At 42.0% G+C, this 121,180-nt stretch overlaps 2 protein-coding genes across 2 annotated transcripts; both read right to left on the bottom strand.

Moving 5' to 3' along the window:
* Positions 1–8,503: 8,503 nt before the first annotated feature.
* On the bottom strand, positions 8,504–11,637 carry LOC124010995 (glutathione S-transferase P-like). Its single transcript, XM_046323876.1, has 7 exons — positions 11,511–11,637; positions 11,217–11,249; positions 10,461–10,567; positions 9,794–9,881; positions 9,599–9,702; positions 9,085–9,186; positions 8,504–8,938 (listed from the first exon to the last, which is right to left on the bottom strand). Coding segments are annotated over exons 1-7 (624 nt in total). The 5' UTR covers positions 11,512–11,637; the 3' UTR covers positions 8,504–8,749.
* An 8,317-nt stretch (positions 11,638–19,954) lies between these two features.
* LOC124011211 (short transient receptor potential channel 3-like) lies at positions 19,955–92,898 on the bottom strand. Its single transcript, XM_046324343.1, has 11 exons — positions 92,140–92,898; positions 73,439–73,624; positions 61,749–61,913; positions 58,965–59,181; positions 52,385–52,618; positions 43,806–44,070; positions 42,450–42,645; positions 31,206–31,415; positions 27,778–27,852; positions 22,965–23,040; positions 19,955–22,596 (listed from the first exon to the last, which is right to left on the bottom strand). The coding sequence occupies exons 1-11, from the start codon at positions 92,872–92,874 to the stop codon at positions 22,445–22,447; spliced, it is 2,511 nt and encodes an 836-aa protein (XP_046180299.1). The 5' UTR covers positions 92,875–92,898; the 3' UTR covers positions 19,955–22,444.
* Positions 92,899–121,180: the final 28,282 nt, after the last annotated feature.

Below are 121,180 nucleotides of genomic sequence, written 5' to 3'. Positions count from 1 at the left end.
AAACATGCTGACGACACTACCATTGTACACCTTATCACCAGTGATCATGAGCACATGGAGGAGCTGTGGGACCTGACATAATGGTGATAGGACAACAGCCTCACCGTAAGCAAAACAAAGTAGATGGTGAGACTTAATTACCATTCTCCCACCAGTGCTTCTCCACTACCCTCATCAACTTGCTGCACCACAACCTATGTGAAAATTACAGTGTCTGTTTTTATTGCCATAACACATGTAAATGAAATGTTGTCCATATTTACTGTAAGATTTATTTATGGTACTATTGCACATATTGTAACATAGTCCTTTTTCATACATGACTTAACTGCTTTGCATAATGCTCAGTTTACCGACTAAGAAATCATACATTAATTAAAATAATAAAGCTGCATTATGTATTACTGTATCCAACTGATTCTGATTGGTTGTAATTTTTTCGAAACTTTCACCACACAACTTCTTTTGCTGATGGTCAATCCTGTCGGAAACTTTATCAATCCTTTTGGGACACATAACCCATTAACATTGGCTGCAGTATTCTGAACTTTACTAGAAAGTCATGCAATAAACATTTAGATAATTCCCCTTAAATGAATTCAATCTTTATTTGTCACATGCGCAAAATACAACAGATGTAGACCTTACAGTGAAATGCTTATGTACACGCCCTTAACCAACAATTCAGTTAAGAAAAATACCTTAAATAAATAAAAGTATAATTAAATAACAAGTCATTAAAGAGCAGCAGTAAAATAACAATAGTGAGGCTATATACAGGGCATACATACCTGTACAAAGTCAATGTGCGGTGGCACCGGTTAGTCGAGGTAATATGTGCATGTAGGTAGAGATATTAAAGTGACTAGGCATAGAGAGTAGCAGCAGCATGAAAAAGGAGGGGGGTTGCAATGCAAATAGTCTGGGTAGCCATTTGATTAAATGTTTAGTAGTTTTATGGCTTGGGGGTAGAACTTGTTTGTGTAAGAACTGTATCTGTGGCTCCGCTGGGAATCCCAGCCCAGGAATAGCTGAAGCCCCCGAAGTGAAAATGGTAACCTTCTCCAGCGTTAAAGGGTATGCGTTCCCCTCTGAAAAAAGAAGGGGAGGGGTCCATAAGTAACACTTATTGGAGATCACGATACTCTAAGTCAAAGTAGTTTGGTATTTAATTGATCTATTACGTGAAAGAATAAGGTTATAACATGGTGTCCCACAGTTGTGAGAGTGATTAGGTGATATATTTTACTGATGTGGGCCGTGTTACTTCAATGATCATGGTTTTGCACCTAACCTTCCACCTCCAGCAGCCAGTCCCTCCAGAAACATACGACTCTGCTCTCTATTGCTCTTTGATTGGTACCAGGTGGGGCAAGCTCTGCTTTGAAGAGAGAAGTCGTTGGCCAAAAAAGGCTTCTCAGCGTAGATGAAAACCTCTCCGAAGAGGCTTGAGGGTCTATTCATGTAAGGCAGGAGACCTAGACACTCCAGACACTTTTAAATCATAAAGCAAAAAAAGTCACATAATGAATTTGCCCTGAAGAATTTAACTCAACTTATGAGATTCCTCATCCCGTAGCCTGCTTTCTATGTAGAACTTTGTGGCTGACTCCACCAGGGCATCCCTCTCCGCCAATGTACGAATGTATCGCACTGAACCCAACATGACCAGTTGTTTGGTGGCCTCTATGACCGCTTCCTGTGCCTCGTCAACAGTTTGTGCTAACTGGATCTTAGATAGTTCAATAAGTGTTTTGGGACAAATTAGCAGAACAATAAACTGATTATCACTACCCTTAAAAAAGATTGACTGCCAACCAAAGGAAACCAAATCCATGTGGAAAAGTATTCATGAACAACTACAACCCTAATATTTTTTCAAACTTAGTGCAAATTAACAGTCACAGAATATCCATGACAGTCTAAAGTTACTTACCTTCTCCAACCTCTGAGTCATATTCCGCAATTCTTTCAGTTTTGGCACAGGAGGTTGTAGGCGACACACTTGCCTGTATAGCCTCTCTGAAAAAATGTACCAGACAGACCGCAATCATGCGGCCTCCTGCTTGTATACACCATCATAGAGTGCTGTCACACGGAAGACAAACAGTAAATGAAGGACACATTACATAACATTTTTGCCAATCAGGTCCCTCAAATATTGCAGAGGAATGGATGGCACTCATTAGCAGCCCAAGACATTCTCTTGAGGGATCACCCTCATCAGCTGCCCCTTCTCCGTCAGCATCCCTAAAAACCATGTCAATTTTTTCCGGATTAAAGCAGGATCTCTTAAGCCACAATCATCAACCTTCTCCCTCATCACGTTAATTTGGTTGGCATCAGGGGCAAAAGTGAGTCAACCTTGCTGCTCATTAACTTCAGCAGTACCTTCCTTTTAATGGGGTTATGGCTCCCTCTAATGTTGCATTTACATACACACAGTCTGTTACCTGCCATTGCACTTTGACCAACCGATTTCCAGATTGAATCCTACTGTAAAGATGGGGTGGTACCTTTTCCCATGCGTTGAACTCTCCTCAATCTCCCCGAGCATAAACAAACGATATGAACCCTGAACTATACTAAACCCGAAAAGAAAACATGTAAAGATCCAAAAGGGGGTTTTCCTACTAGCTAATGCCGGTGCTGTACTGCACCGCTGTAACTCTGCGTTGTGTGCGGTAGTTTTAATCAAGAGGAACTCACTCTCTGCATCATGCATCTGCATCCAAAATAAAATAAAACATTTGTAGAGCCACATATGTTCTGAGAAACATAGACTCTTTCTCTCATAGTGCATCAAAATGATTTTCGAATAATTTTTTTTTTACAGCCTCTCCTTATTATGCATCAACACATAACATATATTTTACATAGATAAAAATCACATGCTAGCATCCAAAAGAAAATAAAAATTTTGTAGAGCTCATATGTTCTGAGAATCGTCGCCTCTTTCTATAACAGATGCACAATACAAGGGACTGGGATCATTCGAGGAACTAGCCATCGTTCACACATACAATAGCCTGATATAACCACATGTTGAATTCAGAATGTTGATATCATCCTAAAAAGTACAATTACAAGTGCATCTTAACAATACCATCCACTTATGAGTAACCTCTAAATGTACAACATTATTCATGAACAAAACACTGTGTGTATGACTTTGTGCTTAAAATAATCAAACTTTTCTGAAGACGACAGAAAAAGCCTTGAGCACGAGCACGCAGGGCAAAACGTAAGTACACACTCCCCTACTCCCAGGATGCAGATATGCATAATAACAAATCAACATGCGGTATTAGTATATAAACCTGGTGAAACTCACACAGTACTTTAACAACTTTTACACTAACATGCAGGGAATTTGAACTCTCCAATGTAGACTCTTAAGTCCGCATAGCCACTCTATAGCCTCACCCTTTATATATATGGAAATGAAAATCAATAAAAGAAGATTGAGGCTCTTCCACCTAAAACCAAGCCTGGGCACCAATATAGATTCACACATATCTCAGTCGGAGCTATAGTGGCAGTTGCTTTAGCAAGAAAATAATAAAGATACGAGTATTACTGAACAGGAGCATTTGAGAACTCACATCACTGCTTCATGATCAGATTCAAATGTAAAAGTTATTCAATGCTGTGGAGGTGCAGCTTAAAGTTATTTACCCGAGAGAGTCAATAAATGCAGCAGCCTCTTCAGGTGTGTAGAGTTTTTTAATCTTAGTCATAGTCAATGTGCTCCGCCATTTTGCACACCTGTTTCTCAAGTGCCTTTATCTTAGTGTTCATTGATGTAGTTGAAGTTTGATGTAGTTTGAAGTTTCCACAGTAGCAATTATTCCTTCTGCCTCATCCACAAGCTTGACAACCATCTGTAGTTCTTCTGAATGGCCTGCTATTGCTTCCAAGACCATTCCTATCAAACCTGTTAGGGCTCATGCAAATTTTCGCTGCTTTTTGTTAAAAATCGCGCAACATTTCAGCGCCCTGCTACTCATGCCAGGAATATAGTATATGCATCTGATTAGTATGTGTGGATAGAAAACACTCAGACGTTTATAAAACTGGTTAAATCACGTCTGTGACTATAACAGAACGTGCGTTTCATCGAAAAGTGCAGGAAAATCTGATCACTGAAATGGGAAAATATATCCATGCGCCACTTCAACCAATTGTTAAACGTGAACCACATTAAATGGGGCCGAGGTTGCAATACCTACAGCTTCCACACGATGTCAACAGTCTTGTCATTTGTCTCGGATTTGTTTCTTGGTTAAACCGACACAAGGCAGGGCTTTTCCTCCGGTCTCCGACCGGATGTTTTGGTTGAGGAATATTTGGACACCATATCAGGACGTGGAGCTATTGAATATACATCGCCCCGTGATCATTTTGATAGATTATTAACGTTTACTAATACCTAAAGTTGCATTACAAAAGTATTTCGAAGTGTTTTGTGAAACTATATCGTCGACTTTTTTAATTTAAAAAAATTACGTTGCGTTATCAACCTAGTTTTTTCCTTGATTACACAGTCTTCATAGATCGATATCTAGGCTATATATGGACCGATTTCATCGAAAAAAGACCCAAAAGTGATGTTTATGGGACATCTAGGAGTGCCAAGAAAGAAGCTCGTCAAAGGTAATGAATGTTTTATATTTTATTTCTGCGTTTTGGGTAGCGCCGGCTACCGCAAAATCTGTCGTGTTAGGTGACGTTGCAGTATTTTGGGGGTACATGCTATCAGATAATAGCTTCTCATGCTTTCGCCGAAAAGCCTTTTACAAATCTGACTTGGTGGATAGATTCACAACGAGTGTAGCTTTAATTCACTACCTTGAATGTGTATTTTAATGAAAGTGTAATGAAAGTTTGAGTTTTATCAAAAACTATAGGTGGCGCTCTGAAATTCCGCTGAGTGATGTTCCTGCATGGGAACTGTATTCTGCGTCATCCTTAAGAAGTTTTAACATCGATCACTTTAGTAATGTTATCCGTCATTCTTTGAATTACCATGTCCATTGTGCCTGGATCCGCAATGGTGTTAGCTTCTCTAATGTTGGTTGAGTTCTTAGTAGTGCTGCTGGGCATGCTGTCAGAAATTTTGGAGAAATAGCCATCAATACTCATTGTAGGATAGCCTATTTAGCCAATTCTACCACTTTTTAAAGCTAGAAAATCTATATAAAAAGAGAAATTAACAAATGCCATGGGAGTTCGCTGGAACACAGTGTTCTCTCTACGGCGCTATTTTGTCCCTCCCGAATCAACCTTGTTAACGTGGACTGAAGGGCATCAAGTCCAGGATTATTGGAGAGCAGAAGCCAAGTGCAGCTATTTAGGGTTTGTTTGCAATGGATAGGGAAGTTCTTTCTCATAATATGGTGTTGATGCTTTAAACTGACTGTACACCGATTAATGACATCTGTTTGAAAGGAGGAGCTAGGGAAATTGGTTAGTAAAATTAGCATGTTAAAGAACACGTTAAGTTATCGTGTGTAGGTGTACATTTAGCAGCTGTAGGCGTTAATTTGACTGTGCAGGACCGCTTGCAGCAGTTTATTTAGAACATTGGACCACCTGCAAGCACATTTGCACCTGCATATTTGACGGTGTAGGCATTAACTTGGCGCGTGAAGACGTTAACGAGTGAACGCGTTAACTTTGCGCCTGCACCTGCGTGGTATTAAAAGATTGCGTTTTGACCCCTTGGTTTATGACCCAAACGGCGTTCCATAGCTTTCTGCAAAGTCATACTGATTTACCATCACTGAAGTTACGCAGTTGCCTTGAATGAGTTGCAAAGCTTCTTTGTTTCCAACAATATGCCGTAGTCTTGCGATATCAGTCATGCAAATCCCAAGCAAAGTCTAAGGCATGACCTTCAATTCTATAGTCACATTCTCATCATCTGCAAGTCAATTACTTATTTACAGTGGTGGAAAAAGTACCTAATTGTTACTCTCGAAAATCACTAAATTAAAACTGAATTCACCCACTAAAATACTACTTGAGTAAAAGTCTGAAAGTATTTTGTTTTACATGTACCTAAATATCAAAAGTAAATGTAAATGTTAAAATATACTTAAGTATCAAAAGTAAAATTATAGATAATTTAAAATTACTTATATTAAGATTTTTATTTATTTTTATATACGGATAGCCAGGGGAACATGCCAGATCAGAGGCTAGTGATGACCAGGGTTGAGGATTATTTCTGTCTGTCATAAACCCCTTTTGTGGGGAAAAACTCATTCTGATTGGCTGGGCCTAGCTTCCAAGTGGGTGGGCCTGTGCCCTCCAAGGCCCCCTCGTGGCTGTGCATTTGCCCAGTCATGTGAAATCCATAGGTTAGGGCCTAATTAATTTATTTCAATTGACTGATTTCCTTATATGAACTGTAACTCTTTGAAATTATTGCATGTTCCGTTAATATTTTTGTTCAGTGTACTTAACTGCAATATTAACCTAGGTCTATTCTTTGGAAAAATATAGGCTTAATGACTTGAGGCAAGATGTGTGCTTTTTATGTATGTCTCTGGAAGGTTCTTGGTGTAAATATGGGGTAACGCAAATGTGAGTACTATACATCTACAGACAACTATTATGGAAATTTCTATGACTTGGCAAAATCTCATGATCTGCATAAAGACTTCTGTGGCCAGCCAGTGCATACCAGAAATCATTCTGTGGCCAGCCAGTTTATCATTCTGAGTCACCCTGTCTACACTCTTAGAAAAAAGGGTTCCAAAAGGATTCTTCCGCTGTCGCCATAGGATAATCCTTTTTGTTTCCAGGTAAAACCCGATTTTGGTTCCAGGTAGAACCATTTCAGGTTCCATGTAGAACCCTCTGTGGAAAGGGTTCTACCTGAAACCAAAAAGTTATACCTGGAACAAACAAGGATTTTATAAAAGGTTCTCCTATGGGGACAGCCTAAGAACCCATTAAACCATTTTTCTAAGAGTGTACTGTAGATGTATCTTCAAGCATATCTCCTCATGTGAGCATTTAAAAATGCCTTCTCTAAGGTGTGGTCCACTACAGTTTAACTGTCCATGAATTTCATGCATGCCTGAAATTAGGCCAAACCACAGTAAATTGGGAAATTGAGAGCAAACAAATGTAGAGCTGCAAAAAGTTGAAATTTCCTAAGCCCAATGAGTCTCTTTCAATTATACTTGCACAAAAACATAAATGCAACAACCAAACAATTTCAATTATTTTTCTGAGTTACAGTAAATTTAAGGAAAACAGTAAATTGAAATAAATTCATTAGGCCCTAATCTATGGATTTGACATGACTAAGCAGGGGCAAAGCAATGGGTGGGCCTGGGAAGGCAATAGCCCACCCACTTGGGAGCCAGGCCCACCCACTGGGGAGCCAGGCCCACCCACTGGGGAGCCAGGCCCACCCACTGGGGAGCCAGGCCCAGTGAATCAGAATGAGTTTTTCCACCACAAAAGGGCTTTATTACAGACAGAAATACTCCTCAGTTTCATCAGCTGTCCGGGTGGCTGGTCTCAGACAATCCTGCAGGTGAAAAAGCTGGATGTGGAGGCCCTGGGCTGGCGTGGTTACACATTGTATGCGGTTGTGAGGCCAGTTGGATGTACTGCCAAGTCCTATAAAATGACATTGAAGGTGGTTTATGGTAGAGAAATTAACATTGCATTCTCTGTTAATAGCTCTGATGGATATTCCTGCAGTCAGCATGCCAATGCCACGCTCCCTCAAAACGTAAGAAATCTGTGGCATTGTGTTGTGTGACAAAACAGCACATTTTATATTGGCCTCTTATTGTCCCCAGCACAAGGTGCACGTGTGTAATGACCATGCTGTTTAATCAGCTTCTTGATATGCCACACCTGTCAGGTGGATGGATTATCTTGGCAAAGGAGAAATGCTCACTAACAGGGATGTAAACAAATGTTTGCACAACATTTGATGGATATATGTTTTTTTTGTGTATGGAACATATCTGTTGATCTTTTATTTCAGCTCATGAAACATGGGACCAACACTTTACATGTTGCGTTTGTATTTTTGTTCAGTATAAATGCTCACTATATATGACTGCAAATACCAAACCTGATCCTCCTTCCCTATATATTGTCTCCTCACACTCTTTCTTAACTTGACACCTGACAACAACCATGACTTGCACATTTGGCTCTTCACTGTAGGTAAGTTGAGCTGTTGTTTGTAATAGAATACTTGAGACAATGTTTTAGTCAATTGTTTCTACAAGTGTCAATAGGATCCATTACAACTTATTCTAAAAGGAAAATATTACATTAAAAATATTTAAGCAATGAAGCCCAGGAGGGCATGGTATATTGTATATATTGTCACGGCTGGGAGAAGGTGGCTGGAAAACGACCTAGTCATTACAATATATCTGATAGACCACAGCCTCAAGGGTATTATTGCTTTTATATAAAACGTATCTGCCAATATTTTCGACACACAAAACAATAGCGAAAATTCTATGTATATGCAAATGTCCTTTATTAAACAATAACATAATTTTTAACACTCCTCGCCACAAGTGGGTAGAACTGGTAACAGGCACAAACAGACAGAAACCTACCCCACCAAGACACACAGTACTCAATATACAGCCAATTTACAATTCAAGGTTATCCATTCTGGTTGAATGTAAACATATTGTGGCATATTAGATATGATATAATATTGAGGTACGATAAGAGGACTAAGGCTACATGGACTTTAGGTTCTCTTCCCAGGAATGATGGGTCTGTTCTTGAAGTCGTCGCTATGAAAGTAAGCATGCAGGTTGGGTCGGGCACACAGCCTCTTCAGGTAGCTCTGGAGGGAGGGGAAGGCATGCAGGCAGGGGGGGCTGAGGACTTGGTGGTGGATCAGCAGGATCACCAGGGCGTAGTCAGCTAAGGAGATCTGCCAGAGAGATGAAGAGAACATGAGTACATGAGAAGTCCAGGTCCAAAACCACCCCTAACCCCTAACCCCTTACCCCTACCCCTATGTACAGTATATGCCAGTTGACGTCTTTGATGATAATTAGAAAACATAAGTGAATGTACCTTGTCACCAACCAGAAAGCTTCCTTTATTGCCGGACAGGGTTTTCTCGAAGGGCTTGAGATCTGTTGGCAGTGCTTTAAGGTACCCCTCTTTACCGGAGTCCTGGGGAACCAAATATCATTCTTAATCATTTTGGGGCTCAATCTAATCAAACTTGCATTGCAGTTACAGTAGGTAAGTGGCAATTCTTCCTACAGTCAATACTATACTATGATATACATATACTATATTCATTTGATCACTGTTGTCGCAGAGAATTTTCCTGCTCTGCAGGAAATTATAAGTGCCCTAGTAGTACCATAAACAGTTATCTTTCTCTCACTAGATCTCTCACGTAAACAAAACACATTTCTGTAAAAGCATTTTTGAGAATAATCAAATCCTCCTGCTGCAGGATTATTTTACTACTGTGACAAAACTGGTCAAATTAAGATCCAGCAACATATCTGTATTATGAGGGAGACGATGGGTTTAGATCAAATTGGTTACATTAACCATACATTTGAACACTTACATCTTTCTCGAACATCAGTTTTAAGTATTTGTTTAGGAGATCCTGAATGGCTTCATCCATCATGTCAATGAGAGCAGCCTCCCTCTGGTCTTTGCCATAGAGTCCTGGAGCAGAGGATTGATCAAGACATATTGGGTGAGTCAATATGAATTTCAATATGTTGCAAGCAGGATTGTCTGTTTGTTCTCCATTTACCAAGTTTCCGTGCGAGATGTCTCCTTATGGCATTGGTCTGGTACAAAGTGAGGTCACCGTCTTCAAATATAGGGAGCTGACCAAACAACTGTGTACAAAAAGCAAAGGAAAAATGATCAACAATTCACTTCTAATCCTCTGTCAAAAATCATAATTGTGATTTGTCATGTCCTGAATCACTTAGCATCTCAACATCATGATTCAAATTCATGATTCTGAGATGAATACCTCCTATGAATACCCTCTCTTCATAATGCATTATAAGTGCATGAACAACACCTTTGTGGTAGGTAAGTTTTCTATTGATATGTTTATCAAGTTCTGTTTTGCTGATCTTGCATCCAACCTCCCCCTGTAAGGCTTGTTAGGGGCTCTCTCCTTCTCTGTAAGGCCCACATGGGTAATGTTGCTTAGAAGCCTGGGTTGCCAGTGTCATGTTTGCTCAGTTGCTATCTAAACAGACCTTTTTAGGAGAACATTGTCGACGGTGTATCAGTAAACATTCAGCCAAGGATACACATTTATTCACTTTTTGAAAGTACTTTTTTCCCCCCGAAGGTTACTCCCTCCCCACCAACCCCTGAATTAATGAAGAGATTTTTGTCTGCATGTAAAAGTGATGTGAAATGCAGTAACATAACTTGACTATGGTACACTGGTTACTCACACAGCTGGCTTTGAGAGTGCTCTCGTTCCACATCTCCATGGTGATGACCTTCTCATCAAACTCTGCCCCTTGGTCTTTGAGCATCACTCGGATGACCTCAGCACGACCTGTTAAAGCACAGACCATGGAGATCCTATTCAAATACATTGTATTCTAATTCTTAATTATACGTTGCAGGGGAAAAAATAGGCCTTTTCATACTGCATTGTTGTTAGCCCCGGACTAAGGAGGCTCTTAGCCCTGAGCTAAGGTGCAGTGAGAACGCGCCTAATCTCTACCAAATGAACCCCTAGTACGGCCTGACAAAATGTCTGGTTCTTACAACAAGGTTATAAAGAGAGTTAAAGGGCAAAATGCAATGTACTGTTTAATAAGCAAACTCTATATCCATAATTGTTTCTGTGTTTAGAAGAAGAGGTTAAAAGGTCCAATGTAGCCATTTTTTTATCTCAATATCAAATAATTTCTGGGTAACAATTAAGTACCTTACCGTGATTGTTTTAAATTAAAATGATACAATTATCTATATCGAAAAACACAGGTAAATCACGTTTTTAACTGCATTGGGTCTTTAAAAAGTCTACTTCAATAGCCAAGTTTTGCATGAAAATTCCATAAAGTGTTGGCAAGAGAGCAGACACAGACTGACAACCAGGGTAAATGTTGGCTACAGTATTTTGCACTTCAATAGCTGTCCATTCTTAAAACTGAAAAGTTCAACATTGATGGAACATTGATCAGGTCAACATACAGTACCTCGGACTGGAAAATATGTGAGTGTGAGAGACACTAAAGAGAAAACAAAAAAAACAGTAATTATTAGTAAGAAAGACAGAAAATGAAAGGCTCTGCACACTAGTTACCTCTCTGAAGTGTGCAGTACAAAGTCAATGTTCTTTATTGTCAGTTTCCTACTTCAGAATATCCAGCAGCACTTGCATAAATATATTGAATGTGCATGTTTCCTACCCTTTTTATACAAATCAACCATAACCTACAACTAAACATGCAAGAAGAGTAGATTAAAAGTTTTGCTATGCATTCACTTACTCTCTGCTATCAGCGGTGGTTTGTAGAGCCAAGTAGTGTGTTAACGCAAAATGCAATACCTGCTCCTCCTCTTTGTATTGGCCTTATATACACCTTTGTTGGTTTTGCAATATGACTTGCACATTCACGTTTGGGAGGAGAGTTATGTATTATAAATAAAGGTGTTCCCCCAGCCAATGAACCAGTTAGACTTGCCAGAAAGCAGAAGGTCAACTATTTTGGCTGAGTCATGATGATATATACTGAACAGTGTTGGTCCCATGTTTCATGAACTGAAAGAAAAGATCCCAGAAATGTTCCATGTGGACAAAAAGTTTATTTTGCTAAAATGCTAAACTGCCCCAGTTCTTCCATGGCCTACATACTCACCAGACATGTCACCCATTGAGCATGTTTGGGAGGCTCTGGATTGACGTGTACGACAGCATGTTCCAGTTCCCACCAATATCCAGCAACTTCACACAGCAATAATTTTGTTACTAGTCTGGGATCAATTATTGAAGAAGAGTGGGACAACATTCCACAGGCTACAATCAACAGCCTGATCAACTCGATGCTAAGGATATATGTTGTGCTGCATGAGGCAAATGATGGTCACACCAGATACTGACTGGATTTCTGATCCACACCCAAAGGTATTTGTGACCAACAGATGCATATCTGTATTCCCAGTCATGTGAAATCAATAGATTATGGCTACATTTATTTATTTAAATTGACTGATTTCCTTATATGAACTGTAACTCATTCAAATCTTTGACATTTTTGCATGTTGTGTTTATATTTTTTTTCAGTGTATGTACAGGTATCTGATGATAAAAGAAAACCACATTGTGGGTTCATTCAGAATATTTATGCTGTATAGGACATGTTAAAGTACCTGCCCAGTGTTTACAGATTTCTAATAAATGTGACCTATAATTACAATAGCTTTTCTGTGTTGGAATGGTGTGGGTGTATCCCAACAACAGAATGGTTTGGGCATATACTGGTCATTAACAATATGAACGCATGTAGACCACTGATTGGTCAGCTCATCCTCCTCTAGACCGCTGATTGGCCAGCTCATCCTCCTCATGAATATGACATGTTCTATGAGGAAATAGCAAGCATATTTTAGTTTGAGGTGGGTTTTTTTCTCCTATCTATGCTTTGGCCACAAAAATGAGGATAGGGTTAGTCAACATCATTTGGATATGAGTTAAAAGAATATGAACTTTTAAAAATGTGATTTTCACTGGGTAGCTACTTTAACCACATTAAAACACCTGAAACAATTCCACTATTGATGAGAAACAACAACTATCCTGAAAGCATATACAGTCTGAGTGAACCCTCAGTGTAGTTTGATTGATTTGGGACCTAAATCCCAATCTCCTATAGCGCACCTGTCAGGACCCGGTTACGAACCCGGGTCTTCAGAGTGAGAAACAGTCACATCTAGTGACCAAAAACCGGAACTGGCCAAATCCTGACCGAATCCACCCCCCTAGGAACGGCTCCTGACGTTCCTACCAGCTCTCTCCGGGTGGAGGGCCCAGAACTGACAAATGAGGTCAGGGTCCAGTATGTCTTTGGCAGGAACCCAGGAGCGCTCCTCGGGACCGTAGCCTTCCCAGTCCACCAGATACTGCCAGGACCGCTGCACCCAGATACTGCCAGATGCCAGATACCCAGATACTGCCAGGACCGCTCATACCTTCCTGGGGTCCATTTGGACTCGACCGGGTTCCACTACAAATCCCAGGAATTGTACTCGGGATGAATGGAATTCACATTTTTCCGGCTTAACGTACAGATGGCTGTCTAGGAGGTGTTTGAGTACTTGTCTGACATGCTTAGTGTGTTCTTGATGAGAGCTCGAAAAGATGAGGATGTCATCCAAGTAAACAAACACAAATATGTTAAGCATATCCCTAAGCACATCGTTTATGAGCGCTTGGAACACCGCTGGGGCGTTGGTCAGGCCGAAGGGCATCACCAAGTATTCATAGTGACCAGTAGGCGTGTTGAAAGCAGTCTTCCACTCGTCACCAGGTCTGATCCGCACAAGATGGTATGTGTTCCGCAGGTCAAGCTTAGTGAAAACAACTGCTTCCTGGAGCAGCTCGAAGGCTGTGGCCATAAGGGGTAGCGGGTAACGGTTACGGACGGTTATGGCATTGAGTCCCCGGTAGTCGATGCAAGGACGTAATCCACCGTCTTTCTTGGCCACAAAGAAAAACCCTGCTCCCGCCAGGGAGGTGGATGGACGCACGAGGCCTGCTTCCAGAGCGTCCTTGATGTAGGTATCCATAGCAGCGCGCGTTCGGGTGGAGATAGGTTAAAGATCCGACCCCTGGGGGGGGGCAAGTGCCCGCAAACAGTTCGATGGGGCAATCATAAGGTCTATGGGATGGTAGCATGGTTGCCCTCTGTTTGCTAAATACCAGTTTGAGGTCATGGTAACACTCGGGAACTCGGGTCAGGTCGATGGATTCTAAAGACTCGGGAGTAGAACTCGGGGAATTCGGGAAAATACAAGTAGCTTGGCACGTAGGACCCCACTGCTTGATAGTGCCCACAGACCAGTCGATGTGAGGGTTATGGCTGTGAAGCCAGGGGTATCCAAGGACGAGAGGGAACTCGGAACAGGAGATCAAATGAAAGTTCATCAATTCCTGGTGTTGTGAAACTGAAAGTCGCAAGGAGGTAGTGACATGAGTAACAAGTCCAGATCCCAAAGGGCTTCCATCCAATGTAGTAACCCTCATGGGGTCACTTGGAGGTTCAGAGGGAACGCCATTCTCCTTCGCCCAGACACCATCCATGAAGTTACCTGCGGCTCCAGAGTCTACCAAGGCTTGAAGGTGAAGCTTGTGGTTGTCCCAGGAAAGGGTGACTGGAATGAGCAGACGGGAGTTGGACGGATGGGAGGAGGTTATGTTTCCCGTTACAGTTCCCCCCGGTCTGTACGGGACAGAGCGTTTCCCTGGAGCCCGGGACACGTGGAACGGAAATGGCCCGGTTTGCCGCAATATAGACAGCGTCTCTCTCAGCCTGGGAGATGCGTCCAATCTGCATGGGTTCCGGTGGAGTCAGCGAGGATAAAGGTGGGGACTCGGAGCTGGGACTGATAGGGGCTAGAGGTCTACGGTTGAGTTCTCTCTCTCTCAGACGCTGGTCAATGCGTGAGGCCAACTTGATCAGGGACTCGAGATTGTCCGGTGGTTCCCGAGTGGCCAGTTCATCTTGGATAGTGTCGGAAAGGCCTTTCAGAAAGCACACCGTGAGCGCCTCGTTGTTCCAGCCACTCGCTGCTGCCACCGTGCGGAACTGGATGGCATAGTCCGTCACGCTGCGCCGACCTTGGTGGAGAGTCAGGAGCTGTTTGGCTGAGTCAGGACCACTGCTTGGGCCTTGAAACACTCGTTTGAATTCCTCAGCAAAGGCAGAGTAGCTGGCACAGCAGGAACTATGGGCATCCCACACAGCAGTAGCCCAGGCCAGGGCTTTTTCCGACAGCAGGGTGATGATATATGCGATCTTAGACCGGTCGGTGGGGAACGACAAGGGTTGCAGCTCGAAGGAGAGAGAATATTGGGTGAGAAACCCTTTACAAGCACTTGGATCACCTGAGAACCGTTGGGGAGGTGGAAGACGAGGTTCAGCCAGAGGGTTAACTGCCATGGGTATGTGAATCTGAGGTACTGGGACGGGAACTGTTGCCGGGGTAAGTCGATCAGATATCTGCTTTATGGAAGTCAGCATCTCTGACAGAAGATGAGAATGTCTAGCCATTAAGGCCTCTTGCTGAACCAAGGCGGCTTCGTGGCGTTAGACAGTCTCCTGGTGGTGGGACAGCATGGCAACAAGGTCCTGGGAACTGGCTGCCTCTGGGTTCATTTTTGGCTGTGTTTCTGTCAGGACCCGGTTACGAACCCGGGTTTTCGGAGTGAGAAACAGTCACTTAACCAACTGAGCCACGAATAGTCGGCAGAACCCAGAAGATGAGGCAGACACAGCAGTACTTGAGACGGTGTATTTAATGAAGTAAAAAGTGAAGTTCTTCAGGAAAACATGTAACTCCACAACCTCAAAAGGAATTCCATAAGAACAAAGGTAATCCTCCAAGACAAAAAAGGTAAATCCACAAGGTGGAAGGTAAAGCACAAAAAGCCTCAAAAGATACTCAAAAACAAACAAACAAGAACAAAAAACAGAATTCCACAAGAGAGTCCACCGGGATCAACAAGAGTTCACAGAGTACTAGGGCTGGGTGCTAACATACAAACACAGAGCAAAGAACTGAGGAAAACAAAGGGTTTAAATACAACCAGGGAAAACGAGGCACAGGTGCAAATAATAATGGGGATCAAGGGAAAACAAAAGGTCAAAAGGCACAATGGGGGCATCTAGTGACCAAAAACCGGAACTGGCCAAATCCTGACAGCACCACTGCCCTCTAGCTTGGAAAGACTATTTGCAAGGATCCCACTGTGTGCTATTGAACGTCTTGAACGTTTCCCTCATGCTGACGCTCTACTACCAGGTTTATACTTGATATAAGGGCTTTGCTACCTAATATCTTAGTATTACATTTACCCATGACTAAACAGGATTGTAATAAAACATGAAATATGTTGGATTTGTATTAAACAATGTTTGTTTTCTCATCTCCTTTTGTTTGTGCTAAAAGAGGAGTGTATTTTAACTCCAAAGTTTGCCATTTTACATAGTGTTTATGTTTACATAATGCTTTGCCTGGTCCCAACCTTTGTATTACATTTACTTATGACAAAATAAACAACAAAATCATTCCAACTCTGCTTTTTTCCAAAGGAATTTTATATAGAAAACAGGTTAAAAATATGCATCACCATATCATTTCTAGATCATCTTATTGTACAATTATGTAATTATAACCATCAAAATAAAGTCATACATATGGATATATGAAAATGCACAAGTTAAATGTTTTAAAAAACTCCCTACTGCAACCAAAAAAATAATGATGCCAGCTTTTTCCACAAAATAGTTGGTGCATCTATCCAAAACTAGTGGAGAGGCCTACAAGAAATCACTCTTTGATAATATTGCACATTTAAATATTACATACTGTATATATGAGATATATTGTATGAGGTTTTCCTTTGCTTATCTAAAGCCTTCTTTATAACACAGCAGCTATGGATTTTCATATACAGTTAAAGTCAAAAGTTTACATACACTTAGGTTGGAGTCATTAAAACGTGTTTTTCAACCACTCCACAAATTTCTTGTTAACAAATTTTAGTTTTGGCAAGTCGGTTAGGACATCTACTTTGTGCATGACAAGTATTTTTTCCAACAATTGTTAACAGACAAATTATTTCACTTATAATTCACTGTATCATTATTTCAGTGGGTCAGAATTTTACATACACTAAGTTGACTGTGCCTTTAAACAGTTTGGAAAATTCCAGAAAATTATGTTATGGCTTAGAAGCTTCTGATAGGCTAATTGACATCATTTGAATCAATTGAAGGTGTACCTGTGGATGTGTCTCAAGGCCTACCTTCAAACTCAGTGCATCTTTGCTGGAAAATCAAAAGAAATCAGCCATGACCTCAGAAAAAAAATTGTAGACCTCCACAAGTCTGGTTCATCCTTGGGAGCAATTTCCAAACCCCTGAAGGTACCACGTTCTTCTGTACAAACAATAGTACTGAAGTATACACACCATGGGACAACGCAGCCGTCATTCCGCTCAGGAAGGAGACGCGTTCTGTCTCCTAGAGATGAACGTACTTTGGTGTGCGAAAAGTGCAAATCCATCTCAGAATAACAGCAAAGGACCTTATGAAGATCCTGGAGGAAACAGGTACAAACGTATCTATATCCACAGTAAAATGAGTCCTATATCGACATAACCTGAAAGGCCGCTCAGCAAGGAAGAAGCCACTGCTCCAAAACCGCCATAAAAAAGCAAGAATACGGTGTGCAACTGCACATGGGGTCAAAGATCTGACTTTTTGGAGAAATGTCCTCTGGTCTGATGAAACAAAAATAGAACTGTTTGGCCATAATGACCATCAATATGTTAGGAGGAAAAATGGGGATGCTAGCATGCCGAAGAACACCATCCCAACCGTGAAGCACGGGGGGTGCTTTGCTGCAGGAGGGAATGGTGCACTTCACAAAATAGATGACATCATGAGGAGGACAATTATGTGGATATATTGAAGCAACATCTCAAGACATCAGTTAAAGCTTGGTCGCAAATGGGTCTTCCAAATGGACAATGACCCCAAGCATACTTCCAAAGTTGTGGCAAAATGCCTTAAGGACCACAAAGTCAAGGTATTGGAGTGGCCATCACAAAGCCCTGACCTCAATTCCTTCGAAAATGTGTGTGCAGAACTGAAAAAGCATGTGCGAGCAAGGAGGCCTACAAACCTGACTCAGTTACAGCTGCTCTGCCAGGAGGAATGGGCCAAAATTCACCCAACTTATTGTGGGAAGCTTGTGGAAGGCTAACTGAAACATTTGACCCAAGTTAAACAATTTAAAGGCAATGCTACCAAATACTAATTGAGTGTATGTAAACTTCTCGCTCTGGATAAGAGCGTCTGCTAAATGACTTAAATGTAATGTAATGTAATGACTCACTGGGAATGTGATGAAAGAAATAAAAGCTGAAATAAATCACTCTACTATTATTCTGACATTTTCCATTCTTAAAATAAAGTGGTAACCCTAAATGAAATGGTCAGGAATTGTGAAAAACTGAGTTTAAATTTATTTGGCTAAGGTGTGTGTAAACTTCCGACTTCAACTCTATGCATACAAATATTTGTTTTCAACTATTTCTGTTGTCCTCAAAACTAGATTGAAAAGAGAACACTATACAGTGGGGCAAAAAAGTATTTAGTCAGCCACCAATTGTGCAACTTAAAAAGATGAGAGAGGCCTGTAATTTTCATCATATGTACACTTCAACTATGAGGGACAAAATGAGAAAAGAAAATCCAGAAAATCACATTGTAGGATTTTTAATGAATTTATTTGCAAATTATGGTGAAAAATAAGTATTTGGTCAATAACAAAAGTTTATCTCAATACTTTGTTATATACCTTTTGTTGGCAATGACAGAGGTCAAATGTTTTCTGTAAGTCTTCACAAGGTTTTCACACACTGTTGCTGGTATTTTGGCCCATTCCTCCATGCAGATCTCCTCTAGAGCAGTGATGTTTTGGGGCTGTTGCTGGGCAACACAGACTTTTAACTCCCTCGAAAGATTTTATATGGGGTTTAGATCTGGAGACTGGCTAGGCCACTCCAGGACCTTGAAATGCTTCTTACGAAGCCACTCCTTCGTTGCCCGGGCGGTGTGTTTGGGATCATTGTCATGCTGAAAGACCCAGCCACGTTTAATCTTCAATGCCCTTGCTGATGGAAGGAGGTTTTCACTCAATCTCACGATACATGGCCCCATTCATTCTTTCCTTTACACGGATCTGGTGTCCTGGTCCCTTTGCAGAAAAACCGTCCCAAAGCATGATGTTTCCACCCCAAGGCTTCACAGTAGGTATGGTGTCCTTTGGATGCAACTCAGCATTCTTTGTCCTCCAATCACGACGAGTTGAGTTTTTACCAAAAAGTAATATTTTGGTTTCATATGACCACATGACATTCTCCCAACCTTCTTCTGGATCATCCAAATGCTCTCTAGCAAACTTCAGACGGGCCTGGACATGTACTGGTTTTAAGCAGGGGGACACGTCAGGCACTGCAGGATTTGAGTCCCTGGCGGCGTAGTGTGTTACTGATGGTAGGCTTTGTTACTTTGGTCCCAGCTCTCTGCTGGTCATTCACTACGTCCCCCCGTGTGGTTCTGGGACTTTTGCTCACCGTTCTTGTGATCATTTTGACCCCACGGGGTGAGATCTTGCCTGGAGCCCCAGATTGAGGGAGATTATCAGTGGTCTTGTATGTCTTCCATTTCCTAATAATTGCTCCCACAGTTGATTTCTTCAAACCAAGCTGCTTACCTATTGCAGATTCAGTCTTCCCAGCCTGGTGCAGGTCTCCAATTTTGTTTCTGGTGTCCTTTGACAACTCTTTGGTCTTGGCCATAGTGGAGTTTGGAGTGTGACTGTTTGAGGTTGTGGACAGGTGTCTTTTATACCGATAACAAATTCAAACAGGCGCCATTAATACAGGTAACGAGTGGAGGACAGAGGAGCCTCTTAAAGAAGAAGTTACAGGTCTGTGAGAGCCAAAAATCTTGCTTGTTTGTAGATGACCAAATACTTATTTTCCACCATAATTTGCAAATAAATTCATAAAAAATCCTACAATGTGATTTTCAGGATTTTCTTTTCTCATTTTGTCTATCATAGTTGAAGTGTACCTATGATGAAAATTACAGGCCTCTCTCATCTTTTTAAGTGGGAGAACTTGCACAATTGCTGGCTGACTAAATAGTTTTTTGCCCCACTGTAACTGAAATGCTACAGTTATTGAGTTAGAAAAAACATTCTTTACAGTGTCTAGGAACATCCTAAGGAAAGGATTTCTATCAAATACAATATGGATTCCAATGCATGTTTCTGTTCCCTAGTATAATTACACAATGGTTATCGGACAAAGGAAATGAAATATCCTGCATAGGTTATTAAGGAAATCTAAAGATATTTACCCTACGAATAAATGCTTGACCAACCCTGGCCCCGGAGAGGCAATATCCACTTTCTATCCACAATTTTACACCAGGGCTACTCTACACAGAGAAAATAGGTTGACCCACACAAGGACCTCGATCAATAAGGTGGCAATGTATTCGACAAAGCCTTGTATGTTGTATTTGACATTTGCAGTACAAGGAATTTTAAACGGAATAAGGAGACCCACATATAAATATGTGTTATAGCATAGAATATACTGCAAGAGGCATGTTATATATAGAATTTGTAACATTTGACCTGAGAGAAAAACTCAAGCAAGTCCCATCTAAGATGGAATGTCAACTACTGTATATCGTAACAATAATGTCAGATGGCTGTTACATCCATAGAATTAGAATGAATAGAATGATCGTCCACCATGCAGTTCAATTAGGCCTTAAGTGCACTAATGAGTTTACCAGTCAAAAGGCTGTGGGTTTCAAGCCCATTATACCAGTTCTATTTATATGGTATTTATATGTTTATATTTACATGAGCACCCTGTGGCTGTTGAAATAGGAATTTGTGAATCTTAATGTCGATCTTATGAAGGTGTTACAGGTTATATGTTTTTCCCCTATACTGTTGGCTGTATTCACATTTTACACACTCCAGGACCAGGGCTGGACAAGTCTAAAACATACAATTTCTAGAATCCTGCAAAATAGCCAAAACACTAAGACCAACAAGACCAGTGTTTATGTAGAAAATAAAGGTGCCTTTCCAACTAGATGGATTGGGGGCGAAAAAACATCACAATAACATTAATCAATGACTGATAATTTTTTATTTCTGAGGGAAATTCTTGTCAGATAAACCTACTGTTTGGTTCAAAATCTCTAACGAGAGAAAGAAAGGGATGAAACCAGTATTACACAACCATTGTCTAAGGCACGTGTCAAACACATTCCACGGAGGGCCGAGGGGCTGCGGGTTTTCGCTACTCCATTGTACTGGATGAATTAACTAAGGTCACTGACTAGTAAGGAACTCCCCTCACCTCGTTGTTTCGGTCTTAATTGAAAAGCATAAGCAAAAACCAGCAGACCCTCGGCCATAAGTGTATATGTCTTAACAGAGACTATAGCACTATTTGTTGCATAAAATACTGTATCTGCTTCTTTGCATTGGACGCATCTCAATCCACCTCATCTGCCGATGTCGCACTCCCTCATCTGCCGATGTCGCACTTCCGCATCTGCGGTGAAAGGTGGCAGAGCTGGAGCGGTGAGACATCCTGAAAATTGGTGATCTCACGAAAACGTCTGTAGGTGGATTGCCTATCGCTCTATGGAAAGGGGAGACTCTCACGAACACAACGGTGGTGTCCGTTTTGCTCTACGACCCCAACAAGTGTCAGGGGACTCGTCTGAAGTTGGTACCGGTGACGTGCCAACTTCTGTTTGTAGCGCCCGAACCGTTTGGGCTACGAACTTATATGACCCCAGTGTGGAAAGAGGAGATTCTCACGAATATGATGTTTTCCGTTTTGCTCTATGTCCCCCACAAGTGTCACGGGATTTGTCTGAAGGTAACCAGTACCGGTTTTACAAAAAAATGGAAGCATGAAGGTAGTTTTGTGCCTACCCAAAAAAGTGGTTAAATATGTGTAAAAAATATATATTCCCTGAGCTTTCTTAGATCTCCTAGATATAGAACAAACACTTCAAAACCTTGTTTCTCATGATTTATTTGTTGACTGTTTGAATGTGTTATTCAATGTGTTTCTCTGGACTATAGTAGTAAAGGCCAAATTCAATATTTTATCTAATAATGTTTTGGGGATACCTAAAGGGGTCCAAAAATTCTAATTCAAATAGCTAAATGATCCATAGTATGACCATCTTAAAACAATTCCATATGTCAGCTTAGAACCCCCGCCAATATTTAATATTAATCTGAAAAATCTCCAACACTAACACAAACTTTGTCATAATGGAAAATTATAGCTTTCAGGTGAAGTTTCCTCTAGGCACAGATCTAGGATCAGCTTCCGCTCCCCCAATCTTAACATCTAAGGGCAGCCTCTCCCTACAACAGAAGAGTGAGGCAATCCTTTTTGCTATTTGCTTGTGCTGATTTTGTCTGTTTAAACTACCATCATGCAAAATAGCACATTATCATTTACAAAACAACCTGGTCAGTGGGTTACTGTGGAGTGTGTGGGGAAATGCTGGGATGTTGGCTGCTTTGATATACTCTTCCCTCTTGCATCTCTTGAACTGTGGGTTGGTGGGGGAGTGGGTCACTTGTAGGGCAAGCGTGTAGTAGGGCCTAGGTTCAGTTTGTCACTCAGTTTCTGGATAAGCAAGGACAGCTCCTCTGTAGCCTGAGACTTGTCTTCCAGGAGTTCGTAACGTAAACTGGAGATGTCCTGCTTGATTTCTTTCAGTTCACCTGCGAAGTAACATAATGTGAGGTCCTAACAGAAATAATGTGAGGTCCGTTCAAGTTGTTTGTATTGAAGAATTCTGTTAAAGGGTTCTCAAATGAAATATTTACTGAAATATTCCCCGCATGACAATGTTGAACTGATGCACTCTCCATAATTCAATATATTTTTTGATATACTGTACACAATGCAGTTAGCATGGTTTATTTGAGCTTCAAACACCAATGGGAACCCTGTGGAATTTGCAGTTTGTAGACCTCTTTCTACCCTTGAGAATTGTTCATTTTCTGCATTGTGTAACAACACCGCAAAAGATTCTCAAAGACTATTTCTGATGAAGTACTTCAAAGTAAAAGTGAAGATGCAACTTTACCTTCATTGACCTCGTCGTTTTCTTTGTCCACCTGTGCTTTCAAAACGTAGCGTTTGATGAGTCGCTTCATGATTTGCTGTAACAAGGAAGGAAAATGGTAAAAATGTAGGCCTATATGCTGTTATGTTAAAGTGGAGCTAAACTTCCTGATTTGGTCTTGTTCTTCAGCTTGGTCATTAACAAATGCAGCAGCCATGACTGAAGACAAACGAGAGTTGTCTTGGAGGTAGTGGTTTATTGTGGGTCTCCTGTGTGTATGTTTGCAAGTGGCTAGTGTTTGTACATGCACTCTGCCAAAACAGTACACCGTTACAGTCACTCATCTTTCTAGATAACTTGAAACAGTCTAACCAAGACCCGGTCTCCCAAAACCATCTTAAGGCTAAGTTCATCGTTAGAACCTTCGTATGAGCATCGTTAAAACTCTGAGCTGTTTCCCAAAACCATCATAATTAACAATGCACTTGAAAATGCAGGTAATCTAACGCATGCCTCAGACAACTTGTAGAACAGCTAAATGCATGGTTAGATTCCCCCCCTCCCCCCTCCCACATCACTGTATACACAGAAGATCTCCGCTAAACATCTGTGGCTGCCGATGACTTCAAAACAAAGTTGTCTATGTCTATGCAATTGATACAAACAAGCGGAGTATAACAATATTATTTAAATGAAAACTGAGATGACTGCATTAAAATAAAGGCTTAAGGCTTATATCAATCATATTGAAATACATTTCATGTTCAATAAATTGAGTTCTATTTTGCTACTTTTAGGCTACTGTTTGTCATTTTTCTCAATATAGTTAATGATGTACAGTATAGCCTAACATGCGTGCAATCATGTACCAAAACAGTGAGTTAGTGCATTTTAATTGGGTAAGCATTAAAATAAACAGAATCAATATTTGCAGCCGTAGGTGGTAATATCGCTCTTGTAGCTGATCATCAGTATTGTGTATTGTGAAATAATGTTAAGGAAAGATTTGAATAGAGAAAGCTGACCCGAGAGCAGCAATCCCTTTCTTTCGATCCTATCAGTATAGACATATGCTCAAACGACACACTTAGTGACCATTCTTTCTGCGTGGTGAAACGCATGTTACATCTTCGGCCGTTGTAGGAAAGATGCATCGCTAACACACTATTGGGAAATCAGGCCCAGGTCTTGTGTCTCGAAGTCGCCTAGGCAAGCTCGTGCTAGCCAACTTCTTTCGCAAATTAGCTTAAACTGGCTGGTGTGCGACCATGGCAAAATTGGTTTGACATTGGATAACCTCTCTCTGGGCTGGTTAGGAACCGTCAATAAATTACACAAAATAAATTGGACAATATTTTCATGTTGCACATCTTTTAGTTGTCTCATCAAATGCTTTCAATATTTGTATATGAATTTCTACAATTTATAATTGGCTTGAGGTTTTTAAGTCATTGAAATTTGGAGTTATTGACATTTCTTAAATATTCATCCCATATACATTGAGGTCATTTACTGATGGTCCCTAACTAGCCCCATTGGGATATTGAATGTCAAACAAAATTGACCATGGGCATTATGATCAGGTACTGTGCAGCTGTGCTCCAAATTGATGATATCCCGTGTGGCTCAGTCGGTAGAGCATGGCGCTTGAAATGCCAGGATTATGAGCTCGATTCCCACAGGGGACCAGTATGAAAATGTCAAATCAAATCAAATTTTATTTGTCACATACACATGGTCAGCAGATGTTAATGCGAGTGTAGCGAGTGTATGCTTGTGCTTCTAGTTCCGACAATGCAGTAATAACCAACGTGTAACCTAACTAACAATTCCAAAACTGCTACCTTATACACACAAGTGTAAAGGGATAAAGAATATGTACATAAAGATATATGAATGAGTGATGGTACAGAGCGGCATAGGCAAGATGCAGTAGATGGTATCGAGTACAGTATATACATAGACATATGAGATGAATAATGTAGGGTGTGTAAACATTATATTAAGTAGCATTGTTTAAAGTGGCTAGTGATATATTTTACATCAATTCCCATTATTAAAGTGGCTGGAGTTGAGTCAGTGTGTTGGCAGCAGCCACTCAATGTTAGTGGTGGCAGTTTAACAGTCTGATGGCCTTGAGATAGAAGCTGTTTTTCAGTCTCTCGGTCCCAGCTTTGATGCACGTGTACTGACCTCGCCTTCTGGATGATAGCGGGGTGAACAGGCAGTGGCTCGGGTGGTTGTTGTCCTTGATGATCTTTATGGCCTTCCTGTGACATCGGGTGGTGTAGGTGTCCTGGAGGGCAGGTAGTTTGCCCCCGGTGATGCGTTGTGCAGACCTCACTACCCTCTGGAGAGCCTTACGGTTGTGGGCGGAGCAGTTGCCGTACCAGGCGGTGATACAGCCCGACAGGATGCTCTCGATTGTGCATCTGTAGAAGTTTGTGAGAGCTTTTGGTGACAAGCCAAATTTCTTCAGCCTCCTGAGGTTGAAGAGGCGCTGCTGCGCCTTCTTCACGATGCTGTCTGTGTGGGTGGACCAATTCAGTTTGTCTGTGATGTGTATGCCGAGGACCTTAAAACTTACTACCCTCTCCACTACTGTTCCATCGATGTGGATAGGGGGGTGTTCCCTCTGCTGTTTCCTGAAGTCCACAATCATCTCCTTAGTTTTGTTGACATTGAGTGTGAGGTTATTTTCCTGACACCACACTCCGAGGGCCCTCACCTCCTCCCTGTAGGCCGTCTCGTCGTTGTTGGTAATCAAGCCTACCACTGTTGTGTCGTCCGCAAACTTGATGATTGAGTTGGAGGCGTGCGTGGCCACGCAGTCGTGGGTGAACAGGGAGTACAGGAGAGGGCTCAGAATGCACCCTTGTGAGGCCCCAGTGTTGAGGATCAGCGGGGTGGAGATGTTGTTACCTACCCTCACCACCTGGGGGCGGCCCGTCAGGAAGTCCAGTACCCAGTTGCACAGGGCGGGGTCGGGATTGATTGAATATGTCCGTAAACACACCAGCCAGCTGGTCTGCGCATGCTCTGAGGGCGCGGCTGGGGATGCCGTCTGGGCCTGCAGCCTTGCGAGGGTTAACACGTTTAAATGTTTTACTCACCTCGGCTGCAGTGAAGGAGAGTCCGCATGTTTTGGTTGCGGGCCATGTCAGTGGCACTGTATTGTCCTCAAAGCGGGCAAAAAAGTTATTTAGTCTGCCTGGGAGCAAGACATCCTGGTCCGTGACTGGGCTGGCTTTCTTTTTGTAATCCATGATTGACTGTAGACCCTGCCACATACCTCTTGTGTCTGAGCCGTTGAATTGCGATTCTACTTTGTCTCTATATTGACGCTTAGCTTGTTTGATTGCCTTGCGGAGGGAATAGCTACACTGTTTGTATTCGGTCATGTTTCTGGTCACCTTGCCCTGATTAAAAGCAGTGGTTCGTGCTTTCAGTTTCACACGAATGCTGCCATCAATTTGGGAATGTTTTAATCGTTGCTATGGGAACGCATCTTCAACGCACGTTCTAATGAACTCGCTCACCGAATCAGCGTATTCGTCAATGTTGTTGTTTGACGCAATACGAAACATATCCCAGTCCACGTGATGGAAGCAGTCTTGGAGTGTGGAATCAGATTGGTCGGACCAGCGTTGAACAGAACTCAGCGCGGGAGCTTCTTGTTTTAGTTTCTGTCTGTAGGCAGGGAGCAACAAAATGGAGTCGTGGTCAGCTTTTCCGAAAGGAGAGCGGGGGAGGGCCTTATATGCGTCGCGGAAGTTAGAATAGCAATGATCCAAGGTTTTGCCAGCCCTGGTTGCGCAATCAATATGCTGATACAATTTAGGGAGTCTTGTTTTCAGATTAGCCTTGTTAGAATCTCCAGCTACAATGAATGCAGCGTCAGGATATGTGGATTCCAGTTTGCAAAGAGTCAAATAAAGTTTGCTCAGAGCCATCGATGTGTCTGCTTGGGGGGGAATCTATACGGCTGTGATTATAATCGAAGAGAATTCCCTTGGTAGATAATGCGGTCGACATTTGATTGTGAGGAATTCTAAATCAGGTGAACAGAAGGACTTGAGTTCCTGTATGTTGTTGTGACCACACCACATCTTGTTAACCATAAAGCATACGCCCTCGCCCCTCTTCTTACCAGAAGGATGTTTGTTTCTGTCGGCGCAATACGTGGAGAAACCAGCTGGCTGCACCGACTCCGATAGCGTCTCTCCAGCGAGCCATGTTTCCGTGAAGCAAAGAACGTTACAGTCTCTGATGTCCCTCTGGAATGCTACCGTTGCTCGGATTTTATCAACCTTGTTGTCAAGAGACTGGACATTGCGAGATGTATGCTAGGGAGTTGTGCGCGATGTGCCCGTCTCCGGAGTTTGACCAGAAGACCGCTTCGTTTCCCTCTTTTACGAAGTCGTTTTTCTGGGTCGCTGGCTGGGATAAATTCCGTTGTCCTGGGTGAAAGGCAGAGCACAGGATCCGCTTCTCACTTCTGTAAGTCTCTCTGGATAAGAGCGTCTGCTAAATTGTAAATGATTACTTGGCTGCTGTGGGCAGGATTGAAATCAACCCAAGGAAAACTGTCATGGTACCCTTCATCGTGACATACCTATCATCTCCCAAATCTCAGATTATGACCAGACTGGCTTTATGACCAAAATGATCCTATTTATACTTTGTAGTCATTTTTGACACTAGAATACATGACTCATATTGATGCCACATAGGCCATTTTCAAAATGAGAAGTTGTTTTTTTATGGGCAGTCAGTCTTTAAATGTGACATTTTGCTAAACATTATATTTAGACTGATGGAGAGGTCCGCTTACCTGATAGCAGGTGGGTTGTTTCAGAATGCTGTGGGACTCTGCAATGCGTAGGTTGGACTGGGTGAAGAGATTGAGCTGCAAAAATTGACAGGCACAAACAAAAGTACATTTGGATATTTTATCTGGATACTCAATTAACCATTATAAAAATAAGGACAAATTATCAATGAGAGTCTTAACCAGAGGTTGGAACCGGATTAGAACCAAAAAATAACTCAATCTTTCAAGGAACAGAAATGGAACCTGGAACGAAAGTGCTCCATAATGTTCTGGAACAGAACGTTATTTAAAAATCATGGGAACCGGTTAATTTCATTCTTTTACATTCCAGGCATTTGTTTTCTAGTCCCACAACAAAACGCAACAAAGCCCTACTCTGTCACTCAGAAATGTATTCCAGTGTCTGCCTGCAAGCTGAAAATATTTTCCTGTGAGTGTGCATGTTTAAGTTACCTGCGATCCTCCCCCACCCTAAACATAGACTCCTTTACTGACATTCCAAGCTTGATTCAGAAGATAGGGAGAGACATTTGTAATTGGCTTGAGAAGAATGGATCAACATTTTCAATGCTAGTTAAGGATACTATAGGCGTAGTTATCACGTTTCACGTTGGATTTAGTAACTACAAAATTTAAGATGTGTTTTTAATTCTGGTGCCGCTCTGCAATCACGAGCCTGTTAGATAGCTAGCTCAAGCGTGTCATCTAGCTAGCTCAAAGGACATTCAAAGCTCCTCCATAAAAGCCGCTCCTCCTTGGTATAATTCTGTGGACCTAATTTAGATAATACATGTCATAACAAGATGCCCAGCGCTTCAAGCCTCCTCCTCAACTCTCTCGCTCTCTCCCCACCCACAAAATATCTCTCTTGCTCTCTCCCCACCTACACAAATTCAGTAGCATCTTGCGCCATAGGCTACACACATGTAAATAACTAGTTTGCCTGCTCTCTCCACACTGATTGGTGAAGTCATGTAATGAGCTAAATGTTAAAAACGGTTGATTTCACAGGTTAAAAAATAAACAGAAAGGAACCATATAAACTGGTTCAAACCAGTTCAGAACCTTGTTTTGCTGGTAGGAACCGTGGTATGAAACAAAATAAATAGTTGTTCTGTTCAGAACAAAATGATTTGAAAATCATTTTGGTTCCAACCCCTGGTTTTCACACTCGCAAGCACACACGCACGCATACATTTTGGGGGATCAAAAAATGAATACCACATTGTTTTGCATCATTCCTGAAACATTGTAAAAATACCAGGGTCTCAACTGTCACTGTCACTGCTCTGATGAAGGCCGTGCATTAGCTGTCATTGTCTTATGGCTAAGGAGCTTGGAGCGGCTTCACTTACCAAGTATAGTTCGATAGTGTGGTTAAAAAATAAATATATATGGCCTAAAGTGCACAGAGAGCCTTATTAGTCATCAGTCATGTCTTCTTCCCACTACACAGCCACTCTTTGATTCCCTACAGGCTAACAGGGGGTATACCCGACATTCTTAGCCCCCCACCCAACCGATCAATAGGTAGATAATGGAAGAAATACCTTGGGTTCAGGGTAACAGAAGCGGTTTCAACCCATTTTGTTTCTAGCCCCCCCCCCCAAAAAATATTATAAATAAATTGCGGGTGTCTGACCATAAAGCACTGGAATTCAATGTACCCCATATTTGCATGTTTTCAAAAACAACATAACACACTATAGACCCCTTTCTGTGTTTACAAACATTGCCCCATGAGCGAGATGCGCCGCAAGTTGGTGGCAGAACATGGGGGAGTTCTTATAGCACGCCAGCAAAAAGCCTCTATTTACATGTTGCTTGCAAGTGCATTTTACACTACTTTTGGATTATAATTGGATTTTAAGGCTCGTATGAATGTCCTGCTTAATATAATGTTTGTGTCATCATCGTAAGTCAACTGCATTATACTTTTTAAAAAACACTTCCAACTTCAACTAGTTGCTACAGCCAACTGTATGTCAATTAGCGTTCGCATTCTAGCTGACAACTGCTGCATCCAAAATAGCTATTTTGCAAAGTTCACAACTAAATATAATATTAGCGACTGTTCAAGCCAGAATCACTGTAAACGTATGAGATCCCCCCCAAAAAGTTATAAAAGCGTAAATCTAAGCTATGTTTAATGGTCGCAGATGGCGATTGGCTATGTTACTATGCAGGTTTCTGTTAAAGACAATATTTAGACCAACTGCAACGAGTCTTCCTTGTGGCTTGCCTATTGAGATAAGAATGCCGTAATATTTCCTTTCCACTTGTCAGATTGCCATGTGAAATACGCCTCAAAGAAGAAATCAATGTGGTCAAATGTTGTTAATGTAAAGGGAAAACGAGAGAGAAAGAGGGATACAGAGAGAGACAGTAAGGGTGTGTTCGTAAATTCAATCTGGAGTGCCAGAGTGCGCTCAGGGCTTTAGTCCGTTTGGTTTTCCCACTTGGAGCAGATCAGAGGAGTAGGTTTGATTTGAGTGCTCTGACCTCACAATGGCAGTCAAGCACCCAAGCTAACTGGCTAATGTTGGCTAGCTTGCTAGCTACTTCCAGACATAAATAAGAGAACACCTCAATCGGACAATTTTACTCCCCCTAGTAGAGCTGGTTAGGCTGTTTTCATGTTATATATATATATATAGAGGGTTGATGACTGTAACTGTGCTGATGGCAACAATTTAATTATGCTTTTATTCCAGTGTTTACTGACACTGGCCATAGTCAACCGGTGTTGAGTGTTGGTAAATTAATAAATTATTATTATTACACTTTGGATGGTGTAATACACCCAGTCACGACAAAGACACAGGCGTTCTTCCTATAACTCAGATGCCGGAGAGGAAGGAAACGGCTCAGGGATTTCACCCTGAGGCCAATGGTGACTTTAAAACAGTTAGTGTTTAATGTATCAACAGCACTGTACTTACTCCACAATACTAACCTAAATGACAGAGTGAAAAGAAGGAAGCCTGTACAAAATACAAATATTGAAAAACATGCATCCTGCTTGCACCAAGATACTAAAGTAATACTGCAATTAACTTTTTGTCCTGAATACAAAGTGTTATGTTTGTGGCAAATCCAATACAACACATTACTGTACTGTACCACTCTCCATATTATCAAGCATAGTGGTGGTCGCATCATGTTATGGGTATGCTTGTAATCATTAAGGATGAGTGGGTTTTTCAGGATAGAAAAATAAACGGAATGGAATGTCTATAAACATGTTTTCACTTTGTCATTATGGTTTCTTGCATGAAGATGGTTGAGCATATAAAAATATTGAATCCATTTAGAATTCAGCCTGTAACAACAAAATATGGAATAAGTCAAGGGGTATAAATACTTTTTGAAGGCACTGTACATACACACACACACACACATCCATCCATCCATCCATGCATCCATACCCTGGACTTTGAACTGTCCAACCCCAGCTCTAGATCCTTCTTCACACTCCTTTGTCGGCAATGCAGCATGCCGACTATCCACCTGATGTGGTGGTAGAAGGACTTGGGAGTGGGAACGATGCTGAAGGGAGGAGGCAGTGTCTTGCCGTTGTCAAAGTACGACAGCCATAGCTTGGAGCGTGCAAACTTCCACTCCACGTCCGCATCGTCCTGAGAGATAAGCAGAGTTATTTCTCTCTCTGAGCAAACACCCCCTTAAGAGATTTACATTACTAGCTAATGTTACAAACACACATTATCAAAAAACTATTTGAACTGATGATAACCTGTTCATTTCCTTTGCTGTAGGCATAATCTATGAGATAACAGTAGTTTGTGACTTTTAGATAACAGCATTTGCCTAATACTGCCATCTAAAGTCATACACTAAATGTTGTCTCTGATAGGAAATTACAGCAGAGGCCTCATGTCACCTGTTGTTGCTTGTTTAGTGGATTAGCAAAGGAAATTCCCACAACACAACATGGATAATCTAAAAATGATTTATTAAAGCAATAATACACAAGGGGGCGTGATTCATTGTTGCTTTAGTACAGCTGTGCTGTGGTCATATGAGGCAAGTATGAAACAGTGAAAGATATTCCCATTACACATAACAAGGATCATCTTGAAATGACTGATTTAAGAAATATTAATTACTGACCTGATGTTTCACAATCAGAGGCATAACTGCAAAGCATATGCTGTGCAACAGAATAATATATATATATACACACACAGTTGAAGTTGGAAGTTTACATACACCTTAGCCAGATACACTTAAACTAAGTTTTTCACAATACCTGACATTTAATCCCAGTAAAAATTCCCTGTCTTCGGTCAGTTAGGATCATCACTTTATTTTAAGAATGTGAAATGTCAGAATAATAGTAGAGAGAATGATTTATTTCAGCTTTTATTTCTTCCTCACATTCCCAGTGGGTCAGAAGTTTACATACACTCAATTAGTATTTGTAACATTGCCTTTAAATTGAAACGTTGGGTCAAACATTTCGGGTAGCCTTCCACAAGCTCGCCACAATAAGTTGGGTGCATTTTGACCCATTCCTCCTGACAAAGCTGGTGTAACTGAGTCAGGTTTCTAGGCCTCCTTGCTCGCAGTTCTTTTTCAGTTCTGCCCACAAAATTTCTATAGGGTTGAGGTCAGGGCTTTGTGATGGCCACTCCAATACCTTGACTTTGTTGTCCTTAAGGCATTTTGCCATACCTGGATGTATGCTTGGGGTCATTGTCCATTTGGAAGACCCATTTGCGAACAAAATTCAACTTTAACTTCCTGACTGATGTCTTGAGATGTTGCTTCAATATATCCACATAATTGTCCTTCATGATGCCATCTATTTTGTGAAGTGCACCAGTCCCTCCTGCAGCAAAGCACAGCCACAACATGATGCTGCCACCCCCGTGCTTTACGGTTGGGATGGTGTTCTGCGGCTTGCCTCCCTCTTTTTCCTCCAACCATAACGATGGTCATTAAAATTTTTGTTTCATTAGACCAGGATATTTCTCCAAAAAGTATGATCTTTGTCCCCTTGTGCAGTTGCAAACCATAGTCTGGCTTTTTTATGGAGGTTTTGGAGCAGTGGCCTCTTCCTTGCTGAGCAGCCTTTCAGGTTATGCCGATATAGGACTCGTTTTACTGTGGATATAGATACCTGTACCTGTTTCCTCCAGCATCTTCACAAGGTCCTTTGCTGTTGTTCTGGGATTGATTTGCACTTTTTGCAACAAAGTACAAAGTACATTCATTTCTTGGAGATGGAACACTTCTCATTCCTGAGCGGTATGATCGCTGCGTGGTCCCATGGTGTTTATACTTGCGCACTCCTGTTTGTACAGATTAACGAGGTACCTTCAGGCATTTGGAGATTGTGGAGGTCTACAATTTATTGGCTGATTTCTTTTAATTTTCCCATAATGTCAAGCAAAGAGGCACTGAGTTTGAAGGTAGGCCTTGATATACATCCACAGGTACACCACCAATTGACTCAAATTATGTTTGTATCAGAATATGTATCAGAATCTTCTAAAGCCATGACATCATTTTCTGAAATTTTCCAAGTTGTTTAAAGACACAGTCAACTTAATGTATGTAAACTTCTGACCCACTGGAATTGTGAATTAAGGGAAATAATCTGTCTGTAACAATTGTTGGAAAAATTACTTGTGTCATGCAAAGTGCATGACACTAACCAACTTGCCAAAACTATAGTTTGGTAACAATAAATTTGTAGAGTAGTTGAAAAATATATGTGAACTTCGACATCAACTGTATATACACTAGCGTTCAAAAGTTTGGGTTCACTTAGAAATGTCCTTGGTTTTGAAAGAAAAGCACATTTTTGTTCATTAAAATAACATCAAATTGTTCAGAAATACTGTGTAGACATTGCTAATGTAGTAAATGACTATTGTAGATGGAAACGTTTGATTTTTAATGGAATATCTACATAGGCATACAGAGGCCCATTATCAGCAACCATGTCTGTGTTCCAATGGCACGTTGTGTTAGCTAGTTTGTGCTGTTCTGTGAAGGGAGTAGTACACAGCGTTGTACGAGATCTTCAGTTTCTTGGAAATTTCTCGCATGGAATAGTCATCATTTCTCAGAACAAGAATAGACTGATGAGTTTCAGAAGAAAGTTATTTGTTTTTGGGCATTTTGAGCCTGTAATCGAACCCACAAATGTTGATGCTCCAGATACTCAACTAGTCTAAAGAAGGTCAATTTTATTGCTTCTTTATTCAGAGGAACAGTTTTCAGCTGTGCTAACATAATTGCAAAAGGGTTTTCTAATGATCAATTAGCCTTTTAAAATGATAAACTTGGATTAGCTAACACAACCCTGCCTTTGGAACACAGGAGTGATGGTTGCTGATAATGGGCCTCTGTACGCCAATGTAGATATTCCATAAAAAAATCTGTAGCTTCCATTCATTTACAGCATTAACAATGTCTACACCAGTGGTTCTTACCCTTGTTGGAGGTACTGAACCCCTCGAAAAGGATTGCTCGCAAAGACATGTTGTAACAAACGGTATAAAAATCTTCAGAGCTTTCTTAGCAATAACAGGGTACGTTACCATTTGTTGACAAATTAAGAGTTGCTGTTGAACCTGGCTCTGCTGAATTTCAATGATTTCATCGAGGTATTCATCATTGACATCTGTTGTCTCAACACTAAACGTGAACGGCTGTGTCACCCATGCTGGATATGACTCTCTTCTAGGGAAGTATCCGCCGAGAGACTTTGCTTGCTTCAGTTCCGCGGGTACAGAAATGTCTCCGATTCCAGATAAATCTTCGATCTTACTTACACAGTCGGCCAGCAGGGGAAAGTTTGCGAAGTTATCGTTCTCTGTTCGTCGTATCCATAACGGTAGCTTTTTTTGAAAAGCCTTTAGGTTTTCCTCTGCTTCGATGATGTTGACTCCACTGTCCTGCATCTTTTGATTGAGATGATTGAGAGCTGTGAAGATATCAGCCATGTACGCTAAAATGAGAATGAACTCAGAATTTTTTAAGCAATCTGCATGACAATGCTGGTGCTCTTGCAAAAACATGGCTAATTCCACACGCACGGCAAAAACACGATTCAGCACCTGTCCCCAGGATAACCACCGAATGTTAGAATGGTACAGAAGTACCTCGAATTCAGAGCCCATTTCTTTATACAGCTCACTGAAGATGCGGTGCCTCAGAGCACTAGTTCGCACATAGTTCACGCATTCCACTACAATTTTTAATACTTCTGCCAGTTTTGGAGGCAAGGTTTTTGTTGCCAACGCATGTTGTTGTAAGAGGCTTACAAAATAAAAAATCTCCCTTTATCACGTCGTCTTTCACATAGCGCACGAATACAGCAAGCTGGCTTAGATTGGAAACGTTTGTGGTCTCATCGAGATGAAGGCTGAATTTTGCAACTACTTGAAATCTGCAACTACTTGAGCCAAGATGTCTTTGCTGATGTCCTATATTCTGTTGCTGATGGTGTCTTTTGAAAGCGGAATTTGGGATAACTTAACTTCAGCCTCTTTTCCCAGCATGATATTCGTCATCTTCAACACAGCTGGTTTTTATGAGTGTTTCACCAATGGTGTGTGGTTTGCCCTGCTTTGCGATCAGATAAGCACCTTCGTACGATGCTGCGAGGATTGGTTTGTTGATGGGTACAAAGCCGAGAACAGGCAGAGTAGCCTTTTCATCGAATCTGGCTCTCTTCACCTTGAATTCAGCGAGCATTGTGTTCTTGTATTTTCCATCTCCATGCAGCTTAAGGAAGTGTTCTCTTAGTTTTGCCTGTGCTAGACTAGAATTGCTCAATTTGGCATTGCAAATCATGCAGTTAGGATGCTGACTCCCATCACGTTCCGTTATACATGTGAATCCATATTGTACATATTTGTCCGACCACTTTCTTTTTTTGCTCGACATAGTAAGTATGAAGGGATTCAAATATTAAGAAAGAAATCACAAGACGTACCATCACGACAGTCACAAGTCGACAGTCACAAGTCGACCACAAGTCGGCCAAGCGATGTAGCGTGATCACCTGCAGCCAATGATGGCCAAGCGGGGCGTGTCATCACGAATCATATGAGTTGGATGTGTGTTTTGACCTCTGCCGAAACCGAGACTGACGATCGAACCCAGGTTAAGAACCACAGGGTCTACACTATCTGTGATCAATTTGATGTTATTTTCATGGACAAAAAATAGCTTTTCCCTCAAAAACAAGGACATTACTAAGTGACGCCAAACTTTTGAACGGTTGTGTATATATATGTGAGAAGGAATACAACAAGCTGTTTGTTTGTGGCTATGAAAGTTAACCGTTTGTGTATGATCAGGGGTGTATTCATTCCGCCGATTCTGTAAAAAAAATACATCTTAAACAGAAGCAAACGGAACAAAACGGGGATAAACATACCTGAATTTGTTCAATAGAAACTCAATTATTTCATTGAACTGAGTGAATGGAATATGAATGACAGTCATACAATATGCTGTAATAGAAATAAGGCCATTAATTTTCCTCCCTCATCTTCAACGTCACAGACGGCCACTGATATACAGTACTAGTCAAAAGTTTGGACACACCTACTCATTCCAGGTTTTTCTTTATTTTTATATTTTCTACATTGTAAATAATAATGAAGACATAAAAAACGAAGAAATCATGTAGTAACCAAAAAAGTGTTTAACAAAATATATTTTATATTTGAGACTCTTCAAAGTTTCCTCCCTTTGCCTTGATGACAGCTTTGCGCACTCTTGGCATTCTCTCAACCAGCTTCATGAGGTATTCACCTGGAATGCGTTTCAATTAACAGGTGTGCCTTGTTAAAAGTTAATTTGTGGAATTTCTTCCTTCTTAATGCGTTTGAGCCAATCAGTTGTGTGACAAGGTAGGGGTGGTATACAGGACGATAGCCCTATTTGGTAAAAGACAAAGTCCATATTATGGCAAAAACAGCTCAAATAAGCAAAGAGAAACAACAGTCTAACATTACTTTAAGACATGAAGGTCAGTCGGTTTCTTTAAGTGCAGTCACAAAAACCATCAAGCGCTATGATGAAACTGTCTCTCATGAGGAACACCACAGGAAAGGAAGACCCAGAGTTTCTGCTGCTGCATAGGATAAAGTTCATTAGAGTTACCAGCCTCAGAAGTTGCAGCCCAAATAAATGCTTCACAGAGTTCAAGTAAAAGACACATGAAGTCCTGCGTGACTCATGGTCAAATTGCTGCAAAGAAACCCCTACTAAAGGACACCAATAAGAAGAATAGACTTGTTTGGGCCAAGAAACATGAGAAATGGACATTAGACCAGTGGAAATCTGTCCTTTGATCTGACGAGTCCAAATTTGAGATTTTTTGTTCCAACCTCTGTGTCTTTGTGAGACGCAGAGTAGGTGAATGGATGATCTCTGCATGTGTGCTTCCCACCGTGAAGCATGGAGGAAGAGTTGTGATGGTGTGGGGGTGCTTTGCTGGTGACACTGTCAGTGTTTTTTATTTTTTATTCAAGGCACACTTAACCAGCATGGGTGATCCACTTGACCAAGGCGAGTGATGGAGTGCTGCATCAGATGACCTGGCCTTCACAATCACCTGACCTCAACCCAATTGAGATGATTTGGGATGAGTTAGACAACAGTGAAGGAAAAGCAGCCAACAAGTGCTCAGTATATGTAGACTCCTTCAAGACTGTTGGAAAAGAATTCCAGGTGAAGTGGTTCAGGTGAAGGTGGTTGAGAGAATGCCAAGCGTGTGCAAAGCTGTCATCAAGGCAAAGGGTGGCTACTTTGAAGAATAACAAATATAAAATATATTTAGATTTTTTTAACACATTTTTGGTAACTACATGATTTCATATCTGTTAATTCATAGTTGTAAAAAAAAAGGAAAAATAAAGAAAACTCTTGAATGAGTAGGTGTGTGCAAACGTTTGACAAGGAACTGTGTGTGTGTGTGTGTGTGTGTGTGTGTGTGTGTGTGTGTGTGTGTGTGTGTGTGTGTGTGTGTGTGTGTGTGTGTGTGTGTGTGTGTGTGTGTGTGTGTGTGTGTGTGTGTGTGTGTGTGTGTGTGTGTGTGTGTGTGTGTGTGTGTGTGTGTGTGTGTGTGTGTGTGTGCGTGCGTGCGTGCGTGTGTGTGTGTGTGTGTGTGTGTGTGTGTGTGTGTGTGTATATATATACTGTATACACTGCTCAAAAAAATAAAGGGAACACTTAAACAACACAATGTAACTCAAGGCAATTAGCAAGACACCCCCAATAAAGGAGTGGTTCTGCAGGTGGTGACACAGACCACTTCTCAGTTCCTATGCTTCCTGGCTGATGTTTTGGTCACTTTTGAATGCTGGCGGTGCTTTCACTCTAGTGGTAGCATGAGACGGAGTCTACAACCCACACAAGTGGCTCAGGTAGTGCAGCTCATCCAGGATGACACATCAATGAGAGCTGTGGCAAGAAGGTTTTCTGTGTCTGTCAGCGTAGTGTCCAGAGCATGGAGGCGCTACTAGGAGACAGGCCAGTACAACAGGAGACGTGGAGGAGGCCGTAGGAGGGCAACAACCCAGCAGCAGGACCACTACCTCCGCCTTTGTGCAAGGAGGAGCAGGAGGAGCACTACCAGAGCCCTGCAAAATGACCTCCAGCAGACCACAAATGTGCATGTGTCTGCTCAAACGGTCAGAAAGAGACTCCATGAGGGTGGTATGAGGGCCCGACGTCCACAAGTGGGGGTTGTGCTTACAGCCCAACACCGTGCAGGACATTTGGCATTTGCCAGAGAACATCAAGATTGGCAAATTCGCCACTGGCGCCCTGTGCTCTTCACAGATGAAAGCAGGTTCACACTGAGCACTTGACAGACGTGACAGAGGCTGGAGACGCCGTGGAGAACGTTCTGCTGCCTGCAACATCCTCCAGCATGACCGGTTTGGCGGTGGGTCAGTCATGGTGTGGCCCACGCGTTGTAGGGAGGTCATACAGGCACGTGGAGGCCACACACACTACTGAGCCTCATGTTGACTTGTTTTAAGGACATTACATCAAAGTTGGATCAGCCTGTAGTGTGGTTTTCCACTTTAATTTTGAGTGTCACTCCAAATCCAGACCTCCATGGGTTGATACATTTGATTTCCATTGATATTTTTTGTGTGATTTTGTTGTCAGCACGTTCAACTATGTAAAGAAAAAAGTATTTAAAAGGAATATTTCATTCATTCAGATCTAGGATGTGTTATTTTAGTGTTCCCTTTATTTTTTTGAGCAGTGTATATATAAATAAATACTGGAGGATGCTATTTTTTTATGAGCATGGCTTTATTTCTATTAACTCAAATGTTTTGCTATACCCATCATGAGGTTGCTACAAACTAGCCTATAAATGAAAGTTTACAAAATAGGCGCACACAGGTTGAGATGACAGACAGTGACACGTGGGCAGACAGTGACACATTCAATTCCACCTTGCACACTCTTGCCTGCATCTAACTTATCTAGGGGGTAATCATTAGTCCAACAGTTTCAAACGAGAGTTTCTATTCAGGTATGTTTTTCCCCGTGTCATTCCATTCACTTCCGTTTAAGAAATGTTTTTCAACAGAATAAGTGGAATGAATACACCCCTGATCACACGCAAACAGTGCACTTTCATAGCCACATACAAACAGCTCCTCCTGTCCTCCTATCTTTTCCCTTTGCACATATATACACATATGCACACACAAAAGTATGTGAACACCCATTCAAATTCATGGATTTGTCTATTTCAGCCACACCTGACAGGTGTATAAAATAAATAACAGAGCCATGCATTCTCTGAAGACAAACATCGGCCTTACTGACGAGCTCAGTGACTTTCAACGTGGCACTGTCATAGGATGCCACCTTTCAAACAAGTCAGTTCGCCACATGTCTTCCCTGGTAGAGCTGCCCTGGTCAACTGTAAGTGCTGTTTTTGTGAAATGGAAAGGTCTAGGAGCAACAACAGCTCGGCCGCAAATTGGTAGACCACACAAGCTCATAGAATGGGAGCGTTGAGTGCTCAAGCGCGTAGTGCTTCTCTCATTGGTTGCAACACCCACCACTGAGTTCAAAACTGCCTCTGGAAGCAAAGTCAGCTGTTTGTCAGGAGCTTCATGAAATGGTTTTCCATGGCCGAGCAACCTCACAAGATCACCATGTGCAAATCCAAGTGTCAGTTGGAGTGGTGTAAAGCTCGCCGCCATTGGACTCTGGAGCAGTGGAAATGTGTTCTCTGGAGCGATGAATCACGCTTCACCATCTGGCAGTCCCACAGACGAATCTGGGTTTGGCGGGTACTCTACCTGCCCAAATGCATAGTGCCAACTGTAATGTTTTGTGGAGGAGGAATAATAATCTGGGGCTGTTTTCATGGTTCAAATTAGGCCCCTTACTTCCAGTGAAGGGGAATCTTAATGCTACAGCATACAATGACATTCTAGATGATTCTGCGCTCCCAACTTTGTGGCAACAGTTTGGGGGAAGGCCCTTTCCTGTTTCCGCATGACAATGCCCCTATGTGCACATAGTGAGGTCCATACAGAAATGGTTTGTCGAGATTGGTGTGGAAGAACATGACTGGCCTGCACAGAGCCCTAACCTCAATCCCATCGAACACCTTTGAGATTAATTGGAACGCCGACTGCAAGGCAGGCCTAATCGCCCAACGTCAGTGCTCGACCTCACTAATGCTTCCATTCTTTTGGTTGAATGGAAGCAAGTCCCCGAAGCAATGTTCCAACATCTAGTGGAAAGCCTTACCAGAAAAGTGGAGGCTGTTATAGCAGCAAAGGGGAACCAACTCCATATTAATGCCCATGATTTTGGAATGAGATGTTCGACGAGCAGGTGTACACATACTTATGGTCATGTGGTGTATATTCAGTCTATTCTGAAAAGTATGGATTAAATTCAAATGTTCCCTCATCAATCTACTCACAATACCCCATGATGACAAATTGAAAACAGGTTTTTATAAATGTTTGCAAATGTATTAAACATTTTAAAAACCATAAATACCTTATTTACATAAATATTCAGACCCTATGAGACTCAGAATTTAGCTTAGGTGCATCCTCTTTCCATTGATCATCCTTGAGATCCTTGTTTATACAACTTGATCGGAGTCCACCTGTGGTAAATTCCATTTATTGGACATGATATGGAAAGGAACACACCTGTCTATATAAGGTTCCACAGTTGATAGTGCATGTCAGAGCAAAAACCAAGCCATGAGGTCGAAGGATTTGTGCAGAGCTCCCGAGACAGGATTATGTCAAGGCACAAATCTGGGGAAGGGTACCAAAAACATTCAGCAACATTGAAGGTCTCCATCATTCTTAAATGGAGGAAGTTTGGAACCACCAAGATTCTACCTAGAGCTGGACACCTGACCAAACTGACCACTTGGGGGAGAAGGGCCTTGGTCAGGGAGGTGACCAAGAACCCAATGGTCACTATGACAGAGGTACAGAGTTCCCCTGTGAAGATTGGAGAACTTTCCAGAAGGACAACCACCTCTGCAGCTCTCCACCAATCAGTCCTTTATGGTAGAGTGGCCAGATGAAAGTCACTCCTCAAAAAAAGGCACATGACAGCCCGCTTGTGTTTTGGATAAGGCATCTAAAGGACTATCAGACCACGAGAAACAAGATTCTCTGGTCTCATGAACCGAAGATTGAACTCTTTGACCTGAATGCTAAGCGCCACGTCTGGAGGAAACCAGGCACCGCTCATCACCTGGCCATTACCGTCCCTACGGTGAAGCATGGTGGTGGCAGCATCATGCTGTGGGGATGTTTTTCAGTGGCAGGGACTGGGAGACTAGTCAGGATCGAGGGAAAGATGAACGGAGCAAAGTACAGAGATACTTGATGAAAACCTGCTCCAGAGCTCTCAGGACCTCAGACTGGGGCGAAGGTTCACCTTCGAACAGGACAACGACTATAAGCACACAGCCAAGACAATGCAAGAGTGGCTTCGGGACAAGTCTCTGAATGTCCTTGAATGGACCAGCCTGAGCCCTTTCTTGAACCCAATCGAACATTTCTAGAGAGACCTGAATATAGCTGTGCAGCAACCTGACAGATCTTGAGAGGATCTGCAGAGAAGAATGAAGAAACTCCCCAAATACAGGTGTGCCAAGCTTGTAGCGTCATATCCAAGAAAGTTAAGGCTGTAATCACTGCCAAAGGTGCTTCAACAAGGTACTGAATAAAGTGTCTGAATACTTACGTAAATGTGATATTTCCGTTTTTTTTTTTTTTTTACACATTTGCAAAAAGTTCTAAAAAACGTTTTTTGCTTTGTCATTATGGGGTATGGGGTATTGTGTGTAACTTCATGAGATTATTTTTTTCATTTTAGAATAAGGCTGTAACGTAACAACATTTTGAAAAAGTGAATACTTTCCGAATGCCCTGCATACAAAAATATTACACAAAAATACACTAGTATCCCTATACCTATAATCAGATGACATGGTGGGTCTACTGATGCCACTGACTTACCTCTGCGGTGAAGTTTCCCCCTACGTACAGATCTAGGATCTGCTTCCCTTCCCCAATCCTAACCTTAATGATTAGTGGGGAATTTCTCTTATTTACCCAATATCAGTATCTAGGGGCAACTTCACAACACCAGTCACTCACCTCGATTTCTTGATAGGAGCTGTTGATCATGGCGATCAGCATGTTGAGCAACACCACCACCATGGTCACGTTGTAGATTCCATAGAGCACATAGCCGATGTTCTCGATGAACTTGTGGTTGTACTTGAGCACCACAGAGGACACCTCGGACAGTCCAAATATAGACCAGAACAGAGTCTTGAAGCTCTCCTCCACCCTATGGTGACAAGGACGGAAGGAAGGGGATAAGAAAGCTATAGGACAGGCTGATCAGATTAGGGGTTTCTAGTTTGTTGTTGTGCCCTAGTGAAATCACAAACTACATTTGGCTGTTGCCCAAAGTGGCAGGTGATAAAGTGCTGCTTTAAATAAAGTGATGTCACCTCATGTGTGGCCTAAGTGTGTGGGGAATGAACCAAATATATTGGCATATGTCTTGCTTAATACTAAAATGTATCATCCTGTGTTATAGTATTCTGGTTGCCAAAGTCCCTTTGAGAAACATTTATAACGTGAGAATTTTTGCCATGAAATTATATATATTTTTTATTTCAGGTGATTTTGCTGTATTTTCTGAATTCCACAGATGTCCTTGGTAAGAGCATAAATGACCATTGTGACTCTTGGCAATGTTAGATGTGTGTATGTGTTGCATTTGTAAGTGTGTGTGTGTGTGTGTGTTCCATTTATGCCAAGGCAGCTTGACTAATGAAATGCAATATGGACACTAGAACAATAGAGGAAAATAATAACCATAACAATGGGAAGGATTTCATTTTCTCTCAGCCTCAGCTCGGAAACAGTAACCTTGGCGGTAATCCACTCCAGTGTGAAATTAGTTATTTTTGCTGAGCTGCCACAAGCTCGGCGGTGCCTTTTCCAATTCAGTTTTGAAGAACTCTTAGAAAGGGAGTCCAAGGTTGGCCATTTTCAACTTCATTCTGCACTACAATGACTGAGTCGATAGACTGAATGAGCTAGCACTGCATGAATGGGCTCAATAGAGGAAGAAAAGAGCTCCCAACATGAATGGAGAACTCATTTGTTGGAGTTTTTAATGTAGATAGAGCCCAAGCAGTATTACTTTGTAAATGTGTACCAATCGTATTCTCAAGTCTGATGTTTTAGGAGTGTATTCATTTTAGGGATAAAACAGTATGGTTGAATGTGTACAAAGCCTCCCTACTGACTGTCAGTCCATTACGGAGTAACTGTACCTGTCACTGACTCCAGACCTGCCTGAGTGACCATTAATTAATGTTCTCAAAATGTGGTGAGTCCCTATAAGTCTGTTCCCATAAGTGTCTCACCATATGTCTATTCCAATAAGTGTTCTCTATACACAAGTGTCCTCTATATGTCTGCTATAGCACTCACGTGGTGAAGGCCGGGTTGACCTTGGCACCCAAGTAGTAAGAATAGAGGATGAACATGCCGATCATGAACGCCAGGAAGACCATGATGAACAGGACCATGAACTTGAAGATGTCTTTGACCGTGCGGCCCAGGGAGATCTGGAGTGGTCCAAAGCTCTCATTAGCCGGCAGAATGTAAGCGATGCGTGTGAAGCTCAGCACCACAGCGATGGCGTACAGCCCTTCTGAGATCAGCTGGGGGTCTGACGGCAGCCACTTGTCCCTTGCTATGTGGAGGAATGGGCAACAGCAACATGAACAATGTGTTTAATGCATTGCGTTATATGACAGTTCTGCACAATGGTTGGGTTACACTTTGTTTTACCGTCCCACACTATGTCTTTGTGGGCTTTGAAATAATAGAGCAAATAGTAATTGTATAATAATTCCCCTAAAAGTAGTCTTTTGTTTCTTTAGGATTCATCAACACAAGCACCAATACATACAATTTCTCAGTAAACGTCAGCTAAAACTAAATGAAACAGGACTATAAAATAAGGTGCTACCATGATTTGCAAAGGCCACTTACGCTCTCAATGTCAAATTAAAAACAGGTGTTTATGTGATTTTATATGTTTGCCCTTTTGCATGTTCTAATGATATACCTAATGATCATTTGTCTCCCTTCTGCGTGCAGTGTACTAGGTGGATAATGTTGCCCTTAAAGTCATTCTGTATGTGTACGTCACTGTGTACGATTAGACAATTAGAGCTTAACCTGTGGTAAGAATCTAGTGATTCTTGAGATTAGTGTGCCTGCCCTTAAGCATAATCATTGCTAACACTGTTACACGTCTTGCAGGGCAAGTGATCAGGAAACATCTGTATTGACATTTGTGGTGGTATTTGTAGATGTGTGCAAGATGCCTACTTGTATCAACTGTACCTATCACAGGATTAAGAAGATGGTGCTGCAGTGGATAGCTGTTCCTGGCGAAGTCTGCATTAAAAATAATTTGATTGTTGCTGATCTTACATTTTTTTTGTCAATAATGTTTCTTGCCATCATTTCATATGACCGAAAACAGCTTGTGGACATCAGAACAGTGATCATTAACCTCGATTTGATGACCATTTTTGGACATTCTGCTTACCGCGGGCTAGGGACTGATCCCTGGGACTCGAAAGAGAAAGCAGCAGCGAAAGAGAGGCAAGCGAGGTGGTGTCTTGACTACGTTGGCAAGCAAGTAGACCATCATTGCCCTCTACTTTGTTGGCGAACGTGCAGTCACTGGAGAAGAAACTGGTTGAACTCCGTTTGAGACAATCCTATCAACGGGACCTGAAAAAAATGTAATATCCTATGTTTCTCGGAGTGGTGGCTGAACGAGGACATGGATATCCAACTCTGTTTTTTCTATGCATCGACAAGATCAGATGGCAGACTCGGGTAAGGCGAGAGGGCCAGCGGTGTGTCTCTTTGATAACAACAGCTGGTGCGCGATCTCTAATGTTTAGGAAGTCTAGAGTTTTTCTTTTGCCCGAGTTAGAATCACTCATGATAAGCTGCAGACCATACTATTTAACAAGAGTTCCCATCTATATTTTTTTGTAGCTGTCTATTTATCACCACAAACCAATGCTGGCACTAACACCACACTCAACAAAATCCGTTTTACCAGATTTTTACCAGCATGTCACCTATGCAAATAGAGGCGACACAACTCTAAATAACCTTTACTCCACACTCAGTAACGCATACAAGGCCCTCCCTCTCCCTTCCTTTGGGAAATCAGTTACATCAGTCACCAGCTTCATTAATAAGTGCATCGACGGCGTTGTCTTCATAGTGACCGTACAGTGGTTCCTCCTTTAAAAGTTGTGTCATACTGCAGCACACCTTGTTGGCTGCTGTGCTATTCTGTGGCACGTTATTTAATTGCCAGACATTTTTTCTGTTAATGCAATTTTTTTTTTTGATTGAGTGTGTGGACAGGTCTTTTATACAGGTAACGAGTTCAAACAGGTGCAGTTAATACAGGTAATGAGTGGAGAACAGGAAGGCTTCTTAATGAAAAACTAACAGGTCTGTGAGAGCAGGAATTCTTACTGGTTGGTAGGTGATCAAATACTTATGTCATGCAATAAAATGCAAATTAATTACTTAAAAATCATACAATGTGATTTTCTGGATTGTTGTTTTAGATTCTGTCTCTCACAGTTCAAGTGTACCTATGCTAAAAATTACAGACCTCTACATGCTTTGTAAGTAGGAAAACCTGCAAAATCGGCAGTGTATCAAATACTTGTTCTCCCCACTGTAGGTCTAGGCCCCGAAGAAATAAACTCCAATTAAGCCCTCTTGTTGTTTGTAAAGTCAAATTAAAATGAAGAATATTGTTGAAATGAATTGCTCGACGGGTGTACGTTTTCTCCATCTGTTGGTGTGCAACAGTTGCATCACAAGTTAGCTATATTTTCAGCACCTGCAACTGTTCATCTCCTATTGACTGCACTGCGGTTGCCGCCAGTTGTTTCTTTAAATTTAACCTTTATTTAACTAGGCAAGTCAGGTAAGAACAAATTTTTACTTACAATGACAGCCTACCCCGGCCAAACCCGGATGACGCTGGGCCAATTGTGTGCCGCACTATGGCACTCCCAATCGCAGTTGGATGTGATACAGCCTGTGTTCGAACCAGGGACTGTAGTAATGCCTCTTGCACCGAGATGCAGTGCCTTAGACCGCGGCGCCACTCAGGACCCAAGACCAATATATGTATATTGACTTCGGGCTAGAATGTTGAGGGCTCGAAACCTGCTCCCTGCTCAAGAGAATATTAGTGTAGTACTGCTGTCTTTCCCGCTCCTCAGTTCTTACCTCTTTCCCTTTCTGTCTTAGACACCTCTCTCGCCACCTCCTCTTTTTTAAAATAATGCACACCATATGTGCATTGAAGTACAGATATAACTTGTATTTATAATATAACAATGATCAGAATTATAATGCATGTATTATGTATTTATAAACACCTGGATAAAGAACTTTCAATAAAGTGTTTCACATTCTCCACTGGTTGAAATTAAGTATCTCATTGAAATACTACACCTATCCTGTGTCCTCAGATTAATGCAGATGAAGGGAGTTAGATATGCATAGGATGTGTAGTGTTTTTTTTTTCTTCTGTATATATGAATTTCAAATCAGCCTTTACTTAAATCATGTTTCTAGTCTATTGCATAGTTACAATGTGTAATCTTTGTTGTCCCAGGAGCGGTAAACACTGTTGAAGTGTATAATTGTAAAACATACATGTAGATACAGCATCATTCAAAGAATGGAGTTTTATACATCTGGTATTGGATATGACTGAAAAAGAATGTCTCACAGAGATTCATACCTTAACCGCACCTTTATTTGCCAAGGAAGAGTACATGATCAGTGGATATATTCCATGTAAAGGCTACAATATGGGGATCCCATGCGTGGTAATAACTACAGTACATGTATATAGGACTTGCATCCATGGCACAATAAAGTTATTATATTCTACTCTATCCATAGGCTTCATTAATGCCATTCAGACTTGAAGTCGATACAACAACTATGATACCCGAGGTTCATAGATTGGTATGAATATTAGTTCAGAACCTAAGGTTTTAGGGTCCATACACAGATCAGCTACATACTGGAGCTAGCTACACATCCATAGGGACACAGTTATTTTTATCTTCCACTACACAAGTAAATAGTTACCTCAGCTTTGTACAACACACATTACAATTTCATACTCATGTCATAACACTAGCTAGCTAGCTGGCTAGTGTTAGCTAGTCAGCTAACATGCTAAATAGCAATTTTCGTAAATGAACTTTATGACAAAAAATATGCACAATCGTTTTTCTCTACAAATATGTCTCTAACATATTCCTCAATTTGTTTTTGCTTGACTCGTTATGACATCATCATTTCTTACATTTGCTTCCACCGTAATGTTTTTGTCAGACATCTTTGCCGGAGAAAGTCACCAGCGACGGGTGGCATAACATTATTTTGTCATTGGAACCACTCGATATGATTGGTCATATAAAAACCTTTGGACCCAAATGCATAATGTGTGCTCTAACTCCCCCCTTGCGGTGGTCTGGAACAATGAAGCAGAGACGCTGGGTACCTCTAAGTCCTGCAGTGGAAGCTCACAACTTTTAAAGGAGGAACCACTGTACGTACATACCCCAACCAGAAGCCATGGATTACATGCAACATCCGCACTAAGCTAAATGCTAGAGCTGCCACTTTCAACGTTCGGGACATTAATCCAGAAGCTTATAAGAAATCCCACTACACCCTCCAACAAGCCATCAAACAGGCAAAGCATCAATACAGGACAAAGATCGAATCCTATGCTGGCTTTGACGCTCGACTGATGTAGCAGGGCTTGCAAACTATCATGAATTATAAAGCGAAGCCCAGCCGTGAGCTGCCCACCGACATGAGTCTACCAGACAAGTTAAATGCCTTCTATGCTCCGTAGAGGCAAGCAACACTGAACCATGCATGAGAGCACCAGGTGTTCTGGGTGACTGTGTGATCTCGCTCTCTGTAGCCGATGTGAGTAAGACCTTTAAGACCTTTTAAACAGGTTAACATTTACAAGGCTGCGGGGCCAGATGGAATACCAGGACGCGTACTCAGCGCATGCACTGACCAGCTGGCAAGTGTCTTCACTGACATTTTCAACCATCTCTGACCTGGTCTGTTATACCAACTTGTTTCAAACAGACCACCATTGTCCCATGCCCATGAACGCCAAGATAACCTGCCTAAATTACTATCGCCCAATAACACTCACATCTTTAACCATGAAATGCTTTTAAAGGCTGGTCATGGCTCATATCAACACCATCATCCCAGACACCATGAACTCACTCCAATTCGCATACCGCCCCAAAAGATCCACAAATTACACAATTTCTATTGTACTCCACACTGCCCTCACCCACCGAGACAAAAGGAATGCCCATGTAAGAATGCTGTTTGCCTGAGGCTGATGCCATGCAGGTGTTTGTAGACATGCACATACACACACTCTCATTCAAATAAACACATACAACACCCTGGATGCTTCTGTGTATTAAAGATGTTTACTTTTTAAAAAAGAAGAAAGAATGCTGTTCATTCACTACAGCTCAGCATTCAACATCATAGTGCCCTCCAAGTTCATCACCAAGCTCAGGGCCCTGGGACTGAATGCCTCCCTCTGCAACTCAATCTTGCACTTCCGGACCGGCCGCCCCCAGGGCAGGTAAAAACACATCCGACACGCTGACCATTAACACGGGGCCCCTCAGGGGATTATTCTTTTGTCCCTTCCTCCCTGTTCACCCACGACTGCAGGGCCCGCACAGCTCCAACACCATCATCAAGTTTGCTGATGACAAGACGGTGGTAGGAGTGATCACCGATGTCGATGACGCAGTCTATAGGGAGTAAATATGTGAGCTGGCAGTGTGGATCTTCAATGCACAACCTCTCCTTCAACTACAGCAAGATAAAGGAGCTGATCGTGGACTACAGGAAACGGAGGGGCAAGTATGCACCCATCCACATCGATGGGGCTGTATTGGAGCGGTTCAGGGGCTGTATTAGAGCGGTTCGAGAGCTTCAAGTTCCTCTCTGTCCACATCAATAAGGAATTAACATGGTCCATACACACCCACACAGTTGTGAACTGGGCACATCAGTGCCACTTCCCCCTTTTCAGGAGGCTGTAAATATTTGGCATGGGCACTCAGATCATCAAAACGTTCTACAGCTGCACCATTGTTAGCATCTTGACTGGCTGCATCACCGCTTGGTATGGCAACTGCAAGGCATCCGACCACAAGCTGCAACAGAGAGTAGTGAGTGCGGCCCAGTACATCCCTGGGGCCGAGCTCCCTACCATCCAGGACTTCTACACCAGGCAGTGTCAGAGGAAGGCCCAAAAAATGGTTAGAGATTCCAGCCACCCAAGTCATACACTGTTGCCAAGTTTGGAAACAACAGGACCCTGAACAGCTTCTACCCCCAAGCCTTAAGACTGCTAAATAGCTAATCAAATGGCTACCCGGACTATCTGCATTTACCCTTTTTTGCACTAACTCTCTTGCACTCTTAGCACACACACTGGACTCCACCCACACCCACACACTCACACTGACATCCCAACACGCACGCACGCATGCACGCACGCACGCACACACACACACACACACACACACACACACACACACACACACACACACACACACACACACACACACACACACACACACACACACACACACACACACACACACACACACACACACACACAGCACGCGCACACAGCACGCGCACACACACACACACACACACACACACACACACACACACACACACACACACACACACACACACACACACACACACACACACACACACACACACACACACACACACACACACACACACACACACACACACACACACACACACACACACACACACACACACACACACACACACACACACAGCATGCGCGCACACTGTGGACTGGGATATGTTCCGGGTCATCTTGCTTCCGGACAGGCTAAACACATTCTTCACACGATTTGAAGATAACACAGTGCCACCGATGTGGCCCGCTACCAAGGACTGTGGGCTCTCCTTCTCCATGACCAACCTGAGTAAAATATTTAAATGTGTTAACCATTAACCACCATTAACCAGCTGGCTGGTGTGTTTACGAGCATATTCAATATCTCCCTATCCCAGTCTGCTGTCCCCACATGCTCAAGATGGCCACCATTGTTCCTGTACCCAAGAAGGCAAAGGTAACTGAACTTAAAAACTATGGCCCTGTAGCACTCACCTCTGTCATCATGAAAGTGCTTTGAGAGACTAGTCAAAGATCATATCACCTCTACCTTACCTGCCACCCTAGACCCACTTCAATTTGCTTACCACCCCAATAGATCCACAAACAATTCAATCGCCATCACTCTGCACACTGCTCTGTCCAATCTGGACAAGTAGAATATTTATGTAAGAATACTGTTTATTGACTATAGCTCAGCATTCAACACCATAGTACCCTCCAAGCTCAGCATTAAACTTGAGCCCCTGGGTCTGAACCTGACAGGCTGCCCATAGGTGGTGAAGGTAAGAAACATCACCTCCACTCCGCTGATCTTCAACAATGGGGCCCCACAAGGATGCATGCTCAGCCCCCTCCTGTACTCTCTGTTCACCCATGACTGCATGGTCATACACGCCTCCAAATCAATCATCAAGTTTGCAGATGACACAACAGTAGTAGGCTTGATTACCAAAATGACAAGAAAGTCTACAGTGAATAGGTGAGGGCTCTGAGAGTGCGGTGCCTGGAAAACAACCTCTCACTCAACGTCAACAAAATAAAGGAGATTATCGTGGACGTCAGGAAACAGCAAAGGGTGCACCCCCACCTACATCAACGGTACCGCAGTGGAGAAGGTGGAAAGCTTCAGGTTTCTTGGCGTACACATCACTAACAAACTGAAATGGACCACCCACACAGACAGTGTGGTGAAGAAGGCGCTACGGAGCCTCTTCAACCTCAGGAGGCTAAAGAAATTAGGCCTAAAACCCTTACAAATTGTTACAGATGCACAATTGAAAGCATCCTGTCGGGCTGTACCACCACCTGGTATGGCAACTACAGCCGCCCGCAATCGCAAGGCTCTCCAGAGGGTGGTGCGGTCTGCCCAACGTTTTACCGTGGGAAAACTACCCGCCCTCCAGGACACCGACAGCACCTGATGTCACATGAAGGCCAAAAAGATCCTCAAGGACACCAACCACCTGAGCCACTGCCTGTTCACCCCGCTATCATCCAGAAGGCGAGGTCAGTACAGGTGCATCAAAGCTGGGACCGAGAGACTGAAAAACAGCTTCTATCTGAAGGCCATCAGACTGTTAAACAGCCATCATCAGCACATTAGAGGCTGCTGCCTATAGGCATAAACTAGGAATCACTTGCCACTTTAAGGTATGGAACACTAGTCACTTTAATAATGTTAACATATCTGGCATTACTCATCTTATATGTATATACTGTTTTCTATACTATTCTATGGTATCTTAGTCACTTAATAATGTTTACATATATGGCATTACTCATCTCATATGTATAAACATTTTTCTGTATCTTAGTCCGTTCCGCTCTGACATCACTTGTCCATATATATAGTCTTAATTCATTCCCACTTAGATTTGTGTGTATTGGGTATATGTTGTGTAATTTGTTAGATATTACTTGTTAGATATTACTGCACTGTCGGGGGTTAGAAGCACGAGCACTTCGCTACACCCATAATAACATCTACTAATCACAGGTATGTGACCAATAAAATTGGATTTGATAGCAACCTTAATTACCTTGTACCCCTGCACATCGACTCGGTACTGGTACTCTCTATGTAGACATGCTACTTTTACTCCTTAATATTATTCACTGTGTATTTATTGCCCGTGTCACTATTTCTGTGACAAATAACATTTGATTGGGTGCATCGATACAGTAGCTCTTCTCTCACCGTAGGTAAAGTATTTGACCTCCGGGGGTAGGGTCACTAGGGAGAGGTCGGTGGTGTGGATCTTTTCGTTGACGTACTGCTGGGCTCTGGTGGCCTGGAGGAAGGCAAAGAACCGAGCGGTGAAAGCGGCAATGAAGATGGAAAGCATGCCGAAGTCCAGAACGTTCCACAGCTGCTGCATGTACTCCCTGGGCCCCTCGGTCCACAGCTCCTTACACTCCGACCACATCATCCCTGCAGAGGAATCAACAAAGTTGTGGGTTGTGTTCAATAGGCACCAAACAGATTAAAATGTTCTGAAACTGAGAGAAAAATGTCTGCAGGGGAAACAACATCAAGAGGAAATGGGTTGTGTTAATTAGGTATCAAACTGAAAAAAAGATCTGAAACGAAGAGGGACTATCTGGACATATCCAGTAAGAATGCTCATTTTCCTTTTCCATTGCGAATTGTTTTGCTATGTCGTGCACTAATTAACATGACTGGCAATAGTGAGACTGCAGTGTGTTGATTCAGTAATCACCTAATGTCTACCTAAAGAAACCACATTGAGGGCCTGAAAATAGGTTAATTTGTTTATTTAAATCAACTGAATGAATCTAACTGTGCATTTATTTAAACACTACAGATTAAAAACTCTAAGCCCTGGTACAAACACAACTCTATTGCTGCACGAAACAAAAAAATGTCCATTTCTGTTTTGATCGAAGAGTGGGGATAGAGAGCCATCTGAAACTATGCAGTGGGCCTAGTCTGACTTTTGACGATAGTTCGGCAGCCTCTGCCGTAAGTTTATTTTAGTAAACGAAAACCAAAATAAAAACTACATTTGGAAAAACAATTTAGTATATGCTGAAAAGGAAAACCCAAGCAGGTTCGAGAGTTGCGCCAGTAACCAAAAGGTCGCTGGTTTTAATCCCTGAGCTGACTAGGTGAAAAGTCTGTTGAGATGCCCTTGAGGAAGGGACTTAACCCTAATTGCTCCTCTAAATCACGCTGGATGAGAGTGTCTACTAAATTTAAAAAATGTTAATATAGTAAACTGAAATAGTCACGCCCTGATCTGTTTCACCTGTCCTTGTGATTGTCTCCACCCCCTCCAGGTGTCACTTATTTTCCCCAGTGTATTTATCCCTGTGTTTCCTGTCTCTGTGCCAGTTCGACTTTATGTTTCAAGTCAACCAGCGTTTTTACCGTTCCCCTGCTTTTTGCATTCTCCTTTTTCTAGTCCTCACAGTTTTGACCTTTGCCTGTTTCTGGACTTTGTACCCACCTGCCTGACCTTTCTGCCTGCCTCGACCACGAGCCTGTCTGCCACTCTGTACCTCCTGGACTCTGATCTGGTTTTGACCTTTTTACCTGTCCACGATCATTCTCTTGCCTACCCCTTTGGTTTAATAAACATTGTAAGACGCCAACCATCTGCATCTGGGTCTCACCTTGTGCCTTGATAGAAATGTTTAAAAAAATAACATCTTTAAAACTAAAACTATACTGAAACTATAATCTTTGACTGCAAAATAAATCAAATAAAAACTATGTTAAATTATTTTAGTTTCTTTTAAACTGTAATGGAGTTTTTTTCTCATGGAATTTTAGAGCTTCTGAATCTGGCGGGTAAATGCTGCCAGTATATGCCGATGTTTCAAATAGACCTAGCTTGGGCATCACCATCAGTAGCTAAGAGGGAAGAAATCAGAGGGTGAGCAGGGTGTGTGAGTGGGCTAAGATAGTGCAGCTTGCTGGAGATGTTAGCAAAAAGTTTTTTATTTTATTTTTTAAATATCACCTTTATTTAACCAGGTAGGCTAGTTGAGAACAAGTTCTCATTTACAACTGCGACCTGGCCAAGATAAAGCAAAGCAGTGCGACACAAAAAACAACACAGCATACAGCATACAGTTAATAACACAATCGAAAAAAAGACATCTATATACAGTGTGTGCAAATGGCGTGAGGAGGTAAGGCAATAAATAGGCCATAGTAGCAAAGTAATTACAATTTAGCAAATTAAAACAGGAGTGATAGATGAGCAGATGGTGATGTGCAAGTAGAATACTGTGTGCAAAAGAGCAGAAAAGTAAATAAAAACAAAATGGGGATGAGGTAGGTAGATTGGGTGGGCTATTTACAGATGGGCTATGTACAGCTGCAGCGATTGGTTAGCTGCTCAGATAGCTGATGTTTAGTTAGCGAGGGAAATATAAGTCTCCAACTTCAGTGATGGCCACTGACGAGGGAAGTCTTTTGTACTTCAGCAAATCAAGGAGTACAGCTGTGGAGCGGCAGGACTCCAGCAAGATGCCAGCACGTTGAATCCAGCAAGCATCTCAAACACAGTTCTTCAGAAATACGGATTTCCTCACTTCGAAGATTGTGTCTGAGGTCACTGTCCATACGGGGGGTCAACCTGGCAGGGCATTAAGTGTCCCGAGTGAGCTGCGGAAATAAATGGTAGAGTCACCTCTCCAGTTCTGGCAGGCAAGGATGGCTGTTTATCCAAAGCTGTGCCTTGTGGAACTGGATCTGGTTTCTGCCCGTGCATCCCAAGTGTTGTGGTGAGAATATTCAGCATGTCATCAGGTTTGAGAAATCAAACGACCACCTCTCTGAAACACAGTCTTCTTGATAATAAATCAGAAAATGTTGTTTGGTTGTATTGCTTATGCTTTTGCTGTTGTTTCAGCTGTTTTTATTAACCCTATTTGAAGGGGTTAGTCAATGATATAGGTTTAACACCTCTTTGAGGTGAAATCCCATTAACCGGATGATATGACAACAGCCAGTGAAAGTGCAGGGCGCCAAATTCAAAACAACAGAAATCTCATAATTAAAATTCCTCAAACATACATGTATCTTATACTGTTTTAAAGGTAATCTTGTTGTTAATCCCACCAGTGTCTGATTTAAAATATGCTTTTCAGCGAAAGCACCACAAACGATTGTCAGGTCACCACCAAGCCACAGAATAAACAAAGCCATTTATCCAGCCAAAGAGAGTCTCAGCAAAAATTAACAAATAGAGATAAAATGAATCACTAACCTTTGATGATCTTCATCAGATGACATAGGACTTCATGTTACACAATACATGTATGTTTGTTTGATAAAGTTCATATTTATATCCAAAAATCGCGTTACATTCACTAGTTCCAAAATATCCAGTGATTTTGCATAGCCACATCAATTAAACATAAATACTCATCATAAATGTAGATGATAATACAAGTTATATACATGGAATTATAGATATACCTCTCCTTAATGCAACCGCTGTGTCAGATTTAAAAAAAACTTTACGGAAAAGCAAACCATGCAATAAACTGAGACGGCGCTCAGAAATATAATACAATTAGCTGCCATTTTGGAGTCAACATAAATCAGAAATTACATGATAAATATTCCCTTACCTTTGATGATCTTCATCAGAATACACTCCCAGGAATCCCAGGTCCACAATAAATGATTTGATTTGTTCGATAATGTCCGTTATTTATGTCCAATTAGCTACTTTTGTTAGCGCGTTTGGTGCACCTATCCAAATGCTGGTGCTGGTCGACCATTTCTTCGGACAAAAAATTCCAAAGAAACATTTCAAACTAAGTACAGAATCAATTATTAGGATGTTTTTATCATAAATCTTCAATAAAGTTCCAACCGGAGAATTCCTTTGTGTCTTGAGGAGGAACGGAACGCAGGAAGATATCATTGGCTTGAGGCGGAATACACACGGCTGTGACTATAACCAAAGATAATTATCTTGGGAGGTAATACGGTCAGCATTTGATTGTGAGGTATTCTAGGTCAGGTGAACCAAATTACCTTCTTCCCGGAGAGATGTTCATTGCTGTCTGTGCGATGTCCTGATGACCCAGCTGGTTGTATGGACGGGGACAGTATATCCAGAGAGAGCCATGATTATATGAAACAAGAGTATGTTACAGTCCCTGATGTCTCTCTGGAAGGAGATCCTCGCCCTGAGCTTGTCTACTTTATTGTCCAGAGTCTGAACACCAGAGAGTAATATACTTGGAAGTGGTAGATGGTGCGCCTGCCTCCTGAGTTGGTCTAGAAGTGGGCGGTGGCATCCTGGAGCAGCATTTGGGATAAATTCAATTTCCCTGGGGGGTGTGAACAAAGGATCCAATTCGGGAAAGTCATATTCCTGGTCGTAGTGCTGGTGAGTTACCACCGCTTTGATATGCAAAAGTTTTTTACAGCTGTATGTAATAACACCAAAAAACACTCTGAGCTAATAGTGTAAGAAATAAAATACTGCAAAGTTGCTTAGGAGCTAGAAGCAGAGCTGCCATGTCTGTCGGCACCATCTTGAATTGTTTGTTTCAAATATCTGTTTAATATGGTCTAAAGTAAATATATGCAAATATAGGGATTCTAAGGAATTTGTATATGAATGTTGATATTTTGAGTGTCTTTTCGAAAACCAAATATTACTATATGATTAGTATATCAGAACACATGGTTTCACATGACATCCTGACTTGCTCTATATACCATTGAGGGTCCCCTCATCCTTGCAATAATATTGATACCATAACTTTTAGCCGAACAAAGTTGAATTACTGTTTAGCGTATGTCCCGCCTCACTTTTCTCCACACCCCAAAAAAAAGTAAAAATCAGATGCGTTATTTTCTTGCCAATATATGCGACTCTTTGTGTATAATGCCCTGTCCGCTCTCCCTTGAGCCTTACCAAAGTTGATGCCCAAGAGACCAAACAGCCTGAGATCACACGCTCAGATCATGTACGAGCCTCGGATTGGACAGTGAAACACACACTCGCACCTGCAGGTGACGTGCAGATGTTTCATTTTTCATGCAGTCATGGCTGAAGCCAACACAAATTCCTACTATTTATGTGTCCAGGTTAAATGTAGGACGTCCTTCATTATAAACAAACAGTTGGTTAAATTCATGGTTATTGCATCATTTTCAGAAGCGATTAATAGATTAAATAACAATGTAATTTAACCATTTGACTGGCCAGAGATCAAGGCATTCATCAGCAAAGACGCAGTGCGAGCTGATAGTATTTTGGACAACCAAATTGAAGTCAAAATGATTGATGAAATCGAAGTGTGTCAGTTGTATGGTGATTTGCGATTCATAACTTACATTTTACTGGTACTACCCGAGAACAGCTAGCATGTCGAGCAAAGTACATCGCCAGTGGCACGCACACACTTCGTGCAGATCAGCAGGTGGGGGCTTTTCGTGGTAGCCAGGCGAGACAATCGAAGGAGGATGTGGTGAACAAAGTTCCTAGGCTCGAATTTAGTCACGCTTGCTCTATATAGATTGATGCTTCTAATTGCTTCTTTTGGATAATGATGAAATGTTATACTCGAAGGCTGGATTTATGTATTTTTTCCAATGCTATGTTAAATTTGGCAGATCTAACTTGATTGCACCTCTTTCTAAAAGGCCTAGTCTATGAGAGGCCTAATCATATTTGTATGAATATTTTGTTAACGCCAAGGCTATAGAGATGCATTCAGGTCACTCATTATTATGGATCAACATTTGAATTTGATTTCAATTATTTATTGTCAATCATTGTTTAATTTGTTAGGCTATGCAATTAAGTAGATTCATGAACTGATAATACATTCATACATAACTTTTATTTTTTTTATTGTTTGAATATGATAGAATAACATCCTATGTGAATAATGTTCATTGATGTTACTTTGTGTATTAATAATAATCATGAAATTAGTCTGAAATGGAATATTTTGCCTATTGTTCATGTCCATATAGCCTAGGACAATGTGATAAAGTACTGTTATTCCTTATCTACCGAATTAATTATTATTTGTTTTTTTTTCTGCTCGTCTCACTTTTCTGAGTGGAAAATCCGGTAAACAGTGAATACATTTTGTATGGGTAACTTTAATTGGGTAACTAATTAACTGACAGAAGTACTGGTTTTGGAGAAAAGCTACTTTCAGTTTAAAAATAAAATCAGAGTCGATTGAAGTGCCTGTGCATCTGCAGTGGAAGGTGGCAGATTTACAGCACTGTTTGACAGACAAGGCGATATCCCAAAAATTGTTCCTATCACAAAAAACGTCTATTGGGCCACAAACTACTAAGGCACTCACGAACACAGTGGTGTTCTCCGTTTTGCTCTACCACCCCCACAAGTGTCACAGGATTTGTCTGAGGGTAACTCGGTACTGGTTCAAAACAAATGAATGAAAGTATGGAAATATGGAAATCGTATATATACATACAGTATATATTTCCTGAGCTTTCTTATATATCCTAAATATAGGACAGTCATCTATTTTTCCATTTATAAATGTGTTATTCAATGCATTTCTATGGCCTATAGCAATAAAGCCCCCCCTGGAGGCTTAGACTTTCAGGCATCGTTGAACTTTATTGTTTAATCACCGAGGTTGTTCTCCTTTGAAACTTTATGGAATCTTTACGCGCCCCTGAAACGTGGCTCTGATTTATCCCCTTGCCTCTGACCACACATTTCCAAGCCCCTCTGGTGCAGTGCAACGCTGCACAGTACCACAAAATGTTAAACAAATAAATCCTGTCTCACCTGTGACCCAGACCATGATGAGCATCTCGGTCCAGCTGAATTCGGTGGTCTTGACCCGGTAGATCTGCATGGGGTAGTCAGTGACGGTCACGTTTGGCATGGTGCTGATGCCCTGAAAGCGGTCCGATGCGTTGAACAACAGCAGGCACAGGAAGATGATGAAGGACGCGGCATGGGCCACAAACTTCATGAAGGGGCTGCGCAGGACATTTCCCAGCTACATAATAAAAAGGATCACATTTACACTTCAGTCACTTAGCAGATGCTTTTATTCAGAGTGACTTACACTCAGTGCATTCAACTTGCATACAGTAGGTAAGTAATAGCAAGTAATACCTTCAGTGGGGGTCCGTGGGATGCAACGCGAGAAATCAGTCCATAAGTCTATAGAGTAACTATACTACAACCACTTAACTTTACGGAAATTATTTTTATAGTGATATCTGGAGCGTTGCAAACAACATCCCTTAAGATATCAAATGTAACACTAACATTCATTGGAGCGTTGCAAGAGACCCTTGCTATACTACTGACACGTTCGGAGATGTCATTTACAAAATAGCCTCCATTACCCTACTCAATAAATTGGATGTAGTCTATCACAGTTCCAGACGTTTTGTCACCAAAGCCCCATATACTACCCACCACTGCAACCTGTACGCTCTCGTTGGCTGGCCCTCGCTTCATACTCGCCGCCAAACCCACTGGCTCGAGGTCATCTACAAGAACCTGCTAGGTAAAGTACACCCTTATCTCAGCTCGCTGGTCACCATAGCAGCACCCACCTGTAGCATGCGCTCCAGCATGTTTATCCCCAAATCAATTTTTCCTTTGGCCGCCTCTCCTTCCAGTTCTCTGCTGCCAATGACTGTAACGAACTACAAAAATCTCAAACTGGAAATACTTATTTCCCTCACTAGCTTTAAGCACCAGCTGTCAGAGCAGGTCACAGATTACTGCACCTGTACATAGCCCATCTATAATTTAGCCCAAACAACTACCTCTCCCCTCTACTGTATGTATTTATTTTGCTCCTTTGCATCCCATTATTTCCCTCTACTTTGCACATTCTTCCACTGCAAATCTACCATTTTAGTGTTTTACTTGCTATATTGTATTTACTTCACCACCATGGCCTTTTTAAAAAACTTTTTTTTTGCCTTTACCTCCCTTTTCTCACCTTATTTGCTCACATTGTATTTAGACTTATTTTTCTACTGAATTATTGACTGTATATTTGTTTTACTCCATGTGTAACTCTGTGTTGTTGTATGTGTTGAACTGCTATGCTTTAACCTGTCCAGGTCGCAATTGTAAATGAGAACTTGTTCTCAAGTAGCCTACCTGGTTAAATAAAGGTGAAATAAAAAAATAAAAAACGCAGGGTAAGTGAATATAAACAAATAAACACACTATGCACTCACACTCCTAGACTTACTTACTTAAGTCAAAGGTGGCTGTAAATGTCTTTGTTTTACTTTTAAGAGGAAGAGTTAGGGTACATGGACAAAAGAGGCGCTATACATTACTATTCTATATGTCATTCTATGGGCTAGACACGATACGCTTCATATGCTCTGGTTAGAGTTTAGATAATTGAAGGGAACACAATTGGTGAATTCTGTCCAAACTCTGTATTTCAGCCGAGACATACTCCAGTTGTGAGGTTCTGAGTGGCAGGAATGATGGAGGTGGGTGGCCTTGCATGCCATAATTATATCTATACTCGTTTGGCAGATATTACTTTTCACATTGCAAAACAATTAGCAATCAGATTCAATCAATCTAATTGATTTTATAAAGCTCTTTTACATCAGTAGTTGTCACAAAGTGCTATACAGATAAAACCCCAAAGAGCAAGCAATGAGGAAGCACTGTAGCTAGAAAAAAAACTCCCCAGGTTGCCAGAAACCTAGGAAGAAACCTAGAGAGAAACCAAGCTTTGAGTGTTGGCCAGTCCTCTTCTGGCTATGATGGGTGGAGATAAGAGTATGGCCATTAAGACCAGATTATTCTTCAACACGTTCAAATGTTCATAGATGACCAGCAGGGTCAAATAATAACCATATTGGTTAAAGAGGGTTGCAACAGTTCAACATCTCAAGAGTAAATGTCAGTTGGTGGCTTTTCATAGCCGAGTATTCAGAAGTCGAGAGAGCAGGTCAGAGAGAGCGAAAGCCAATCATATGTATTGGTTTGAACTTTGTAGAGTTGTAAATAACTGCGTTCTAATAATTTTGGATAGAAAAAAAGTCTAGGTGGCCTAGTCAGCCCAAGTATGAATTTTAACCTAATTTGATCCCATTCACATTATCTCACAAACAAATGGTCTATAAATACACAACGTTACCGCTTCGTTTACCCTGGCCAGAGGGACAGGGCGCATAGTAGGCTACACTCTGCAGCTTCTGTTGTTAGTAGCCTACTAAATAATTACCGGAGGAAAGTGGAGAGCATGCCTTGAGCTTTGTGCCCGGCCCACACGACCTGTATTTTCAGTGAATCTGATTGGTCAAGACATGCAAAGAGCCTGCACCGGCACTCCGATGTGAAGGAGAGACAAATTGTGCATGAGTTGACAAATAAGAGGCAAAACGGTAAAAACAAAACTGCACTTTGCCCCTCTTTAACGCTTTGAAACAATATATTTTATTTTTGTGCAGCCTTGTGAACAACATACTCCATCAACATTGCTCTGACCAAGACTACATCTGAATTCTGACCAAGTGTTTCAGGTTGGTAAACGACACTCAGCGGTTTGGTCAGAGGACGTGGTACTCTTACCCGACTGCATGGAGCGAACCAATAGCCCATGGCCAGTAGGGGCAGACCAAAGGCCACCGCCACCACCACCAGGCACTTCACAACGATGGTCTGCTCCCTCAGGCCCGACAGGTTCTCATACCAGATCGTCAGCAGTTGCTGCTGGCAGTTGGGGTGGGCCACAAACTGTAGGGGAGGAGAGAGAGAACCGGAAATAAAATATGTCATGTAAAAGTTAATGCAATGGGCAAGCAGTCTGGGAAGAAAAGAGGCTGAGTGGCAGGCCTGGTTCATCCTCTAGGCTGTCACGCAGTTTAGTCTGGAAAATGAGTTTGAAGACCCAGTTCCGAATATATCCTGTAGGAAAACATTTATCCGGAGGCTGCATTCATTGTAGCTGGGGATTTTAACAAAGCCAATCTGAAAACAAGACTCCCTAAATTTTATCAGCATATCGATTGCGCAACCAGGGGTGGTAAAACCTTGGATCATTGTTACTCTAACTTCCACGACGCATATAAGGCCCTGCCCCGCCCCCCTTTCGGGAAAGCTGACCACGACTCCATTTTGCTGATCCCTGCCTACAGGCAGAAATTAAAACAAGAGGCTCCCACGCTGAGGTCTGTCCAACGCTGGTCAGACCAAGCTGACTCTACACTCCAAGACTGCTTCCATCACGTGGACTGGGACATGTTTCGTATTGCGTCAGATGGGAATATTGACGAATACGCTGATTCGGTGTGCGAGTTCATTAGAACGTGCGTCGAAGATGTCGTTCCCATAGCAACGATAAAAACATTCCCTAACCAGAAACCGTGGATTGATGGCAGCATTCGTGTGAAACTGAAAGCGCGAACCACTGCTTTTAATCAGGGCAAGGTGTCTGGCAATATGACTGAATACAAACAGTGCAGCTATTCCCTCCGTAAGGCTATTAAACAAGCTAAGCGTCAGTACAGAGACAAAGTGGAATCTCAATTCAATGGCTCAGACACAAGAGGCATGTGGCAGGGTCTACAGTCAATCACGGACTACAAGATGAAATCCAGCCCAGTCACGGACCAGGATGTCTTGCTCCCAGGCAGACTAAATAACTTTTTTGCCCGCTTTGAGGACAATACAGTGCCACTGACACGGCCTGCAACGGAAACATGCGGTCTCTCCTTCACTGCAGCCGAGGTGAGTAAGACATTTAAACGTGTTAACCCTCGCAAGGCTGCAGGCCCAGACGGCATCCCCAGCCGCGCCCTCAGAGCATGCGCAGACCAGCTGGCCGGTGTGTTTACGGACATATTCAATCAATCCCTATACCAGTCTGCTGTTCCCACATGCTTCAAGAGGGCCACCATTGTTCCTGTTCCCAAGAAAGCTAAGGTAACTGAGCTAAACGACTACCGCCCCGTAGCACTCACTTCCGTCATCATGAAGTGCTTTGAGAGACTAGTCAAGGACCATATCACCTCCACCCTACCTGACACCCTAGACCCACTCCAATTTGCTTACCGCCCAAATAGGTCCACAGACGATGCAATCTCAACCACACTGCACACTGCCCTAACCCACCTGGACAAGAGGAATACCTATGTGAGAATGCTGTTCATCGACTACAGCTCGGCATTCAACACCATAGTACCCTCCAAGCTCGTCATCAAGCTCGAGACCCTGGGTCTCGACCCCGCCCTGTGCAACTGGGTACTGGACTTCCTGACGGGCCGCCCCCAGGTGGTGAGGGTAGGCAACAACATCTCCTTCCCGCTGATCCTCAACACGGGGGCCCCACAAGGGTGTGTTCTGAGCCCTCTCCTGTACTCCCTGTTCACCCACGACTGCGTGGCCACGCACGCCTCCAACTCAATCATCAAGTTTGCGGACGACACAACAGTGGTAGGCTTGATTACCAACAACGACGAGACGGCCTACAGGGAGGAGGTGAGGGCCCTCGGAGTGTGGTGTCAGGAAAATAACCTCACACTCAACGTCAACAAAACTAAGGAGATGATTTTGGACTTCAGGAAACAGCAGAGGGAACACCCCCCTATCCACATCGATGGAACAGTAGTGGAGAGGGTAGCTAGTTTTAAGTTCCTCGGCATACACATCACAGACAAACTGAATTGGTCCACTCACACTGACAGCGTCGTGAAGAAGGCGCAGCAGCGCCTATTCAACCTCAGGAGGCTGAAGAAATTTGGCTTGTCACCAAAAGCACTCACAAACTTCTACAGATGCACAATCGAGAGCATCCTGGCGGGCTGTATCACCGCCTGGTACGGCAACTGCTCCGCCCTCAACCGTAAGGCTCTCCAGAGGGTAGTGAGGACTGCACAACGCATCACCGGGGGCAAACTACCTGCCCTCCAGGACACCTACACCACCCGTTGTTACAGGAAGGCCATAAAGATCATCAAGGACATCAACCACCCGAACCACTGCCTGTTCACCCCGCTATCATCCAGAAGGCGAGGTCAGTACAGGTGCATCAAAGCTGGGACCGAGAGACTGAAAAACAGCTTCTATCTCAAGGCCATCAGACTGTTAAACAGCCACCACTAACACTGAGTGGCTGCTGCCAACACACTGTCATTGACACTGACCCAACTCCAGCCATTTTAATAATGGGAATTGATGGGAAATGATGTAAATATATCACTAGACACTTTAAACAATGCTACCTTATATAATGTTACTTACCCTACATTATTAATCTCATATGCATATGTATATACTGTACTCTACATCATCGACTGCATCCTTATGTAACACATGTATCACTAGCCACTTTAACTATGCCACTTTGTTTACTTTGTCTACACACTCATCTCATATGTATATACTGTACTCAATACCATCTACTGTATGCTGCTCTGTACCATCACTCATTCATATATCCTTATGTACATGTTCCTTATCCCCTTACACTGTGTATAAGACAGTAGTTTTGGAATTGTTAGTTAGATTACTTGTTGGTTATCACTGCATTGTCGGAACTAGAAGCACAAGCATTTCGCTACACTCGCATTAACATCTGCTAACCATGTGTATGTGACAAATACAATTTGATTTGATTTGATTTGATTTGATTTGATTTGATTTAGGCACCAGGGGGAAATCAGGAAAAGGGACTGCTGGAGTGGAGGCACCAGTCATCGGTTGGTCATTTGCATTTTAAGTGGGCCTATAAAGTGTGTTTGTGTGTGTATATGTGTGTGTGTGAGTGTGTGCGAGAGAGAGAGAGAGCTTCTCATATAATCACATTAACAGGCTTGATCAAATCTGGGAGAAATGCATTAGGCTTTCGCCAGTGGCGGCTGGTGTGGGAAGAACTGGGGAGGTGGTGTTCCCTGTAATGGAAGTGTTTAAAACCCACCGAGACATTAACGAAGTGGACAGTTCTCTCTGTGGGTTTCCTTGACACTGTCTGCCAGCCCAGTCAATCCATAGCCATTTCAAAATAGTAAACATTTGGTTATTTGCTCTGTAAAGACCAAACACCACAAGATAAGAACATCAACCTGTCTCAAGGGGAGGTAAATAGTTTGGGTTCACATGTTGATAATAATATGGGAAAAGATAGACACGCAATTCCAATTTAAGAAAAAGATAATGGACGGGAGTGGTGGCCAATTCCAGTTCAAATTCTAATTGTTGAATCGAAATGGAATTGACCCACAAGCTGTTGCTCCCAGGGGCTTCAAGAATCACTTGTTCAAGTTCATTTCGAGACACAGACTCGTGAATTCAGGGCCAGTGAGAGGTGCATGACCACCTGTAGTAAGGAACAAGTTCCATCCTCAAGTGTGCAAGGTTAATGAATAACACACCTCTGTGGTTGTCCTACATCAGCTCTCCCTTTTTCCTAGGAGGCTAGCAAAGATTGATTTGGAAAATGTGGCAGATTAATTATGCAGTTGAATGAGGAATCAAGGTGACGCCAGAACGGCTATAAATAAGGAGCAGCGAGTCTATTATTAAAGATTCTTTGGAAAGGGAGAAATGTGTGACATTCATACATTTTTGGGATGAGTGGGATGAGTGTACTGTGAGGGAGGTACTAAAAGCCTGCGACAAGTTGAGAGGTGAAAATGAACTTTGCAGTTACAGGATAAGGACAATCTCACAGAATTGTCTGTAGCGTCCGAACGGTTTGGCCTACAAAACTATTATGACCCCTCTGTGGAAAGATGATACTCTCATGAACGTACATGTTGTTTTGCTCTAGGACACCCACAGGCCTCACAAGAATCGTTTGAAGGTCTCCCAGTACCAGTTGAAAAAAATGTATGGAATTATATACAGTGCCTTCGGAAAGTATTCAGACCCCTTGACTTTTTGCACATTTTGTTTGGTTACAGCCTTGTTCTAAAATTAAATATTTTTTTTCCCTTCATCAATCTACACACAAAACCCCATAACGACAAAGCAAAAACAAGATTTTAGAAATGTTTGCTAACAATCGACTCGAGGCGATTCCAGCCTGGAGTCTTCTTAGGTATAACGCTACAAACTTGGCACACCTGTATTTGGGGAGTTTCTCCCATTCTTCTCTGCAGGTCCTCTCAAGCTCTGTCAGGTTGGATGGGGAGCGCCGCTGCACAGCTGTTTTTAGGTCTCTCCAGAGATGTTCGATCGGGTTCAAGTCCAGGCTCTGGCTGGGCAACTCAAGATAATTCAGAGATTGTCCCAAAGCCACTCCTGCATTGTCTTGGCTGTGTGCTTAGGGTCGTTGTCCTTTTGGAAGGTGAACCTTCACCCCAGTCTGAGGTCCTGAGAGCTCTGGAGCAGATTTTCATCAAGGATCTATGTACTTTGCTCCGTTTATCTTTGCCTCGATCCTGACTAGTATGCCAAGGGGTCTGAAAACTTTCCGATGGTCACTCTATCAACTGGTTCCCCATTGATCGCCGTAGGGGGTAGTTCAGTTTTGTTCCTTCTACAATCAATGTATCTCTTTTGTTTTCTTAATGTTTTTATCAAGAAAGTTATCTGTGCACCATGTACTTTAATGTAATATCAACTAGAGGTCGACCGATTAATCGGAATGGCCGATTAATTAGTGCCGATTAATTGGTGCCGATTTCAAGTTTTCATAACAATCGGTAATCTGCATTTTTGCACATCGATTGTGGCTGATTGCACTCCACGAGGAGACTGCGTGGCAGGCTGACTACCTGTTACGCGAGTGCAGCCAGGAGCCAAGGTAAGTTGCTAGCTAGCATTAAACTTATCTTATAAAAAACAATCAATCTTAACATAATCACTAGTTAACTACACATGGTTGATGATGTTACTAGTTTATCTTGCTTGTCCTGCTTTAAATATAATCGACACAGTGCCTGTTAATTTCTCATCGAATCACAGCCTACTTCGCCAAACGGGTGATGCGTCACGTCCTGACCTTAGTTCCTTTTGGTATGTCTCAATTTTAGGTTGGTCAGGGCGTGAGTTGGAGTGGGCATTCTATGTTTTGTTCTTGTGTTTATATTTCTATGTGTTTGGCCTGGTATGGTTCCCAATCAGAGGCAGCTGTCGATCGTTGTCTCTGATTGAGAACCATACTTAGGTAGCCTGTTTTCCCACTCTTGTTTGTGGGTGGTTATTTTCCGTTTCAGTGTTTTCACCATATGGGACTGTTTCGATTTTCCTTTATTTGCCTGTTCGTTTGTTTTCTGTGTTCAGTGTGATAAATATAACGAACACTGACCACGCTGCATATTGGTCTGATATTTTCTACTCCTCCTCAGAAGAGGAAGACGACAACCGTTACATGATGATTTAACAAGCGCATTCGCAAAAAAAGACCTGTCATTGCACCAAAGGTTAAACATCAATGCCTCTCTTTAAAATCAATACACAAGTATATATTTTTAAACCTGCATATTTAGTTAATACCGCCTGCTAAAATTAATTTCTTTTAACTAGGGAAATTGTGTCACTTATTTTGCGTTCCGTGCAAACAGAGTCAGGTTATATGCTGCAGTTTGGGCCGCCTGGCTCGTTGCGAACTGTGTGAAGACCATTTCTTCCTAACAAAGACTGTAATTCATTTGCCAGAATTGTACATAATCATGACATAACATTGAAGGTTGTGCAATGTAACAGCAATATTTAGATTTATGGATGCCACCCATTAGATCAAATACGGAATGGTTCCGTATTTCACTGAAAGAATAAACATTTTGTTTTCGAAATGATAGTTTCTGGATTTGACCATATTAATGACCTAAGGCTCGTATTTCTGTGTGTTATTATGTTATAATCAAGTATATGATTTGATATTTGATAGAGCAGTCTGACTGGGCGGTGGTAGGCTGCAGCAGGCTTGCAAGCATTCATTCAAACAGCACTTTCGTGCATTTGCCAGCAGATCTTAACTATGTTTCAAGCATTGAGCTGTTTATGACTTCAAGCCTATCAACTCCCGAGATTAGGCTGGTGTAACTGATGTGAATTGGCTAGCTAGTCATCGGGGTGCGTGCTAACAGCGTTTCAATTGGTGACGTCACTAGCTCTGAGAACTTGAAGTAGTGGTTGCCCTTGCTCTGCAAGAGCCGCGGCTTTTGAGGAGCGATGGGTAACGATGCTTTGAGGGTGGCTGTTGTCGATGTGTCCCTGGTTTGAGCCCAGGTAGGGGCGAGGAGAGGGACAGAAGCTATACTATTGCACTGGCAATACTATAGTGCCTATAAGAACATCCAATAGTCAAAGGTATATGAAATACAAATGGTATAGAGAGAAATAATCCTATAATTCCTATAATAACTACAACCTAAAACTCCTTACCTGGGAATATTAAAGACTCATGTTAAAAGGAACCACCAGCTTTCAAATCAAATCAAATCAAATCAAATTTATTTATATAGCCCTTCGTACATCAGCTGATATCTCAAAGTGCTGTACAGAAACCCAGCCTAAAACCCCAAACAGCAAACAATGCAGGTGTAAAAGCACAGTGGCTAGGAAAAACTCCCTAGAAAGGCCAAAACCTAGGAAGAAACCTAGAGAGGAACCGGGCTATGTGGGGTGGCCAGTCCTCTTCTGGCTGTGCCGGGTAGAGATTGTAACAGAACATGACCAAGATGTTCAAATGTTCATAAATGACCAGCATGGTCAAATAATAATAAGGCAGAACAGTTGAAACTGGAGCAGCAGCACAGTCAGGTGGACTGGGGACAGCAAGGAGCCATCATGTCAGGTAGTCCTGGGGCACGGTCCTAGGGCTCAGGTCCTCCGAGAGAGAGAAAGAAAGAGAGAATTAGAGAGAGCATATGTGGGGTGGCCAGTCCTCTTCTGGCTGTGCCGGGTGGAGATTATAACAGAACGTGGCCAAGATGTTCAAATGTTCATAAATGACCAGCATGGTTGAATAATAGTAAGGCAGAACAGTTGAAACTGGAGCAGGAGCATGGCCAGGTGGACTGGGGACAGCAAGGAGTCCTCATGTCAGGTAGTCCTGGGACATGGTCCTAGGGCCCAGGCCAGTTGAAACTGGAGCAGCAGCATGGCCAGGTGGACTGGGGACAGCAAGGAGTCATCATGTCAGGTAGTCCTGGGGCATGGTCCTAGGGCTCAGGTCCTCCGAGAGAGAGAAAGAAAGAGAGAAGGAGAGAATTAGAGAACGCACACTTAGATTCACACAGGACACCTGAATAGGACAGGAGAAGTACTCCAGATAAACAAACTGACCCTAGCCCCCCGACACATAAACTACTGCAGCATAAATACTGGAGGCTGAGACAGGAGGGGTCAGGAGACACTGTGGCCCCATCCGAGGACACCCCCGGACAGGGCCAAACAGGAAGGATATAACCCCACCCACTTTGCCAAAGCACAGCCCCCACACCACTAGAGGGAAATCTTCAACCACCAACTTACCATCCTGAGACAAGGCCGAGTATAGCCCACAAAGATCTCCGACACGGTACAACCCAAGGGGGGGGGAACCCAGACAGGCCGACCACAACAGTGAATCAACCCACCCAGGTGACGCACCCCCCCCCCCAGGGACGGCACGAGAGAGCCCCAGCAAGCCAGTGACTCAGCCCCCGTAACAGGGTTAGAGGCAAAGAATCCCAGTGAAAAGAGGGGAACCGGCCAATCAGAGACAGCAAGGGCGGTTCGTTGCTCCAGAGCCTTTCCGTTCACCTTCCCACTCCTGGGCCAGACTACACTCAATCATATGACCCACTGAAGAGATGAGTCTTCAGTAAAGACTTAAAGGTTGAGACCGAGTTTGCGTCTCTGACATGGGTAGGCAGACCGTTCCATAAAAATGGAGATCTATAGGAGAAAGCCCTGCCTCCAGCTGTTTGCTTAGAAATTCTAGGGACAATTAGGAGGCCTGCGTCTTGTGACCGTAGCGTACGTGTAGGTATGTACGGCAGGACCAAATCAGAGAGGTAGGTAGGAGCAAGCCCATGTAATGCTTTGTAGGTTAGCAGTAAAACCTTGAAATCAGCCCTTGCTTTGACAGGAAGCCAGTGTAGAGAGGCTAGCACTGGAGTAATATGATCAAATTTTTTGGTTCTAGTCAGGATTCTAGAAGCCGTATTTAGCACTAACTGAAGTTTATTTAGTGCTTTATCCGGGTAGCCGGAAAATAGAGCATTGCAGTAGTCTAACCTAGAAGTGACAAAAGCATGGATTAATTTTTCTGCATCATTTTTGGACAGAAAGTTTCTGATTTTTGCAATGTTACGTAGATGGAAAAAAGCTGTCCTCGAAATGGTCTTGATATGTTCTTCAAAAGAGAGATCAGGGTCCAGAGTAACGCCGAGGTCCTTCACAGTTTTATTTGAGACGACTGTACAACCATTAAGATTAATTGTCAGATTCAACAGAAGATCTCTTTGTTTCTTGGGACCTAGAACAAGCATCTCTGTTTTGTCCGAGTTTAATAGTAGAAAGTTTGCAGCCATCCACTTCCTTATGTCTGAAACACATGCTTCTAGCGAGGGCAATTTTGGGGCTTCACCATGTTTCATTGAAATGTACAGCTGTGTGTCATCCGCATAGCAGTGAAAGTTTACATTATGTTTTCGAATAACATCCCCAAGAGGTAAAATATATAGTGAAAACAATAGTGGTCCTAAAACAGAACCTTGAGGAACACCGAAATGTACAGTTGATTTGTCAGAGGACAAACCATTCACAGAGACAAACTGATATCTTTCCGACAGATAAGACCTAAACCAGGCCAGAACATGTCCGTGTAGACCAATTTGGGTTTCCAATCTCTCCAAAAGAATGTGGTGATCGATGGTATCAAAAGCAGCACTAAGGTCTAGGAGCACGAGGACAGATGCAGAGCCTCGGTCCGATGCCATCAAAATGTCATTTACCACCTTCACAAGTGCCGTCTCAGTGCTATGATGGGGTCTAAAACCAGACTGAAGCATTTCGTATACATTGTTTGTCTTCAGGAAGGCAGTGAGTTGCTGCGCAACAGCCTTCTCTAAAATCTTTGAGAGGAATGGAAGATTCGATATAGGCCGATAGTTTTTTATATTTTCTGGGTCAAGGTTTGGCTTTTTCAAGAGAGGCTTTATTACTGCCACTTTTAGTGAGTTTGGTACACATCCAGTGGATAGAGAGCCGTTTATTATGTTCAACATAGGAGGGCCAAGCACAGGAAGCAGCTCTTTCAGTAGTTTAGTTGGAATAGGGTCCAGTATACAGCTTGAAGGTTTAGAGGCCATGATTATTTTCATCATTGTGTCAAGAGATATAGTACTAAAACACTTGAGCGTCTCTCTTGATCCTAGGTCCTGGCAGAGTTGTGCAGACTCAGGACAACTGAGGTTTGGAGGAATACGCAGGTTTAAAGAGGAGTCCGTAATTTGCTTTCTAATAATCATAATCTTTTCCTCAAAGAAGTTCATGAATTTATCACTGCTAAAGTGCAAGTCATCCTCTCTTGGGGAATGCTGCTTTTTAGTTAGCTTTGCCACAGTATCAAAAAGGAATTTCGGATTGTTCTTATTTTCCTCAATTAAGTTAGAAAAATAGGACGATCGAGCAGCAGTAAGGGCTCTTCGGTACTGCACGGTAGCGTCCTTCCAAGCTAGTCGGAAGACTTCCAGTTTGGTGTGGCGCCATTTCCGTTCCAATTTTCTGGAAGCTTGCTTCAGAGCTCGGGTATTTTCTGTGTACCAGGGAGCTAGTTTCTTATGAGACATTTTTTTAGTTTTTAGGGGTGCAACTGCATCTAGGGTATTGCGCAAGGTTAAATTAAATTTCATATGTTCTAAGCAAGGAACTTAAACGTTAGCTTTTTTACATGGCCCAAATTGCACTTTTACTTTCTCCTCCAACACTTTGTTTTTGCATTATTTAAACCAAATTGAACATATTTCATTATTTATTTGAGACTAAATTGATTTTATTGATGTATTATTTAAGTTAAAATAAGTGTTCATTCAGTATTGTTGTAATTGTCATTATTCCAAATATATTTATAAAAATCGTCCGATTAATCGGTATCGGCTTTTTTTGGTCCTCCAACAACCGGTATCGGCATTGAAAAATCATAATCGGTCGACCTCTAATCTCAACTAACTGTAATCAATGTCATTTGGTTGTGCTATTAGATCAAGCACAGTGACAACACATTAAGCTGTTGTATAAATACACTAAATATCTGACATTGTATTCCTATTTGAACTTTGGTGAGCTTTTAAAATGGTCGAAAGTGCAGCGTTAACACATTTAGGTGACAATCTAAATAAAAAAATCTGACATTGATTTTCCATTGGAATTTGGTTGTGCTTTTAAAATGGTTCAAAGCATAGTGATAACACATTGGAATTTCAACTAACTTTTAGATGTCTTTTTTGAGTGGTTGAAAATAGGTTGGAATCTTGATTGATCAATCTTTCCAAATATGACCCATTGCATCCTATGAATATGGGACCAAATATTGAATGTTTTACTACTTTAACACACATACAGCATAAGTGAATTTGTCCCAATACTTTTGGTCCCATAAAAGGGGGAGATTATGTACAAAAAATGCTGTAATTTCTAAACAATTCACCCAATATATGAAAATACCCTCTAACTAAAGCTGACAGTCTGCACTTTAACCTCATAGTTATTGTACCATTTCAAGTATCCCAATACTTTTGAGGCTCACTGTTCATGTACATTCAATATGTTGACTGTGCTTTGGTTGGAATTATGCTGTGTTACTTCTAGGCACTCTGTACAGGAAGATTATGTTTAGTTATTAGTTGACCCCTGAACGTGGAGGTACAGCATAGGGATTTCTAGTATCAGATATTGTAGTTCTGGCAAAAAACAAAAGCACCCAGCATCGGATCAATGCAAATTGCTAACTGTTGCAAAAAGTGTAGAGACAAAATGTTGATGAAAAATGGATGGATGCTGCATATGAAATAGATAATGTTACAAAAGTTGCCCTGTTGAGTTGGAAGGCATGCTCGTTTTATTTTTTGCTCGGGTGAAAGTTTACGAGGTAATATTTTAGGCAGGTCCGGTGGAGGGGTGTAGAAAGGACAGAAGGGCCAGAGATGCAGATCTGGTACACAGGCAAGTAACAATGGAATCATTTGGATGTAACGTGGTGTGTCTTGGTAATTGTTTTGACTGAACTACTGTATATTCTAGAAATAACTTACAAGATAGAGATTAGAGAGCGAAGTCAACTGCTTGCAAGGCCTTAGAATAGATAAAGGAAACGGTTAGCTCCTTACCTTTTTCACCTCGTACTTGATGGCCAGTTTGACCCTGCTCAGGAGAGAGCGAAGGCCCTTCCCCGCCTCCTTCTCAGCAGTAACATCTCCATTCAAAATGGCTTCCACTTCCTCCGTGTCCCGACAGAGGTCCAGCACTCCCACTACAAAGTCCTTACACTGCATAGACAGCTTCCGGTAGTCATTCTGGACAGAGGGAGAGAAAACACAGGTTAGAGCCAAGTCAGCTGCTGTAGACAGGGAAATGCAAGCTCGTCTGCATAAATCTAATTTACAAAAGTAATATGTGACATGAATATAATATAAACTTAGTGGTATTTTGTTCAGCAACCATACTGTTATAGAAGCTATATCAGTGAGAAAACAACTAAAATTCTTAGAAAACCCTTTTAGCATTTCTGAGTAACTGAGCACTACTTGGCTGGACAAAAAGAGCCATATGCCTACGGTAGTGGTGACCCAATGGGAATTTTTATTTATTTATTTTTTATTTCACCTTTATTTAACCAGATAGGCTTGTTGAGAACAAGTTCTCATTTGCAACTACAATCTCAACCACACTGCACACTGCCCTAACCCACCTGGACAAGAGGAATACCTATGTGAGAATGCTGTTCATCGACTACAGCTCGGCATTCAACACCATAGTACCCTCCAAGCTCGTCATCAAGCTCGAGACCCTGGGTCTCGACCCCGCCCTGTGCAACTGGGTACTGGACTTCCTGACGGGCCGCCCCCAGATGGTGAGGGTAGGCAACAACATCTCCTCCCCGCTGATCCTCAACACGGGGGCCCCACAAGGGTGTGTTCTGAGCCCTCTCCTGTACTCCCTGTTCACCCACGACTGCGTGGCCACGCACGCCTCCAACTCAATCATCAAGTTTGCGGACGACACAACAGTGGTAGGCTTGATTACCAACAATGACGAGACGGCCTACAGGGAGGAGGTGAGGGCCCTCGGAGTGTGGTGTCAGGAAAATAACCTCACACTCAACGTCAACAAAACTAAGGAGATGATTGTGGACTTCAGGAAACAGCAGAGGGAACACCCCCCTATCCACATCGATGGAACAGTAGTGGAGAGGGTAGCAAGTTTTAAGTTCCTCGGCATACACATCACAGACAAACTGAATTGGTCCACTCACACTGACAGCGTCGTGAAGAAGGCGCAGCAGTGCCTCTTCAACCTCAGGAGGCTGAAGAAATTTGGCTTGTCACCAAAAGCACTCACAAACTTCTACAGATGCACAATCGACAGCATCCTGTCGGGCTGTATCACCGCCTGGTACGGCAACTGCTCCGCCCACAACCGTAAGGCTCTCCAGAGGGTAGTGAGGTCTGCACAACGCATCACCGGGGGCAAACTACCTGCCCTCCAGGACACCTACACCACCCGATGTTACAGGAAGGCCATAAAGATCATCAAGGACATCAACCACCCGAGCCATTGCCTGTTCACCCCGCTATCATCCAGAAGGCGAGGTCAGTACAGGTGCATCAAAGCTGGGACCGAGAGACTGAAAAACAGCTTCTATCTCAAGGCCATCAGACTGTTAAACAGCCACCACTAACATTGAGTGGCTGCTGCCAACACACTGTCATTGACACTGACCCAACTCCAGCCACTTAAAAATGGGAATTGATGGGAAATTATGTAAATATATCACTAGCCACTTTAAACAATGCTACCTTATATAATGTTACTTACCCTACATTATTCTTCTCATATGCATACGTATATACTGTACTCCACATCATCGACTGCATCCTTATGTAATACATGTATCACTAGCCACTTTAACTATGCCACTTTGTTTACTTTGTCTACATACTCATCTCATATGTATATACTGTACTCGATACCATCTACTGTATGCTGCTCTGTACCATCACTCATTCATATATCCTTATGTACATATTCTTTATCCCCTTACACTGTGTATAAGACAGTAGTTTTGGAATTGTTAGTTAGATTACTTGTTGGTTATCTCTGCATTGTCGGAACCAGAAGCCCAAGCATTTCGCTACACTCGCATTAACATCTGCTAACCATGTGTATGTGACGAATAAAATTTGATTTGATTTGATTTGACCTGGCCAAGATAAAGCATAGCAGTGTGAACAGACAACACAGAGTTACACATGGAGTAAACAATTAACAAGTCAATAACACAGTAGAAAAAAAGAGAGTCTATATACATTGTGTGCAAAAAGCATGAGGAGGTAGGCGAATAATTACAATTTTGCAGATTAACACTGGAGAATATCTGTGTGCAATGATCTTGGCAGTGTTATATATATATATATGCATATTTCATAAAATGTTATTATTACTCAAGTATGAAAATCTGAAATACATTTACATCTTAATACTGTGCACTGTACAAGGGGGAGGTCAGGTCATGGCCGCAGGAAGATGTTTTGGGGCGGTGCTGAGGAGTATTTTTCTCTGCTCTGCTAACAAGTACATTTCTCCGCTCATACAGGAGTAATAAAGGCCTAGTTCACAAACATTGTTGAATATTAAAATGTTATATATATATATATATATATATATATATATATATATACGCTGTATATATATATTTTGGGACTTTTTTTCTAAATTTGATTTATCAGGGGGTGCTATGGATCAGATAATGTAATTGTTGCTGTTTTATCAATTGCTGTGCTGATCAATGGACAGTTCATTACCTCTGTCAAAATAATATATAGCTTAAAGTTTGTACTTGTATTCCATGTTGCAATAAAGATGCCGACGCAACAATAATACACATTTACAATAGGCCTATATTACAAAAATACATACAACAAAATTCTGTGTGCATATACAGATCATTCGGGAAGTATTCAGACCCCTTGACTTTTTCCACATTTTGTTATGTTACAGCCTTATTCTAAAGTCAATTAGATTACATTTTTTCCTCATCAATCTACACACAATAACCCATAATGACAAAGCAAAAATAGTTTTTTTGAAAGTTTTGCATAAGTATTATTAGTTATTTACATTAGTATTTAGACCCTTTGCTATGAGACTCAAAATTGAGCTCATGTGAATCCTGTTTCCATTGATCACCCTTGGATGTTTCTACAACTTGATTGTAGTCCACCTGTGGTAAATTCAATTGATTGGACATGATTTGGAAAGGCACACACCAAGGTCCAGTGCATGTCAGAGCAAAAACCAAGCCATGAGGTCGAAGGAATTGTCCGTAGATCTCCGAGACAGGATTGTGTCGAGGAACAGATCTGGGGAAGGGTACCAAAACATTTCTGCTGCATTAAAAGTCCCAAAAACACAGTGACCCCCAACATTCTTAAATGGAAGAAGTTTGGAACCACCAAGACTCTTCCCGGAGCTCGCTGTCCAGCCAAACTGAGCAATCATGGGAGAAGGGCCTTGGTCAGGGAGGTGACCAAGAACCCGATGGACACTGACAGAGCTCCAGAGCTCCTGTGTGGAGATGGAAGAACCTTGTAGAAGGACAACTATCTCCGCAGCACTCCACCTATCAGCCCTTTATGGTAGAGTGGCCAGACGGAAGCCATTCTTCAGTAAAAAGGCATTTGACAGCCCACTTGGAGTTTGCCAAAAGGCACCTAAACACTATCAAACCATGAGAAACAAGATTCTCTGGTCTGAAGAAATGCTTGGCCTGAATGCCAAGCATCACATCTGAAGGAAACCTGGCACCATCCCTACGGTGAAGCATGGTAGTGGCAGCATCATGCTGTGGGGATGTTTATCAGTGGCAGGGACTGGGAGATTGGTCAGGCTCAAGGAAAAGATGAACGGAGCAAAGTACAGAGATCCCTGAATGACAACCGGCTCCAGAGCTCTCAGGACCTGACTGGGGCGAAGGTTCACCTTCCAACAGGACAACGACCCTAAGCACACAGCCAAGACAATGAAGGAGTGGCTTCGGGACACATCTTTGAATGTCCTTGAGTGACCCAGCCAGAGCCCAGACGTGAACCCGATCGAACATCTCTGGATAAACCTAAAAAAAGCTTTGCAGCGACGCTCCCCATCCAACCTGACAGAGCATGAGAGGATCTGCAGAGAAGAATGGGAGAAACGTAATCTCTGCCAAAGGTGCTTCAACAAAGTACTGAGTAAAGGGTCTGAATACTTAAGTAAATGTTATATTTCAGTTTCTATTTTACTTGTTATTCATAAAAATGTCTAAGATTTGTCATTATTTATTTAATCAATGTTAGAATATGGCTGTAACGTAACAAAATGTAGAAAAAGACAAGGCGTCTGAATACTTTCTGAAGGTACGGTACATTTTACAGACACACTATATTTTGCATTAGTTTTCATATTGTTTTTAGTCCCACCCTTCAGCTCCACTCAACCTCTCCCACCTATCGATGAACATCCAGTTCTTATATCTATTTTTCACCTGTGCTGTTTTACAAAAGTTCTGAACCTTTCTATTCTCATAGTTTCTACAGTTGTTTTTGCCAAAAGTATGAATATATTATTGATTGATTATCTATTACTTTTCAAATCACCCAGCAGTGCTATTTGCAGAGTTAGCTCCAGGTAAATGTTGCAATTATTCAGCCATTCCTAAAACTGCGACCAAAAACAAGCTAAATATGGACAATACTGTACCAAAACAAATTATCTGATGATTCTGCCTCTTCACAGCAAAATCTGCAGAGCTGGGATGGTTGTATGCCCCATGTATATAACATTCTATTGGTTGCAATAATGTTGTAGTTTTGAATGTACAGTCATTTTGTGTATCTGTTCATAAACCACGTGTCACGGAAGTGGTACATCAAAAATAACTTCCCAATTATTTTACAATCTATCTAGCACAGCTGTCAATTTATTTAGTCCTTAAATGAAACTGGTATACTTTTCTATTTATCACAATTTTCTCTAACCAATTTTGTTCTTTAATGCAGGGCCGACAGACAAGTTCCTTACTCCCCCCCCCTTCCATTTTTGCGGTAATGCTGCAATTAGTTGTAATTTTGGGTAGAGCAGACAATACCATATATTTTTGTTAGCTGCATGTGTGACATAAATCCACCAGTCTGATTTATTATATCATTTACAAAGATTAGAACGTTTTCTATTGTAAAAAGAATGTGTTTTTAAAAATAAATCAATTAGTATATTTCAGTTTAACCATAATATTTGTTGTATTATTTGTTCTGTCTTTTATGGAGGATTAAACTGACATTTAAACCAACCTTCTATGGCGTGTTTTAAAAATAGCTATATTTTGGAATAAAGGGAAAAAGGCCATTCTTGAACATGGGGTGAGACATTCTTACTAATCTGCTACAGAACCAGTTCGGATTTAAGTATAACTTTTGTATGACTGAAACCTTTAGTGAGAGGTCTAATGCTTTTAATATTTAATAATTTCCCCCCTCCGAATTCATATTCATTATATAAATAGGCCCATTTCATTTTGTTTGGCTTGCCATTCCATATACAATAGAATATGTTTTGCTCATACATTTTTTTAAAAGTTTCTAGGTGTAGGCAAGGCCATAAGCAAATAGGTAAACTGGGATAGGACTAAAGAGTTAACCCAAGTTATTTTTTTCACAAATAGACAGGTATTTTCCTTTCCATGGTAGCAAGATCTTATCTATTTTTCACAACTTTCTATTCAAATTTATTGTAGTGAGATTATTTATTTATTTCGGGATATGAATATTGAGTATGTCCACATCACTGTCAGACCATTTTATTAATGAACTACACGGTAATGTAAAAGTTGTATTTTTGTGTGATCCAATACCTAATATAGTAGTACCTTTATCATACTTTGGTTGTAATCATGAGAGGTTAGAAAAAGTATCTAGATCCTCTATCAAAATTGTGGATAAAAAAAACAAATTATCACAGTACAATGACACCTTTGTTTTCAAGCCCTGGATTTCTAGCCCCTTGATATTATTGTTGGATCTGATTTTAATAGCTAACAGTTCGATGGCTATAAGAAATAGATATGCCGATAGAGGACAACCTTATTTTACTCCTCTTCACAGTTTACTAGTTTCTGAAAAGTAGCCATTATTTACTAAGCAGTTGCTAGGGACTCTCCTGGAAGAAGCTAGCTAGCTTACAAAGAATAACAACAAAAAATATCTAGTTAACAGAAGAAAGGAAGACAAAATAAGGACAAAAGAAGGACAGAAGAAAAAGGAAAAGAAAGAGGACAACAAAGTGAAACAGTCAGCACTTCTATTGCAACTTCGTATTTCGTCGTCCTAACGTAGTCTACACTGCTATCTGCCCAGCAGCTAGCCAGCTAGCAAACGTCCACCGTCTACCGAATAGCAGCACTGTAGAAACTATTACACTCAACTGAACGACTTGATTAGTGTAGTGTTAGCTAGCGACATAGTTGTCTTTGCTGTCTTCGTATCCAAGATAATTGTGTAGTTTAGAGCGTGTAGTCTTAGAGTGATTATCTTAATTTACCGAGGTTAGCTAGCCAGCTATTTGTCGTCCTTAACGTAGGAGACACTGCTAGCTAGCCAACAGCTAGCCAACGTCTACTGAATAGAACTTCCGCACTCAACAACCCGGTCGCATTCCGCTTCGCTCCACAGGTAGTATCACATTTTTCATTTCATTTCATTACAGCACAACGGTTTGATTTGTTTGATCATAGCTAGCTACATAGCTAGCTACATAGCCGTCTGTGTATCAAAGATAATTGTGTAGTCTAGAGCGATTTTCTAGGTTAGCTAGCCAGCTATTGTCGTTCTTTTAACGCAACGTAACGTAATCAACACTGCTAGCTAGCCAGCTAGCCCCCGAATAGCAGCACTGTAGAAACTACTACACTCAACGGAACGACTTGATTAGTGTAGTGTCAACAACGCAGCCACTGTCAGCTAGCCTACAAAGTCAACAACGCAGCCACTGCCAGCTAGCCTACTTCAGCAGTACTGTATCATTTTTAATAATTTTAGTCAATAAGATTCTTGCTACGTAAGCTTAACTTTCTGAACATTCGAGACGTGTAGTCCACTTGTCATTCCAATCTCCTTGCATTAGCGTAGCCTCTTCTGTAGCCTGTCAACTATGTGTCTGTCTATCCCTGTTCTCTCCTCTCTGCACAGACCATACAAACGCTCCACACCGCGTGGCCGCTGCCACCCTAATCTGGTGGTCCCAGCGCGCACGACCCACGTGGAGTTCCAGGTCTCCGGTAGCCTCTGGAACTGCCGATCTGCAGCCAACAAGGCAGAGTTCATCTCAGCCTATGCCTCCCTCCAGTCCCTCGACTTCTTGGCACTGACAGAAACATGGATCACCACAGATAACACTGCTACTCCTACTGCTCTCTCTTCGTCCGCCCACGTGTTCTCGCACACCCCGAGAGCTTCTGGTCAGCGGGGTGGTGGCATAGGGATCCTTATCTCTCCCATGTGGTCATTCTCTCTTTCTCCCCTTACCCATCTGTCTATCGCCTCCTTTGAATTTCATGCTGTCACAGTTACCAGCCCTTTCAAGCTTAACATCCTTATCATTTATCGCCCTCCAGGTCCCCTCGGAGAGTTCATCAATGAGCTTGATGCCTTGATAAGCTCCTTTCCTGAGGACGGCTCACCTCTCACAGTTCTGGGCGACTTTAACCTCCCCACGTCTACCTTTGACTCATTCCTCTCTGCCTCCTTCTTTCCACTCCTCTCCTCTTTTGACCTCACCCGCTCACCTTCCCCCTACTCACAAGGCAGGCAATACGCTCGACCTCATCTTTACTAGATGCTGTTCTTCCACTAACCTCATTGCAACTCCCCTCCAAGTCTCCGACCACTACCTTGTATCCTTTTCCCTCTCGCTCTCATCCAACACTTCCCACACTGCCCCTACTCGGATGGTATCGCGCCGTCCCAACCTTCGCTCTCTCTCCCCCGCTACTCTCTCCTCTTCCATCCTATCATCTCTTCCCTCTGCTCAAACCTTCTCCAACCTATCTCCTGATTCTGCCTCCTCAACCCTCCTCTCCTCCCTTTCTGCATCCTTTGACTCTCTATGTCCCCTATCTTCCAGGCCGGCTCGGTCCTCCCCTCCCGCTCCGTGGCTTGACGACTCAATGCGAGCTCACAGAACAGGGCTCCGGAAGGCCGAGCGGAAATGGAGGAAAACTCGCCTCCCTGCGGACCTGGCATCCTTTCACTCCCTCCTCTCTACATTTTCCTCCTCTGTCTCTGCTGCTAAAGCCACTTTCTACCACTCTAAATTCCAAGCATCTGCCTCTAACCCTAGGAAGCTCTTTGCCACATTCTCCTCCCTCCTGAATCCTCCTCCCCCCCCCCCCTCCTCCCTCTCTGCAGATGACTTCGTCAACCATTTTGAAAAGAAGATCGACGACATCCGATCCTCGTTTGCTAAGTCAAACAACACCGCTGGTTCTGCTCACACTGCCCTACCCTGTGCTCTGACCTCTTTCTCCCCTCTCTTTCCAGATGAAATCTCGCGTCTTGTGACGGCCGGCCGCCCAACAACCTGCCCGCTCGACCCTATCCCCTCCTCTCTTCTCCAGACCATTTCCGGAGACCTTCTCCCTTACCTCACCTCGCTCATCAACTTATCCCTGACCGCTGGCTACGTCCCTTCCGTCTTCAAGAGAGCGAGAGTTGCACCCCTTCTGAAAAAAACCTACACTCGATCCCGCCGATGTCAACAACTACAGACCAGTATCCCTTCTTTCTTTTCTCTCCAAAACTCTTGAACGTGCCGTCCTTGGTCAGCTCTCCCGCTATCTCTCTCAGAATGACCTTCTTGATCCAAATCAGTCAGGTTTCAAGACTAGTCATTCAACTGAGACTGCTCTTCTCTGTATCACGGAGGCGCTCCTCGCACCGCTAAAGCTAACTCTCTCTCCTCTGCTCTCATCCTTCTAGACCTATCGGCTGCCTTCGATACTGTGAACCATCAGATCCTCCTCTCCACCCTCTCCGAGTTGGGCATCTCCGGCGCGGCCCACGCTTGGATTGCGTCCTACCTGACAGGTCGCTCCTACCAGGTGGCGTGGCGAGAATCTGTCTCCTCACCACGCGCTCTCACCACTGGTGTCCCCCAGGGCTCTGTTCTAGGCCCTCTCCTATTCTCGCTATACACCAAGTCACTTGGCTCTGTCATAACCTCACATGGTCTCTCCTATCATTGCTATGCAGACGACACACAATTAATCTTCTCCTTTCCCCCTTCTGATGACCAGGTGGCGAATCGCATCTCTGCATGTCTGGCAGACATATCAGTGTGGATGACGGATCACCACCTCAAGCTGAACTTCGGCAAGACGGAGCTGCTCTTCCTCCCGGGGAAGGACTGCCCGTTCCATGATCTCGCCATCACGGTTGACAACTCCATTGTGTCCTCCTCCCAGAGCGCTAAGAACCTTGGCGTGATCCTGGACAACAAACTGTCGTTCTCAACTAACATCAAGGCGGTGGCCCGTTCCTGTAGGTTCATGCTCTACAACATCCGCAGAGTACGACCCTGCCTCACACAGGAAGCGGCGCAGGTCCTAATCCAGGCACTTGTCATCTCCCGTCTGGATTACTGCAACTCGCTGTTGGCTGGGCTCCCTGCCTGTGCCATTAAACCCCTACAACTCATCCAGAACGCCGCAGCCCGTCTAGTGTTCAACCTTCCCAAGTTCTCTCACGTCACCCCGCTCCTCCGCTCTCTCCACTGGCTTCCAGTTGAAGCTCGCATCCGCTACAAGACCATGGTGCTTGCCTACGGAGCTGTGAGGGGAACGGCACCTCAGTACCTCCAGGCTCTGATCAGGCCCTACACCCAAATAAGGGCACTGCATTCATCCACCTCTGGCCTGCTCGCCTCCCTACCACTGAGGAAGTACAGTTCCCGCTCAGCTCAGTCAAAACTGTTCGCTGCTCTGGCTCCCCAATGGTGGAACAAACTCCCTCACGACGCCAGGACAGCGGAGTCAATCATCACCTTCCGGAGACACCTGAAACCCCACCTCTTTAAGGAATACCTAGGATAGGATAAAGTAATCCTTCTCACCCCCCCCCCTTAAAATATTTAGATGCACTATTGTAAAGTGGTTGTTCCACTGGATGTCATAAGGTGAATGCACCAATTTGTAAGTCGCTCTGGATAAGAGCGTCTGCTAAATGACTTAAATGTAAATGTAAATGTACTATTTTACACCTCGGGTAACTATACATAACTTTAATCCATTGCATAAGTGATTCTCCAAAATTAAATATTCCAGGCATTTTTTATAAATCCCAATCGTAATTTATCAAAACCCTTTTCAAAGTCAGCTATGAATACCAGGCCTGGTTTCCCAGAATTTTCATAGTGTTCTATTGTTTCCAGTACTTGTCTTATATTATCTCCAATGTTTGCATCACAACACTGAAGTGTAAGGGGCCTCCAATTTTTTTTAACGGACTGGATCTCTATATTTACCATTTCGGTCCTGTTTCAGAAATAATTAAAATCAGACCTTCACCTGTTTTATAGGGGTGGTTAAAACATGGTTTGGTATACCTTACTTTTATTATTTCTTAACAAAACGATTTGTTTTCTCGGCTGTGTGGTCTTGGTTGTTCTTCGAGGAAATGTAGCATCGATAACTGCAGTGTTTGTCCTGTCTGAAATCTGTCTACGTCATCCTACCATACTTTGCTTGGTCTGTGCAATGCTTGATGTAGTTCTGTCCTTGAGCTGTTCTGGTCTATTAACTTCTTCAATATAGGGGGCGCTCTTTTAATTTTTGGATGAAAAACATTCACGTTTTAAACAAGATATTTTGTCACGAAAAGATGCTCGACTATGCATATAATTGACAGCTTTGGAAAGAAAACACTCTGACGTTTCCAAAACTGCAAAGATATTGTCTGTGAGTGCCACAGAACTGATGTTACAGAAAAAAAACCAGATAAAAATACAATCAGGAAGTGATTTGACCTTAAGAGACTACATTTACCAGGTGGTCGCTTGGTGTCCTCCGTTGCAATTATTGCGTAATCTCCAGCTGCAAGTAATTTTCCATTTGCTACTGGGGAGTAACCCAACTGCCACGATTTATGATCGAATAGATATGTGAAAAACACATTGAGGATGATTCTAAACAACGTTTGCCATGTTTCTGTCGATATTATGGAGTTAATTTGGAAAGAAGTTTGGCGTTGTAGTGAATGAATTTGTTTTTTTTTCTTAGCCAAAAGTGATGAACAAAACGGAGCGATTTCTCCTACACAAATAATATTTTGGGAAAAAATGAACATTTGCTATCTAACTGAGAGTCTCCTCATTGAAAACATCTGAAGTTCTTCAAAGGTAAATGATTTTATTTGAATGCTTTTCTTGTTTTTGTGAAAATGTTGTCTGCTGAATGCTAGGCTTAATGCTATGTTAAGCTATCAATACTCTTACACAAATGCTTGTGTAACTTTTGTTTAAAAGCATATTTTGAAAATCTGAGATGACAGTGTTGTTAACAAAAGGCTAAGCTTGTGTTTCAATATATTTATTTCATTTCATTTGAGATTTTCATGAATAGAAAAAGTTGCGTTATGCTAATGAGTTATAGTTTAAGCATTTTTCTGTCGATTTCTCAGCCAAAAGTGATGAACAAAACGGAGCGATTTCTCCTACGCAAATAATATTTTTGGAAAAAAGTAACATTTGCTATCTAACTGGGAATCTCCTGAGTGAAAGCATCTGAAGTTCTTCAAAGGTAAATGATTCAATTTGGTTGCTTTTCTTATTTTTGTGAAAATGTTGCCTGCTGCCTGCACAGCCTAGCATAGCATTATGCCATGCTAAACTTACACAAATGCTTGTCTAGCGTTGGCTGTAACACAAATTTTGAAAATCTGAGATGACAGTGTTGTTAACAAAAGGCCAAGCTTGTGTTTGAATATATTTATTTAATTTCATTTGCTCGTCGCTAAAGGTTAATGTTCTGTATAATGTCATTTTTTATGTTTTGTGTTGACCCCAGGAAGCATAACTTTTGCAACAGCTAACGGGGATCCCAATAACATACCAAAATACCAATTAACGTGAGTCGTGTGGCAGTTTCCCCAAATTTGGTGGTTTTAAACTTAACGTAACTAGCAAGTTATGTTTTGTGTAAGAAAGTATGGTCTATTGTGGTGCATGAACTGGCCATACACATTAGCTAACACAGCTTTGGAAAGAAAACACTCTGACGTTTTCAAAACTGCAAAGATATTATCTGTGAGTGCCCCAGAACTGATCTTACAAGCGAAACCAAGATGAAACTTCAAACAGGAAATGAGCAGGATTTTTGACGCTCTGTTTTACTATCGTCTCCTTATATGGCTGTGAATATGCTGTGAACGAGCTTATGCGCTCTGCCGTTCACCCAAGATGTCTGCAGCATTGTGACGTATTTGTAGGCATATCATTTGAAGATTGGCCATAAGAGACTACATTTGCCAGGGGGCCGTCCGGTGTCCTTTGTCTAAATTATTGCGTAATTCCCAGTGGCAATCATTTTACCATGTGATACAGAAGGAGACGCATACTTCCAGGAACAATACATCATTGAAGAGATATGTGAAAAACACCTTGAGGATTGGTTCTAAACAACGTTTGCCATGTTTCAGTCGATATTATGGAGTTAATTTGGAAAAAAGTTTGGCGTTTGGATAACTGAATTTTCGTTTTTTTTTTGGCACCAAACGGACCGATTTCTTCAGCACAAAATATCTTTCAGGAAAAACTGAACATTTGCTATCTAACTGAGAGTCTCCTCATTGAAAACATCCGAAGTTCTTCAAAGGTAAATGATTTATTGAATGTTTTTGCTGGTTTTTGTGAAAATGTTGCCTGCTAATGCTAACGCTAAATGCTAATGCTAAATGCTAACGCTAAATGCTAAATGCTAGTTTGCTATGGTAGAGAAGCATATTTTTGAAAAGCTGAGATGACAGTGTTGTTTAAAAAAAAGGCTAAGCATGAGAGCTAGCATATTGATTTAATTTCATTTGCGATTTTCATGAATAGTTAACGTTGCGTTATGGTAATGGGCTTGAGGCTGTAGTCATGATACCGGATCCGGGTTGGCTCGACGCAAGAAGTTAACAGACAGAAATTAGCACTGAGGGCGATAAATTAAACATTTAATAAAAACTGTTGCGCCGACAAAACTTAATCAGACATTATTTTAAAGTCCTATAGTCACTTTATGGATGTTGTAGTCTCGTTTTAATCTGACGTTTAGAATTTGAGCTGGGTATGAAATACTAAAAAAAAAAATTGCTAAACAACCTGTTAAAAAATCTGGCATGTGGTTCTCGGTAACAGCCGAACAGCTCACACAAGAGGCAGGGAGTGTGATGTGTACCTCCAATCAAGTTGATTTGCTAATTTTCATCGAGATTGGTATTATATTGGCTGAGATATGGTGATAGGGAGATTTGAATTGAACACTGAGCTTCATTCAATCCCTATAATATTATAGTACTATCATCCTATAATAGACACAGCTAATAACCAATACTCCCGAGACGCCGCTTTTATGAGTTCAGCAAAGTGCAGTAATTATGGAAATTAAAATAATATTATATTTGAAAACATGTAGCTTGGAGTGAAAAAAAATCTATCACATTGTTGTTTCAACCTTGCTCTAAGAACACAATTAAAGATGCATCCCTGTAGGCAGGGATTAAGAGAAAGTGACTTGTAAGCGGGATAGATAATAATAATAATATACAACAATAATAATAATAGTAAACAGTATAGCAGCAGCATAAGTGGTAGGTGGGTGTTTGCATGGTGGTGAGAGTGTGTATGTGAGTGTGTGTGTAATAGTGTCAGTCTAGACATGATAGGCAGATCATTTTGCATGTATAGTGTATGTGGACACCCCTTCAAATTAGTGGAATAGGATGCCACCTTTCCAACAAGTCAGTTCGTCGAATGTCTGTCCTGCTAGAGCTGCACCAGTCAACAGTAAGTGCTGCTATTTTGAAGTGGAAACGTCTAGGAGCAACAACGGCTCAGTCGCGAAGTGGTAGGCCACAGAAGCTCACAGAACGGGACCGCCGAGTGCTAAAGCACGTAATGCGTAAAAATCGTCTGTCCTTAGTTGCAACACTTACTACCGACTTCCAAACTACCACTGGAAGCAATGTCAGCACAATAACTTTTCGTTGTGAGCTTCATGAAATGGGTTTCCATGGCCGAGCAGCCGCACACAAGTCTAAGATCACCATGCGCAATGCCAGGCGTCGGCTGGAGTGGTGTAAAGCTCACCGCCATTGGACTCGGGAGCAGTGGAAACGCTTTCTCTGGAATGATGAATCACGCTTCACCATCTGGCAGTCCGACGGACGAATCTGGGTTTGGCAGAGGCCAGGAGAATGCTACCTGCCCAAATGAATTGTGCCAACTATAATAGTCTAGGGCTGTTTTTCATGGTTTGGGCTAGGCGCCTTTAGTTGCAGTGAAGGGAAATCTTAACGCTACAGCATACAATGACATTCTAGAAGATTCCGTGCTTCCAACTTTGCGGCAAGAGTTCGGGGAAAGCCCTTTCCTGTTTCAACATGACAATACCCCCGTGTACAAAGTGAGGTTCATACAAAAATGGTTTGTCGAGATTGGTGTGGAAGAACTTGACTGGCCTGCACAGAGCCCAGACATCAACCACCTTTGGGTTGAATTGGAACGCCGACTGCGAGACAGGCCTAATCGCCCAAAATCTGTGCCCCTAATGCTCGTGGCTGAATGGAAGCAAGTCCCTGCAGCACTGTTCCAACAGTTTGTGGAAAACCTTCAAAAAGAGTGGAGGCTGTTATAGCAGCAAAGGGGGTACCAGCTCTATATTAATGCCCATGATTTTGGAATGAGATGTTTGACGAGTAGGTGTCCAAATAGTTTTGGTCATGTAGTGTATATAGTACATGTAAACAGGGCTGACAAGTGACTGGTAGCAGAAATATATAAATACTTATGATAATATACTAATGATAATACATACATGCAAACAGGAGTAATAGTGATCAGTAGCAGGATAAATATATAGATACTAATGGAAATCAATGAACAGCAGCATAGTGGTAGTAATATATCAAATCAATAATAATTTTACAACTCAAATGTGCTGGTGGATAAAAGTCCTGTATTTATGGAAAATATGTTTGAAAATTGTATTTTGTTTTTAAATGATATTGTAAATTGGAATGGTAGATGTCTTTCATGAAGTTATCAGAATTGTGTGGGAAGGTTTGCTCAATCCAAGAAGAAGCAGGTGGCAGCGGGAGGAGGTAGGGAACTGGTCTGTCTTCCCAATATAAAGGATCAAACTGGCGGAGGATTAAAAATAGCATAAATAGGAAAGTATACCAGTTTCATTTGAGGACCAGGATTTTGAAAACTGTGCCTTACAGATTGCTGGGAAGAGATTTCTGATGTATCATTTTCATGCTACAGGTTGTATTGATAAGAGTTGATAAATAAAACGACACAAGATTCAAGACTTAAATTATTATATAAAATTCTTGCCACCAATTGTTTTTTGAATATTTGGGTCATACAATCATCGCAGCTCTTCAGATTATGTTGTGAGGATACACAGTCTCAAGTTCAGGAATGGCTGAAAAAGCATAACATTAATCTAAAATTGACCCTAGACATAGCATTGTTGGGAGATCTGGAGAGACATGGTCGGTCACTCTTAGTAAAAGTATTAATCTTCAACTCGCAATCTGTGGATTCGATTAGATTGGAGACAAGTGGGAGTGGATTTGCTGGGCTAGAGATAGAACGACAATAGAATGACAATAGAATGACAGGTCCAGTTTTTGACCTTGTGAGAGATCTGTCAACGTGCTCTTGAGCAGGGCGTTGACCTTGGTTGCTTCTGTGAGTCGCTCTGGATGGGTATCTGTTAGATGTCTGAATCTAATGTAAATGTTAAGCGGCTTCACTGCAAGTAGATTGTATGTTTTAATATTCAATAATAAACATTTCAAAAATCATTTTAGCAGCAGCGTAGGTGTGAGGGGGAGCAGTAGTTGTTAGCCATTTAACAGTCTTATGGCCAAAGGATAGAAGCAGTTTAAGAGTCTGTTGGTCTAAGCCTTGATGCACCGGTACTGCCTGCCAGATAGGAGCATGGAGAACAGTCCAAATGTGATTGTTTGCTGAGAGCATTTATTCTTGATTTAATTTCCATGGAACAACTCGACGTTCAGAGTGTACTTTGTTCTGCCACTTTGTTCATGTCTAATGCTTTATTCTTTCTAATTGTGATCGATTGTCGTAATCCATCTGTCCATTGACAGAATAGAATGGGAGACAATTTGAATCCCGTTTTAGGCAAGTCCGATTCCTACATTTCCAGTTACTTATAACTGAACATTGTGATCCAACTGTAAAGTGAAGCATTGCACCATGTGGTAAGAGGCAGTGAACCATTTACTGCGCTTGATTCACTAGAACATGTTCTGATATGATCTCTCACAGAGGGAGGCAAAATGACAATTCAGAGAACAGATGGAAGAAAACCGGTTTCAGAGCAAAAAGATAACAAGCCCTGTATGAGGCCGGATATTGAGCTATGTAACGTGTGAAAACCTAGGACTATATATATTGTCTATTTTTAGTTTAATCCTGGGTTGAATTTGAACAATAGCTGTTGATGACTTCACAAATCCCATACAGGCCTAAATAGAATCATTGATGATATACAGTATGGTTACATTTCATTTGCTCTGTTAAACCTACACTTTGGAATGACTTTGATATCACCAGTGAATCTACTAAGTTGAGATTTTTCAACAATCATCCTCACGATAGCACATTGGTAACAGTTGGTGACAGATATCAAAACTAAGCAGGACCGGGCTTGGTTAAAACCCTGGATGGGATACCAAAGGTTATCTATAGGTAGATCAACTTTCCAGTAGGAGGTGGTGCCCAGCCTATAGTTTTTTTCTTACAGTGGACATTACATTGAAGATCTGACATTGTTTCAAAGGTAGAAATGCAACATATTTTATGCAAGGTTTGTCAATGTAATTTCCCTCTCAAAACAACAGTTTTGACTTTTTCAAATCCAATGTATTTTCCATGTAGATTCCACCTCACAATACATTGACAAATTATGTTGAAACAACATTGATCTAACCAGTTTGTGCCCAGTGGGGAGTGGCAAGGAGTGGAATGTTAGCTAAAAAGACTGGTATCCAGACTACAAACAAGCATCCTTTCCTAAAATGTTCTAATTTCAAACAAATTCAGTGTAGCTTGTTGCATCATACAAGCTCAAAATGGTTGTTAATGTTTCATATGTTTAACAGCATGGGACACCTTAGCAAATTTAGATAACAAGCTTTTGTGGCAATGTGGTTCAAGTGAACTCATTTTTACAAGCAATACACAAAAATCAAAGTTCTTAAGAGGACATGTTCGTTCCCCCCATATCTCCCATTAACTGCTCTTGTAATTCAAGTCTATTTCAGAATGTTTATCTGCAATGTCAATGAATTGATGTAATTAAACATATTTACCAGGGAGAAGCAATTGTGCTGCATGGTCTCTTTTTTATGGCTCTTTTTATCCTGGTGGTGGCAGCAGCATAACACACATACACACACAGGTTGAAGATTCATTACATGACAACATCGGTGTTAAATGAAAACATGAGGCAGAAATTAAAGGAGCAGTTAAGCAGCATCAACACATTGCTATTGTACAAGACTTTACCTGATAACAATCATCAATCTTGTAGGTACTAGGGCTGGGAGATATACCGTATTTTACTATATACCGGTATTTATACACGGACCGGTTTGGATTTTTACTTTACCTTCTATAACGGTATTTTAATGTTTGGTTTGTTAAATGTGATACGGCATGTGTAACACGCATTTTTATAGTTTACTCCACTACTTGAGTCATCCCTCTCCGCTCTCTCTCTCTCCAAGCCGCTTTCCACACAGACCTTGTCCCAACCCCTGTCACTCAAGGAGCGCATTTGTTTTTGCTTGACTACGAGACATTTTCGTTCAGTCTGCATGGTCAACGACGTTGTTTCCACTTTGACCTTAATATACATCCACAAGCGTTCTATAATTACAGTATTAGTTTGTGTTTCTTACATCTGCAAACAGCTAGTTTGTATTTTCTTAGCAAGTTAAGCTAAGTTGTTTTAGCCACTAATGCTAATCACTAGTTCGCTGGCTAGCTAACTAGCTAATAAAAGTACTGAGTCAGAGCAAACGTAGCTTGCTAATACAGCCTGATACCAGTACTGGTAGAGGCTTAAATCAGCATGTTGTTTGTGCAACAGTATCTTCTAAATCAAAGAGGAATGTGCGAAGCATGAATATGTTGGCTATATGAATAAAGATTTAATGTAGTCAAAGGTTATAGGGTCCCCTAGGAAACACTGAAATTTGAATTTTGGCCATATCGCCCAGCCCTAGTAGATACTATGCCAAGAAACCAATCAAACATGGTTATGCCATCAAAATATATGCAGAAAATAACAACAGACATTGAACATTAAGCTTCTGAGTAGAAGGTTTGCAAAATTCTGTACATTTCCCCAAATTCCTAGGTTTTTCTGAAAAACCAAACAATGTTGAGAACGTTCTTAGAAATAGATTGTTATTTTTTTAACTGAATTTAGGAACGTTTCCAGAATTTTGCAATCCTGAGTGCAAGTAGCTCAAAAGTGTCCTACCTTGAACTCCTTCTCGATGTTGGCCAACTTGGTCAGTTCATTGCTGAGCTCCAGCGCGGTGAGCACCGGGTCCTCGCTAGACAGCGAAAGGTATGCCGGGCTAGCCAGGCCCCGGTAGGCATTGATGCGCAAACGTGAGTGGCTGAAAGCGTCTTTGCCCTGTTTCTCGGTGCATTCTGGGCACTTGCAAAAGTAGTCATGTGGCCGCTCAATGCGAGCGCCCTTCAACAGCAGCATGTGTACCACTTCGTACTTCTGGCAGTGTGCAGCCAGAATGATGGGGGTGATGTCGGGCGAGAAGCGTGTGCCATCCTCGTCATACGAGTAGAAGTCATCGTCCTGCAGCTCACACGGACTCCGCGTCAGCCGCTCGCTGGCTTGGAAGGATGGATGGGCCAAGATGGCTTCCACGATCCTAACATACCCTTTTGAGATAGCCAGGAGTAAGGCGTCACCGATGCGTGCCAGGTTGTCCCTCCGCAAGAGCAGTTCCATCACCTCCAGATGCTCGTTGCCCACCGCAAGCTGCAATGCATTCTGGCCCATGTAGTCCACACAGTTGACATTGAGCGTGGTGGACTCCTCCAGCATCTTGCGGACCACAGGGATGTTGCCATACTCGGCGGCGTCCAGAAAGCGCTCCTCCTCGGCGGTCATGCTGGTGGTGTGGTCGTTGAACATGAAGGCCGGCCCACGCATCGCTGGTCGACGACCCTTCTCCCGCGCCCCTGTCATCCGCCGCTGGCCGGGGAGCTCAAGGTCCGCCGCCCTTTTCCTTGCAGAGACGGAGAAAACAACATCATGGTTACTTCCTCTGTGAAGAGCCTTGACTTTTGCAAACATACCTCCCACCAAGTTTTACTACCAAAAAATAAAGAAAATTGCCCCTCTACAAGTTAAAACAAGCTGCTTTGTCCTTCAACTATAAATAGATGACTTCAGTTGTAGCCCTGTTTTACAAAGTCTACTAAAAGACCCTTCACCATTCAAAGAGACCAGTAATATAAGCTCGGAGCTAATGTTACGTTCTGGCATAAGGGCTCATCTAGGGTATCATCTTTGCTGTCTGCACAGTCTCTGTTGTTCCTTGACCCACAGCCACGTAATTCCACCACCCCACACCACCCCGACTTTCACAACAGAATGGAGAGTGGCAGCCGGACAGCAGTGTATTCATTAGAACCCAGCCACCCCAGCCGTCTCAGTGAGAGGTGAGCCAGTGACAGAGCGCCACACATACCAAGTGAGAAAGCCTCCTGGCGTTAATACCATTTTAATGAAACACAACAGATGCATGAGTAATACAACTACAGTTTGCACTGACATATCATGGGTTTCTCAGCCAGGTTTGAATCTGAGCAATTGCTCTTTCCAGAGATGAGAGTCATAGGCATAAGGCACATTTGATTTTTGATTTTGGCTTAATAATATCCAAGGGTATTTGGTAAGTATTTGTACAAATAAAACAAAATGTTATTTGTCACATACACGTGTTTAGTAGATGTTAGATGTTAGTAGATGTGTAGATGCTTGTGTTTCTAGCTCCAACAGTGCAGTAATATCTAACAAGGTTTTGTATTGTACTGAATGTAATATCAAACAATTTTACAACAATACACACAACTCTAAAGTAAAGGAAAGGAATTAAGAATATATAAATCTTTGGAAGAGCAATGTCAGAGCGGCATAGACTAAGATACAGTAGAATAGGATAGAATACAGTATATACAGTTGAAGTCAGAAGTTTGCATACACTTAGGTTATATATTAAAACTCGTTTTTCAACCACTCCACACATGTCTTGTTAACACACTATAGTTTTGACAAGTCGGTTAGGACTTCTACTTTGTGCATGACAAGTGATTTTTCCAACAATTGTTTACAGACAGATTATTTAACTTATAATTCACTGTATCACAATTCCACTGGGTCAAAAGATGACTGTGCCTTTAAACGGCTTGGAAAATTCCAGAAAATGATGTCATGGCTTTAGAAGCTTCTGACAGGCTAATTGACATAATTTGAGTCAATTGGAGTTGCGGTCAAACTGCTCAGGAAGGAGACACGTTCTGTCTCCTAGAGATGAACATACTTTGGTGCGAAAAGTGCATATCAATCCCAGAACAACAGCAAAGGACCCTGTGAAGATGTTGGAGGAAACAGGTATAAAAGTATCTATATCCACAGTAAAACAAGTCCTATATTAACATAACCTGAAAGGCCGCTAAGCAAGGAAGAAGCCACTGCTCCAAAACCCCCATAAAACATCCAGACAACGGTTTGAAATTGCACATGGGGACAAAGATAGTACTTTTTGGAGAAATGTCCTCTGGTCTGATGAAACAAATATAGAACTATTTGGCCATAACGACCATCGTTATGTTTGGAGGAAAAATGGGGAGACTTGCAAGCCGAAGAACACCATCCCAACTGTAAAGCACGAGGGTGGTAGCATCATGTTGTGGGGGTGCTTTGCTGCAGGAGGGACTGGTGCACTTCACAAAATAGATGGCATCATGACGAAGGACAATTATGTGAATATATTGAAGCATGACATCTCAAGACATCAGACAAGTTAAAGCTTGGTCGCAAATGGGTCTTCCAAATGGACAATGAACCCAAGCATACTTCCAAAGTTGTGGCAAAATGGCTTTAGGACAACAAAGTCAAGGTATTGGAGTGGCCATCACAATGCCCTGACCTCAATCCCATAGAAAATGTGTAGACAGAACTGAAAAAGCATGTGTGAGCAAGGAGGCCTACAAACCTGACTCAGTTACACCAGCTCTGTCAGGAGGAATGGGCCAAAATTCACCCAGCTTGTGGAAGGCTACCCGAAACGCTTGACCAAAGTTAAACAATTTTAAGTCAATGCTACCAAATACTAATTGAGTGTATGTAATCTTCTGACCCACTGGGAATGTGAGGAATGAAATAAAACTGAAACAAATCATTCTCTCTACTATTATTCTGACATTTGACATTCCTAAAATAATGTGGTGATCCTAACTGACCTAAGACAGAGGATTAAATGTCAGGAATTGTGAAAAACTGAGTTTAATTGTTTTGGCTATGAAATGTTTCTCTCTCGCTCTCTTGCGTCTCCTTTATTTTTTAAATTAATTTATTCAAAACGGTTCAACTATTGTCTTTCTCTATCTTTGAGTCAACTACTCAACACATTGTATACACTTCAGTGCTAGCTAACTGAGGCTTATGCTTTCAGTAGTGATTAATTATCTGATCCTTTGATTGTGAGGACATGTCAGTTCATGCTGCAAGAGCTCTGATAGGTTGGAGGACGTCCTCCGGATATTGTAATAATTACTGTTTAGTCTATGGAAGGGGGTGAGAACCATGAGCCTCCTAAAAATCTAATCAAATCAAATTTTATTGGTCACATACACATACTTAGCAGATGTTATTGCGGGTGTAGCGAAATGCTTGTGTTCCTAGCTCCAACAGTGCAATAGTATAAGGTTTTGTAGGTTTTGTATTGAACTCAATGTACCCAGAAGAGGACAGAAGCTAGCTGTGCTCCGGCTACACCATTGTGCTACCCTGCAGAGTGCTGTGGAGGTTACTGTAGACCTTGATTTAAAAACAGTGTGTTTTAATACATTTGGTCTTGGCCATAGTGGAGTTTGGATTGTGACTGTTTGAGGTTGTGGACATGTGTCTTTTATGATAACAAGTACAAACAGGTGCCATTAATACAGGTAACGAGTAGATGACAGAGTAGCCTCTTAAAGAAGAAGTTACAGGTCTGTGAGAGCCAGAAATCGTGCTTGTTTGTAGGTGACCAAATACTTATTTTCCACCATAATTTGCAAATAAATTCATTAAAATCCTACAATGTGATTTTCTGTTTTTTTTCTCATTTTGTCTGTCATAGTTGAAGTGTACCTATGATGAAAATTACAGGCCTTTCATCTTTTTAAGTGGGAGAACTTGCACAATTGGTGGCTGACTAAATACTTTTTTGCCCCACTGTAGCCCTGTTTCTATTTTCTCAAATGTCTTTCTACTGTTGTTTTATTTCTTTACTTACCTACACACACACACACACATACCTTTTTTTGGCACCATTGGTTAGAGCCTGTAAGTAAGCATTTCACTGTCAGTTGTATTCGGCACACGCGACAAATAAACTTTGATTTAATTTGATTTGTTTGCGTTTGATTGTTAGTGTCTATCAAATCCCCATTACATACACTGTATCACCAGTAGCGCATTTACAGTTCATTGCTACAATTTCTAATCTACAACGTTTGTTTGGTACGGTGATTTATGTTAATGCATTCAAAATACTATTATTCCAGTCTTTTACCATCCTTATTGTCGGAGTCGACACATTGTTTGCAGAATGCACAACCTATGATTCTGAGAAACAAGTTTTGGTTTATTTCATTTTATTTATGAGTTGTCAATTTAGTCATTGTCTTTGGTTTAGAGCACTCCTGTCAATGTTGAGTAAGCACCTGATTACGCAAAGAAGCAGGCCTACCTAATGACCTCTTGCACAAATGCCCACAACTGTGTTATTTCTGAGCACAATGGCGCAGGAAACTGAGGGCCCAGAATATTTTATACAATTAATTAATACATTTTATTTAACCTTTATTTAACTAGGCAAGTCAGTTAAGAACAAATTCTTATTTATAATGACAGTTTAGCAAAAGGGAAAAGGCCTACTGAGGGGATGGGGGCTGGGATTAAAAATTAAAAAGTAGGACAAAACACACATCATGACTCCTGTGGCGGGCTGGGCGCATGCACGTTGACTTCGGTCGCCAGTTGTATGGCTGGATTCCGGATTAAGCGAGCAGTGTATCAAGAAGCAGTGCGGCTTGGCAGGTCCATGTTTCGAGGATGCATGGTTCTCGACCATCACCTCTCCCGAGTCCGTACGTGAGTTGCAGCGATGGAACTAGACTGTAACTACCAATTGGAAATAACGAAATTGGGGATAAAAAGGGGTAAAAAGTAGAAAAAAAGAAAGATAACATTTTTTAAAAACCAGAGTATACTGGGGGAGAAGGATACATCTGACCTAACAAAGGGCCGAGATACTCTTGACCTACCGAGGGGGCAAGATAGACTGGACCTACTGGGAAAGCAGGGAACTCTAAACTTACTTGAGGAAACACTTGGCCTACAAGGAAGACAGGAAACGTAAAACCCACAAGGGATGAATGCACAATCTTCTTCTTTAAGATTTTATTGACATACTACATCCAAATAGCTGTATTGCTGCCACCTACTGGGTGGGGTAAAAACTGAGATCCTTTAACAATAAATAAATAAACAATAAAAATAGGACACACTAATGTAATTTTCAAAAAACTAAACAAAAGTTCATGTACTCCTTCACTTAGTAAAAAGTACTCAAGATTCCTACACAGGCTCTGAGGCCTGAGAGGGGAAGCATCTTCAGACAGTATACCCTGCATTGTTTCAGCCGTGAAATCCTGGAGATCCAATAATCTTTTAGCCGCTTTGACAATGTCCAGTTTCATACATTTTTGTTAGTTTGTCCTGTAAAATTAGTCACCTGCGCAGTAAATCAACCTTCATGGTTAGTGTTTCAGGATCTCTCAACCGACTGACATCCGCTGCCATAGCTTCTCCATCTCTACTCGCTGCTTCGACAATTTTCACTGGCCCTGAATAGTAAACAGTAAACACACTGATAACTTAGGCGGCAGCCAAACTTCGGCATCGGGTAAAGTCAAAGGTACAGGCCTTTTTTACAGTCACAGCTGGTGGGGACACTGACTGGCCTGATACACTGCCTAAGAAAATGCCTGGACCTGACAAAGCCATTTAGTCACAGGTTCGGCCCCAACTAATTATACAATACAAAGGCCTCAATCGCTATTGTAAGTAGCCTTGTCAGATCCTGAACGGCCCATAGTGCAGGAGCCTGTCTCCTGTTTCTGAGGCTGCTTAACGTACAAGTACACCTACTAGACAGTATGTTAGTCTATTGTGAGGCCTTATTATTGTACTAATTACTATTGTAGACCTACAGTATTTCCATGACACTCCAGAGGATTTTAGTACAAGTAAGCTGCAATGGGACTTTGAGTGACAGGACTGCATTTTGTTCAGGACAACATTTTGAACAGGTCTGTTATTTACATTCATTAATAAATCACTGGTCCTGTAGCCTGTCTGATATACCTTAGGTCCGAAAGAAAGCATATGCCAGGTCAGAATTTGTCCAATTTAGTCAGGAAAGGGAAATATTACCACTGCGCTGGAACAAACTACCAAGGATTTTTGTTTTGACAATACAGTTGCTTTGCACCATAATTAGAACCCCAATCCAATGTGTAAAAATGTGTAAAAACACATACAGTAGTAGGATTGCGCCATCAATTAGTAGTGCAACTTGGTGATAAAAAAAAAAACATATTATTTAACCTAATTTTAACATTCATAAAGAGCACATGTTCAACCATTTTGCGAGGTTAAATAAAATTACTACTAAGTGCCTATTAAGTGCCCAAAAAAGTCACAGGTTTAACCGTAGCATAAGTCCCCTTGTTGTGTGCAACAGGGAGGGGCAATTCAATGCAAGCTTCACTTGAACAAAGAAATTTATAAAACATTTCTAGCCTGTCTATCTAGGGGTAACAGGGTTATCGTGTTGTGCTCAACCTGCTCAGTTTTCCACCACAAAACACCGGAAAATGGCCAAAAAAGGTAGAACCAGCTCACCTTCTTTTACACTATGATTTGACTATTAGATGTTAACTGTTTCATTTGAAAAAAAATATTTTAAAAGCAATAGTTTCACCAGATGTTGGTGCAGGCAGCACAACGAATTGCCTGAGACACGCTGCCTGCCCTCCCAGACATCTACAGCACCCGGTGTCAGAGGAAGGCCAAGAAGGACCTCAGCCACAGACTGTTCACTTCGCTACCGTCTGACAGACGTAGGCAGTACAGGTGCATCAGAGACTAAAAAACAGATTCTATTACCAGGCCATCAGACTGTTGAACAGTCACCACTAACCGTCTACCAGTTGATGCACACTCACTCACACAAACACACACAAGCCATCACAAACACCTCATATTCACAAACACACGCACGCACACACCCAACACTGCTATATGCTAGAGACATTGAACTTCCTGTTTCACACTGTGAATTTAACTACTATAATCCCAATGTAGCTCATCATAATATGTATATTACTGTACATTGTATTTTAGTTACACTGTTTATACACACTGCATATGTATTTATACACTGGATTCATGCTTAATCTAATATACTGTATCTACTGCTGTACATTGTATTTTAGTTACACTGTTTATACACACTGCATATGTATTTATACACTGGATTCATGCTATTGCTTAATCTAATATACAGTATCTACTGCTGTACATTGTATTTTAGTTACACTGTTTATACACACTGCATATGTATTTACACACTGGACTCATGCTATTGCTTAATCTAATATACAGTATCTACTGCTGTACATTGTATTTTAGTTACACTGTTTATACACACTGCATATGTATTTATACACTGGATTCATGCTTAATCTAATATACTGTATCTACTCCTGTACATTGTATTTTAGTTACACTGTTTATACACACTGCATATGTATTTATACACTGGATTCATGCTTAATCTAATATACAGTATCTACTGCTGTACATTGTATTTTAGTTACACTGTTTATACACACTGCATATGTATTTATACACTGGATTCATACTATTGCTTAATCTAATATACAGTATCTACTGATGTACAATGTATTTTAGTTACACTGTTTATACACACTGCATATGTATTTATACACTGGATTCATGCTATTGCTTAATCTAATATACTGTATCTACTGCTGTACATTGTATTTCAGTTACACTGTTTATACACACTGCATATGTATTTATACATTGGATTCATGCTGTTGCTTAATCTAATATACAGTATCTACTGCTGTACATTGTATTTTAGTTACACTGTTTATACACACTGCATATGTATTTATACACTGGATTCATGCTATTGCTTAATCTAATATACAGTATCTACTGCTGTACATTGTATTTTAGTTACACTGTTTATACACACTGGATTCATGCTATTGCTTAATCTAATATACTGTATCTACTGCTGTATATTGTATTTTAGTTACACTGTTTATACACACTGCATATGTATTTATACACTGGATTCATGCTTAATCTAATATACAGTATCTACTGCTGTACATTGTATTTTAGTTACACTGTTTATACATACTGCATATGTATTTATACACTGGATTCATGCTTAATCTAATATACTGTATCTACTGCTGTACATTGTATTTTAGTTACACTGTTTATACACACTGCATATGTATTTATACACTGGATTCATGCTATTGCTTAATCTAATATACAGTATCTACTGCTGTACATTGTATTTTAGTTACACTGTTTATACACACTGCATATGTATTTATACACTGGACTCATGCTATTGCTTAATCTAATATACAGTATCTACTGCTGTACATTGTATTTTAGTTACACTGTTTATACACACTGCATATGTATTTATACACTGGATTCATGCTTAATCTAATATACAGTATCTACTCCTGTACATTGTATTTTAGTTACACTGTTTATACACACTGCATGTGTATTTATACACTGGATTCATGCTATTGCTTAATCTAATATACAGTATCTACTGCTGTACATTGTATTTTAGTTACACTGTTTATACACACTGCATATGTATTTATACACTGGATTCATGCTATTGCTTAATCTAATATACTGTATCTACTGCTGTACATTGTATTTTAGTTACACTGTTTATACACACTGCATATGTATTTATACACTGGATTCATGCTTAATCTAATATACAGTATCTACTGCTGTACATTGTATTTTAGTTACACTGTTTATACATACTGCATATGTATTTATACACTGGATTCATGCTTAATCTAATATACTGTATCTACTGCTGTACATTGTATTTTAGTTACACTGTTTATACACACTGCATATGTATTTATACACTGGATTCAAGCTCTAATATACAGTATCTACTGCTGTAATATTGTATTTTAGTTACACTGTTTATCTACTGCATATGTATTTATACACTGGATTCATGCTATTGCTTAATCTAATATACAGTATCTACTGCTGTACATTTTATTTCAGTTACACTGTTTATACACACTGCATATGTATTTATACATTTGATTCATGCTATTGCTTAATCTAATATACAGTATCTACTGCTGTACATTGTATTTTAGTTACACTGTTTATACATACTGCATATGTATTTATACACTGGATTCATGCTTAATCTAATATACAGTATCTACTGCTGTACATTGTATTTTAGTTACACTGTTTATACACACTGCATATGTATTTATACACTGGATTCATGCTTAATCTAATATACAGTATCTACTGCTGTACATTGTATTTTAGTTACACTTTTTATACACACTGCATATGTATTTATACACTGGATTCCTGCTATTGCTTAATCTAATATACAGTATCTACTGCTGTACATTGTATTTCAGTTATACTGTTTATACACACTGCATATGTATTTATACACTGGATTTATGCTATTGCTTAATCTAATATACAGTATCTACTGCTGTACATTGCATTTTAGTTACACTGTTTATACACACTGCATATGTATTTATACACTGGATTCATGCTATTGCTTAATCTAATATACACTATCTACTGCTGTACATTGTATTTTAGTTACACTGTTTATACACACTGCATATGTATTTATACACCGGATTCACGCTATTGCTTAATCTAATATACAGTATCTACTGCTGTACATTGTATTTTAGTTACACTGTTTATACACACTGCATATGTATGTATACACTGGATTCATGCTATAGCTTAATCTAATATACAGTATCTACTGCTGTACATTGTATTTTAGTTACACTGTTTATACATACTGCATATGTATTTATACACTGGATTCATGCTGTTGCTTAATCTAATATACAGTATCTACTGCTGTACTGTAACGAAGTTTGTCTGTTGTTTGGAGAGAGTCAGACCGAAATGCAGCGTGTAGGTTACTCATGACTTTTAATGAAGAAAATGATGTACATGAAATAACTGAAAATACAAAAACAACAAACGAGTGAAACTAATTACAGCCTATCTGGTGACTAACACAGAGACAGGTACAATCACCCACGAAATACAACGCGCACTCAGGCTGCCTAAATACGGTTCCCAATCAGAGACAACGAGAATCAGCTGACTCCAATTAGGAATCGCCTCAGGCAGCCAAGCCTAACTAGACACACCCCTAATAATACACACTCCCAATTAATACAACCCCAATATGAAATACAACATATAAACCCATGTCACACCCTGACCTACCCAAACATATAACAAAAACACAAGATACAATGACCAAGGCGTGACAGAACCCCCCCCTAAGGTGCGGACTCCGGGCCGCACCTCAAGAGCATAGGGAGGGTCCGGGTGGGCGTCTGTCCATGGTGGCGGTTCTGGCTCGGGACGTGGACCCCACTCCATAAATGTCCTAGTTCCTCCCCTTCGCGTCCTAGGATAATCCACCTTCTCCGCCGACCATGGCCTAATAGTCCTCACCCTGATCCCCACATAACTGAGGGGCAGCTCGGGACCGAGGGGCAGCTCGGGACAGAGGGGCAGCTCGAGACAGAGGGGCAGCTCGGGACAGAGGGGCAGCTCGGGACAGAGGGGCAGCTCGGGACAGAGGGGCAGCTCGGGACAGAGGGGCCGCTCGGGACAGAGGGGCATCTCAGGATAGAGGGGCATCTCAGGACAGAGGGGCAGCTCGGGACAGAGGGGCAGCTCGGGACAGAGGGGCAGCTCGGGACAGAGGGGCATCTCAGGACAGCAGGGCAGCTCAGGACAGAGGAGCATCTCAGGACAGAGGGGAAGCCCGGTACTGAGAGGGAGCCCAGTACAGAGAGGAAGCCTAGTACTGAAAGGAAGCTCAGTACTGAGAGGAAGCTTAGGCAGGTAGTAGGCTCCGGTAAATCCTGGCTGGCTGGTGGACCTGGATGATTCAGGTTGTCTGGCCGATCTAGAAGATCTTGGCAGACTGGCACTTCTGGCGGATCCTGGCAGACTGGCACTTCTGGCGGATCCTGGCAGACTGGCGACGCTGGGCCGACTGGCGGCGCTGGGCAGACAGGAGACTCCGGCAGCGCAGGAGAGGAGAAAGGCTCTGGCTGCGCTGAACAGGCGGGAGACTCCAACAGTGCAGTAGAGGAGAAAAGCTCTGGCTGCGCTGAACAGGCGAGGCGCACTGGACGCGCTGGGCCGACTGGGAGCACTGGCGGCGCTGAGCAGACAGGAGACTCCGGCAGCGCAGGAGAGGAGAAAGGCTCTGGCTGCGCTGAACAGGCGAGGCGCACTGGATGCGCTGGGCCGACTGGTAGCACTAGTGGCGCTGGACAGACAGGAGACTCCGGCAGCGCAGGAGAGGAGAAAGGCTCTGGCTGCGCTAAACAAGCGGGAGACTCCGGCAGCGCAGGAGAGGAGAACAGCTCTGGTTGCGCTAAACAAGCAGGAGACTTCGGCAGCGCAGGAGGGGAGAAAAGCACTGGCTGCGCTGAACAGGCGAGGCGCACTGGAGGCCTGATGCGTGGTGCTGGAACTGGTGGTACTGGCGCGAGGACACGCACAGGAAGCCTGGTGCGGGGAGCTGCTACCGGAGGACTGGTGTGTAGAGGTGGCTCTGGATAGACCGGACCGTGCAAGCGCACTGGAGCTCTTGAGCACCGAGCCTGCCCAAGCTTACCTGGCTCGATACCCACTCTAGTCCGGCCAATAGGAAGGGCTGGTATGTGTCGCAGCTGGCTCTGCACCCGCACTGGAAACACCATGCCCTCCATAGCATAACACGGTGCCTGCCCGGTCTCTCTAGCCCAATGGTGAGCACAGGGAGTATGCGCAGGTTTCCTACCTGGCATAACTATTCTCCCTTTTAGCCCCCCCCATATTTTTTGGGAGGTGACTTTCCGGTTTCCAACCGCGTCGACGTGCTGCCTCCTCATACATGCGCCTCTCCGCTTTAGGTGCCTCTATTTCCTCCTTGGGACGGCTATATTCTCCCGGCTGCTCCCAGGGTCCTTGACCGTCTAATTCCTCCTCCCATGTCCAAATCTCCAAATGATGCAGTCTCTCCCATTGCAACTGCTCTTCACTATTAACAGGGAGAGTAGGCTCAGGTCTGTTTCCTGACTCAGCCACTCTCTCTCTGCGCTTTCCCCTGTTACCTTCGGTTTTCGCTCTGTATAGCAATGCTTTCCTTCTCGATTCCATACGTGTATAGCCCTCTTCGCATTGCTGTAGGGAATCCCAGGCGGGCTCCTGCACTCGCTCTGGGTCGGCCGACCACCTGTCGATTTCTTCCCACGTCGTATAATCCCTGCTTCTGCCGTCCATAGCGTCCTCCTTTAGATCCTGCCAGTTCACACGCTGCTCGGTCTGTGAATGGTGGTGGGTGATTCTGTAACGAAGTTCGTCTGTTGTTTGGAGAGAGTCAGACCGAAATGCAGCGTGTAGGTTACTCATGACTTTTAATGAAGAAAATGATGTACATGAAATAACTGAAAATACAAAAACAACAAACGAGTGAAACTAATTACAGCCTATCTGGTGACTAACACAGAGACAGGTACAATCACCCACGAAATACAACGCGCACTCAGCCTGCCTAAATACGGTTCCCAATCCGAGACAACGAGAATCAGCTGACTCCAATTAGGAATCGCCTCAGGCAGCCAAGCCTAACTAGACACACCCCTAATAATACACACTCCCAATTAATACAACCCCAATACGAAATACAACATATAAACCCATGTCACACCCTGGCCTACCCAAACATATAACAAAAACACAAGATACAATGACCAAGACGTAACATGTACATTGTATTTTAGTTACACTGTTTATACACACTGCATATGTATTCATACACTGGATTCATGCTATTGCTTAATCTAATATACAGTATCTACTGCTGTACATTGTATTTTAGTTACACTGTTTATACACACTGCATATGTATTTATACACTGGATTCATGCTATTGCTTAATCTAATATACAGTATCTACTGCTGTACATTGTATTTTAGTTACACTGTTTATACACACTGCATATGTATTTATACACTGGATTCATGCTATTGCTTAATCTAATATACAGTATCTACTGCTGTACATTGTATTTTAGTTACACTGTTTATACACACTGCATATGTATTTATACACTGGATTCATGCTTAATCTAATATACAGTATCTACTGCTGTACATTGTATTTTAGTTACAATGTTTATACACTGCAAAACACCCAAAACACAGAGTTTACGTCCATAGTTAGAGGGACGTTAAACACTGCATGACTTACCAAAGGACTGTATAAGAGCGTCTGCTAAATGACTTAAATGTAAATGTAATGTAAATGCTAGATGTAAAGTGGCTTCAGAAAGTATTCACACCCCATTATTATTTCACATTTTGTTGTGTTACAGCTTGAATTTATATTAAATCAATTAGATTTAGATTTAGTTTCACTGGTCTACACAATACCCCATCATGTCAAATTTTTACAAATGAATAAAAAATTAAAAGCAGATATGTCTCGTGTCAATAAGTATTCAACCCCTTTGTTATGGCAAGCCTAAATAAGTTCAGGAGTAAAAATGTGCTTAACATGTTACATAATACGTTGCATGGACTCACTCTGTGTGCAATTGTGTTTATCAAGATTTTTGAATGACTACCTCATATCTATACCCCACACATACAATTATATGTAAGGTCCCTCAGTGGAGCAGTGGACTTCAAATATAGATTCAACCACAAAGACCAGAGAGGTTTTCCAATACCTCGCAAAACAAGTCACCTATTAGTAGATGGGTAAAAAAAAGCAGATATTGAATATCCCTTTGTGCATGGTGAAGTTATTAATTACACATTGGATGGTGTATAAATACACCCAGTCACTACAAAGATACAGGCGCCCTTCCTAACTCAGTTGCCAGAGAGGAAGAAACCACTCAGGGATTTCACCATGATGGCAATGCTGACTTTAAAACCGTTACAGAGTTTAATGGCTGTAATAGGAGATAACTGAGGATGGATCAACAACATTGTAGTTACTCCACAATAGTAACCTAAATTACAGAGTGAAAAGTGAAAAGAAAAAGCCAACACAGAATAAAAATATTACAAAACATGCATCCTGTTTGTAATTAGACACTAACGTCACGAATCCCACTTCCTGAGTCTGTGTTTGCCTGTGTTTCTGTCCTGGAGTGTGTTTCCGGTGTCCTGGAACGCACCCTGTCTGGTTGCCGGGCGAATTAGCTAGTTGGGAGATCGATGTTCACCCACACCTGTATCCCATCAGTAATCTGCACACCTGTCCTGATCATCACCTCTCCCCTTCAAAAGCTCTGACATGACATCCATTCCCTGCCGGATCGTTAGCCATGAACAGTATGTTGTGCCATAGTATCAGCCTCAAGTTGGATAGAATTTTTTTTTTTTTTTTTTTTTTTTACGTATTGCTTGCCTTAAACTTACCTCCGTTTGTTCTGTCTTCAGTTACTCACCCGGATCATTTACCCCATTCCCGCCTGGTCGTCGGAGGATTCCGCTACCCCATTGGATCCACCTATTTACTCCCATCAACTCACCACCGCTGCCCATTCACATTCACTTGTAAATAAATACTCACCTTCTTCCTACTCTCCTTGTCCTGGTCTGCTTCTGGGTCCAATTCTGGTAAACTTTGACAACTAAAGTAAAACTGAATTTTTGGGGGCAAAGAAATTAACTTAATGTATTAAGGGCAAAGTGTTATGTTTCTGGCAAATCCAACACAACACATGTTATGGGTATGCTTGTCATCAGCAGGACTAGGGAGTTTTTTAGGATAATAAGAAACGGAATAGGGCTAAGCACAGGCAAAATCCTGTTAGGATCACCACTTTATTTTAAGAATGTGAAATGTCAGAATACTAGTAGAGAGAATGATTTAATACAGCTTGTATTTCTTTCATCACATTCCCAGTGGGTCAGAAGTTAACATACACTAAATTAGTTGGTAGCATTGTCTTTAAATTGTCTAACTTGGGTCAAATGTTTCGTGTAGCCTTCTACAAGCTTCCCACAAAAAGTTGGGTGAATTTTGGCCCATTCCTCCTGACAGAGCTGGTGTAACTGGAGTCAGTTTTGTCGGCCTCCTTGCTCGCACACGCTTTTTCAGTTCTGCCCACAAATGTTCTATAAGATTGAGGTCAGGGTTTTGTGATGGCCACTCCAATACCTTGACTTCGTTGTCCTTAAGCCATTTTGCCACAACTTTGGAAGTATGCTTGGGGTCATTGTCCATTTGGAAGACCTATTTGTGACCAAGCTTCAACTTCCTGACTAACATCTTGATGTTGCTTCAATATATCCACATAATTGTCCTTTGTCATGATGCCATCTATTTTGTGAAGTGCACCAGTCCCTCCTGCAGCAAAGCACACCCACAACATGTTACCACCCCCATGCTTCACGATTGGGAAGGTGTACATCAGCTTGCAAGCCTCCCCTTTTCCCTCCAAACATAACAATGGTCATTATGCTCAAAAAGTTATATCTTTGTTTCATCGGACCAGAGGACATTTCTCCAAAAAGTACCATCTTTGCCCCCATGAGCAGTTGCAAACCGTGTTCTTGCTTTTTTTATGGTGGTTTTGGAGCAGTGGCTTCTGTCTTGCTGAGCGGCCTTTCAGGTAATGTCGATATAGGACTCGTTTTACTGTGGCTATAGATAGATACTTTTGTACTGCCGTTTCCTCCAGCATCTTCACAAGGTCCTTTGCTGTTGTTCTGTGATTGATGTGCACCAAAGTACGTTCAACTTTTGGAGACAGAACGAGTCTCCTTCCTGAGCGGTATGACGGCTGCATGGTCCCATGGTGTTTATACTTGCGTATATTGTTTGTACAGATGAACGTGGTACCTTCAGGCATTTGGAAATTGCTCCCAAGGATGAACCAGACTTGTGGAGGTCTACAATTATTTTCTGAGATCTTGACTGATTTCTTTTGATTTTGATGTCAAGCAGAGGCACTGAGTTTCAAGGTAGGCCTTGAAATACATCCACAGGTACACCTCCAATTGACTCAAATTATGTCAATTAGCCTATCAGAAGCTTCTAAAGCCATGACATCATTTTCTGGAATTTTCCAAGCTGTTTAAATGCACAGTCAACTTAGTGTATGTAAACTTCTGACCCACTGGAATTGTGATACAGTGAATTCTAAGTGAAATAATCTGTCTGTAAACAATTGTTGCAAAAATTACTTGTGTCATGCACAAAGTAGACTTGCCAAACTATAGTTTGTTAACAAGAAGTTTGTAGAGTGGTAGAAAAAAGAGCTTTAATGACTCCAACCTAAGTGTATGTAAACTTCCGACTTCAACTGTATATACACAAAAACTACGTAGACAAATTAGTGGATTTGGCTACTTCAGACACACTCGTTGCTGACAGGTGTATAAAATCGAGCACGCAGCCATGCAATCTCCATAGATCAATATTGTCAGTAGAACGGCCTTACTGAAGAGCTCAGAAACTTTCTACGTGGCACCGTCATAGGATGCCACCTTTCCAACAAGTCAGTTTGTAAAATTTCTGCCCTGCTACAGCTGCCCCGGTCAATTGTAAGTGCTGTTATTGTGAAGTTGAAACATCTAGGAGCAACAACAGCTCAGCCGCAAAGTGGTAAGCCACACAAGCTCACAGAATGGGACCACTGAAGCGCGTAGAGCGTAAAAATGATCTGTCCTCGGTTGCAACACTTACTACCGAGTTCCAAACTGTGTAAAGCTTTCCACCATTGGACTCTGGAGCAGTGGAAATGCGTTCTCTGGAGTGATGAATCACGCTTCACCATCTGGCAGTCCGACGGACGAATCTGGGTTTGGCGGTTGCCAGGAGAACGCTACCTGCCCAAATGCATAGTGCCAACTGAAAAGTTTAGTTGAGGAGGAATAATAGTCTGGGGCTGTTTTTCATGGTTCGGGCTAGGCCCCTTGCTTCCAGTGAAGGGAAATCTTAACGCTACAGCATACAATAACATTCTACACGATTCTGTGCTTTCAACTTTGTGGCAAGAGTTCGGAGAGGGCCCTTTCCTGTTGCAGCATGACAATGTCCCCATGCACAAAGCGAGGTCCATACAGAAACGGTTTGTCCAGATCGGTGTGGAAGAACTTGACTGGCCTACACAGAGCCCTGACCTCAACCCCATTGAACACCTTTGGGATGAATTTGAACGCCGACTGCAAGCCAGACCTAATTGTCCAACATCAGTGCCTGATCTCACTAATGCTCTTGTGGCTGAATGGAAGCAAATCCCCACAGCAATATTCCAACATCTAGTGGAAAGCTTTCCCAGAACAGTAGAGGCTGTTATTGAAGCAAAGGGGGGACCATCTCCATTTAATGGCCATGATATTGTAATGAGATGTTTGACGAGCAGGTGTCCACATACATTTGGTCATGTAGTGTATGTAGGCTACATTTCAGCTTATACGCTGACAACACCGCTCGCGTCGCAAAATAAATGTACACAAAAAATGTTATTCAATCATTGTACCCAAGAAGAAGAAGCCTGATTGAGGAGAGATTATTAGAAACAAACTCTGTTTCCCCTTTTATCTGTGGATTAATTGTAGGAGTAGAGGACATTGTGCATTTCAGGTAAGATGACAACCCAATGTTTATATCCCAGGGCAAATTTGCAAGCAAAAGCAAGCTAGCTAGCTAAATTGCCATACATGTTTAATGCTTTTCGAACTGTCCCCAAATGAATATTGTTGGCTCAGAGTTCGTTTTGATTTTTCAACCTGTGTGTCCTGATCGCGTCTGGTGTGGGTGGACAAAACGAACATGCGATGGCGCACGCGGACGCGGTCTAGTCAGCATGTCATGCATTATCAACCAAACTGACGCTCTCTTGTCTGCACAATGTCATGTGTGACAAGCGAACGAGGTGGCGCAAGTATTGTCACAAGCGCTGCCAATGTCCAAAAAATGCAGCTAGATTACGACAATAGAATATAATTCTACATTTGGGTTTGGCCCAAAACAACACCATTGCACTATTAGCTACCAGGTTAAAAGCTTCGTATCGGACGACTTTATATGACATGTCAGTGCAACAAATGTGAATAGTCTTGATCTTCGAAGAGCGCATGACAAGTTATGATTTTTCATTGGACCAAAGGCAGAAAAGTATATTTAAAGTAGCCTGTGTCATAAAATAATAATTAATGACATTTCTGCAGTTTTAAGTAAACATGTTAATCCTAATATGAGTTCTCCATAGACAGTAGGCTAGTTTACTCACATATTATAAGCACAATATCCCGACGAGTTCCGGACTTGTTGAACGGGTATTAGGTCATGTTCATTCACACCGTCGTTTTCATCTATCCAGCACTGTTCGTCCTCCTCTTCGAAGAACGATACTCTCTTGTGATACTTTCTGGCCTTCGTTAACATATGGGCTGTAGTGACTCTCTCTCTCTCTGTCTCTCTCTACTGTCTAATTTTTATGTGTGACAAAGTTCCGAAGTCAGCACGTCAGTTTGGGCTTCAGAATGAAGCCGGCGTGTGCTTGAGTTCTCAGCCAGGCTACCGTCTATTTCCCCAGGTCGTCGTACAACTCCGGGCTAGTTTGCAAAATTGATTGAATGGGAGGTGGTAGTGGTCCAGCCCATTTCTGCCAAATGAACGCTCATCATTCACTGTCTTCATCTTTACCACTGCCACCACCACCGCTAGGCAATTAAAATCACACAAGTAACAGGTGAAGTGTTTGCCTTGGTACTGAAAGATGTTTGCTTGCTTTCCATTATTGCTAGAGAGAGCTGTTGGTTTGATGTGGCGCTCAGCCATCTGAATGCAGCACTCTTACAGCAATCTAATTTGTTTCTCAGTTTCTAGAGTGGTTCTAATTTCTCATGAAAGTATGTATGCATGGTGACACCATATCCCCAAAGGTACTGTTACATGATTCAAACAGGCATAATGTACATTAAATATGCAGACAGTAAACGGCAGATATAAAACGCTTAATTACTGGGGGATGTGTGAAATGTTTGACTCCAAAGGTCGCGAGTGACAATATAAAAAACGCTATAGTAGAAAAGTTAAAAATGATATATCAAAATGTATTTAACGTATAAATCGTTGGGGGGGGGGGGTCTAAACTGACATGGAATTGTTTTAAGATGATCATACTATCTATCATTTAGCTATTTTAATTAGAAATGTAGGACCCCTTTAGGAATATAAAAAAAATATGACACAATTATTTTATAAAATTGTGATTTAGGCTTTTACTACTAAAGCTCATAGAAACACATTAAATAACACATTCAAGGACAGTCAAAAAAATAATCCGAAGAAATAAGGTTTTGAAGTGTCTGTCCTAAATCTAGGAGATATTTTTAACACATCATTATTTAACCCCATTTTTTGGGTAGGCACCAAACTACCTTCACACTTCCATTTGTTTTTTAAAACTGGTGCCGTTTACCTTCAGACGGGTCCCATGACACTTGTGGTCCCTGAGCAAAACGGATTGATTTTGATGGGATTTGTTTTGCACTGGTGCGTCAATTGACTCTAGGGGGTTAAATGCGGCTGAGATGCAATAACATATATTACATAGAGCAGTCCACGATTGTCCCCGCGTCATCCGGGTTAGGGGAGGGTCTGGCCCGGGGGCTTAACTTCGCTCTACTACTTGTGGCAGCCGGGTGCCTGCTAGCTAATTTCGGTCGTCAGTTAAATGGTGTTTCCTCCAAGACATTGGTGCAGCATTGGTGCAGCTAATCGAGTGGGTGATTAAGAAGTGCGGCTTTTCGGGTCATGTTTCGGAGGATGCATGACTCAACCTTCGCCTCTGCCGAGCCGGTTGGGGAGTTGCAGCAACGAAACAAGATCGCAATTGGATATCACAAAATTGGGGAGAAAAAGGGGATACGTTTTTTGTTGTTATAATATTGTCAATATTGCAATTTTGCAGTGGTGGAAAAAGTAAAAAATTGTCATTCTTGAGTAAAAGTAAAGATACCTTAATAGAAAATGACTCAGGTAAACGTTAGCAAAATACTATTTGAGAAAAAGTCCAAATACTTCAAAGTATTTTTACTTAAGTACTTTAGGTCGCTGCAATTTTGATGTGAATCCGATGAATTATGTTGAAAACCCATGGCAAGACATACAGCTCTCATTTCAGCACCAAAGACAGATCAATTCAACACAGCAGAGCGCTGTTCATCTCAGACCCATGAACAGCTCCACTAAGTACCAAATTGGCCATTCATCAACATAGACAGCAAGGTGTACTATAGTACCGTGTTGGCTACTATTACAGTGCCATGGACAATGCCACTAAGTACCATGTTGGCAACTCTAGCACCATAGATAGCTCGGTGTACTATAACTCAATTGTGTCTCCCATTTCAGCACCATGGACAACTCGGCTCCCCACACCTGGTCATTTCAGATCCCTGGACCGCTCCTCTCACCGCAGTAGCCTGCTCACCGAGGACAGCATTACAGCATTTCTTACTCAGCACACCTGTGCAGCTGATCAGCATTTGTCTGCCCATCCAGACTATATGGTACAAAGTGAGCTAAGCTATTTCGTTTACTCCAATTCAACACCAAGGGGTTGGAGGATATACTCACTTGCATGCTGCAAGTGTCTGTCTTGGGAAACATGAACTTTCTCAGACAACCAACATATCATCCTATGCAGCGATTTGCAGCACAGTGCAGATGGCACCACTGCTAAAATATGTAAGGGATTCAAATCAATATGCTGGGTTTGAATTATTGTGCAACTGCATGCCTCATTAATATACCAATGCCAGGTAATCAGATCATATTTTGAGGATGGACAGCAGTCATGAGTCACTCGAAGGCTGCTTAGAAGAAGTAGGATGTAACAATATAGAGCTGCCACTCTCAGATCTCACAGGCTCTATGCTGTGTCTTCTGATGAGGACAAAGAACACAACAGGCACTGGAGGAGTCCAGGGGGTCCAGAGCAGGAAGAGGAAGATCGACATCCTGTCATCCCTGGCAGAAAGGATATAATTGATGGTGTTCCTAGCACCTCAAACATCAACGCAAGCAGAGAAATCACTGTGGGCACACATTTGGGCCAGTGCCAAGTTGGTGTTCTCACTCAAATCGTTCAACATATGCTGCTAACTGGGTTGAAGTTCATGGACAATATGAATGGACATATCAGAAGGTGCATTGGGTACTGGAAGAATGAAGACTAGGTTCCGACATATTACTAGTTTGTTGTACGGCATTACTGAGCTCACTGCAGTTTATGGAAAGTATTTGCTGTCCTACCCTCAGCTGTGGGGCGGCCGGTATAAAATGCACCAGCAATAATTATATATCAATCATATGAGCTATAGTAGCCTAAATAAAAAATATCACTTCTCACATGTACTGTACAGACATGTATGCTCCATAGGTCCCCAATGAGTGTGATAACTCCAGGCTTGACCATGTGAAGGCTAGAACACTGATGTTGCCATCCAACCAGCTACCAGGCTGTCCTTTGGGTTTTAATTTTTCCATTAACATGATTAGCACATATCCCTCTGTGCTCCCTCTAAAAATAAGGGGAGTTAGTCAATAAACAGAGAGACCACCTGCAGCATAACCAGACCTCTATCGATGTACTGATGCAATGGTTCACTCGAAGGATTGACTGGTTACAGCTCTTCTATTGCTGTGTGTGGCCCACTTGACACAAGAGGCTCTGCGTGGCTGTGTCTTGAAGTGTGGAATATGTCTCAGTCATTTGGGGGCTCCACAACGTGGTGCGAGTCCTCTTGTCTTAAAGCATCTGACAGATCGTGTTACAACATTTTGAGTTGGTGGATTTTTGATGTCCTCTAAAGAAGTTATAGTTGAGAACAGGAGGTGAACTGTAGTGGTTGGACAGTATTTTGGCTGGTGTTTTGTATTAGAGAGAGGCTTGATCAGTCTGTTGGGCACCGGGCTTGTTCCGGCATTATGGTGTGTCTTGGAAGTCTTAGATCGCAGTGACTGGTGCGAAGCAGGAGCCAAATTTACAGGTAGCGAGTGATATCGGAATGAGCTTGAATGGGACTGCCAATTCTTAAATCAAGTGTAAACTCCCTCCATTCAGAGTTAACACAGTACCTATTTAGCCATTGCCTGGCATTGCTTGATCAATTTATAACTGCCAGTGTGACCCACCGGGTTTCAAACCCACGTCTCCTTTTTACTACAAGACTGTGTTAGCCCACTGAGCTAAAGCCTATACATTAGCTTGGCAAGCTAAATCAAGTCATCAGGTCTCAAGCAAGGTTATTCATCAAACAAAGGTGGTTCAATAAAAAAATAAGAAAAACAATAAGAAGAATATTATTTCCATTATCTTCCAGAGAAGGCAAAATGTTCATTTTGCTCACAAACTCCGTTACACTGACAGGCGATGCGATTGATTGATACATCTTCATAATTTCCAAACCATTTTCCACACTTTGACGCAGGCAGATTCATGCAAACGCGTGCTTGCAGCTGACAGCTTCTAACAGGTTAGGACAGCTCTTATTAATAAGGTATTCCAAAAGGTTTATTGAAAGGACTAAAGGGCTTAATACGTTTTAGGTATATCTTTTATTCTTACCCCTAAATGCCTTATAAATGTTATTTTATGGACCCTTAAAATTAAGTGAACCCTTCCTAGTGGTGAATGAATAGATACATATATTAGACAAATTAATTAATTGAATCAATTCCTTATAGATGACCGTTGGATTATATAATACCTTATTACTACATATTTAAAATGAGTGCATTTTACGTTTCCCCCACTGCCCACTCATCTAAATGTTTAAATATTAGGCCACATATAATTCAAAAGAAGAAAACTGAGAGAGACTGACAGTTCCTTAATGTTTTGACTGTGTATGTCACACCCTGTGTAACGGCGTTCGTCTGTTGAAAGAAGAGAGTCGGACCGAAATGCAGTGTGTTGGTTACTCATGACTTTAATGAATGAAAAACGCGGTACATGAAATAACTGAAACTAAATACAAAAACAACAGAACGGAATGTGAAACTAATTACAGCCTATCTGGTGACTACAACACAGAGACAGGTACAATCACCCACGAAATACAAAGCGAAACTATGGCTCCCTAAATACGGTTCCCAATCAGAGACAACGATAAGCACCTGACTCTGATTGAGAATCGCCTCAGGCAGCCAAGCCTAACAACACCCCTAATCAGCCATGATCTCAAATAATACAAACCCCAATACGAAAACAACATATATAAACCCATGTCACACCCTGGCCTACCCAAACATATAACAAAACACAAAATACAATGACAAAGGTGTGACAGAACCCCCACCCTAAGGTGCGGACTCCCGGACGTCGTGGGTGAACAGGGAGTACAGGAGAGGGCTCAGAACGCACCCTTGTGGGGCCCCAGTGTTGAGGATCAGCGGGGTGGAGATGTTGTTGCCTACCCTCACCACCTGGGGGCGGCCCGTCAGGAAGTCCAGTACCCAGTTGCACAGGGCGGGGTCAAGACCCAGGGTCTCGAGCTTGATGACGAGCTTGGAGGGCACTATGGTGTTAAATGCCAAGCTGTAGTCGATGAACAGCATTCTCACATAGGTAATCCTCTTGTCCAGATGGGTTAGGGCAGTGTGCAGTGTGGTTGAGATTGCATAGTCTGTGGACCTATTTGGGCGGTAAGCAAATTGGAGTGGGTCTAGGGTGTCAGGTAGGGTGGAGGTGATATGGTCCTTGACTAGTCTCTCAAAGCACTTCATGATGATGGAAGTGAGTGCTAGTAGTCCTTTAGCTCAGTTACCTTAGCTTTCTTGGGAACAGGAACAATGGTGGCCCTCTTGAAGCATGTGGGAACAACAGACTGGGATAGGGATTGATTGAATATGTCCGCAAACACACCAGCCAGCTGGTCTGCGCATGCTCTGAGGGCGCGGCTGGGGATGCCGTCTGGGCCTGCAGCCTTGCGTGGGTTGACACGTTTAAATGTTTTCCTCACGTCGGCTGCAGTGAAGGAGAGTCCGCATGTTTTAGTTGCGGGCCGTGTCAGTGGCACTGTATTGTCCTCAAAGCGGGCAAAAAAGTTATTTAGTCTGCCTGGGAGCAAGACATCCTGGTCCGTGACGGGGCTGGTTTTCTTTTTGTAATCCGTGATTGACTGTAGACCCTGCCACATACCTCTTGTGTCTGAGTCGTTGAATTGAGATTGTACTTTGTCTCTATACTGACGCTTAGCTTGTTTGATTGCCTTGCGGAGGGAATAGTTACACTGTTTGTATTCGGTTATGTTTCCGGTCACCTTGCCCTGATTAAAAGCTGCCATCAATCCACGGTTTCTGGTTTGGGAATGTTTTAATCATTGCTATGGGAATGACATCTTCAACGCATGTTCTAATGAACTCGCTCACCGAATCAGCGTATTCGTCAATGTTGTTGTCTGACGCAATACGAAACATATCCCAGTCCAGGCAGGGCCTTAAATGTGTTGCGGAAGTTGGAATAGCAATGATCCAAGGTTTTTCCAGCCCTGGTTGCGCAATCGATATGCTGATCAAATTTAGGGAGTCTTGTTTTCAGATTAGCCTTGTTAAATTCCCCAGCTACAATGAATGCAGCCTCCGGATATATGGATTCCAGTTTGCAAAGAGTCAAATAAAGTTCGTTCAGAGCCATCGATGTGTCTGCTTGGGGGGGAATATATACGGCTATGATTATAATCGAAGAGAATTCCCTTGGTAGATAATGCGGTCGACATTTGATTGTGAGGAATTCTAAATCAGGTGAACAGAAGGACTTGAGTCCCTGTATGTTGTTGTGGCCACACCACGTCACGTTAACCATGAAGCATACGCCCCCGCCCCTCTTCTTACCACAAAGATGTTTGTTTCTGTCGGCACGATGAGTGGAGAAACCAGCTGGCTGCACCGACTCCGATAGCTTCTCTCCAGTGAGCCATGTTTCCGTGAAGCAAAGAACGTTACAGTCTCCGACTGGACGAGCAGAATGCTAGGGAGTGGCTAGGGAGTGGTGCACAATGTACCCGTCTCCGGAGTCTGACCAGAAGACCGCTTCGTTTTCCCCTTTTACGAAGTCGGTTTTTGGGGTCGCCGGCTGGGATCCATTCCGTTGTCCTGGGTGAAAGGCAGAACCCAGGATCCGCTTCGCGAAAGTCATATTCTTGGTCGTACTGATGGTGAGTTGACGCTGCTCTTATGTTCAGTAGTTCTTCTCGACTGTATGTAATGAAACCTAAGATGACCTGGGGAACCAATGTAAGAAATAACACTTAAAAAATAAAAAAAACTGCATAGTTTCCTAGGAACGTGAAGCGAGGCGGCCATCTCTGTCGGCGCCAGAAGTGCAATGGGTTCGGTGAATTTGCATATGAAACTAGTGGGGTTCAGTACCTCCAACAAGGTTAAGAACCACTGCTCTAATCACTTTATCTATGCAAATGTAATCGAAAATCTTATCAAACACTTCATGAGAGCTCATATGCTCATGTTGCGTAACATTTCTATAGGATATGCAATTGTGCGAGAAAACAGAGTGATGGCCTCTATTAAAAAGAGGAGGATCCCATCAGCTTTTTAAAGGCTATTTTCCCCCTTGCCCCTGTTTTGAGACAGGTGCATGATAATGGTCCATTCTAAATCAAAACAAAATTTCCCACATACTATAAATTATTTAGTATATTTAAAGACAAGATTAAATCAAGAATAGTCTGAGTGACAATATTAGCCTGTCCCTTTGAATTATATATCGTCATTTTTAATCATAGTTGCACACCTCATGTAGCCTAGCCCATAGTTTATGTTTTGATAAAGTTTGTATCACAACTAAAGTGGTACTATGGGGGATATTAGATTGACATGAGCTAGTGCTTTTGCTGTTACTCGTTAGCCTATTGTCTTACATATGTGTTATAAAAGCCAATCTAACATGCTATATTGAAGTAGCCTAGTGTCTAAATGTTCGCCTGAAACCCCCTTTCTTAATTAGACTACTACAGTATATAACAGGTATGAAATATATTTAATACAATATACAGCCAACATATTAGACCTAACTGGTAACAGTAGGCTACATGAACTGTGTCAGTGTGCGTGAGTGTGTCTTTCCTACTTCGACTGCACCACAGCAGCTGATTTGTCATTTTACAGAGAAACAGACATGGCACCTGAACCAGAACTTTGAGCAAATAAATCGATACATTTTACAAAGCGTCGAGCGATTTTTTTGGTCTATCTTTTTGGGGCACCACCTTTCTTTTCTGTTTTGACTGAGTGAGAGTCAGAGTGGGTCTGTGAATTGTGTGTGAATTTGAATTTGCACTATTTGTCTCTTTTATTTGGGGGTAGTGGTTTTTACAGTTAACAAAGGATGCACTTTAAAAAGCACACAAATTGAATTTTAACCTCTGTTCTGACTTTCTGGTGTGGCCTGATCATCCTCACTAGAAAGACTAGGGATACCATCTACTATACCATCTACTGCATCTTGCCTATGCCGTTCGGCCATCGCTCATTCATATATTTTTATGTACATATTCTTATTCATTCCTTTACACTTGTGTGTATAAGGTAGTTGTTGTGAAATTGTTAGGTTAGATTATTTGTTAGATATTACTGCATGGTCAGAACTAGAAGCACAAGCATTTCGCTACACTCGCATTATCATCTACTAACCATGTGTATGTGACAAATAAAATTTGATTTGATTTGGATATTGGGTGAGATTAAAGCTAATATTTAAAACGGATAATTACGAAGAAGTTTATCATTTGTCAATAGTCTTATGTGTGATTCGGACTACAGGGGTGAGAGAGCGAGCACTTCCCCTGAATGAGGAAAGTCTGTCTCTAGTCTATTTTACTATGACCTATGAATTTTTTTCCTTCTGGAGATATTAAGGGGGGTAGTTTTAATTTGATTTGTTGTAATGTTTGTTTTATTTTTATTTAACATGGTGTTCTTTTTTAAATCGTTTTTTTTTTACATTAATCAGAATGTGAGTCACGTGTCAAAAGGGGGGGATTACCAGTCGCCTAAGGCTTTTTGGTTAAATATGCACATTTATTTTGTTCACATGCCGGACTGTAAAAGGAAGAAATACATGTTGGTAATGATTGACAGTTACTCCAAGTTGGTTGGAATATGCACTTTGAGTGGGATATAGAAGTGTATAAAATGATACAGTTGATGTCGGAAGTTTACATATTATTCAAATACATTTGAACTCAGTTTTTAACAATTCCTGACCTCAGTTTTTCACAATTCCTGACATTTAATCCTCAGTTAGGATCACAACTTTATTTTATGAATGTCAAATTTCAGAATAACAGTAGAGAGAATTATTTATTTCAGCTATTATTTATTTCATCACATTTCCAACGGGTCAGAAGTTTACTATTTGGTAGCATTGCCTTTAAATCGTTTAACTTGGGTCAAATGTTTTGGGTAGCCTTCCACAAGCTTCCCACATTAAATTGGGTGAATTTTGGCCCATTCCTCCTGACAGAGCTGGTGTAACTGAGTCAGGTTTGTAGGCCTCCTTGCTCGCACACACTTTTTCAGTTCTGCCCATACATTTTCTACAGGATTGAGGTCAGGGTTTTGTGATGGCCACTCCAATACCTTGACTTTGTTGTCCTTAAGCCATTTTGCCACAACTTTGGAAGTATGCTTGGGTTCATTGTCCATTTGGAAGACACATTTGTTACCACATTTTAACTTCATGACTGATGTCTTGAGATGTTGCTTCAATATATCCACATAATTGTCCTCCTCATGATGTCATCTCTTTTGAGAAGTGCACCAGTCCCTCCTGCAGAAAAGCACCCCCACAACATGATGCTTCCACCCCTGCGCTTCACGGTTGGGATGGTGTTCTTCAGCTTGCAAACATCCCCCTTTTCCTCCAAACATAACGATGGTCATTGTAGCCAAACAGTTCTATTTTTCAATCTTTGTCCCCATGTGCAGTTGCAAACCGTAGTCTGGCTTTTTTATGGTGGTTTTGGAGCACTGGCTTCTTCCTTGCCGAGCGGCTTTTCAGGTTATGTCGATATACAGTGGGGCAAAAAAGTATTTAGTCAGCCACCATATGTGCAAGTTCTCCCACTTAAAAAAGATGAGAGAGGCCTGTAATTTTCATCATAGGTACACTTAAACTATGACAGACAAAATAAGAAATAAAATCCAGAAAATCACATTGTAGGATTTTTAATGAATTTATTTGGTCACCTACAAACAAGCAAGATTTCTGGCTCTCACAGACCTGTAACTTCTTCTTTAAGAGGCTCCTCTGTCCTCCACTCGTTACCTGTATTAATGGCACCTGTTTGAACTTGTTATCAGTATAAAAGACACCTGTCCACAACCTCAAACAGTCACACTCCAAACTCCACTATGGCCAAGACCAAAGAGCTGTCAAAGGACACCAGAAACAAAATTGTAGACGTGCACCAGGCTGGGAAGACTGAATCTGCAATAGGTAAGCAGCTTGGTTTGAAGAAATCAACTGTGGGAGCAATTATTAGGAAATGGAAGACCACTGATAATCTCCCTCGATCTGGGGCTCCACACAAGATCTCACCCCGTTGGGTCAAAATGATCACAAGAACGGTGAGCAAAAATCCCAGAACCACACTGGGGGACCTAGTGAATGACCTGCAGAGAGCTGGGACCAAAGTAACAAAGCCTAACATCAGCAAGGGCATGACAATGATCCCAAACACACCGCCCGGGCAACGAAGGAGTGGCTTCGTAAAGAAGCATTTCAAGGTCCTGGAGTGGCCTAGCCAGTCTCCAGATCTCAACCCC

Source organism: Oncorhynchus gorbuscha, linkage group LG23, assembly GCF_021184085.1.
Source record: "Oncorhynchus gorbuscha isolate QuinsamMale2020 ecotype Even-year linkage group LG23, OgorEven_v1.0, whole genome shotgun sequence".
Classification (NCBI taxonomy): Eukaryota; Metazoa; Chordata; class Actinopteri; order Salmoniformes; family Salmonidae; genus Oncorhynchus; species Oncorhynchus gorbuscha.
This window is presented reverse-complemented; position numbering and strand designations above follow the sequence as displayed.

Coding starts and splice junctions, on each gene's coding strand:
- LOC124010995 (XM_046323876.1), bottom strand. Junction 10,568..11,216: donor CACATATTTTCCAGTCCGAG/GTACTGTATGTT, acceptor GTGCTTTAACAG/GTCGTGCTGAGGTCATCCGA. Junction 9,882..10,460: donor GCACTCTCAAAGCCAGCTGT/GTGAGTAACCAG, acceptor TTTTGTACACAG/TTGTTTGGTCAGCTCCCTAT.
- LOC124011211 (XM_046324343.1), bottom strand. CDS start 92,874: ATGACAGGGGCGCGGGAGAAGGGTCGTCGACCAGCGATGCGTGGGCCG. Junction 42,646..43,805: donor GTCAACCCGGCCTTCACCAC/GTGAGTGCTATA, acceptor TTGTCACCATAG/GGTGGAGGAGAGCTTCAAGA. Junction 31,416..42,449: donor GCTCCTATCAAGAAATCGAG/GTGAGTGACTGG, acceptor CTTATCTCTCAG/GACGATGCGGACGTGGAGTG.